General features: G+C 51.5%; 4 protein-coding genes and 2 long non-coding RNA genes across 15 annotated transcripts; 3 read left to right on the top strand and 3 right to left on the bottom strand.

Moving 5' to 3' along the window:
• Positions 1-10,052: 10,052 nt before the first annotated feature.
• On the bottom strand, positions 10,053-13,423 carry LOC116282957 (uncharacterized). Its single transcript, XR_012079345.1, has 3 exons — positions 13,300-13,423; positions 12,590-12,682; positions 10,053-10,075 (listed from the first exon to the last, which is right to left on the bottom strand). It is a non-coding gene; the product is annotated as an uncharacterized lncRNA (long non-coding RNA).
• A 100-nt stretch (positions 13,424-13,523) lies between these two features.
• TINAGL1 (tubulointerstitial nephritis antigen like 1) lies at positions 13,524-23,486 on the top strand. The gene is made up of 12 exons (XM_006196904.4): positions 13,524-13,631; positions 14,144-14,458; positions 15,407-15,470; positions 19,260-19,352; positions 19,567-19,681; positions 20,776-20,899; positions 20,986-21,136; positions 21,270-21,459; positions 21,569-21,614; positions 21,877-22,000; positions 22,815-22,860; positions 22,967-23,486. Exons 2-12 carry the CDS (start codon positions 14,152-14,154, stop codon positions 23,105-23,107), a joined length of 1,401 nt encoding a protein of 466 aa, XP_006196966.1. The 5' UTR covers positions 13,524-13,631; positions 14,144-14,151; the 3' UTR covers positions 23,108-23,486.
• A 26,211-nt stretch (positions 23,487-49,697) lies between these two features.
• Positions 49,698-58,703, top strand: HCRTR1 (hypocretin receptor 1). Of its 4 annotated transcripts, none has more exons than XM_072975823.1 (9): positions 49,698-49,934; positions 50,104-50,161; positions 52,094-52,431; positions 52,621-52,799; positions 53,944-54,187; positions 54,565-54,680; positions 56,163-56,389; positions 57,454-57,575; positions 58,242-58,703. In XM_072975823.1, the coding sequence occupies exons 3-9, from the start codon at positions 52,125-52,127 to the stop codon at positions 58,430-58,432; spliced, it is 1,386 nt and encodes a 461-aa protein (XP_072831924.1). In that variant the 5' UTR covers positions 49,698-49,934; positions 50,104-50,161; positions 52,094-52,124; the 3' UTR covers positions 58,433-58,703. The 4 variants fall into 4 exon arrangements, with proteins under 4 accessions (XP_072831924.1, XP_072831920.1, XP_072831922.1 ...); XM_072975821.1 differs by lacking the exons at positions 49,698-49,934; positions 50,104-50,161 and adding exons at positions 50,741-50,894; positions 51,096-51,155; XM_072975820.1 differs by lacking the exons at positions 49,698-49,934; positions 50,104-50,161 and adding exons at positions 50,741-50,894; positions 51,096-51,161.
• A 2,465-nt stretch (positions 58,704-61,168) lies between these two features.
• On the bottom strand, positions 61,169-78,170 carry PEF1 (penta-EF-hand domain containing 1). The gene is made up of 5 exons (XM_006196908.4): positions 78,016-78,170; positions 69,146-69,461; positions 64,689-64,844; positions 64,053-64,196; positions 61,169-62,174 (listed from the first exon to the last, which is right to left on the bottom strand). Exons 1-5 carry the CDS (start codon positions 78,037-78,039, stop codon positions 61,945-61,947), a joined length of 870 nt encoding a protein of 289 aa, XP_006196970.1. The 5' UTR covers positions 78,040-78,170; the 3' UTR covers positions 61,169-61,944.
• Positions 78,171-78,403: 233 nt separating this feature from the next.
• Positions 78,404-84,628, top strand: LOC116282959 (uncharacterized). The gene is made up of 2 exons (XR_004192503.2): positions 78,404-78,504; positions 83,701-84,628. It is a non-coding gene; the product is annotated as an uncharacterized lncRNA (long non-coding RNA).
• COL16A1 (collagen type XVI alpha 1 chain) lies at positions 84,549-135,217 on the bottom strand. Of its 7 annotated transcripts, XM_072974895.1 has the most exons (72): positions 134,844-135,217; positions 133,144-133,262; positions 131,139-131,213; positions 130,916-131,033; positions 129,968-130,091; positions 129,372-129,638; positions 128,706-128,786; positions 128,414-128,539; positions 127,573-127,626; positions 127,250-127,276; positions 126,663-126,698; positions 125,641-125,667; positions 124,540-124,602; positions 124,219-124,260; positions 124,050-124,094; positions 123,912-123,947; positions 123,472-123,534; positions 123,070-123,114; positions 122,891-122,986; positions 122,676-122,714; positions 122,047-122,091; positions 121,871-121,906; positions 121,279-121,389; positions 120,840-120,875; positions 120,579-120,614; positions 120,393-120,503; positions 119,988-120,032; positions 118,099-118,134; positions 117,806-117,850; positions 117,391-117,522; positions 116,626-116,661; positions 116,321-116,428; positions 115,888-116,010; positions 115,729-115,782; positions 115,477-115,518; positions 115,135-115,170; positions 114,996-115,049; positions 114,745-114,813; positions 112,098-112,151; positions 111,980-112,006; positions 111,212-111,271; positions 110,987-111,034; positions 110,805-110,858; positions 107,268-107,321; positions 107,020-107,052; positions 104,862-104,978; positions 104,735-104,776; positions 104,558-104,644; positions 103,753-103,797; positions 102,841-102,885; positions 101,049-101,102; positions 100,502-100,555; positions 99,907-99,960; positions 98,272-98,316; positions 98,108-98,161; positions 97,768-97,803; positions 97,384-97,446; positions 94,923-94,994; positions 94,709-94,762; positions 94,027-94,071; positions 93,806-93,850; positions 93,435-93,488; positions 92,942-92,995; positions 90,864-90,914; positions 90,466-90,555; positions 88,968-89,003; positions 88,345-88,389; positions 87,238-87,426; positions 86,804-86,870; positions 85,896-86,072; positions 85,641-85,718; positions 84,549-84,899 (listed from the first exon to the last, which is right to left on the bottom strand). In XM_072974895.1, exons 2-72 carry the CDS (start codon positions 133,214-133,216, stop codon positions 84,697-84,699), a joined length of 4,878 nt encoding a protein of 1,625 aa, XP_072830996.1. In that variant the 5' UTR covers positions 133,217-133,262; positions 134,844-135,217; the 3' UTR covers positions 84,549-84,696. The 7 variants fall into 7 exon arrangements, with proteins under 7 accessions (XP_072830996.1, XP_072830998.1, XP_072830997.1 ...); XM_072974897.1 differs by lacking the exon at positions 102,841-102,885; XM_072974896.1 differs by lacking the exon at positions 125,641-125,667.
• Between the last annotated feature and the right edge of the window lie 4,439 nt (positions 135,218-139,656).

Genomic DNA, 139,656 nt, shown 5'->3' with positions numbered 1-139,656 from the left:
CGAGAACTCTATCCTTATAATCTAATTACTTCCCAAAGTCTTCATGTCCAAATACCATCACATTGGAGATTAGAGTTTCAGTGTATGAATGGGGTGGGGTAAAGGGAGAGACAAAAACATTCAGTCCAAGTCACAGTATTACAGATTCACTGTAGTATTAAATTAATGTTTACCACTGCTTTAACAATGCAAGAACCTTACAACAATTCAGCTCCATTTACTCCCATCTTTTGTGCTATTATTATATATTTTAATTCTATATATGTTATAAACCCTACAAGACATTTATATTATTGTTTGTTAGTCAATTCTTTAATGTTTACCTTCACACTTGTCCCTGTATTGCTTTCTAAAGGTCTGTGCTTTCATCTGGGATCATTTTGCTTTAGCCTGAAGAATTTTCTTTAACATTTCTTGTAGTACAGGTTGGCCAGCAATACATTTTCTCAACTTTTCTTCGTACAAAAATATCTTGGTTTCACCTTAATTCTTACAAGATTTTCCCTCCTTGGTATAGAATTCTAGGTTAGTAGGGCTTTTTTCCCCCTGACCTTTTAAAATGTCATTACACTTTGTTCTAGATTTATAGTTTTTGTTGAAATGGAGACATCAGTCTTACGGCTGTTGCTTTAAAGATAATATCCTTCTTTTATCTAGTTGCTTTTAAGGTTTTCTCTTTGTCTCAGTTTCCAGCTGTCGACAATGGTACATCTAAGTGTGGTTTTCTTTGGTGAAACCTGTTTGGGTTTCACTGAGCTTCTTGAATGTGTAGGTTGATATCTTTCAACAGTTTTGGAAAATTACAAGTCATTTGAAGTAATCTCCAAATATTGCTCTTGTCCCAGGTCTCTTTTCTCCCCTTCCGGGATTTTAATTACACAAATGTTAAAACTTCTTATGCTCTGTTTCCATTGTCTTTTTTTCTCTACTGCAGCTTGGGTATTGTCTTCAAGTTTGCTGATCCTGTCTTTTGTCCTTCTGCTGTAACCCCCTCCCCCTTTTTTGTTGTTGTTGTTAAATACATCCAAAAACTTCTTAATTTCAGGTGCTGTATTTCTCAGTTTTAGAATATTTGATTATTTAAAGAACATATTCTGCTTCTGTTTTGACAGTCTCTTATTTTTTACCCACTTTGTCGATCTTTTTTTTCTTCTGTATTTTCTTTAACATATTATCAGAGTTATTTTAAAGTTCTTGTCTGCTAACTCCAATATGTGGATCATTGTGGTTCTGACACTATTTTCTATTTTTTTCTCTTGACTACCAGTCATGTTTTCCTGTCTCTTTGTACATCTGGTAATCCCTAATACATGATATTGTTCAAATTGTAAACTATCCCAGTATGGTAACGGTGTAGTAGCATCTTATTTGTGGTCTTAATTTGCATTTTTTATGATTACTTGTGAGGCTGAGCATTTTTCATATGTTTATTGATCATTTGGCTTTCCTCTTTTGTGGAATATCTGTTCAGCTTATTATTTATTATTTAGACAGTGGTCCTCTCTACCCCTAATAGTACTTCTTACCTTAAAGTCCCCTTTGTCTGATGCAATTTATGTAAGTATTTGGTTAGGAGCCCTCACCCAGAGGGGACTTTCACTTCCTTTAACTGATATGGAAATTATACGGTTTTTATTATTTTATTGATTGTCCTAGAGGTTATAATCTATACATTTAACTTGTTCAAGTCTAGAGTTAATCAACCCTCCCTCCAAAGAAGACTTTCATTTGCTTTTTCCAGGAAGCTAGAGGCACAAACAGTCCGGAGGCACCTCAGTCCAAGTTCAAGACTTTAAGTTACAGCCACCCAACACACATAAACTAGGGCTGCAAGCCCACACTAGGGCTGGTTTCCTTCTGAGAATATGGCTTTGGAGGATCCAGCTTATTGTGGGGAAGGTTTTCTATATGACCCTTCACCATGTGCTTTAATTTTATTTGTGCCCCTTGCCCAGGGGAGTCAGGAAAACAATATTTCAAATTGGCCAGAATCAGAAAAAAGACCTTGCTTGGTTTATGAGTCAAAGTTTCTGTTTCTCCCTGCAGTTTTATTCTGGTAACTCTGTACCTTCTGGTTGTACCAGAATACCAGCATGTTTAGCTGTTTTCAGTGGGAGAATTGATCTGAGTAACTTAGCCAGACATCACCAGAAAAGAGAAGCCTGCCAGATCCCAGACTCCATTTTACAGAGATGGAAACCGTGGGTCGGTGAGATAAGGCCACTTTCCCAGGGTCTTACAACCAGTAAGAAGTGGAGCCAGCCTCAAACTGAGGACTGTCTTACACCAGGTCTAGTTCTCCCTCCACTTCTTGGCCTCTTTGAGACTTGGTTTCTCCATATGTTACACCAGATGGTCTCTGAGTGCCCACTGAACTCAGAACGGAATTTCATGGTTTTCCAATCCTCTGAGACCCACTCAGCCTCCTCCCCACCTTTAGTTCCAGGATTGGCTCAGTTTAGATCTGACACCTGAGGCTAGTCACGTAGAATTCCCAGATAAGCCACAAGGGGGCAGTGGTGCCTAGTGATCACCCAGGTTCGGAGATGACGGCATAGCCAAGGACTTCTTGGAGGTCTTTGCTTCTCACTGTCAGAGTAAAAGGGGAAATGATTTTTTTCTGGGATCCAAAGCCCCGTGTCCCTTCTACTTGATTTCATTTGACAAACTCTGGCTAGTGCACGGAGATAAATCATATTCTATCCCTATCCTTGAGGACTTCATGGTCCACTAAATCCTCTCTGCTCTAGACTTCAGGCTGATTTTTCCACTTCCCAGTTTTTGCTCCTGCTGGTCCCCTTCCTCCAACACAGCCATTACCTTTCTCCTCGTGCTTAACGCTCAGCTGAGATGCCAACTCCTCCCTGAATCCTCCTGAATATTCCCATCAGAATCCCCCTCTCCCTCCCTTGTACTCACAGCCTTGGATCTGTATCTTGAATCCGGGTCTGGCCAAGTGCTTGTCTCATTCCTCAGGCAGAGCAGGGTCCCCCTTAACTCCGGGCCCCCCAGTGCCAGCCCAGAACACAATGAGTGCTGGAGGAAGGGAAGTGGGAAGGTCTGCTGGCTGGATTTCTGGCAGAGCTGAAGGAGATCAGAGCCCAGCACCTAGAGGGCTCCTTTCTCTGTCTCAAATCCCAATCCTTTTGGGACCAACTTTTGCACTCACTGCCAAGAAAATGACAAGAGAAGCTTCTATTTCCAAGAACCAGTGGATAAATAATGAAACCATAAAAGCAGCAGAAGAAAACATAGAAGGGTTCCTGATTAACTATGGTGTTAGAAAGACCTTCCTATTACTCAAACCCTGAAGCCATAACGAAAAAGAAATATAAATGGATTTTAAGCTTCTAAAGAAATCCTCAGCCTTACTCATAAAAAGATAACCACATGTTAAAAATGCATTGGCTTTCCATTTTCTTCTATCAGATTGGCAGAAAGCTGAAAGTTTGGGATTATTCTTTAGGTGATACTGTGGAAAAGCAGGCACACTCATCACTGCTGGGGGAGGGGAGATCCTTCAGCACAGCATCCGTGGGGGACCAGACGGCAATATCTATCCAAATTACAAATACCCCTGTGTTAGATGGGATTCTAAGGTGAGCCTCCTTGGCGTTCAGCTTTGTGTGATCCTTTGCGTGTGGGCAGAATCTGTAAATATGATGAAAATATGGACTCAATGACTATTTTCCACTATATGTCAAAAGAGAAGTCTGCAGATGTGTACCAAATCCGTTGATTTTAAGGTAGAGAGATTACCCAGAGTGGGCTGGACTTGATCAGGTGAGCCCTTTAAATGCAGAGAATTTTCTCTGGCTGGTCTCAGAAGGAGATGTCCGAGATTTGAAGCATGAGAAGGATTCATCATGCCATTTGGAGGAAGCCACATGGCAGAGTAGGTAGGTGTCCTCTAGGTGGTAAGGGAGGTCCCCTGCTGATCACCAGCAAGAACCCAGAGACCACAAAGAAGCAAATTCCATCAGCAACAAGAGTGAGCTTGGAAGTAGATTTTACCCCTGAGGCTCCAAATGAGAACTAAGTCTTGCCAATACCTTGATTCCATCCTGAGCCGAAAACCCAGTCCCACCATGCGGGACTTCTGACCTACAGATTGTTAGCTAACAAACGGGTGTTGTTTTAAGCTGCTGAGTTTGTAGTACTTTGTTATATGGCCAGAGAAAACTAACACAGTACCTTCAACCCAGCAATCCGCTTTTGGGAATTAATTCTGTAAATACACTTGTACATGTATTAAGCAGTGTGTGTACATGGTTATTTACTGCAGCATTACTGTAATACCAAAAAAAAAAAAAAGAAAAACTAGAAAGGACTCAAATGTCTATTGATAGGGAATTGCTTAAATGAATTATTTCAATCTATGCAATAGAATATTAGGCTGTAAGATAAAAGAACAGGGTGGGTTGAGGGGTACAGCTCAGCGGTGGGGCTTATGCTTATCATGAGCGAGACCTTGGGTTCAATCCCCAGTACCTCCATTACCAACAACAACAACGAAAGGACAAGAAAGCTCTACTGGCTGATAAAGTCCTCTAAGACGTGTGACTAGTGGGGAAAGGTATAGCACAGTATATGCAGCTTGTTACGTTTTATGTAAAAAGGGTGGTATGAACACATCTCCATTTTTGTGCCTGCATAAAACAGCTAACTCTGCAAGAATATCTCAGATACTAATAAAAAGTGGTGACCGGTGCAGAGGCGGGGCGGGGGGATGAGGTGTCAGAAGAGGGCAAATGAGGCACATGTGTCGAGTGAGACTTTTTACTGTGGGCTTTGTATACATTTTTTGGAACCATGAGAATGTATTAATTAATGAAAAATCAAATAAAACTGATTATTTTAAAATGAGTCAATGGGGTGCTATCCCCCCAGCTTCTTTCTGGGCCTGAGCCTGCTCCCTTGTTTTGCCCCCAGAAGTTGATTCTGAGGCACATCCTCCATGGCACCCCTGGTCTCTGGCATTCCATCCTCATTCCCCCTTCTGCCCTAGGGGAGCTAGAGACAGGGCCTCCGGTAGCTGTGTCTGAGCCATAGCATGTCTCTGGGACTCAGTTTTCCCATCTGTGAAATGGGGGTGATGATACCTCAGGGTTGGTGGGGTGTTAAATGAGATGACCCACGTCAGGTGACCCACCCGCAGAAGGTGCCCAGCCCGTAGCAGATGCGCCTGGCCTTTGTGCCGGCTGGGACGGAGGAATGAGCATTCAGCTGAACTGAAAGAGCTCTCGCTCTTTTTTTTTTTTTTAATGAGTTCAGGGCCCTCTGTGACCACAGACATCTCCGTCTTATTTCAGATATGGGTCAGTGAGGCCCAGACAGAGCAGAGAATTGTTCAAGGCCACACAGCATGTCAGAGGCAGAGCCAGGACCGGTACTGAGGGCCTCTGACTCCCACCCAGGCCCTTGACTGGCACAACTTCTCTGTCCCTCTGTGTCCCAGCAGCCATGTGGTGCCCCCGGGGACACTCTCCCCTGGGCCTCTCCTTATCTCCCCCGCTTCTGGTTGTGCTACAGAGGGGCTGCTGCCCACCCAGCCTTGACTTTAAAGGCTCCAGCCCCACTGCGGGCCCTGGACCCCACCCAGGTGCCTCCCCAGCATCTGCCCGCTCCAGCAGGAGACACAGAGTAACACAAATGCATTGCTGGTGTCCCCTGGAGAGAGCTGGGGTGGGGTGGAGCCAGTGAATGCCTAGGAGAGCGCCTTGTGATCACTGGAATGAGCTGCTCCGTGAAGGCCTCTAACTCTGAATTTCTCACCTGAAACTCCCAACCTCCCAAGGGCCTCTCTCTCCTCATCCTGCTGCTCACTGAGCTACTGGCCTTGAGGGACTTACCTCCCCTCCCCCTCCCCCTCCTCCCACCCAGGGCCAGAGAGAGAGGGGCCTTGGCTTCTGACGACCTTCTACATCCCCATGGACAGTGACTACACTTCTTGCCCCTGAGTTTCAGAAGATTCCTTGGGATCCTGGAGCGTGATATCCCGTCACTTGCCTAATTAGTATGAGGTTGGGCCCTAGTATTTGAGCTTGACCTATGCTGAGCCATTTCAGTGCTTCTTTTAGTAGATGTTGGTTGTGCTTCCGATGGGGTACTATGTCTTGGTCTCTCTTAGACATGGACTTGCATCCAGACCCTCTGCCTGCGCATCACTCTCGCCCCTGGGACATATCACGTGGGGGGAGGCAAGCTGTTTGTCACCGTCTAAGCTGACGCACAGGGAGAACAGAGACCCCCTCGTGTGTACAAACGTGTGTACAGATTCCAGACCTGCTCTAATCCCCTTTGATTGCTTTCATCTGGTTTTGGTACAGGTTGACCCAAGAGATTTGAGCAAGTTTGCATTCGGTTCAGCTAGTTTTAAGTGGTTTGACTCACTTTATGTCAGAGTAAGTGATACAGAAAAAATCTGGCACAGAAGGTGGTCGGGTCCCAGGTCTTGGGCAAGTCCTGGGATGCACCCTGCTAAGTGAGGGTCCTTCTGCTTTGCACAGGAAAGAACTCAAGAGTGAGCCACAGTTGAGTAAAAGTAGATTTATTCAGAGAGATGCACACTCCATAGCATGCCGGCCGTCTCAGAAGGCAAGAGAGAGCGACCACAAGGTGCAGTGTTGCTAGTTTTCATGGGCTTAGAAACTTCATATGCTAACAAGTGGGAGGATCAGTCTAACTACTTTGGGGAAGGGGCAGGGACGCCCAAGAACTGGGCCACTGCCCACTTTTTGATCTTTTATAGCCAGCCTCAGACCGATCACAGTGCCTGTGGAGTGTCATTTCTCATGCCAATGTATTACAGTGAGATTTCAGTGAAGCTCAAGGTCTACTGGGAGTCAAATCTCCCGCCATCTTGGGCCTCAAGGTCTCCAGGGAGTTGAATCTTCAATTGCTGTGTCATTCCTTTCATGGTTGTGCCCTGTCCCCTTCCCTCCTGTCCATTAGCATATTTACATCTCTTCGATTATTCTGAGCTCATTTGTGCCTGTTTTGATTTGGGTTATTGTAATAATAGCAGACACTCATCTCGCACTTGTGATATGTCAGCATGGTCAAGTCCAGGGGCTTTACACTGATCAAGTCTGACAATCACCCTGCAAGTGGGACTGTTATCGGTGTCCTCATTGGAACCTGTGGAGAAACTGAGGCCCAGAGAGTATAAGAAGCTTGCGAGTCACTGAGAGGTGGAGCCAGGATTTGAACCTACTCCATCCGGCCACTGTCTGTGCTCTGAACCTTAATGTAGGTTCAGTCACTGCCGATGAGAGCTTGAACCATGTTGTGATAAGTCGATTTGTGTGAGCCAGTTTGTTCTGCTTCTGCCAACACAAGCTGCTTGGTGCTGGCTCCATCCGCATGCAGCCTTGAACTTGGCACACTGATTGACACACAGATGTCAGGCCTCCCAGGCTCTAGAAATGGGGGACCACTGCATTAGCTTCCTGTGGCTGCTGTAACAAATGCCACAAATTTGGCTGCTTAAAATAGAAATGTATTTTCTCACAGTTCTGGAGGCCAGAAGTTCAAAATCAAGGTGTCATTCTGTCTCTGGAGGCTCTAGGGGAGACTGCTTCTTGCCTACTCCAGCTTCTGGTGGCTTCAGGGGTTCCTTGACTTGTGGACTTGTGGCCACATCACTCTAATCTCTGCATCCTTGGTCACACTGCCACCTCCAATGCATCTGTGTGTCTCTTATAAGGACACTTGTCAGTGGATTTAGCACCCCACCCTCACTCCCCTATATCCAGGATGATCTCATCTCAAGATCCTTAATTTCTCTGCAAAGACTCTTTTTCCAAATAAGGTCACAGTCACAGGTCTAGGTCTTAGGTCAGGACTTGGACATGATGGGGGTGGGTGGATGGGGCTCCATTTAACCCCTTAGAACCACTAAGGTCACATCACAGTTTTTCCCCCTGAGGATGTAGTTTTTAAAAGTGACTCTTTCTATCAGATTGGTTTTTACCCAACCTTTGGGACTTCGTTACTTACTGCTTAGGGGTTAAAAGGAAAAAGTGTTCAATGTGCTTGCAGCCACAGAAAAAGCCTCTTGCACTTTTCAAGACCTGTCTGTTAATATTCCTGGCCAGGAAGATGAGGAATTCCTGGAAACACAAGCAAGGTGTGGAAATACTTCTGTAAACAGGCAGTGGAAGACCAGCTTTCTAAGATGTTTGCTGGTGATAACACCAAGCTTAGTGTTCCTGGGAGAGCTCTCTAAGTGAAAGTAACACTGAATCGAAGAAGGGCAGATAGTTAAGAGATGGGGAGGAGCCGTTAACCCCAAATGTCTCGGCACTCCTGGACCAGGGTTGAAAGAAGCTAGCAATTTAGCTATCGCTAGAGATGGAGAAATGGTGTGGTTATTCAGCAAATACACTTTACAGAGAAGCAGCCCTCACGGCCCTTTGTACACAACTGGCCCAAGCACCAACATACAGAAGTATTACAGGAAAGGGAAAGCTGTGTTTCTCTTTTCTGCGTTTCCTCACTTGCATCCACAACGGGCGACCACGAACACTACCAAGTAAGATAGTCTACTTAGACCTTGGACAGCTTTGGCCTCTGCAGAGGCATTCAGGGGTTGGGCCCAAGGTCCTGCTCTGCCCCTACCAGCTGTGAGACCTTGGGCAAGCCAGGAAGTCTTTCTGAGTCTTGACTGGCTCATCTGTCAATGGAGATAATTGGATTACCTGGGAAAGGCCCATGCTTGGCACACGCCATTGTAGGGCAGAAAACACACTATCAAATAGCCTGGCAGGCCAGGGTCGTTACAAATTCACGGTCAGCAACTTCGAATGGTCGCTCCGCACTGCCGGAAATCCTACTCTGTTTCTCCAGTGGGCTTGGTTGTGATAACTATTTCACATCTAATCCTGGGTTCTGCCTCCCCCCCTCTTTTCCTGTCTCGCTTTGGCTGTAACTTGCTTCCACTCCATAGAAAAATACGAGAAACCATCCGAGGAGTTTCCCTGAGCTTTGCATGGCTAGTTCTACAAATCCACCTCCTCTTCCTCTGCCTCCCAGACAACTATCCCTGCCCCTATCAAAGGCCAGCTCTGTCCTCCTGTGCTCTGGGTCCCCTCCCTCTTACTTTGTCAAGAACTTTGATCCTGGGTGATCTCCTCTCTCTCTGTACCGTCAGTTCCTCCCCAATTCCTGGCCATCAGCACAGGGACACGGTATTATATTCTTCATATTTGGACAAAACTCTCGCTTGACCCTATTTCATTCTAGCCAAAGCACCATCTCTCTGCTTCCCTTTGCATTAAGACTTTCTAAAAGTTGCCAACGGTTGTTCTCTCTGGTTCATTGGCTCCTATTTGCTGTTCCACCCATACCAGTCAGCTTCTGTCCTCATTCTTCCACTAAGACTGCACCATCAAGGTTGCCCTGATGTCCTTGCTGCCAAATATAGTGGACACGTCTCTGTCCTCGGCTTACTCTGGGCAGCATTCCGCACAGGCAACTACCCCTCTTTCTTAAAACACTCTCTTCTCTTGGCTTCCTGGCCCTTCTCTCACCTGGTCCCCCTCCTTCCTCCCAGACTGCTCAGTCTACTGTACTGTCCCCTCCTCTCGGCCGAACTTCTGACAGAGGAGTGTCCCAGGCTCTGTCCGTCTCCTGCTTTTCCAGTCTGAGCTGGAAACCATCATACGCCTCTGTAGATCTCATTGGCCAAGCTGTCCCTGAGCCTGCCTGGACTCTGAGGAGGTGAACAGCATAGATTTTTTTTTTTAAGCAGCTGAGATTTTGCGGCTGTCTTCAACCCACCAGGCTAGAAACCTGGAAGTCCTCCTCAATTCCTCGCCTCTCTCACCCATCACATCTGATCCTTCAGAAAGTCCTGCCACTTGCACCTCCAGAACAGGTCCCCAGCAGGCCTGCTTCGCACAATCTGCATGGCCACCAGCCTTGTTCAAGCCTCAGCACCCCTAGCCTGGGTTATACCACCGCCTCCTACCAGGCCCCTCTGAATCCACTCTTACCTGGTGGTCATCCTCCTCTACAGAGCAGGCAGGTGTAAATCAGATGATTTCAGTGCCACGTTTAAATCTCTTTAAACCTGTTCAGGAGACAATTCCAGCTCCAGACTACAGCCTGAGGGTCCTGCATGATGGGCTGCCCAGCCCACCTCCCAGCCTCATCTTGCTCCTCTGCGCCCCTCGTTCACCATAGCGCGGCCACTCTGGGCTGCCTTCTGTGTCTCAAACAGACCAACTTATGCCAGGCCCCAGGGCCATGGCTCATGCTGACCCGGCTTCCTGGGACACCCTCCCCTGGACTCTAGGAATGGTCCTCCTTCTTGTCTTTTGGTCTCAACTCAAAAGTCACCCTCTCTCTGAGACCCCCTTGACCTTCACATCACTCCAGGTTCCTGAGCCAGGAGCACTGCTTCCATAGTCCTTTACCTGGTGGAATGATGATTGATATGTTTGTCTGCTTGTTTATTTGTCTGTCTTCCTATTAGCTTGAAGACAATAGAACAGTCTGGCTTAACCTTGAACACTTAGCCTCTAGCACAGAGCCTGGCACATAGTAAATGCTCAATAAATATTTATTGGAATATTGTGGAATGAATGAGAAAATCAAACAGTAAAGCATTCCACAGGACAACATACTTCCACGTGGCCCCGAATCTTATCGATCACGAGCTTCCGCATGCTCCAGTAGTGCCACATTCTGTCACACGGCCCCAGGGGCAATGCTTTGATAACACAGCCCAACGGGCTCCAGGAAGCCTGACATGTCCCGACAGGGCCCAACACGGACAACATTAGGCCTGGCCTAGATCTCGGATTCAGCTCCAGGCATCACTGCTGCAAGCTCTGGACAGGTCCAGCTGACCACAGGGACCCTCAGCCCTCACTGGGGTGCCATTTGGGATCCAAATCCTTGAGTCCCCAAGACTCGAGTAGTGGGTCCTGGGCCGCAGACCTGGGTTGAGCAGAGCACAATGGGTCTTTGTCTCTCCAGGAGGCCCTGCTCTGCTTCCAGAGGAGAATGGCCCTTTCTGAGCACCCAGAGCAGCTGGGGAAGCGGGATGGGTAGGGGGGAGCGCGGGACTCCCGCAGAGAGGAGAGGAGGCCTGGACCTCTTCTCTGCTGTGTGACCTTGGGCATGTCACTGCCCCTTTTTAGCTTCACCTCCCTTTGTAGAAAGAAAAGAGCATCAAAATGGAGCATCCAGGTACACATGGGAAACCCAGGCCCAGAGAGGGGCCGTGTCGGCCCAGGGTCACAAGTGAGGGAGGACAGAGTCACTGCGGAGCTGCAGGCCACCTGCCTCCCAGGAGGCCAAAGGGCTCTGAGAGTAAGGCCTGCTGCCACCACCTCAACTGTTGTTCCACCCCAGGCCCTAGGACAAGAATGAGTCACCAGGAAGGAGGTGGGGCCATGGAAAAGGAAAGTGGGGCTCCAGGCCCTCCCCCAGAGCCCTGCCCTTTCCCTCTCCTTTTTGGCCAGGGACCCAGTGAGTCACAAGGTCCCACAGGGGCCGGATCAGCACCAAGCTCAGTGACGACGAGGGACCTGGGAGCCATGCTCTTGCCTCTGCTCTCTTCCCCGGCTCTGTGTTCCTGTTTCCTAAGCATGGACAGACAGACAGGCAAGGATAGGCAGACAGCTAAAACTCCCGAACAGACACAAACAGACGCCCACACAGATACAAAGACACCTAGCAAGACAGATAGGCACCTAGTACATAGGCAGACAGAGTGGGTCACACAGCTCTACACACCGATACGCTAGTCAAGAAACAGATAAATACAGGCAAACAGTACACTGACAGACAGAGAGACAGACAGACAGACAGAACCATGACCACACAGAGGTAACATCCAGGTGAGACACAGGCACATAACAGACAAGCACATCCAGACACACACTCAGAAAGAAACACCTCACTCTCAGATACACACAATGCAGGCCCACATGGGTGGCCTACAGGGGGTGATCTGGGGCGAAGGAGAGGCCAGATGCCCCCGGGTAAGCCTCCAGCTCCCGGCCCCAGAACCATTCTGAGACTAATTCACAAAAGTGGGTTCTCTGGGCATGAGCTCTTCTGAAGGCAGCCTCCATTCCTACCCAATACGGAGGCACCCACATTGTAGTAAGATGAATGGAGGTTAGACGTGAAAAGGGATTTCCTGACCAGGAAGGTGTTGAGACCTGCAGTGGGTGGCTAAGGGTGACTGAAGGGAAAGGAGGGGAGTGGCAGTAGGTAGGGAGCCTGCGTTCTGGCTGTGTGACATTGGACAAGTCTGTTCTTCTGAGCCTCAGTGTCTCATCTAGGTCTTGTCCCCAGGGACCCTGGAGGGAGCAGATGGGCCAGCTCCTGTGTGTGTTCTCGCCAGTGCCCATCCTCCACACCCCCGCCCTGGGCGGGATCCCCTTGGTGACTCCCTGCCCAGTGCCCCCTAGCAGGGGGTAACCCCAGTCACAGATGCTCGTTGTCCTGGTCCCTCCCCTCCCCCAGGGGCTGGCCAGCTGAGGGTGCCCCAAGGCTGGGGGAGGGGGGCAGGGAGGTCAGAGAGAGGGCAAAGGGAATCCCCAGTGCTTGAAGCTTCCCCCACCCCCACCTGTGAAGTTCAGGCCCCGGGATGGGGGGAATCTGTCCAGGTGGAGTCTCTTTCATCTTCCTGCTGTTAGAGTCCTCTGGCTGGGGACCCAACCTGTTGGTAGAGAGGGGATTGTGCAATCTGAGGTAAAAGGTGACGGCAGGCCTAGCGGGACAGAAGCCCCATTGTCTGGGGCTCAGGCCAGCCTGGGCAAAGGAAGGGTTTATGCCTGGGGCAGGAAGAGGGGGAGCTCTGCAGGGGGCGCCAACTGGCAGGGCTCTTGCCTTTGGACCCTGAAGGGTGACAGGTGCCAAGCAGGACCCCAGGGGCAGTATTTGGCAGGGTGCCCAGGCAGACTCGGGAGGGCAGGCCCAAAGAGGGGTCTCAGAGCCGGGAGGTACCCTCACACCACACCCACCCCACCCCCTTGGGAGGATGAGCCGCCCCAGGCCTCTGCAGGGTCCTAAACCGTCCTCCTCCAGATTCCAGTCATTCCTGGGAACGGAGGCGGCTTGGGGCGGCTCCAAGCCTGGGGGGCACTGAGAAGAGGGGTGTGCATGGCTGTATTTATTACTGAGGGGTCACAGAGGGGCTTAGAGATTTTTACCACCCACATCTTCCCCATCATTTCCCAAACTTAAGACCCAAACTCGGAGCTCCACTGCCCTCTACCTTCCTCTGTCCGCGCGAGGTCCTCAGCCCCACAGTGAAACCCACTGGGCAGTCCTTACCGGTGTCAGACCACAGTCCTTTTTGCTTCGGTTGGAGTTCCGCCCCTTAAGGGAATGGCCTCCACCGAAGACCCAGCAAGCCTGGTCACCTGCTCACAGTCTCTCTCACTAGTTCCAGCTTCGGAGTTAAGGGGCCACTCCAGGTGCGAAGGAGCCAGGGCCCCTCCCTCCGGCAGCCGGGCCGGGGCGGCGCGCCGGGCAGCGGGGCGGTACAAAAAGCGATCCCGCCCCGCGCTCCTCACTTGACTTTGAGTGTCCGGCGGTCGGCGGTCGCAGGAGTGAGGAGGCGGAGGCGAGTGAGGCAGCCGGGCTCAGCCCACACCCCTCACCAGGTAGGGACGCTCCCCTGCTCAGAAGGGAGAGGGTATAGACAGAAGAAACAGAGAAGAGAAGGGGAAAGACAGGTGCCAGAGAGGGAGAGTGGAGGGGGGCAGAGGGGCACAGAGAGAGGGGGATACCTAAGGGCACAAAGTCAGGGACCCTCGTCAGGGATGGAGCTGGGGGGAGGGCAGGAACCCAGGGCAGGAGGAGACTTTGGGTGTAAAGTATGGGTGTTGAGTAGAGGGCAGCAAAAATGCCACAATCCCCACCTCCTGCCCTTGAGGGTCCCCAGGCAGGTCAGGGAGGGGCTCCATTTCTTTTCCAAGCCCCTTACCCGCTAAGCCAGGGCACCTAAGCTGTGGCTCCTCGCCCCTATCCTGCCTGGGGACGCAGGAATCAGAGTCCCTGCTGGATACCCTTGGACTCACAGCCCCAGGTAGCTGGGAGATCAGTCCCTGGGGTACCAGGGAATCTCTGCTGCCCATCGCCTCTGACCCCTGACCTCTGCCCTCCTTGGGCCCAGGAGGCACCATGTGGCGGTGTCCACTTGTGCTGCTGCTGTTGCTGCTGGCTGGCAAGTTGGCCCTGGGTGCCCGGCGGGGTCGTGGGCGCCGGGAGCTAGCACCGGCTCTGCACCTGCGGGGCATCCGGGATGCGGGTGGCCGGTACTGCCAGGAGCAGGACCTGTGCTGCCGCGGCCGTGCTGATGACTGCGCCCTGCCCTACCTGGGTGCTACCTGTTACTGTGACCTCTTCTGCAACCGCACCGTCTCCGACTGCTGCCCTGACTTCTGGGACTTCTGCCTCGGCGTGCCACCCCCCTTTCCCCCCATCCAAGGTGGGCACCAGGCGGCCAGGGGTGGGTCACTTGGTCAATCCCAAACTCAGCAAGACTCAGGAGCAAGGCTGATGCACTGACATTTCCAGGGGAGGCTTTCTAGAATCTGGGAAAGAGACACTGCCCCACTCTCTGAACCTCTGGGAAGTCCCTGCTCTGGTCTAATCTGAATCTCTCCAGTGAGCCTGAAAGAGAAGATCCTTGGTCAGTGGGATTTTAAGTTGGCTCAGGAGAAGGGCAGCCTCCTGCCCTTTCTTCCAGTCCTGCTTGTCTCCATTTTCTGGACTTGGAAGGTGCTGGCCCCGCCTGCTGACTCACTCACAGACTGATAAAGCACAGGGGTTGGTCAGGGTCATCTTAGCAATTCCTCTACATTTACTCAGGATTCTCCACCCCTGATGGCTGGGCACACCTGGAAGGTGGGTCAAGTCTATTCCTGCCTTCACCCCTGACCACCATCCATTTGCCCTTATCCCACAGGAGAATCATGTGAATTCCTTCCCACAATTCCATGGGGCTGTGGGTATGAGACTGCATTCCTGGGTTGTCATCCCAAAGCGCTGTGTTATCTTAAGGGAGTCACTTACCTTCTCTGAGCCTTGGCTTCCCCATACCCGTCCCACTCCCCATCTCCAGACCCCAATTCATTTAAGTGGCATAGGATCTAAAGAAGGTTGTGACTGGCAGCCAAATGAAGCAAGAGGAATCTGGGTTGGAGTCACTGGAGAACTTCCCAAGTAGCAGTTGGTGTGTGACCCTGTAGGTGGTGTCTTAAGTTATAGCTTGGCTTTAGTTTCAGTGAGGGTTGGTGTGTGCATGTGAGTGTGCATGTGTGTGTATGTGTGTTTTGGGGAGAATTCGGGACACCTGACCTCTGAGGACCCAGCCATTTCAGCCCATCGTGTCTGGTCTTGGTTCCACTTCTCTCCTTGTCTTCCATCCCCGCAGGATGTATGCACAGGGGTCGCATCTATCCAGTCTTGGGAACCTACTGGGACAACTGCAACCGTTGGTGAGTGTTGGGGCTTGGAGGGGGCTTGCCTTGTGGGCTTTGTGGCCAACAGACTTGGTTCAAACCTTATGCCTGTCACTCATGTGTTGGGCACAAGTCCTTTCCCTTCTCTGAGCCTCAGTTTCCTCATCTGTAACATGGGAATTTTCACATGGACCATATCGACTTATATACCAGGATTCCAACAACAGTCCCCAGGCATGGTCAATCATGGATGCCCGGCTCCAGGTGCAGCACCTCCTGCCTGGGGTTGGGCTGCTGCCCCTCCCAACCTTTCTCGCTGTCATGGGAGAGTCCAAGAAGGGGGCGCCAGGAAGGAAACCTCTGACTGCAACATCCGCTGCCCTGGACCGGATGAGGGTCAGGGATGACTGAGTTGGCAGCTAGCCAGACTAGCAGGGCCTTCCCCGGAATGTGGCCTCCCCCAGCCTCCTCCCCTACATTCCCAGAAGGAGGATGAAGGGTTCAGGGGTGGCCCCCACTCTAATCTAAGGCCTGAGATGAGAGGTGGAGAAAGGTAAACTGGGAAGCCTTGAATGCCTTAATGGAAATAATGGGGACCCTAAGACTTAGAGGAGGAGGCCCTGCACCCACTCCACCCCATGCCGTCTTTGCCTGGGACTGAGAGGGCCCCAGGGACGAGGAAACTTTTTGGAATGCATTACGCACAAGCTATTTCCATTGCCTCACTGGCGTGAGGGGCGCCTGGGTCACAGGGAGAGTGGGGACTCATGCGTTCCAGCGTGCGTCTGGGTGAGAGAGTATGTGTGTGTGTGTGTGTGTGTGCGCGTGCGCGCACGCTTTGAGTGTTTGTGAGCTGTGTTTGTGTTTAGAAAGATGAAACGTGCCTGCCTGATTCTGCTTGTACTGATCGGATGCCTCTGGATGTTGAGGAGTTAACACTCTTTCCCATTCCCTTCCCTGAGGCCTGGCCACCCAGGCCCCCTCTGGAATGCTGGGACCTGCTGCCACCAACCCTGCCTAGACCTGCTTGAGCAGCCCTGGGGGCAAAGAGGGAGGTGGCAAGAAAGGACTGACCAACCCATTGCCCTCCCAGGCCAGCTCTGGCTGTGTTCCCCGCAACTGACACCTGAGGGAGGGTAGGGGGCTGTGTCTGGGGGCATTCCAGGCTGTGTGAGCCCTCCAGGGATGCTTCGGAAGCTCTGAGAGTCAGAGGGGGAAGGCAAGGCCAGGGAGAGCCTCCCTGCCCCCCTGCAGTCTCCTCTGCTCTCCCTAAAGGTGCCCCGCAGCTCCCGGGGCTGGAGAGCCCAGCCATACTGGGTCTCCTTCCCCTTGAGGCTCCTTAAAAGGCAACATTGGAGGCGGGAGCCTCAAGAGGGTGTAGAAGGACGCAGCTTAGCATCTTGTAATAGCTCAGTTATGAGCTGTAAAAGCATCATAGAATTTACAGAATTCAACTGTGCAGTCAACTCCTATTTATTAGAGCCCGACTATGTGCTGGGCGCTGTGCTGGGCCAAGGAGATGCAGTCAAACCATGGCAGACATCTTTGTCCCCACACTGGAGCCTCTAGTCTAAACCCGTTCCAAGTGTGATGGGGAAAAGAGAGAGGAGATCCTAGTTTCGAGTGGTATGGGGGCGAGGGGAGGCCACTCAAGAAGGGACATTTATGTGGATACCAGGCAGATGAGAGCATGAGTGGCCCAGGCCCAGGAGGAGGGAACATGGGGGAAATGGCTGTGGAAAGGCCAGGAGGTGGGACCCAGCTCACTGCAGCTGGAGCTGTGAAATGGGGAGAGAGTCCCGGAGGAGGTGCAGGCCATGTCCCATGGGTCTTATAAGCTGTGCCAAGGATTTTGTATTTTGTTCTAAGTGTCGTGGGAAGCCACTTAGAGATCACAGAGTCTGATCTGTGTTGCTCAAAGATCTCTGTGGCAGTAAGAGAGGGGTGTGAGTACTAGGGGGAGGGAATCAGAAAGTGGCAGGGAGCCTGGTTAGGAAGCCACTGCCATGGTCCAGATGAGGAATGATGAGGGACTAGAATAGGATGATGGTAGTGGAGGGGTGAAGCGTTCTGGCTTGAACAACTGGGTAGATCAGGGGGCTATCTTCTGGGTTGAGGATGTTACGAGAGGAACAAGTTTGGCAGAAGGCAGTCTTGGCCATTTGGCATTTGCAATGCCTTTCACACACCCAGAGATGTCAGGAGACTAGTTGAATACCAGTCTGAAACTCAAGGAGGCAGGGAATTGGAGTTGGAGTTGGAGTTCTTGTAATGAGAACAAGAATGGTAGATAGCAACTTTTGTTAATTTATTTTTTGGTAGGACGTAGAATTAGGTTTATTTATTTAATGGAGGTCCTGGGGATTGAACCCAGGACCTCATACATACTAAACACGCCCTCTACCGCCAAGCTATACCCTCTCCCCAGGTAGCTAACAATTCTTGAGCACATAACGTGGACCAGGCCCTGTGCTAAATCCTTTACAAGCTTGCCATTTAATCCCTAGAAAGTGGTACTATTATTATCCTCTTTTTACAGACAACAGCATTGAGGGAGAGCTTCAAATAACTTACCTAAAGTCACATGACTAGTCAGCTAGGATCGGAACTCAGGATTTGAGTTTCAGAATTCATGCTCTCAGTCACTTCACTATATTGCCTCATTCATTCATTCATTCACTCACTCACTCAACAAATATTTATTAGTTACCAACGATGTGCGAGGTTTTGTTTTCTAGGCTCTGAAGATGTCAAACACTATCTGCCCTCAAGGACCTTAGAGTCTATGAGGAAACAGGTATAAAATATAAATAACTAAATATGTAATATGTCAGATACACTATCGGGACAGGCTGAGGAGAAAATAAAACAGGGACACAGGGTACGAAGGGCAGAGGATGTTGAGATAGGGCCGGGGTAGGACACCCTGAGAAGGTGACATTTAAATAAAGACTTGGAATAAGTGAGAGTGGGCCATGAGGATGTTGGAGGAAAAACAGCTCAAAGGCCTGGGGGCAGGAATACGGCTGGTGTCAACAGTCAGGGGACCAGCCAGGCTGGGGCTTCAGGAACCAGGACTTGGAAGAGGAGGGCAGAGAGGAAACAGGAGGACAGATCATGTGGGGCCTTGTTGGCACTGGAAGGACTTTGGCTCCTTATTCCGTGATGTGAAGCCAGTGGCGGGCTTCAGGCAGTGGAATGGCCAGATATGATTTGGGTTTAACAGGATCGCTTAGGCAGCTGTATTAAAAATATACTGAAGTTGGGGTGGGGCATGGGGCAGAACTGGGGAGAGCAGTGAGGAGGCTGCAGCATAATCCAGGTGAAAGGTGATTGGACCACAGTGGCTGCAGGAAAGAATGAGATGTGGTTTGGATTCTGGTTGTGTTTTTAAGGTAGCGTCAACAGGATTTGCCAGTGAATTGGGTCAGCACATGAGAGAAAGAGTCAAGGGTGCCTCCCAGGCTTTTGGGCTGCGCTCCAGGAAGGATGAAATGGTTTTTGAGGCCTGTGAGAGTAGGGGAGAGCAGAAATTTGTTTGGGATATGGTAAGTGTGACTCGCTAGACACCCCGGTGGTGATGTTGGGTAGCAGCAAGATTCTTGAATCTGCAGTTTAGGGAGAGATCTGAGAAGCAGATACAAACTTGAGAATTGTGAACCTGAAGTTAACATTTAAAGCCACCAGGCTGGATGGGATCATCTAGGGGCCCTACTTCCATAGGCGCTGATGCAGAATTTCAGGCCCCTGTTGACCTCTGAGGCCTCCTCCCTTCAGAGGATGCCCAGCTCTGCCTCACCTCTTCCTTTCCTCCTGTTCCTCCAGCACCTGCCAGGAGAAAGGGCAGTGGGAGTGTGACCAGGAGCCATGCCTGGTGGACCAAGACATGATCAAGGCCATCAACCAGGGCAACTACGGGTGAGAGGCCCTAAAAGTGCCCCAGTGGGCACACAGGCACATGCACGCACATACACACGCATTCTGCCCGAGGTGCATGTCTTGCCAGACACACCCACACTCAGATCTTATTCATGTGTACACTTAGCCAGGAGGCATCTCTCCCACCCCCATGTGCAGACCTCTAGGATCCCCAGCCTTGGCAGGTCTGTGACTGCCATCCCCTCTCTTTCAGGTGGCGGGCTGGGAACCACAGTGCCTTCTGGGGCATGACCCTGGATGAGGGCATTAGCTACCGTCTAGGCACCATTCGCCCATCTTCCTCCGTCACCAATATGAATGAGATTCATGTAAGTCCACCCCGGCCACAATCCTGCCATCTCTTCTTGGCCTGGGACCCTGGCACCCTGTGCCTTGTTTCTTCAAGGGCCTAGGCCCATCCTCCATCAATAAGCTGTGTGTCCCTGGACAAGTCACTCCCCTTCTCTGGGCCTTGGGTTTCTGCTTATAACCAGATGTACTGCAATGCAAGAACTGATGCTCAGAGTCTGAGTTTTGTGGTCCCAGCATCTGTCCCTCCCTGGCCTCCCTAGCTTGGGAAAAATGTCATTGGTCCCAGTATGGCTGGGTCAGGGCCCAAAGGGCCAGGAGGTCACCTTGGTATTTTGGGAAAGGAGGGACAGACACTCCTCTGGCTTTGGCCAGAGAGCAGCAATTCTCGGAAACAAATGCTGTCTCAGCGGAACCCCAAGGGAAGAGGAGGCTTCTCCCCACCAGTGGGACTTTCTAGAGGGAGAAATGGGAACCAGACCCAGAACAGTCAAAGGGTGAGGAAAGGGAGCTTCAGCGGGACAGGGCTGGAGCACATGCTGGAGGCAGTGGCAGGCAGGGAGGAGGCGGTGGCTGGCCGGAGTACCCTCTCTGCTGAGGGAGTTCACTTCAAGGCTAGGGTGACCAGACCCTGCCCCTGCCCTTACTCCCCTGGGCCTCTGGCTATTTCTGCCTCCTGCTGTTTGCCTTGGCAGCCTGCCCGGTCACGAGACCTTACTGCTTATTGCCTCCACTGCCCTTTGGGGCCTGAAGCCCAAGGTCCTGGTGGGAAGAAGGATGTGGCAGATCAGAAGGTGCAGAGGAGGAAAGAGGCGGGGGCTGAGGAAGGAAATCGGGGTGGCCCTGGCCTGGCCACTTTCCTGTTCTTGGCTTCAGTTGCTGCACCTATAAAACAGGACTAGCCACCCTCCACCTGACACTAGGGAGGCATGAGATGGGGCTTGGGCCTTCCTCTCCAGTCCACCTGGAGGTTGTTGGAATGTCTCAGCAGCAGGAGGGCTCAAGATCAAACTGAGGAAGGCCCCGGACGCTTGGGAGACCTCCGATGCCTAGGGCCCCCTAGGGCAGGCTGGGGCAGAGGCAAGAGGCAGACAGAGTGACCTCTGCTTTGCAGACAGTGCTGGGCCCAGGGGAGGTGCTGCCCACAGCCTTTGAGGCCTCTGAGAAGTGGCCCAACCTGATCCACGACCCTCTCGACCAAGGCAACTGTGCAGGCTCCTGGGCCTTCTCCACAGCAGGTACATCTGAGGGCAGGGGCTGGCAAGGTGGGAAAGGAGGACCAAGGCCTGAGCTCCCTGACAGCCCCTCTCCCTCCTCCCACCAGCCGTGGCATCCGATCGAGTCTCAATCCATTCTCTGGGGCACATGACACCTGTCCTGTCACCCCAGAACCTGCTGTCTTGTGACACGCACAACCAGCAGGGTTGCCGCGGTGGGCGTCTCGATGGTGCCTGGTGGTTCCTGCGACGTAGAGGGTGAGCAGCAGAGGGCATGGGCAGGGAAGAGGGCATGAGGCTGCTGCCTTGGGATGCGAGGGGCTGCAGGAAGGGTCTGGGCCAGGCTGCCCTGTGCTCACTCTGTCCCCACTCCCTCCTGCTGCCCTTTTAGGGTTGTGTCTGACCATTGCTACCCGTTCTCGGGCCATGAGCAGGACGACGCTGGCCCCTCACCTCGCTGCATGATGCACAGTCGGGCCATGGGTCGGGGCAAGCGCCAGGCCACTGCCCGCTGCCCCAATAGCCATGTCCACGCCAACGACATCTACCAGGTCACTCCTGCCTACCGCCTCGGCTCCAATGTAAGTCTGCACTTGGGTGAGAGGGCAAAGGCAGGAGAGAGGAAGGTTGGCCAAAGGCTTCAGACTCACCCCTGACGAGTACTCTCCTCCTCACCCCCTTGCTCTCCAGGAGAAGGAGATCATGAAGGAGCTGATGGAGAATGGCCCTGTCCAAGGTAAACACCCCTCATCCTGCCCCCTGGCTACAGAAGCTGTGTCTGCTTGAGACTGGGCACAGCAGCACAAGTGGTCTGGACAGCATTGAACAGCAAGTCCATCAGGGCCAGGAGTTGGGGAGACCATGTCCGCTCCTCACGGGCAACACCTGGAGCGGATACTTAGAGCCTTGGTGCCAAGAGGCCCTAGGGCATCTCCAGGCTCGGCATCAGTGCCTGTGCTGATGGGCTGAGCCAGCCGTGCTTTGACCTTTGCCCACAGCCCTCATGGAGGTGCACGAGGACTTCTTCCTGTACCAGAGCGGCATCTACAGCCACACACCAGTGAGCCTTGGGAGGCCCGAACGATATCGTCGGCATGGGACCCACTCGGTCAAGATCACAGGGTGAGGGGCTTGATGGGCAGGGGGGTTGGGGGTAGCAGAGTTTGCACTGGAGGCTCTGAGACTGCCTTGAATCCTCACCATCTCTCTGCAAAGCTCCATTTCAAAGAGGTGGAAGCTTACATTGGAAATAAGGAGGGACTTGCCCTGAGTCACACCAAGCTTAGGGGCCTTTTAAGGTGTTCTACGAACTGTTCCTTCCTCACACACTGGGATAAAGTAACTCCGATGAAATACAGACAAGAATCCAAGAGTTGCTCAACCTCTCCCCTGCTCAGCACCTGTTCCAACTCTGCCTGACTCTCGGACTCAATCCCCAAGCCGTCTGTTTCCCCAGCTGATATAACAGGAGATGCTAGAATCGTTTATTTCAATTGTCCAACCAAGGAAATGTACTTTGCAGAGGGAGTTTGGGATCTCTAAGGTACTCACATTCTCTGAGTCTCTTCCTTCTTGTCCTTGGCACCCCACCTCCTCCCTGGCTCCCCAGATGAGGAGGGAGGGCAGGCAGATGTGTGGGGTCCCAGAGAACTGCTCCCCTGTAGTTCTCTGGAGGGTCGAGGCCCCGGTTCCCTCCGTTTCTGCTCACTCCCTCCAGTTGTCTCGGTGCCTTTCCCACACTGGGCGCAGGTACACTGGCGTAGACATGTGGAGACTGAGGAAGGTTCAGAGAAGGACAAAGACCTGCCCAAGTCCTGAGGGTGTACCCAAATCACCAAAGGCAACAGGGGCCTGATTAGGGAAGGCCCCCGGGTTGGGTCGGAGCTCCTGAAAGCAGGTGAATCAGCGCCCTTCCGCCTCCGGCTCTGCCCCACAGGTGGGGAGAGGAGACACTGCCGGATGGAAGGACGCTCAAATACTGGGTGAGTCCCTGCACCGCGTGCCCCGCGGCCACAGTCATCTTCCCCCGCCCTCCTCTCCTCCTCCCCGACTCCCATTCCCCTCCTCACGGCCCTTCCTCATTCCCAGACGGCGGCCAACTCGTGGGGCCCAGCCTGGGGCGAGAGGGGCCACTTCCGCATCGTGCGCGGCGCCAACGAGTGCGACATCGAGAGCTTTGTGCTGGGCGTCTGGGGCCGCGTGGGAATGGAGGACATGGGTCACCACTGAGGCCGCGGGCACCACGCCGGGAAGAGCCCCCTGTGGGGCGGCAGCCCCCGGCCCCGCCTGCCCGACGGAGCTCCGGGGCGCAGGCGGGCGCCAGGGGTCTAATCCCCGCTCAGGTTCCGCTGACGCAGCGCCCGGCCTGGGAGCCACGGGCGGCGAGGCTGGCGGAGCCCCCAGACCTCCCAGCAGGGACCGGGCAAGGCCTGGCTGGGGAGGAGCGGGCCGGCACATCCCAGGCCCCGGCACCCCCACGCAAGACCATCGAAGCCAGGGCACTCCCAAGTCTCTGGCCCCACTTCCCCGCTCCACCCCTGTAGTCTTATTCTTCAAAGATATTTATTTTTCTTTTCACTGTTTTAAAATAAAAACAAAGTATTGATAACTCTGGTATTCTCATAACTTCCAGGCGTGGAAAGTGAGGCCAGAGTTGAGGTGGCATATGCTTAGACAGCAGAAAGGACTGCCTGAGGCCTTGCTGGGTGGCAGGGGTGGGTGGACTAAAAATCTTAGCCTCCATGTAGCCCTGTCAATGACTCCGGACACTGACCCGCTTGGAGGTGGGGCACGGATGGCATGGCCTTTGGCCCCCAGAGAGACCTGGGCCCGTGGGAACCACGTCTCAGACGCTGAGTCAGCGCTGCCTGAGGGGGGTAGTCCAACCCACCAATCAGCAGTACTGGCGCCAGTGCCCAGCAGGCAAGGGGGGCACAGTCCCACAGAAGCTGGAACCTCTGTCTCTGCAGATCAGCCTCTTCAAGCCACCCAGGCGAAGGGGCCCCCCTCTCTTTCCCCTGCCCCTAGACCAGGCTGGGTCTGCCTCTCTGAGCCGTCTCCCTACCTCACTTCCCCAGGTTCCCAGTGCCAGCAGAATAAGCCCAGGCTTCAGCCTGGCTTTCAAGGCCATCAGGACCCACCTCACTGGCCTTCTCGCCAGCTTCTTCACCCAGGGCCCAGGCAACTCCAGATTCTTCATTGCTCCCCAATGTCCAGTACACATACAGACCACTGGGCATTTGCTTCTGCGGTCCTCCCAATCTAGATGCTTTTCCACCCCTGTCCCACTGCTATTTCAAAGCCAGGGTTCCTTCAATCAGGCAGTACTGGTGCAGAGTAACTGCGGTGCTATGCAAGGGACGCTATGCATGCGTCCCCAGACTACCCCAACCTCATTTAGCATGTTTTAGACACCCCCTCCCTGAACTCATCTGCACCCTGCCCTTCCATCCAGTGTTTCACTTATCCTTCCTTGAGGGTAGGGACTGGGCCTGATTCATTGGTGGGTCCTGGTACCCACATTTGTACACTCGATAAGGTGGCGTTAGTTTGTGGAATGCTTGAGTTAACATGACCCTCCACTTCCCTCCTAAGACTGTAGCCCCAGCCCATCTCTTCAGGCACAGATGTCAGTTCGGTGCGCTGCTTTTCCAGGAGCCCAGAGAGACTACGCCTGAGGATGGGACCTCCCATGGCAAGAATTTCCTCCTTGTCCCCACCCCTAGCTGATCGGGAAGGCAAGGGGAGCTGGAATCACTGAGGGGAAGCAGTCCCTAAGGGCCAGCCGAGTCCCCCGCCGACCGTTTGGGCATCACCTGAAAGGAATGTGGGCGACCGAAAAGCGACCGCCTTTGTTTCACTTCCTGTTTGCTAGGACGTCCCGAGCCCGAGCCCGAGCCGGGCTTCCCTGGCCGTCCCGCCCGTCCCCAAGGAGCCAAGGCCGGCCGGGGGCCCTGGGGACGGTGACGGACAGGGAGTCCCGAGCAGCAGCGGCAGCGGGTCTGTCGGCTCAACGCCCCCTCCGCAGCCTCCGCCGCCAGGACACGCCCGGCTGCTCCCACCCAGCTGGAAAAGCCCCGCTCCAGGGGCGAGGCTGGAATTTTCTGCAAGGATCTTTGGCGGAAGCAGTGGGGGTTAGGAAAGGGAGGGGAAGAGGGGCGTGGCCCGGTCTCGAGGCTCCGGCTTTGCCAGCCCTGCTGGAGGCCTGATCCTGCAGGGGGGTGGACGCAGCGCTTCCCTACCCCTGTTCCCGGGCCAGGGAGCCCAAGGCCCGCGAGGTCCGCCCTGGAGAGGAGAGGGCTTGGCGGATCCCTCAGTAACCTCCATCAGCCACCTCTACTTCTCTGATGTTTGCACTGGACGCGTTGTCCTAAACAGGGAGACAAACCAAGGGCCCGCAATCAGATTACTGCCCTTGAGTCTGTCCGTAAAGAAATCCTGGCGCCCCAGAACCTTGCTCTGTGTCCTGAGGCTAGTCCTTTACTCTATCTGGGGCAAGGCCATGGGTCCTTAGACAAACCTGGGTTTGCACCTGCTCAATTCCACACTGGCTATGTAATCTTGATCTCTCAGAGCCTCTGTTTTTCCATCTTTAATGAGGATACTAGTACATCTTCTGTAGTTGTTGGGAGGATCAAAAGAGACAAAGCATGCCAAGCATTTAGCACCATGCTTGGAACTTACTAAGGGCTCAATAAATGGTAACAACTCTAATCTTTTAAAGGGGGTTGGCCTTGACAATGTAACAGCTTCTCATAATGAGCTAAACATTTATTTAGTGCTTAACCACAGCTTTCTGCCAGCACGTTGTTCTGAGTGCTTCACATATATTATTTCATTTAATACTAAAAAAATGAGCAACTCCCCATTTCATTATTTTGGAGGTAAGAAATGGAAGCATAGAAGAGTCTGAAGGTTTGTTGTGGCAGGATTCAAACCCAGGCTGTCTGAATCTTCATACTGATGAGCTTCGTATTAATAGATTTAGTAGTGATAGTCTAGTGTCCCTTTCCAAACCCTTTTCCTGTTTGTCAGACTCTTATTCATCCTTTAAAACCCAGCTTAAATGTCCCTCTCTGGAAAGTCTTTCCTGGTGTCCATCTGGACCTCCAAGGACTCCAGCAGACATCCCTGGCACAGAGGGACAACTTTTCCTCCCACAAAGATGTGGACAGGAGTTTTTTTCTTAGTCCCATCCTTTTCCTATGGATGAACTGTTGCACTTGGGCATTTATTCTGGTCTTCTGTGGAGCTCTGCGGGGTCCCAAGATGCCTGACTTTCGTTTGCCAGGAGCTGCTGAGTTACATCACTTCACTACTGCTAATGCCTCACATCTTTCTGGTATCTTGCCAAACCCCGTCCTTGCCTGGTGCCTGTTAAGGGAAAGGAATTGATGCCTCCTGAGCCTGCAGCATGCCAGGCTCTGGGCTCAGCGCTTCACACACTTTCGATCCTAAATACAACCCTGTGAGAAAGTGTATCTTTAGAAACCAATACCAACCAGTGAGGCGACTCTGAGAAGCTAAGGGAAGGGTGAGCTTCCAGATTGTTAGCAGGGCTCCTGGGCCTAGGCACAGCCAGAACTGATCCAATTTCTACCAGGACTGACTCTCTCAGTATCTCTCCACTAATTCTGTCATGAGGGAGGACATTTGGCCAATGACAAGTCCTGAGTCTCTCATATTTTCACAGCCTTTTTTTTTCTTCTCAATTTTGACTCAAAAAGAAACAGAGCAGGACAAGGAAGGCTTCTGTCTGGCTTGGCTCTAGTCAGGTGTCCACCTGTGGGCCAGTCACCTATGGCCAATGGACAGGCTCAGGGAAGCCATGACAGCCCTGGATGAACCAGCATTTGGAGGAGAAGGAGATCCCATGGAAGGAGAGGGCTGTTGAACAGATGACAGAGACAGTCCACAACAGCTGGGGGCTACTATAACCACCATTTGACAGATAAGGAGCGAGCGGCTCAGGGAAGCCTGAATCTGTCAGGTCACATAGCTGATAAGTGGTGGAACTGGATACAGCCCACACTGCCTACCACTGAATTTGTAAATCAACCCAGAGAGATGCCCTTTGCAGGTAAAAGATTGAGGGCTTCTCCCCCAGCTTCTCCCTGGTGACTCACTCCTGAGACTTGGAAGATAACTTTTCTAGAATTCCACCCATTTCGTGAAAATTCTGTGGCTCTGACACTATTACCTGAGGTGGTCTTCCCAAAGTAAAGCAAGGCTGAGTCTGGGCAGGGCTTCCAGGATAGCGTCCTGCTCCCTGTTCCAGGGGGAATAGCATGGCCCCCCCATGGGATGGAATGAGATGGTTAACAGAATATGCCAGTTTATGGATCAGAGAGATGGGTACCAAGGGAACCACACCGAAGAAATACAATCTAGTTAAGGACTGTTATTATGCCCATTTTACAGGGAGGAAACTGAGGTTGGAGTGGGAGTGGGGAAAGTGAAGTGACTTGCCTTAAGGATACATTACTAGGAAGTGGTAGGGAGCCTCAGTTGTCAGGCTCCAAAGCCTGGGCTTTCCAAACCTACATCCAGGTGCACACTCTTCACTTTGTACCCAAGCAGCCTCTTTGGCCTCCAACTCTGAGCAGCTGACCAGGACCTGAAGTTTGGGGCTCACAGAAGCTGGTGACCTGGAGGGAGGGGGAGTGATGGCGATTATGAACACTCAGGTGGCCTTGGCTTGGAACTGCAGGGAGGTGTCAGGGTCTGCAGAGTAGGAGCCAAATCACTGCTCATCATGTAAAGCCAAGTTCAAAAGCCTCCTCCTCTGAGAAGCTTTCTGACTCTGTACGGTTGTTTTCCATCCTCTGAGCTCCTGTCTATTCACTTCTTCACCATGGTATCCCTTCCTGACTGCAGGCTACTTGAGAACTGGGCTGGGCCTCACCCTCTCTGCAGTCATTATTGCCTCAAAAACTACCTGGCAGGGAAGAAACACAGGAGCCGTTTGCAGGGAGAGAGGAAGAATGAGTGAATGAATGAATGCACCCCAGAGGCAGGGTCAACCTTGGCAGCAGCGACCCCTGCTGGCTGAATCTACACCCCACCTGCCACAGCCCAGAGAAGGGAAGAGAAGGGACCCGGGCTGACTCCTGAAACTGAGCACTGTGGGTGTCACAGACCTTCCCTGTGTGAGTCCTCATAACTGCCCTGTGAGGCCTGGGGACCAGCCCAAGAGGACAAGCAGAAAAGGGAAGAACTGGAAGGGGATCTCAGTTTGTTGGACTCCAAGGGCCAACTCCCACTCTGCACCTCTCACCCAGAGGTTGCGCCCAAGCCTGGCCAAGAGAGGGCTTTGAGGTTCCCCTCACCTGTGGCTCTGTCTTCCATTCAGAACGCCTCGTATCCGCCCAGCACACACAACCTCACCCTGAAAGTCTGTAACTCAGAGCTGGACAAACCCAGTCTCTGCTGGACTACCTGAAGCTCTCCACTCTGAATCTCAATTTCCCAGCCTGTAAATTGGGAACAGTGATCTCTGCTATCTCTGTGTGGGAGCTGGTCAGGATTAAAAATTTCCTGAAGCATGAGGAAATAAGGGAAGCAAGCTGGGCCCACTGAGAATCAGACTGAAGAAATTGGTAATGAATCAGAACAGAGATATGCAAAGTCACCTTAAAGGGCCAGGCTGACTCTCGGTCCTGCAGAAGCTGACAGGCACTAGGTGAGAGTATTGACCCATCTAAGGTGATAAAGTGTCCTCAGACAAAGATGTCTCCGTGACCCTGAGATGCTGAATGTGCTCAGGGAGAGGCCATTCTGGCCGTCGGACCAGTGGCCAAGCTGAGCCTGTGTTAAGACAAGGTGAGTGGTGTTGATGAGCTTTGTGTATTTTCTTCCCGCGAGGCAGGATGGTGCTCTGGAGTCCTGGATGTGGTAGCTGTCCTAGCCTGGGGCCATTAACCCAGGGTCTCAGCCTCAAATGCCTTTGGAACTAGACAGACACAAGAATGAGCCAGGAATGTCAGAAGAGGGAGTCGTGAGGCCTGTGTCCGGCGTGTATTGGAGAATGCGCACTTGCCTAAAGGCATTCAGAAATCAATGACTTTTAAACACATGATGCCAGCCTGCATCACTCAGGGTCCCAACAGGAAACAGATGGCGTGTTCTAATTAAGAGAACTTGGGCAGAGTTTATTTTCAAAAGAACTAATGACAAAGCAGGGTGTAGAGGAGTCACAAGAGAGATTGCAGGACTCTGAGGCTAGCAGTAGCATAGCTTTCATTCCCCAGGGCCTGCAGGGTCAAAGGGAGGGCGAGGTCACCAGATTCTGATGGAGAGAGTTGTGTAGAGCAGAGGTGACCTCCTGGTGAAGGGGCAGAGGAATACATACCTGAACTTCACCCTTCTCCCTCCCTTTCGTCTCCTCCTGGCCCCCATTTACCAAACCCCATAGGCTGTGGACTTAAATGTGAACAAGAAATAAACTTCAATCTTACTTAACCCATTGTTTTTTAGGGTCTTTTGTAACAGCAGTCCAGCCCTCACCAACAACTTTTGTAAAAGGAAACATCTGCCAAGAAGATATAATAATCATGAATACATAAATCATAAACTTATATTTATTTTGGTGAAACATATAAAGCAAATCGGGCAGAACCACAAGGAGAAAGTCAAGAATCTGTAAAGAAAGTGGGAAATTTTATTAAAACTTTCTTAAAACCAGTGGATCAAATAGAAAAACATTAGTAAGGATACAGAAGTTTGGACAATGTAATTAAGGAAATTCATCTGCTAGATAAACATAAACTTACACCTCCTTACACAGAATACCCATTGTTTTCAAGCTCAGATGGAACATTTTTTAAAACACCACATATGTGGCTATAAAGGAAGTCTAGAAAATTTTCAGAGAATATCAGTCATGTTCTATAGCCCCAATATGATAAAATTAGAAACCAACAATAAAAAGTTGGCCCAGGAAATCCAATATGTTTGTTAACTTAAAAACTCATTTCTAAATAATTTATGTGCTAAGGAGAACATTATAATAAAAATTACAAGATATTTGAAACTGAATAACAAATAGCTAAAGTGGAACTTGGAGGAAAAATTATAGCCTTAAATGTATTTATTAAAAACAGGAAGGACTGGCAAGAAATGAACTGAGCATCTATCTCAGGACTTTAGGAAGAGACCATCAGAAAGCCCAAAGAGAGTAAAAGAAAGGAAATAATAAAGATAAAGCAGAAATCAATGATATAGGAAACAATAAAAAGTTGGACTAATTCTTTAAAAAAAAACCTTAATAAGATAAACAAATTATTAGCACAAAATAGACAATATTGGGAACAAAAAGAAGGCAATGGTCAGAGATGCAGCCAAGGTTTTAAAAATAAATCACTAAAAAACACCATGAGGACCTAGGGTTCTGGAAAGATATCAGATTAAGATAAATGAAAAATCCAGGAAGTAAACTGAAAAGGATGAAGTAGAATACAAGAGGTGGGGAGCAAAAACCCTAAAAAGATTAAATGCGGAAAATTCAAATAAACATGCCCTTTATAAAAGTAATTTTAAGGGCTGATTTGGGGGATACAATAAACAAGGTAGAGTACAAACTGGAAAGCAATGAAATTATAGGCAGGAAGCTATGATGAGAGTTCAAAAGCATTCTAGAACGTTTTAGAGGAATTGATTAACTTTGGACATTGTTAAGTAAAATATGCAAGTTAAAAATTTAAGGATGACTAATGAAAAACAGAAATAGAATGAATTCTAAACCAGTAGAGAGGAAACAAAGGGAATGAAGTCAGTCAAATTAGATGACTTCCAGGCAGGAAAAGACACATAGAAGAAGCAAAGGTTGCCAGTTTCCAAGATGGCCCCAGTGATCGCTGCTTCCTGGGACCCATACCTTCAGGTAGTCCCCTCCCATAATGTGTGGGTTGGACTTAGTGACTAGTTGCTGTTCAACAGAATGTAATAGAGTGATGGTATGTCACTTCTAAGCAGGGCTGGTTTTCTAGGAGTATCTTCTCATCAGGGCTCCATGCTTGGTTTAACGTTCTGCTCTAGCTGACTTGAGATTCCTAGTAATTTTTTAATAGCAAATTATGTAGCCAGTTTTGCTTCCAAGATCAGATTATAAATAAGGTTGCCAGATAAAATTCAGGAAGACCCTGCCAAAAAAAAAGTCAAATTTGAATTTCAAATAAGCATGAATGATTCTTTTAGTATAAGTATATCCCATACAAATATTAAAATGTTATCTGAAATTTAAATTTAACTGGGCATCCTGTATTTTTATTGGTTAAATCTGGCAACCCTATTAGAAAAGACCTGTGGCTTTCATTTTGATTGCTCTTTCTCGGAGCTCTCTATCTGTCTCAGATCACTCACCCTGGGGAAGACATATATGAGTAACTCTATGGAGAAGCCCATATGGTGAGGAACTGAATCTTCCTGCCCCCAGCCATGTGAGTGAACTTGAAAGCTGATTCTCAACAGACCTTTTAGATGGCTGCAGCCTTGGCTGACACCTTGACTGCAACCTCCCAGAGAGGCTGAGCCAGAATCATCTAGCTCCCAGACTCCTGACCCTAAGAAACTGTGAGATAGTAAATGTTTGTTCTTTTGAGCTGCTCAGTTTGGGGGTGATTGGTTACAGAACAATGGATAACAATTGATAATACGCATGGAAAACACAAAATAAGATATAGAAATGAAATCTTAAATGCTGGTAATCACACTAAATGTAAATGGACTGATTTCACTGGTGAATAGATTATCAGTGTGAATGAAAACACACAATTTAGCTACATGCTGTTCATGAGAGACATACTTAAAACAAAAATATGGGAATATTGAAAACAAAGATATGGAAAAAGACACCCCAGGTATAACAGACACTGTCTATTTTCTGACCAATAGCATGCCCCAAAACTTTTGCTCTTTGCTGCAGAATCTTGATTCTTTTTTTTTTTCAGGCAGTAGGCAGAAATCTGTTGGTTCCAGGAGGAGTGCCTTTACCCCAGCTCCAGTTTATTTCTTGTAATGTTAAAGTACCAATTCCAAAGGATGAATTGTGATTTGGTCTAAGCCAGTCATGGACTCTCATTTTTATGGTCAACAATTAGGGAAAAGGTGCTCATGTGACCTAGTTTTGGCAACTGAGATGTAAAGGGAAATCTTCTGGGAAATGTTTCCTTACCTTTTCCTTTCTCCTGCCTGATATGTGAACACAGTGCCTGAAAGCCTTTTTGCTCTCTTGACATAACGTGAGCATAAAGGCTCACAAGCCTTTGTGAAGAAGAAACACAGCCAACCTGGGTACCTGATGGCATTGCAGAGCAGCCAAAGTAATGCCAACATGAGAGCCTAACTCTGGAATTTTTGTTATTTAAAGGAAACATAATTTGTTTTGGCCACTGTAGTTGGGTTTTGTTACTTGCAACTAAATGCATTCCTAACAGGCACACCAGACAAATACTAAGCCAATGGAAGCTAGTGTAGCTCTATAAATATCAGATGAAATTCCCTTTAAGTCAAAAGGCATGATTTTGAGGAGAGGGTCATTATATAATGTTTAACAAGGAAAATATTACCAAGGAGCTATAACTCTGAACTTCTTTGAACCTAACAGCATAGCCTTCAGATTATATTTTTCCTGTAAAAAGATAGATAATAAATATTTTAGACTTTGCAGGTAATACAGTCTCTGTATCAACTTCTTTGCCATTGTAGTGAGAAAGCAATCACAGATAGCACATAAGCAAAAGAACATGGCTGTGTTCCAGTAAAACTTAATTTACAAAACAAGGAGTGGGCCAAATTTGGTCCACATACCATAGTTTGATGACCCAGATATAAAGCAAAACTTGAGACAATTTTAAAGAAAAATGAATGGATTCATAATTCTCCCAAGGATTTTATCTTTCCTTTCTCCATAGTTACTAAATTAAGTAGCCATAAGATTAATAGATGTGCAGAAAATTTGACTAGTATAATTAAGAAGCTTGTTCAAACAATCAGAAGATTAACGTTCTTCTCATACAATACGGGAAATTTTATAACAATTGATCACATACTAGGTCATGAGGAAAGTCTGCCCACAGAGTGAACAGTTGATATTGTTATAGGCCACCTTCTATGATTACAATAGAATGAAATGAGAAAACCGTAACAAAAAGATAACCCTAAGTTTGAAAATTAAGATACCTCTAAATACTTAATAGGACAAAGAAAAAATTCAAAGTATTAGGAATTGGCTGACAATGAAACCATTACATTTTGAAATTTAAAAGCAGCTAAAGCAATCCTTGAGGGGATACGCACACTTTTAAATACATATATTAAGGACTTCACATTAATAAAGATTTCACATTAATGCATTGAGCATCCAATTTAGGAAATCAGAAAAAGAAAAACATAATAACACCCTTCCCAAATAGCAGAAAATAGTAAAGATAAGAGAAAAATTAATAGCAAGAACAGAAACAAAGAAACAATACAGATCAATAAAACAAATGTCTAATAAAAGAGATACATTTCTAGCAAGACTGATTAAGAAAAAAGAGAGAAGGTCCAAATAAATAAGAGGGAGTTAGCTATAGAAAGATTTTTTTTAATTATAAGAAATAACTTTAAGCCAATAGATTTGAAATGTAGATGTAATAGATGTGTCCAAAATACGACATCAAAACTAACTTTAGAAATGGAAATGAGAAGTAAATGATAACATTAAAGAAATAGTTCAGATTGTTCTATTTTTAATCTTTTAAATCTCTCCTGAGTCTGTAGTTATTTTAGCCTTTTCATTCTTAATATTTATTTATTTGTGCTTTTCCTTTTAAAATATAAATCAGCCTCAGAGGTTTGACTATTTTATTGAACTTTGCAAAGAATCAACTTCAGGTTTCATTAATTCTTTCAATTGTATCATTGTTTTCTATTTTATTAATTTTTGCTCTATATCCTTTCCTTTGCCCTACTTTCATTGGGTTTATTCTGTTGTTCTTTTTTATTTCCCAGGTTAGAACAATATAGAACTTTCAACACTTCAATCAATAATCACACCCATCGCCCTAGAGGTAAACTATTCTGACTTCTATCACAGTGGATTAATTTTACCCACTTTTGGACTTCATGCAAATGGAGCTATAGAATATTTACTCTTTCTGACTTCTTTCACTCAACATGGTTACCTGTAACAACAGTTGTTTGTGTGTGATTTATTTGGGGGTGTAGCATCCAGTTGTATGAATATACTACTACTCATTTATCCATTCAACTGTTGATAAGCATTTGGGTTGTTTCCAGAAGTGTGTTTTTAAATTTCCAAACATTTGGGAATTGTTTATTGTTATCAATTCTTCAATGCATTTTGCTTAGAGAATACGGTGTGTATGTGTAGAGAATATAGTGGATGACTGATTCTTGACAGTAAGACTCGCCTTATGGCCTGGTATGTGGTCAATGTTTAAAAATGTTTCATGTGAGCTTGGGAAGAATAAATGTTGGGTGTTGGAGTCTCTTTATGTCAAATAATCAAGCTTGTTCGTTGTGTTGTTTAGATCTTCCATACCATTCCCTTATTAACTATTATTCTGATAAGAAATATCAGTCAATAACGGAGAGAAGTATTTTGAACTGCCCCACTCCATACTGTATTTTTATTTTTTCTTTTTCTTTTTTCTTTTCTTTTTTTTTTTTTTTTGGTAGAAGGGGGAAATAATTAGGTTTATTTATTTATTTTTAGAGGAGGTCCTGGGGATTGAACGCACTTGTACTATACCCTCCCCACCCAAACTGTATTATTAATTTACTGTTATTACTAATGTATTTGATTTGTCTCTACCATTTTACCATTTGCTTTCTATTTGTCCTACTTTTGCTCTGTTTTTTGTTCTTTCTTGCCCTTTTTAAGAGTAGACTGGGTTTTTGTTTTCTGTGATTTTTACTCCCTACCCCGTAATGTTTTTGACATCATATTTGACATACTTTGTTTTGTATATCCCTTAACTATCCATTGTGGATATAGAAGGTTTTACTACTTTTGTCTCTTAACCTTCCTACTAGGTTTAAAAGTGGCTGATCAACTACCTTTACTTTACATGTGTCTTTCCCAATGAGATTTTTCCTTTTGTAATTGTCATATTTCTAGCTGTGGTCTTGTCTTTTCTGCTTAGAGAAGTTCCTTTAACATTTCTTGTAAAGCCAGTTTCGTGGTGCTGAATTCTTTTAGCTTTTGCTTGTCTATAAAACTCTTTAACTCTCTTTTAAATCTGAATGAAAGTCTTGCTGGGTAGAATATTCTTGCTTATAGCTTTTTCCTTTTCTTCACTTTAAATATATCATGCCTCTTCCTCTGGCCTGCAAAAAAGTCGGCTGATAGTCTTAGGGTTCCCTTATACATAAGTCATTGCTTTCCCCTTGCTGTTTTTAAGATTCTCTCTTTATCTTTAATTTTTTGCCATTTTAATTATAATGTCTCTTAGTGTAGATCTCTTTGGGTTCATCTTGTTTGTGACTCTCTGTGCTTTCTGAACTTAGATGTCTGTTTCCATTCCTAGGTTAGGGAAGATTTCAGCTAAGTTCTCTGACCCTTTCTCTTCTCCTTCTGGGACCCCTATAATGCAAATGTTAGTATGCTTGATGTTGTCCAAGAGTTCTCTTAAACTAACCTCATTTTTAGAAATTCTTTTTGCCATTCAGCTTGGGTGATTCGCTCTACTCTGTTTTCCAGTTTGCTGATCTGTTCCTCTGTATCATCTAATCTGTTGATTCCTTCTAATGTATTTTTCATTTCAGTTATTGTATTCTTCTGCTCTGTTGATTTTTCCCTATATTTTCTAGCTGTTTGTTAAACTTATCACTGTGTTCATCCATTCTTCTCCCAAGTTCATTGAGCATCTTTGTGATCATTACCTTGAACTCTTTATCAGGTAGATTGCTTATCTCCATTTTGCTTAGCTCTTCTTCTGGGGTTTTATCTTGTTCCTTCATTTGCCTCATTTTGCCTAATTCTCTATTTTTATTTCTACGTATTAGTTAGGTCAGTTACACTTCCTAATCTTAGAGAAATGGCTTTATATAGGAAACATCCTAGGGGGCCCAGCAGCACATTCCCCTCTGATCACTCAAGCTGTGTGCTCTAGGGGTGCCCTCTGTGTGGGCTAAGGGCTCCTCTGTTGTGGTGGGGCCGACTGCTGTGGGCACACTGGTAGGTGAGGTTGGCCCCCAGCCTGGTTGGCTGTCACACCCTGCCTTGTGTGGAAGCTGCTGGCCCACTAGGCGATGGGGCTGGCTCCTGGCACTGATAAGCTAGAGGGAGGATTCTAAAATGATGCTTGGCAGCACCGGTGTCCTTGTGGTAGAACAAGCTCCCCAAAATGGCTGCTGCCAGCCTCTATGTCCCCAGGGGGAGTACCAGTTGCTTCCTGTCTCTTCGGGAGGTGCTCCAAAATCAGCAAGCTGGTTTGATCCAGGTTCCTTTCAAATTGCTGCCTCTGTGTTGGGTCTTGAGCATGTAAGATTTTGCACACACATTTTAACAGTGAAGTCTCTGTTTCCTATAGCCCTTGGCTCTCTTGTATACAAGCCCAGCTGGCCTTCAAAGCCTGATGTTCAGCGGGCTCATCTTCCTGGGGGGACCCCTAAGCGGGGTGACTCGATGTAGCTTGGACCCCTTGCTCCTTGGGGAAGACCGCTACAATTGTGATTAAACTCCCCTTTGTGGGTTGCCTAACCGGAGGGTGTGGGTCTTGACTGCACTGCTTGTCCACCCCTCCTACTGGTCTCCCTGTGGTTTCTTCTATCTTTAGTTGTGGAAACTCTTTCCTGCTAGTTTTCAGGTTGTTTTCATCGATGGTTGCTCTGTACATAGCTACAGTTTTGGTGTGCCCGTGGGAAGAGGTGAGTTCCATCTTAGCCACACCCTGAGTTTGTCTCCCTACTCCACTTTTTCTGTCTACTGGTTTGAAAATTAACTCTATTCTTATGAAAATGTTGACTCTATTCCTATGCTTAGAGCGGCTACCTTTAAAATTCTACATTTTGCATTTAACAAAGCCTGAATCCCAGCCCTTTTTCCAAACAATACAAAAATATTGGAACACTTTAATGCCAATGGCTGTCCCCTTCCACCTTGCAATCAAATTTCATTTCAGTCTGTGCTTTTTTTCCCTAAGTCCACATGATTTGCCATCATGATTATTGTACTATACAATGTTTGTTTAGATTTGTCTTCATGTTTATCATTTTCTTTTCTCAACAATCCTTCTTGCATCTCAGATTTATCTTCTTCCATCATTTTTCTTCTTCATAAAGTACATACTTAGAAATTCTTTTAAAGTAGGTCTGTTGGTGGTGATTTTTCTTTTGTTAATGTTTCTTTTGAGAAAATTGTATCTGGGAGCTAGGGAGAGCCGCTGACCTGAAATCACTTTAACACACTTCCGGGGTGTCTCTTTAAGCTGGAATCTCAGACTCAGGTCCCCCCACTTGCTCTGGCCTGACCCTGCTCCTGACTGTCGTGCTGAATAGGCCTTCACCTTTACACCTAAGTGGTTACCTCTCATAGAGGTTTGTGTTCAGCTCACAATTTTGATTTGTTTCGTCTCCTTAGAGAGTTCAGTTCCTCAGAAACCAGTAATAAAATAAAGAGTTGTTCTATGTTTTTGTTTTTGTTTTTTCAGGATTTGGTTCTTCGGGAGTGGGAAAGCTTTTCAGAGCACCTAGTCCACTAGAAGTGAATGTCCTTTCCATTCAAGTTTTTATACTTTTGCTCTTCTTCTTTGTATCCTTGAGTAGTTGATAGTATCATTTTGCCTGTTTTTGAACTTCACGTAAAGTTATCATATGGTACATATAGTTCTGCCTTTTATGTTCAGTATTACTTGTGAGATTTATCCGTATTAACACCAGCACCTCCCTTACACTCAGGCCCTTCTCCATGATTTAAAGTGTCAAGGACCACCCAGAACCCTTCCCTTGGTCTTCTAAACCATGCCTGGGTACCTAGGATCCTGGAACTCCCCTGCCCTACGGGCCCAGAGACTATTTCCAAGGCCAGAGCAGTCATTTCCGTGCTGTTTGTTTTTTTTTTTCCAGTGGTTGACTTTGTGGCCATGTACACCCTAATTATCAGGGGCGTCCAAAGGTGGCTGTTTGAGAGCGTGGAGTTGGTGGACAGAGTTTAGATAAGTAGGCTGATGTGTGAGGTCCATCACTGTGTGGGATAGAGCCAGAGTGGGAAGAGAAGAGGCATGGGCCCTGAGCCTCCAGATTACTCTTAACATGGGCCTCATAAATGTTAGGGGCAGAACTGTATATATATATGTGTGTGTGTGTGTGTGTGTGTATACATATATATATATATATATATATATCTTCAGTGCATGTCAATAAATACATATATATCTTCAATGCATTCATCTTTATTTACTTTTTAGCTCTAACATGACTTATTTACATATTATTCTATTGTTTTTAATTTTTCACTGCACTCAGTGGTGGAGTGACCATTCTTGTATTTGTCAAGAGTTAGGATTTCCAGAAGTGACTGGCTAGGCTCAAGAGAATGCACCTGCTGGACTTGACTAGATTTTATAATATTGTTTTTCAAAGTGGTTATAATTTAAACCCTCATTAGCACTAACAGGAATGCCCATTGTTCCAGACACTCACCAACACTTCACAGAGTCAAATGTTTCAGTCTCCGTTCAGTCACATGGACTGAAAATGTTGCTGATCTCTGCGTCATCAATTTGATGTATAAGATTACATCTCATTGTTATTTTAATTTGTATTCCAATCATTTTCAAGTAAGGTTAAACATCATTTTCTATATATTTGTGTGGTTTGCCTCTTTATATTTTTTACTTGATTTTCTCTTGACCTCTTTATAATTCTTGTATTGATCTGTAGTTCTTTATGTAGCCTGGATACTAATGCTTTGTCTATTGTGTGCATCATATATATATGTGTGTATATATATATCTTCTCCCAGCCATGTGACTTGGCTTTTAATTTTGTTTATATTTTTGCTATACAATACTTTGGAATTTTTAATGTAGCCAAATCTATCTGTATTTTCTTTATTGTTTATGCTTCTTATAGCTTGTTTAAGAAATCTTTACATTGTGAGGTCTGGAAAAGATTTTAATTTAAAAGTTTTAAGTTTTTTTTTTTTAATGGAGGTACTGGGGGTTGAACCCAGGACTTCATGCATGCTAAGCACACATTCTACCACTAAACTATACCCATCTGCCCCACTTAAGGTTTATTTTTTTTTCATAGTTAGTATCCCTCTGCATTGACTTTGGTGATCAGAGTGATACAGAGGTGCAATTCTCTTTTTTCCACATAGTAAACCAAATTTCCCACCACTTTTTGGAAGGAATTGGTTTAAATGCCACCTCTGACATATGTTGAACTTCTAGTCTGCATGGCTCTGTCTCAGGGCTCTCCATTCTGCCCCGTTTATGTATTTGCCAATATCTGCCAATATCTCCTTGTCTTAACTACTTTGGTTGTGTAATGAGTCTTGTTATCTGGAGGGTCATTCTCCTCATCGTCTTCATTTTCTTCAAAGTTGCCTTGGCTACTCTCGGCTGTTCTTTCATATGACTTTAGGATAGGCTTAACCTGTTTCTGAAAACATTAATTTTAAAAAACCTCTTTATTTAACCCTTTGAAACTGAAATAAATTTCTAGATTAATCTGAGAAGTACTGACATGTTTACAATTGAGTCTTTCCTTCTACAAGCAAGTTATACTCTCTATTTATCTGTCTCTTGAATGACCATCAATCAACTTTTCTAATTTTTTGCATAAAAATCTTGCACATCTCCTAGATTTATTCCTAGGCATTTAAGAGTTCTATGTGCTTTTGTAAATGGTACCTTTTATAAATAGCATTTTCTATGTGTTGCTAGTATTTAGATATGAGATGGAAGATGTCCCAAGAATGGGAAGGGCCTGGGGATTTTCCCTACTCAGACCCTTAGCTACCACAGTGTCATGGATGCTGGCAGAAGACATGAGACTCCTGGGTCAGAGACAAAGGACTTTGTTACTCGTGGCTCAGCAAGCAACATGAACTTCATGTTTGAGTCAGCAGTTCCACTTGCCCCCTATGTCCCACAGGGATGCTGCACATGCAGTGAGTAAGTCTGCATAATTACTGAGGAACCCAGAGTTTAGGGGACCCAAGTGCCTGATCTGATGTTTACTGCAGAGGGAGACATTATCTTCACTATACCGGACAGTAAGCAAATCTGCCTTCTGCTCTGGAAGGAGACATGTACTCTGCATTCCAAAGATGGTTGACATACAAACATCCTTGAAGGGATAGTTAAAAAATAAAGTCCAAACAAAAGGGCAGTTCAGTTGTTGCCTCTGTTTGCAAGTCATCCAGGAATGCAACAGATCCATGGAAAATTGCCTCTCAATATGAATCCTCTCAATAGTTGTTAAGAATTTGTGTGTAGGATCTCTTAGATTTTCTGGGTAGACAATCACATGATCTACAAATATTATAATGACCATTCTGTTTCTCCCTTTTTAATGGCTCGTACCATTTGTTTATTTGTTTTTTCACTTTTCTTATTGCATAAGCTAGGGAATCCAGTACAGCTTTGAACAGAAAGACGGATAGTGATCCTTTTAAGGGGTTCTTTTTAGGTTTCTGACTTTGAAGGGAATGCTTTTTAAGTTTCTGTCATTAAGTGGTACGTTTACTGTAGGTTTTAGAAAGATCCTTTATTATGAATCAGATTAAGGAAATTTTCTCCTATTCCTAGTTTGCCAAGAATTTTAATAAATTGCTTAATTTTATCAAATATTTTTTCTCCATCTGTTTTATGTGATCATAGGATTTTTGTGTCTTTTAATCTGTTAATGCTATGACTTAAAATGACAATTTTCAAATGTTGAAATATTCTTGCATTCCTGGAGTAGACCCAACTTGGTCATTATGTATTTTTTAATATATTGCTGTATCTAGTTTGATAATATTGTATTTAGAGTATTTGGAGCTGTACCTGTCATGAAATTGACCCAAGATCATCAGTCTAAGCTGTCCTTGCCTGGGTTGAAGGTTCTACTAGCCACATAAAATGTAATGGATTGTTTTCCTTCTTTTTAAAAATTTTTTTGAAGCAATTGGTATAAGATATGGACTGTCTGCTCTCTGAATATGTACCTGAGCCCAGATCCTTGACTGTCACAGCCACGTGCCACTAAGAGTGAATGCCAGAGGCAGAACTGAGGCTGTGAGCTCACTGCATGTGACATCGGGTCAAACCATCTACTCCACTAGGCAGGGATGGCTCTGATGGAGGTTCAGTTAGCAGATTCCCCAACTCTTGCCCTAAACAAAGGCCTCCCACTTTACATCCATCATCAACAAAAAAGCGATATTTTGTCTCCCATAGTTACTCTTTTACTTTATTTCCCACTGTGTCAGAATCAGGCCAAGGAGGAGAGCGACTATTTAAAAAAAATTTTTTTTTGGATGGAAGTACTGGAGATAGAACCTAGGACCTCATGTATGCTAAGCATGTGCTCTACCACTGAGATATTACCATGCATGCCCCCACTCCCCGACTGCCAGAGAGAGAGACTCTTTAAAGGAGACCCCCTTGGAGGCCCAAACTGGCAGATACACAGAAAAGGCTCAGGCAATTAATCAGACATGGTAATCAATTAAAGAAGTATTCCAAAGTATGGTACATGTAGCACTGCTGTGGATGGTATTTAGCAGTAAATAAATAAACCTCTATTATCTTAAGAGCTATGTGTTTATTTCCATTTAGATTAAATGATATAACTGTATAATTACAGACAATTAGAGATATAACTATAACATCAAACATGCAATTTTACAGGCAGAGTGAGAACTAGGATAGACAATTTAAAGAAAAATACGACTGTAGGTAAATAATACTATAGGTAAGAAGAAGATATGGCAGAAAATGGGGTGGTGGTATGCAAATGAATATAGTTTGGAAAACATTCAAGTAAAGGCCTGTCTAGTGAATAACAAGCCAACGTCAGCCACCAACTCTCCCCTGCAAACACACACATCAGGAACATACAGGGAGAGGGATGGATTAAAAAATGGGAGGGAAAGAAGACACACAGATGGCCAACAGGCACATGAAAAGATGTTCGACATTGTTAATCATCATAGAAATGCAAATTAAAACCACAATGAGATACCACCTCACACATGTCAGAATGGCTATCATCAGGTAGACTTCAAATAACAAATGTTGGCAAGGATGTGGAGAAAAGGGAACCCTCATATACTGTTGGTAGGAATGTAAATTGGTGCAGCCACTGTGAAAAACACTACAGCAGCTTCTCAAAAAACTAAAAACAGAACTACAATATGACCCAGCAATTCCACTCCTGAGTATGTATCTGAAAAAAACCAAAACATTAATTTGAAAAGATACATGCACCCTCATGTTCATAGCAGCATTATTTACAATTGCCAAAGTATGGAAGCAATCTAAATATCCACCAACAGATGAGTGGATAAAGAACATGTGATATATACACACAATGAAATACTACCCAGCCATTAAAAAGGATGAGATTTTGCCATTTGCAACAAATGGATGGACTTGGAGGGTATTATGCTTAGTGAACTAAGTCAAAGAAAGACAAATAATGTTTGATATCACTTATATGTGAAATCTAAAAAATAAAACAAACTAGTGAATATAACAAAAAGGACTCACAAATACAGAGAACAAACTAGTGGTTACCAGTGGGGAGGGGAGGTAGGATAGGGGTAAGGGATTAAAAGATACAAACTATTATGTATAAAATAAATAAGCTACAAGGATATATTGTACAACACAGGGAATATAGACAAAATTTTATATAACTATAAATGGAATATAACCTTTAAAAATTGTGAATCACTATGATGTACACCTGTAACTTATAATGTCATACATCAACTATATCTCAATTTTAAAAAGTAAAAAATAAATTTTTAAGAAAAAAATGAGAGAGAAGTGCTTTCTTAAAAATTGAGTGTTCTCTCTAAAAGGACCACAATTCCTACTCAGAGTTCTGAAGTCTAGAGTAAATCCCTTCTTATTTGGCCCAGGTGGGAACCTAAGTGTCTTAATGCCTATTTGCCCCAACCCCTGCCCACATGCCCAAAATTGAAGCCTGCTGGTTTAATGTCCATTTAGTAAGCATAAGGACAAATTAAAGACATTTTTGGGCACACAAAGATTCAGAAAGCTTTTCTTCTGTGCACCCCTTTAAAAAAATGTTATTTGAAGATATACCCCAGCAAAACAGAGACAAAACCCCAGAAAGAGAGAGAACATATTCACGAAAGAGTGGAATTAACCCAGGAGTTATGAATAGAAATACCAGAAGTCCATAAAGCCATCAGTCAAAATTAGAACAGGAAGTCAGAGGGTTTGGAGAAGAGCGCCTTTAAGAAGAAAATGGGCTTCATTCAACAAATAATGTAATTAAGAAGCTGGAAGATTTTAATGACCTGATTAAAAAGGCATATGTTTCTTTTCTCAAGAAGAGAAGAGCAATTAGAAACTCCAGGAGAACAAAAAGTGGTATAAGAAAGTCATGGCCCAAATATGAAGCAAATTAAAATGTAACATGACTTTGAGTGTCTGAAGGAACGTAGGAAAATACATTTGACCTTGGAGCCTGGAGCATTTCCCCTTCAAGCAGCATTTAAACCATAAGATTATAGTTCCCTCTCTATGGGTCCCAGGATGCTAGTTAGCTCTGCAGAGAATAATGTTCACATTGTCATAATTTTTTTAACTTTATTTTCTAAAAAAACTACTTTTTTCCATTTTTCAAGTTCGGACATAGACAGCACACAAAACCAGAACTCTTATTTTTCCAGAGTTATTTATTTTTTTCAGTTGAAGTATAGTCAGTTTACAATGTTGTGTCTGTTTCTGGTGTACAGCATAATGTTTCAGTCATACATATACATACATATATTCCTTTTCGTATTCTTTTTCATTTTCATCATGGGTTACTATAAGATATTGAATATAGTTCCCTGTGTTGTACATGTTAATTATGGGTACAGAACCAGATGCAAATGTAATGGTTTAGCAAGAAGACGGGGCGCCAAGAGTGATAAAGGATGTCTTGTCTTACCAAGGCAAGAGTCAAGAGATATTGCATAAAAGTAATGGTGCAGGAAAGACGGAATGGAAAATATGTATCTAACCAGACTCTGGGGGGAATGTACCTTTGCAAAACCGCACATGTTCCACAGTGAGGCTCTATTAGTTCCTCAATAGCCACCTTCCCCTCTTCCTTTAGACCCAGAAAGCTTATTTCAGCTGAGCACATGGCTACTCAGAAAAAAATTACATCCCTCAGCTGCCCTCGCAGCTACATGTGACCAGGTGACCAAATTCAGGCCACTGGATGTAACAGAAGTGATGTGCCTCTCCACGAGCTGGCATATGGAGGGGACTGGCCATCTCTGGCCTGGACCAAGAGTTTTTGCCATTAATGATACTAATACTTAGACGTAGGCCACGTGTCAGGCTTTTCTAAGGGCTTCGCATATATTAACCTATTTAACCTGATGAGAATGTGTATTTCCTATTGCTGCTGTAAACAACTACAGCAGTGATTTGAAACAGAACAAGTATATTCTCTTACAGTTCTGAAGATCAGAAGTCTAAAAACAATGGGTCGATGGGGCTGCTTCCTTCTGGAGATTCCATTTCCTTGCCTTTTTCAGCTCCAAGAGACTACGTGCATTTCTTGGCTCATGATTCCTCCCTTCTATCACTACTGTCTCTTGCTTCCATCATTACGTCTCCTATTACTACTGTGATTTCCTGCCTCCCTCTTATAAGGAACCTTGTGATTACATTGGGCCGACCCGGGCAGCCCAGGATAATATCCTCATCTCAAGATTCTTAACATAATCACTTTTGCAAAGTCTTTTATTGCCTTATAAGTTAACATTCACAGTTTCTACAGATTAGTACGCAGGCATCTTTGGAGAATCAGTATTCTCCTTACCTCAGACTGGAACTATATTATCCCCATTTAACAGGTAATGCCATTCAGGCACAGAGTTGTTAAGTAGCATGTCTAGGGTCACACAGCTTGTAAGCGGCAGACCCATGATTTAACCCTGGACAGCCTGGCACCAGAACCTGTGCTCAAAACTGTGATACTCTTGGGGGAAGGTATAGCTCAAGTGGTAGAGTGCATGCTTAGCATGCATGAGGTCCTGGGTTCAATCCCCAGTACCTCCTCTAAAAATAAATAAATAAAGCTAATTACCTCCCACCCAAAACAAACACTGCAATACTCTTCTATCCTGGCAGAACTGTAGCACCACCTTGCCAGCCCTGGATGGCCTGCAGAGAAAAATAAACTTCTATCTTCCTAAGCCTGTCATCAGGGGGGTCTTTGTGGTACATTAGCTATATTCTAATACAGGGACCGATAGCTACTCTACATAATTAAAGATTTTACTTTATTCTGAGTGGTTTGAATCTTTTACAAGGAAAATACACTCTATTCATTTCAATAGGTTTCAGTTGGCGGACACAGTTGTCAATCAGTCCACATTGCACCCTCTGTTAACACCCTCCAGGGACTGCGCTGATTCTGTGATGGAGTCCAAGCTCCTCAGCCTAGACTCAGGTCCAGCCCTTCACTCATATTTTTATTTCTTGTTGCTTCTCTTCATGGAAGCAACTTCAGGCCAAACTAGCATTTACTGTGGCCCCAGAACAGACCTTTGGCCATGGCCACCATTCATGCTGTCCCCTCTGTCTGGAATCTGCCCCTTCTTCCTCTCCCATTCCTGCCCAGCAAATCTCACTCAAAGCCCACCTTGAACTCCTATTCATCCTTCAAGACCCAGCCCTTGTTGCCTCTGGAACATTTTTGTTTATCTTAGTTTTTCTCCTGTTAAAGATTTTCCTCCATTGTCTGGTGATCCAGGTCATAGTTACCCACCTCTCACCCCTAGTCTATACCTCTCACCTCTAGTCTACATACACACATACACCCCTCCCAGGAAGATCAGGCCTCTTCTTCCCCTTGTATGTTCCTGTGTCGAAATAACCATACCAGAACACGTATCCTATGATCATTGTTTATTACTACTGTTATTCCAGCCTCCAGCACCAATACATGACTCAAAATAAAAATAATACCAAATGACAGGTAAAGGATGTCTGACAAAGCCCTTCCTAAGAAGACCACTCTGATTTTTTTAAACGTTAAGTTATTTTTAAAGTATCATGTGAACAAATGTGTCTGTCTTGCTGGTGTCCAGCACTTGTTACTCTGCACACCTGCCTGTTTGCAGTGAATCCCTACACAACTCGGTTTGGCAAAGGCTCCTGCTGGTTTCAGGCAGTGAAATGAGGCACAGAGAAGTTGCATTATTTCCTCTGGCTGCTGTAACAGGTTATCACAAACTCAGTGCTGAAAACAACACGAAATTTTTTCTCTCATACTTCTGGAGCTCAGAAGTCCAGAATAAGTCTAATGAGGCTAACATCAAGGAATTGGCAGGGCTGCATTCCCTCTGGAGGCTCTAGGTAAGAATCCATCCCTCACCTTTTCCAGCTGCAAGAGACTGCCGTCATTCCTTGGCTCATGGCCCTTTCCAGCATTGGCATCATCCAACCTCTGCTTCCATCATCACATCTTCTCTTTCTTTCTGACTCTCCTTCCTCCTTCTCCCAAGGACCTTGTGATTACATTGAGCCCAGCTGGTTAACCCAGGTTATCTCCCAATCTCAAGATCTTTAACGTAGTCCCATCTGCAAAGTTTCTTTTGCCTTGTGACTTATTTACAGATTCTGGGGTTTAGGACATGGACATCTTCGAGGGCCCACCAGAGAGGTAAAGTGACTAGTCCAAGAGCAGGCGGTGGTAAGCAACAGCGCCAGGATTCTAATCCAGGCCTTTCTGACCCCAGAGCCTGTGCTCCTGACCTCCTTTCAACACTAGACCTAACAGGTTCAGGGGCAGTGGGGATTGCTTGCTTTTCCTTTGGGTTCACATACACTATCTTTATTGGTCCCAGCTGCATCCTACCCCCACCCCTGATTCCACAGGCTCCCACCCTAATGCATTTGATACTCATCCCCACCCATATTTACATGGGGGTCTCCCCAGCCTAACCAGAAGGGTCCCCAGCTCTGCAGCTCACCTGCCGTCAGTGTCTGTTGAGTGCGTATATGGGCGAGTGAGCAGACAGAAGGGGCTGCCTCCAGCCCCTTCCCATTGAGCTCCTGCCCCCCGCCTGAAGGTGCTCCCTAGCTTATGACCACCAAGGATGCCTGACTTCAGGCCCTGGGCCCCTGTTCTCTCAGTGGATGTTGGTTCCCTTCCAGCCACTCAAACCCTGAAAGAGGGCCAGCCTTCCCCAAAGAGAAGAGGCACAAAAGCTGAGCCTCTGGCCTGGAGATGGAGGACATGAGGTCCCTCGGTCCCTCCCATGGGCATGGCACTTTGTCCAGAATTTCCAGAGGCCAGTACTGTTGGGTCTAAGAACCAAAACGCCCCAGCTGCCTCAGTGGCCTGCCTGGACTCAGCCCTCAGACTCCCCCTTTCCGGGCCCACAGCCCAGTCACTGCTGGTGCCCCCTCACCGCATCCCACACCTCCAATTGTTTTTTGATCTCTGTTCTTCTAAGAAGCACCTTTGCTCTGCCCAGGGTGACCCCCTCCCATCCTAGGCCTGTGGCAGCATTAGCAAGTTAAAAACGCAATTACATTTCAATTACTCTAGTCCTAGCCAGACAGAGGTTACTGTAAGTCACACTGGAATTGGGAAGGAGGGAAAGGTAGCACCTGGGGCCAGTGCCCAGGCTGACACTTGAAGATGGATGTGACAGGGCCCTGTGCCTCGGAGGCTCAGGATTAGATCAACAAGGCTGGGACTGGCTGGTTCCAGGAAAGAGGTCATGTGGCCACGGTTGACTGACAGCTCGGCCAAAGCAAAGGCTTCAGGCTGGTCTCCCCGGGAGGAGAGACGCCAGGCTGAGCGCTCAGCCTGGAGATGGAGGATATGAGGTCCCTGGGTCCCTCCCCTGGGCACAGGTGCTTTGCCAGAAGCTCTCAGAGGCCAGTGCTGTGGAGCCCAAGGACCAAACCGCTGAAGCACCTGGTGGGTCTCCTAGAGCATCACTGGCCTCCTTGGGACCCCAGGATTTTCTCTGAGCATACACTCCAGGGTCGCTACCCCATGCCCACATATGCCAAATAACTGGCCTCTCCAGCCCTCAAGCCATGGCTAATGGAGCCAGACTCAGGACCAGAGGGATCTGGGGACCCAGAGCCTCCTGCCTGACCAGGGTCTGATAGGGCAGGAAAAAAGATCTGTTGCTTTGGGGTAGAAGGAATCACTCCAGATCCCTTGTCCTGGGGAGCAAGCGGCCATCTCTGGGGTACCAAGGGGTGAAGAGGAGGTCTGACAATCGGGATCCCTCTTAGGGGTAAATGGGACTGGCTTCATGAAATGGGATACTGTGGATATAGGGGTGGATTCTCAGCCTGACTCCTTCCCCACACAGACACATGCACTCCTGTTATAATGATTTGGGGGGACCTGGAAGGCCCCTTGCTCACTCTAACCCAGGGTGTCTGGGGGGCCCTGAATCGTAGTGTTCTAAGCTCTGGGCTGGGTTCTAAGCCTGGGCTGTGCGGGCTCAGCTGGGGCCCACCGCCTACACAGGCACAGAAGGGTCTGTACCTTTTGCATCACTGGCTGTACCTTATTTGCTGCAGCTGTCATTTGAGTGTCCCCGCATGATCTGTCATGCGCATGTGCTGCAGCCCCCTCCCCAGCCCCTACCTAGCCAACAGTCACAGCTCTAGATGGGGCGGTTCACGTGGGGGATTAGATGAGTCATCGCTGTGGAGGCAGACGTACCAAGTTCCATGTACGCACACTCGCAGAGCCACGACACAAAGGCACACCACACGCACATTCCCACACTCACAGGGGAACACACTGGGAGGCCAGCGCTAGTCAAAGCCATGATCGCACATTCAGACACACAGAGAGACAGACACCCCTGAGTGCACACACACACTCACAACCCTCACAGACAAACACCAATACACACAGAGATAAATCAAGACCCATACAGACACATCCCACCCAGAGTGACCCCCAGTCATCAACCCAGAGCTTGTCCCCTACCCAGATGCATGCTCAGAGACACAAACACACACACAGCCACACATTGGATTCCCCAGATACACACTCACAGCCCTTACTTCTAATTACAGATACTCAAACTCATGCACACACACGCATCCTCTCATCTATTCTCCTACTTCTACCAGCCCCTGGGGCAGGCAGGAAAGAGCATTGGAACCACATGGATTCTCTGACCGACTGGTCACTGACTGCTCAGATGCCTGCCCAGGGACCAAGATCTGCCCTAGGGTTAGCTTCAGTCCTCCCTCCTGCTCTGAGCAGGTGAAGAAGGCCACTGACCCATTTCCTGTGCTGCCCCAGCTTCCCTCCCACACACTATGCCTAATGGTGCATCTCCAGCTCCTTTGAGAAAAGGCTTTGGCTGCAACAGGGAAGATGGAGGTTACATCTCAGGATTCACCTTCTAGGAGAGAAGGAGTGTGAACCTCTGAGGGTGAGAGAGGCGGGTGGATCCAATGGATGAAGAAGGTCTGGTCCTGAGACTGAGGATGGCCAAGGTGATGGCCTGATGCCAGGGATCATCCCTCACCCGCCTGTGACTCCCGGATGGCCCCACCTCCACACCTTGGCCCCTGTCATTTCCTCTGCCTTGAATCACCTCTGCAGGGCTTCCTTCTCATCCTTCAGATCTCTGTGTTCCTGCTCTAGGAAGCCTGTCCTGACACCCTGGCTGAATCAGCCTGTCCTTCTGTGCCCTGCAGCTGCTGGGCACCCCCACAGCCCTCCTCACACTGTGGAGGACTTGTCCGCCTGTGAGCCTGGGTGCCTCTGTCTGGTGAAGGAGGAGGGTAGACCAGGAGAAGAGCACAGGTTTGAATCCCAGCTCAACCTCTGCTGTATGACCTTGGGCAAGTCACTGAACCATGTGAGTCCAGGGTCCTTATCTGTGAAATGGGGATGGTAACAACTGTCTCACTGGGTTGATGTGAAGATTAAATGACATTATGCATGATGGGGACTGTACAAATGGCAGCTGCGTTATTGTTGCTCATTGCCTGGCACACAGCTTAGAAAATGTATGTTGAATTCATCAGCCCCTCTGGTCCACCCTTCCTGCCCCTACCTACTGTCCCTGTCTTGGAAGAGGGAAAAGTAGGTATGAACGTAAAAGAATGGGAGGCAGATAGAATCAGAGGCTGGGAGATGGGCGAGCAGGGCCTTCTGGCATCACTGGGAGCTGGCTGCCCCAGCAACAGCCGGAGCTTGGTTGGAGGGGATGCAGGCGACATGTCTCACCCCGGTGACCCACCTGTGCCATCATCCTCCTCAGCTAGGTGAGGCAGCAGGGCCGGGGGTGGGGGGGAGCTGGGATCCACCTCTGCACTGTGGCTCTCCGAAGCTGCCTGGGGTCGCCTGCACACAGTAGGTGCGCTCTGAACGCTGAGTAGCCGGAGGCATAAATGTTGAATGAATGCGAATGCAATGAATAGTATGGATGAACACATGAATGGAGGCGGGATGCACGCGTGAGGTCGGGAGCGAGGAGGAATGAGCATCTCCCTCCGCCCTCTGGGTCAGGGGGCTGGGAGACATGCAGCCGAGACCGGCCGGGGGCTCCCTCCTCGCCCGGCCCCTCCCGCCCGCCCCACCCCCCCGCCCCGCGGCGCGCAGCCCGGCGGAGCCCGCGCCGAGCCACAGACCGCGTTGGAGCCGGCACTCGCGCCCAGCAGAGCGAGCCGAGGCAGCGCAGCCTTGGGAAGGGGCTGTCCCGGCCCCCTCCCCGCGTCCCGGCCCCCGGAGACTGGCCTTCGGGGCAAGGAGGCGAAGTCCCGGTGCAAGGTGGGGGGACCAACAGCCGAGAACGCCGGGGTCCCGGAGCCAACAGGTGCGGGGCTTGGGGGACCCCCAGGCCCGGGGTGGGGGTTCCAGAGGACCCTCAGCGGGAGCCAAGAGTCTCGGGAGGTAACCTGGGTGCTGGGAGGCTGGTTCCCCAGCAGGCTCTGCCTTCCCCCCACCCCCACCCCCCACCGCAAGCTTAAGGCAAGCTCCTAAAGAGCCCCTCGCGCCCTCTCTCCCCCCACCGCAGCCCCCACAGCCCCCGAGTTGCGCGGAGGTCCTACTGTGGGAGTGGGTCTGCTGGCTCCTGGTAAGGGTAAGAAGGAGCCCCCTCATCCTCCCTCAGCGGTCTCCAGGGACCCGCAACCCTCCTACACACGTCTGGGGTCGCCCCTGCCCAGCCAGGGGAAGGAGGGGTCTGAGCAAGCGAGGAGGGGCGGGGTGCGAGGCCGGATTTATGAATGGAGAGGGCGACCTGCGCGCTGGCCCAGCGACCCCTGGCGGCCGCCGGGGCGCATCGCGGCTGGGATTCAAGAGGGGGACCAGAGGGGATGGGGGTGCTGGTGGACCCAGCTGCTGGGTTTAGGGGGCTCTCCCCTTGCTTCCAGGGAGGTTGTCAGTTCCTCCCTGCACCTCTCCTCACACTGGGTGTGCGTGCGCGTGTTTGTGTGTGTCCACCGGGGAGGTTCTGGCAGGTTTTGTGGGTGGGGCCTGGGTCTCTAAAATCCTCCCTTGACCGTTTCTTTCAACTAAAATTTCAAGCCTTTTAACCGATCCAGGAGAGAACATTTGCAATCGGGATGGCTTACCCTCCCAAATCTGTGATGTTTGGTGGATTCAGACAGACCTGGAATAGTAGCTTTGTGACCCTGAGCAAGGAGCTCAACCTCTCTGAGCTTCTATCTCCTCTTCTGCAAAGCAGGGCTCTTAGCAATGGCCGTGAAGCTGGCTTCCGGTGCCAGTTTCTGGGTAAAGCACTCTGCACTCATTAGAGCTCCTTACTCCTCACCGCGGCCCAATGAGGCAGGTTCAGTTATTACTCAATGGGATAGATGAGGAAACCAAGGCTGAGAGGGACGAGGTAAGTAACCCAACTGGTATGAAACTGGGATGCAAGGCAGATCTGTCTTTCTGTATCGATTCCAGGCTCCCCATAACCCACGTGACTGTGAAAACAAAGAGGGAGCTTATCTGCAAATTGCCTGGCACACCCCTAATGTTCCCTTTCTTCCTTCTTCCTTCCTTCAGAAGGTTCGGGGCTGGGACCCCAAAGACCTGAATGCAAGGCCCTGGGCCCCCTGAGGGAAGTGGGCTGAGGCCTGGCCCAGGTGCCCCCCTCCCTCAGCAGAGCCCAGGATGCCCCTCAGCTGCAGCGGCTCCTGAGCTCATGGAGCCCACCGCTAGCCCAGGGCCCCAGACGGGAGTCCCTGCTGGCAGCAGGGAACCATCCCCGGTGCCCCCAGACTACGAAGACGAGTTTCTCCGCTATCTGTGGCGCGATTATCTGTACCCGAAGCAGTACGAGTGGGTCCTCATTGTGGCCTACGTGGCTGTGTTCCTTGCGGCCCTGGTCGGCAACACACTGGGTACGTCTCTAGGTCCCTGTGGCGCCGGGGGCTTCCCCTGGGGACTGGGAGGGGGTCCTGGGCCTCGCTTTTCTCCCCATCCCACAGTCTCTACTGGATAATGTGGGGGAAGGGTCTTGCTGATGGGACTCAGCTAGACTGGGCATGGCTCAGCTGTTGGCTTCGATGCATCCTGGCCCCACCCTGCAGTCTGCCTGGCTGTGTGGCGGAACCACCACATGAGGACAGTCACCAACTACTTCATCGTCAACCTGTCCCTGGCTGATGTGCTAGTGACAGCCATCTGCCTGCCAGCCAGCCTGCTGGTAGACATCACTGAATCCTGGCTCTTCGGCCATGCCCTCTGCAAGGTCATCCCCTATCTACAGGTGAGCTCTGCCTGGGCACCCTTATGACCCCTCATCACACCAAGTACAAAAACTGTGGCCTTGCATAGGTCTCTGTGACCCTCAGACTTGCCTTTCAGACGGGACATGGTGGCTCAGTACTTTGGCAGTGTCATGCTTTATTGTTAGTAAGGGCAGCTGCCAGGCCCGACACTCAAGGACGCAGCCACAGCCCCATGTACTCAGAGACCCCCTCCTTCCAGGTCAACCCACAACATACCCACAGCCATGTGTGCACACATGTGCAATCACCTTCAGGCACATGGGCACTCAGTGGAGGAGAGAGGCACAGGCCACCATGACAGACAGCTGGGTCTGCTCCCTGATCCCAAGGGGGGCAGATTTGAGGGGGCCTGCTGGAAAGAGTCTCCTCTCCTCCCCTTCCACCCTGGGCAGGGCCTTCCATCCCCCAGTGGTGGGAATTAGGATGTCCATATGGGGTTGGTGGGGTGGCAGGAGGACTGGCCAAAGGCCCCAGAGGGCAGAAGGCACTCCTGGAGGCAATGCCCACTTACATCTCTGGCCTAGGTTCATCCCTGCCTCCCAGAATGAGGACTTTTCTTCCTATCAGCCTCGGGAAGGGATGGAATGTCAGGGCAGAGAGAAATGCCTCTTGAATTCCCATTATTTTGAGGTTTTCCACTCACCCGATTAGCTCTGGCAACTCTGAGGATAAAACAAGCAGATGAGGAAATTCACCTTAGGCAAGTTATCTAACCTTTCTGTCTTAGTTTCCTCATCTGTACCATGAGGGTAAGAATACCCACCTCTTGGGGTTGTTGTGAGGATAAGGAGGACAGTGTCTGGCATGTAGTTATTTCCAAAAATGTAAGTTATTATTCATGGTAGGAGCACCTTCTATATACCAGGTCTCAAGCTGGACATTATCCATCCATACTTTCATTATTCTCACAAGAATCCTGCCAGGTGGCTGATATATCCCCATTCTGCAGCTGAAGCTCAGAGAGGGTGAGAGATTTGCCTAAATCTACATAGCCAGTGAGTAGTGGAGTCAGGACTGGCCCTGCACCTGGCTGCCAGGTATTTCTAGGCTGTAGGCTCTCCATTGCACCCAGGGGCTCTGGGTGGCCCCTGAAAGGACTGACATTGCATCCCCATGGTGCAGGCTGTGTCTGTGTCAGTGGCCGTGCTGACTCTCAGCTTCATCGCCCTGGACCGCTGGTACGCCATCTGCCACCCGCTGTTGTTCAAGAGCACTGCCCGGCGGGCCCGTGGCTCCATCCTGGGCATCTGGGCGGTGTCACTGGCTGTCATGGTGCCCCAGGCTGCTGTCATGGAGTGTAGCAGTGTGCTGCCGGAACTAGCCAACCGCACCCGGCTCTTCTCTGTCTGTGACGAACGCTGGGCAGGTAACGGAGGGAGCCTTGGGTGGGCATCCCTGAAGTGGGCGCCTCTGGGGCATATGCCCCCAGGGCAGACAATCAGGGCACTTTGGGGCTGGGCAGCCCTAGAGTGGGTATCTCCTGGGAGGACATCCTAGAGCAGGTGCCTATAAGGGATACCTCCAGGGTGGGTACTTGCTCTAGTGTGGACATTCACCAGGGGTCCCTCCAGGATGGGCACCCCCGGGTTGGGCAACTCCAGGGTCTGTCTGCCATGGTGCCTGTATGGGGCCCAGCTGCAGCGGCTTGCTTTGGCCGTAGTCGGGGCAGGGTGGCAATGCTGAGCAGGGCAGGCTGGGGGCTCCCAGACTGGGCCCAACCCTTACATCTCTTGGCCCCTGCAGACGATCTCTATCCCAAGATCTACCACAGTTGCTTCTTCATTGTCACCTACCTGGCCCCCCTGGGCCTCATGGCTATGGCTTATTTCCAGATCTTCCGCAAGCTCTGGGGCCGCCAGGTGAGGCCCACTCTGGTGTCACTGTCTGGGTTGGGAGGGGACAGGGGGGCTGGTCTAAGGGAGCAGACAATCCTTTGCCTTCAGAACATGCATCCTGGCTACAACCAAAGAGAGACAAAACCGAAGGACACGTCAAACTCGAAGCCCAAAGTGCTAGTGGCGGCCCTGGAACCGAACGGTAACTAACACGGTTCCAGTATCAGTCATTTCCGGTTATCGGACCACACACTCCCGGCTAGTCTTGCCTCGCCTTCACCACCACAGATTATCCCCAACTTAGTATAAGAGGAAACTGAGACCCAGAGAGGCAAAGCCACTTCTCCCAAATCCCTCACCAGTGAGTGAAAGATCAGGGACTAAAACCCAGGCCTGTGGGGCTCCAGTGCTCAGTTCAGTGCCACAGGAAGAAGAGCACCTCTGTGTTGCTTTCTAAATTAAGCGCTTAGTTTGCAATGGCTTCACAACTATGTAACCAAAGAAGCAATATTACCCACTTCACAAATGCTGAGTAAGGGAACTGACTTGCCCGAGCCAACGAGTGGCCAAGCCTCTCTGGTTCCGGGGCCTTCCTTCTTTCCTCTATTGCAAACTGATCAACAGCAGGTTTTGTGGGCTTTTTTGCCGGTGGGGGGAAGGGGTGCTTAAACGCCCTTGGCATTAGTGGGACTGAGTCCTGGATCAGTGTCGGGGTGGGGGCAGGATGCAGGCCAGAATCTGAGCAGCCCTGCTGTCCTTCAACACTTTGACATCTGCTCCTCCATCCCCTGGTCAAGGTGGCAGGAGTCGCTATCCTTATCTAACAGGAAAACCAAGGCTCAGAAAAATGAGTTGACCAAGGTCTCATTGCTCATGAATTGCTGAGCTGGCTCTAGACCCCACGTTTCCTGAACTCTAGCCCCATGTCCCTCTGTTGTGGGGTGATTCAGGTGTCCAGTGTGGGAGAGGCTGTGAGGACATCTGTGGTTGTTCCAGGAGCCTGGAACCATCATAGGCTGAGAGGCACCAACCTAGGCTGGGATCTGTGCTCTCAGGCCCAGGCCATTCCACACTGCCCACCTGCTCACCCCTGGCTCAAGCCTCCCCCCGAATCAGGCATGGGTCAGGGGAGACACAACTCATCGCCCACCCCTCTCCCCACAGATGGAGGTGGTGATTTAAGGAAGATAGATGGGCAGCTGGGAGGATGTTTAGGCCCCAGGCTGTGACCTGGGGACTTGTCAAGGATCCCCTTCCTCATCTGTAAGGACCAATAATACCTTCCCCAGGGGCGTATTGTGGGTGGTTTCACAATGAGCGAGTGGAGAATGGAAGTACACTCAAGTCCAGAGCCTTGGTCTTTATCATGAATATGAGGTCCCTTCCTACTGCAAGGGTTTGTTTCCTTGCCCGCCTCCGCCCTGCCCCAGGAGCAGGCCCAGCAGAGCAGAACAACCCTCCCAAGGAGCTGTCCCCACCTCTGCTGTCTGTGTGTGTGCTAAACAGATCCCTGGCACCACGTCAGCCCTGGTGAGGAACTGGAAGCGGCCCTCAGACCAGTTGGAGGACCAAGGGCAGGGCCCGGGTGCAGAGCCTCCACCTCAGGTCCGTGCCTTCCTGGCCGAGGTGAAGCAGATGCGAGCTCGGAGGAAGACGGCCAAGATGCTGATGGTTGTGTTGCTGGTCTTTGCCCTCTGCTACCTGCCCATCAGTGTCCTCAATGTCCTCAAGAGGTGAGAGCATGTGGGGACTGGATGTGGGTGGGCAGGGCTGGTGGGGTCAGAGGAAGGAGCTCTCTGCTTTGGCCCTACCGAGCATCCACTGTGTCACCTTAGGGGCACTCATTTCTCTTCTCTGAGCCTCAGTCTCCTTATCTGTAAAATGTGAATAATAATTGTCCTGCCTCTTAGAACTATTGGGAAAATTCTTTCATCCTTTCACTCAGTCATCAGATTGTAGGGGCTGGCAACAAAGTGAACTAGTGCAGGGGACGATGCCTTCATGGAGGCAACATCTAGTAGGAGAGAGAATGGACAAATAATACCAGCCAGTGCAATGAAGAAAAATAAAATAGGGAAAGAGGTAGAGAGTGACAGTGACAGGTTGGTGGGGTTTTTAATAATTCTTTTTTTAGATGTAATGGTTAAGAAGAAAAAGGGGGCCTCTCTGAGGAAGTGACATTTGGCAGGGACTTGAAGAGAGGGGACAAGCCTACAGGTGTCTGGAAGAACAGCACTCTTAGAGGAGGGAACACAGGGCAAGTGAGAGGCCACGAGGTGCGGGGCAAGCACATGGGCCATTTGACACAAGACAACCTTAGTGTGAATCTGTGGCTGTGTGATCCTGGGAATAGCGCTATACTTCTCTGAACCTCAGTTTCCTTATTTGAAAAATGGATGGTGTTTATGACTCATCATTTTGCTGTGAGGATGGATGAGAAAGTGGAGGGGAAGCCCCAGGGAACCAGACAGCTGGTGACTGAGAAGATGGGCCCTGGTCCCTGTCCCTAAGTGCACTCTGGTCATACTCTCTGTGCTCAAGAACCCCAAACTGTGGTCAGGACCCCAGACCCAGAGGTCCAGGGAAGGCCACCTGGTGGACAGGAGGGGCAGAGGGACTCTTGCACTTAGAGCCCTTCATGAGCTGTGTCATCAACTCAGCTTCCTGTACTGAGCCTTGGCTTTTCCTGTCTGTTAGATGAGAATAGGGACTCCTGCCCCACATAAACATGTACACACATGTCTACCCCATTTCTGAGCATTCTGCACCCCCTCCTCCACCCCCGTGCTGGTCCTAGGGTGTTCGGAATGTTCCGCCAAGCCAGCGACCGAGAGGCCGTCTATGCCTGCTTCACCTTCTCCCACTGGCTGGTGTACGCCAACAGCGCTGCCAACCCCATCATCTATAACTTCCTCAGTGGTGAGTGGGCTGGGAGGCAGAGGGACTGAGGGTGGGTGGCAACAGTCCCCAGGACAACAGTCTCCCCATCTCCGTCATTCCCCACTGTCCTCCCCTTTAAGTGAAGGGCTCTGGAATTAAAATGGGGTCCAACTTTTGGCTAGGTGACGGTGGGCAAGCCACTGCACCTCTGTGTGTCTCACGTGTGGAGTGAGGATGAAGGACTCCAGCCTCTCAGGATGCTGGGATGAGCAAGGGCACAAGCTCAGGCAGTGCCTTGTGCGAGGGCTGCTGCTGCTGTCATGTTCATCACTGTGGGGCAGAGGTGGGGAATGCCTAGCCACAGACGCTGAGCCCTGAGACCCTCCATCTACATGCCAGTGAGGGCAGAGGTGACCTGAGGTCCTCGAGCCAGACACCACGTTTTGAGGCAGGCTCAGAGCCAGAGCACAGTCAAGGAATCAGATGAAAATTGCATTTCTCCTTGGGAACCTGCACTGGGGCCTCTGTCCTCACTCTCCCTGGCAGTAACGAGGTCGCCTTGGGGCTCTCTCCATCCCAGCTCTACCCTTCCCTCCCGCCCCCTCACAGGCAGCTTTGCTGGAGCTGCGTGGGTGTCCCTGAGCCCAAGGCCCCTTCCTGCTCCATCCGTCTCCTTACGGCTGTGTCTTCTGTCTCCCCACCAAGGCAAATTCCGGGAGCAGTTTAAGGCCGCCTTTTCCTGCTGCCTGCCCGGCCTGTGTCCCTGCGGCTCTCTGAAGGCCCCCAGCCCTCGCTCCTCTGCCCGCCACAAGTCCTTGTCCCTGCAGAGCCGGTGCTCTGTCTCCAAAGTCTCGGAGCACGTGTTGCTCACCAGCGTCACCACGGTGCTGCCCTGAGTGAGGGCAGGGCCGTCCTGGTGGCTCCAGGGAGTGCAACCTGTTCCCTGCCTGGGCTGCTCCCTGGGACCCGCCACCACTCCTTGTAGAAAGACTGCTGGATGCAGTGCAAAGCCAGGGGCTCCACTCCTGGTTTTCTGCCTGTTTAACTCTGGGCAAGTTACTTCCCTTCTCTGAGCTGTGTCCCCTAAGTGGGACTGATGTGAGGATTCAGCATGCTCAAGAAAGTGGCAAGTTCTTTGTAAACTGTAGTGTTATGGACAAGATTATCAGCTCACTTGGCCACACCCCACAGTACGATCCATCCTCATCATCCTTCCAGAGCTTGGCCTTCCTCCCAAAAATCCTTCTCCTCAATTACAGACCCTCCCTGGGGGGGGGGTCCCAATCAGCATTTCCATATGGCCCAGGAGCTCCCTGAAGCCCAGGCTGCACTTGGCCAGCTGCTCCTTGAGGCCTGTGTGAACTAATCTGAGCCCAGCCCTACCCGAGTGGGAACACAGCCCCACAGTCACCAGGTGCCGAGCACAGACACCGTAGGCTGGATCCCGTTGGTTATGTGGTGTGATCGAACACTCTCCATGTGGCTGTTTGGCATGGAGGCCAGCAGTCTGAGGCAACTGTAATTAAAAGCCTGACACTGAATGTTCCCTTTCCTTGTCATTGAACAAAATCTGTGCTTCTTAGGTTAGGAGTGAGAAGGTGGGGAGGCTGGGGGAGGGGAGAAGACAAGGCAGTGCTGGAATGCAATTATCTGCTGACCGCTCCCATCTCTCATCCATGATACAGGTGGGCTCCAAGCCAGGCCTCAGAGCCCACAGGTTGCTGCCCCCTCATTGATCCTCTAATGCCAGGTCCTCGATCCTGGCCACTTCTGTCTGCCTATGGGCCCAGAGGCCTATGGCAGGTAAGGGGGGGTTGGGTAGGCAGAGAGCAGAGTTAACAGACTGATTTACTCTTATCTTCACCTTCTTGGAAATCAGGGCTCGATTTTCTCTGAACTCACAGGATAAAAAGAGAAAGCCAGAGACTTGGCTAGACGTGCTCCGTCTGCCACCAAGATGATTAGAGGGCTGCCAGAGGCCCTGATCCTTGTTGCCAGAGCAGGGGGTGGAATGCAGTCTGAAGCACTCTCCACTGAGAGGAGCGGGAGGCAGCTGGCAGAGGCCAGCTCAGCCATGCGCACCGCCGGGTCTGCTTAACTTGATTAATGGTGCTGCGGGCTCCCGCTGACCTCACCCGTCAAGAAGTGGGGCAAAACCAAGCTCCTGCCAGGGGCCCAGCCCAGGAATGCATTAGCTCCCCTCCTCGTAGGCAGAGCAGGTGGAGGGAGTGGTCTGAGCACGTCATCCCGCTCTCCAGATGACTCACCAGCCCAGCTCGTGTGAACGTTTCCATAGACGTGCCGTCCTGCCAGGCAGGGTGGGCTGTCCTGCCCACTCCCCTCTCCCGCTGGCCTCAGGATCCAAAGCTGTGTAGTTTGTAGCCAGGCTGGAGGGGCGGCGTGCAGAATAAGGTATGAGGGCTGGCCCCCAAGCTCAGAACCGACCATGCCCACAAGGATGAACCCAGGTCCTGGGTTCCTCACCCCAGCTGAGCACAAGGGTGAGTGTGTGACCGGCACCATTCTAGATGGGGGCTTCGGGAGACACTTGGCTCAGTGGAAGCAAAGAAACAACAGCCGCTCCCCGAAGGGCTGCAGTTCTACACTGTTCTCTGCTGGTTGAACCCCGCACCACAGTGGGCCATTTTGGGGGACTCAAATGAGCTGGGGAAAATTCAGAGGAGGTGACCAGGATGCCAAAGGGAGTGGGGACTAGGGGAATGTGGTGGCAGGTGCCAGATGTCTAGAGGGCTGGCAAGCAGAAAGGGGTGAAATATGTTCTGGGTGGCCCGAGAGAGAAAACCATACCAATGGGTGGTGTTTTCAACGTGGCAGGATCTGGAGTCCACGTCAGGAAGAAGTTCCCACTAGTCAAGGAGGAAATGGGCTGCCTGGAAAGGCACTGACTTATTTGACACTGGAGGCTGGCAAGCAGATGCCAGACTCACAGTGGGGTAATGGAGAGGGTTCTAGCTCCAGGTGGGGCTGACCTCTGGGAATTGGATTCTACCTAATTCTAGGATTCTAGCACAACTGCAGCCCAGAGGAGAATGGGGCTGAACTGGCTGAGCCTGACATGGCTGCGGGGCCTCACTGAGCTGCTTCCCCAACCCAGAAGGAAAAAGATTAGCTCACCATTACCCAGCATAAGACCCCCCAAGCAAACCAAAATGGCTGGTGTCTTGGCTTCGGACTGCAACTTTGCAGATACTATAGACATTCAGTGTAGGCTGGTTACCACGCTGATTTAAAGATCCAGCTGGCAAGTACAGATGTCTGTGCTTGGTAAAAATGGGGGGAAAGTTATGACTTCATAAATGCAATTTGTCTTGAAGACAGAACTAGGGCTTGAGATAACAAAAAGGCCATGCTGTGAAAAGTTTGGAGTGGCTGCTTCTAGCCCAGAATGCCAGCCCTAAAATCGTTATAAAATACACAGTAGGCTTCTAGAACTCAACCTGGCAGGTCGCTACACTTAATTTCACCCTGGTAAGTGAGAGCAGCCCCATGGAGGCCATATCCTCCTGAGCGGCTTCTTTCTGCATGGCATGGTTTATACTATTTACTTAAATATTCCTTGAATGGAAAAATAAATGAGTGACTGAATGGATGAACTTGTAGTTGGGAAGGTGTGGTGGAAAATGTGGAACTCCAGAGTTTTATCTTTTTATTGAAGCTTACAGTTTCATTGAACTTTTGGCCCCGAATGAAAAAACTGCAAATAAAAAAAAGGATTGGCAGTGGGAGGTGGCAACCTGTCCCATGGGGACTGAAGCCAAGCAGAGGGGCAAGTGAGGGGCCCAAGCTGCAGAGGGGTAGCCTGGCCAAAGATGCCCAGGGAGCAGACTGTCCAAGCTTCCTGAGCAGGGACAGCCACAGGCAACTAGAATTCAACACACACGGACTTGTGGGGTGGAATTCAAGCCACTGGTCATGCGGGCAAATCTCTCACCCTTGGTCAGACTGCACTTTGGAGAAACTGGGTCCATCTGACAAGACAGCACGCGTGACGGAACACAGGTAAGAGGCTGATGAACACTTAACACTGGCGTCAGGGCATAGAAGGAAAGCTAGAGGCTGGAGCCAGCCGATTAGACACTAACTTCTTGCAGTGACCGGCATCTCTTGCACCTGGTGCAAGGCTGTGCCTTTTAAATGCTCAGGGTTGTAATTCAGCTTCCAGGCTTTTCCAAGGTCAGGCACCTATCTATGTGGTCTCAGCCCAGGTCCCCACTATTTGGTGGCTATGACATAGAACTCCCAGCCCTCTTTGGAAACAGTGCTGCATCAGGCAAGGGAGAATTCTTTTTTTAGGAGGGGCAGGAAAAGAAGAGAAGCCCACATGCTTCTCCACTCTAGGAGCCAAGAAAGGTCCCCTGGTGCACTCCCCACTCTATAGATGGGCTGGTCATAGCATCCGAGAGGCTGTCATGGTGACGAAGTCCTCGAAGCTGAGACGAATGTTGCCCTGCACAGCTGTGTCCTTCTCCCGGAAGGCCTCGGTCAGCACCTGCAGCTGGGTGCATACCTGGATGAAGCGATCGAGCTGCATGGAGGGATTGGCGGAGCGCGGGCAGTAGCGGGAGACCAGGAGCTGGGTGAACTGGGGGCTCAGGTTGTAGCCCATCTGGGACAGAGCTGGAGAGGTGGGGCACACAGAGCAGACACAAAAACTTGCTGTGAGCACTGCCATTGACCAGTGCTCAGCAGTTCAGCAACTCCAAGGGGACTGGAACCAAAGCAGAAACAGGACAGACGTCCTGAGGGGTGTCCAAGATGGCAGAGGCACGCCAGAGGCTGTGTCTGGATGCTTTCCTTAGATGGAAGGCCCCCATCCCTCTTTCTCCAAATTTCCATTGCCATCTGTTTATTTAGGGGTCTGTAGGGTCCCAGAGTGCCACCAGTCTGTCTGTGCTCATCTTTGACCTCTGCATTACAGACAGAAGCCTAAGCCCCCTCGGGCCACCCTGCTCAGGGCAGATGTCTGAGGCAGCTCAGCACAGAGGCTATGAAAGCCTGCTCTGGAGTCAAGACAGCCCCCCAGTAAGATGCTTATTAACCTTGCTAAGCCTCTGTCTTACCATCTCTAAAATGGGGATAATACTTACCTTATAGGTTCTAATAAGGATTAGAGGAAGTGATCAAGCAAAGCACTTGGCATAGTGCCTGTGGGCATAGTGCCTGGCACATAACAAGCACTCAGTGTTATTTGTTAAAACTAATAAAGTCATCATCATCCCCCCAGGCGAGGCTGTGGGGCAGTTCCAAGGTCACAGCCTCCATGCTGCTCCCCAATCTCTCTACCTGGGATGCTTCCTTCTTCTCTGTATAATCTACCAGCTCAGGCTAAAATCTCAGCTCCGTTTTTCCTATGTGGCCCTTGGGTAAGTTATCTAGACTATGCCTCAGTTTTCTTTTCTGTAAAAGGGGTAATAATAAGGGATCCTTCATCTAAGGGTGGGGAATAAGATAAAGCGGCTATCGCATGGGAGAAAGAATGATGTAACATTTTGAGTGCATCCTTAGAAAACTAAATGTGACAAAAACCCAGGACATATTTGGAAATTGTATGCTCTCTAGCAACTTTGTGTGAATTTTTGTACAAGCACTGTTTTATGAGTTATATAAAATGTTACAAAAATAGAAAAAAATGATGTAACATATAAAAAATGCTTATTACAGTGCCTGGCCCATAGCAAGCATTCAATAAATATTAGCTTTCTTGTGATAGTATCACCCTCACCAATGTCCATCACTGGATCTGGCAACAGAGTTTAGGTGCTCAGTCCAGGTTGCCTCCTTTCCCTTCCACCGGGGGGCTGCCCCAACCGCCTGCCCCACCCACAGAGCTTCTCAGTATGACTGAAATCTGTGTCCAGGGCAAGCGGCTGGGTTCTCTGGGGAGTCCTCTCTCCCTCTCAGGTGGCAAAGCTCCCTGTCTGGTTCTCAACACCGCACTAACTACCCATCCTCTAGACTAAGAAGTGGAACCAGACCTGGAGCTGTGGCTAAGCTGGGTCATCTTACCCAACTGCAATTTTTAGAGTGGTCTAGGTTCCAGAGCTGGAAAGAAACTGTCTTCTAGCAGAACTAGCAACAGAAGCCATCTTTCTAAGCCCCTCTACAGGACACTTTCCATTCTGCATGCTGGAAACTAGAGAGGAAGGAGCCACCCAAGCCACACGTCCTGGTCTCAAAGTGCCCCAGGCTGCCGAGTTTCCATCCCCAAGGCTCCCTGCCGGCTGGGCCTGTCTCTCCTAGCGCTGCCAGATATCCCATCGCCAGAGTCCAGCCCTGATCCAGTAGCCAGGTGTTTCCTTGCCCTGGATTTCAGCTTACTGCCCAGTCAGGTCACAGAAAGGGTGGGGAGTGGGCCTGTGCTGAGGGCAGCATCTTATAGTGAGTGCAGTGGGACATTTGGTGGTCAGAGGCTAGAGGGAACCCCATGCTCTGTCTTTGGGAGAAAGAGAAAGATCCAGCTCCACCTGTGCACTGAGTCCCGGGCACGGCCCTCACCTTGCTGCAGCTCTGTGTAGCTAATGGAGCCCGAGCGGTCCCGGTCATACTGCTGGAAGAGGTTCTTCCACTGCTGGATGAATTTCCACAGGGCCGAGAAACCATAGACGTCAATGCGTCCTGACTTGGTCTTGTCAAACATGTCTTGGAGGGAAGGGAAAGAAAGCTTCAAGACTAAGGTTCTCAGAGACCAGTGAGGCAGCCTTCCTCCCTAGGCCAGAGTACAAGGCGCCATAGAAACGAGGCCTGAGGCCCAGATGTCCCCAAGACATACCCATATCAAGTATTGTACCAGTGCCACCCCCGGTCACCCTCAGCCCCACCACTGCCAGAACTGCATTTTTTCTGCAGCTTTGGGGGCTGACCACCCCCTGCCATCTCCTACCAGGACAGGGAGTCTCATTTGTGCAGAATGAGAAACTGAGTCAGCCTAAGACTCAGTAAGGTCTAGAACTTGAGAATTGATCTAAGGAAAAGAGCTCCCTGTCTAAGGGACCTTGCCTTGAACCCAGTTTCCTGCCTGAAATTCCTCCCTGTCCAAAATATTTCTCCTCAGAATGGCCTCCCATCTACCTATCATCAGACAGGAAGTGGCTCGGCCTCAGCTCGAGCCCACAGGGAAGGGCTAGGACTCACTTATCATCATGAGACATGTCTCATCGTTGAATGAGGACCAGTTGGAGTTGACCAAGGCCTGTTTCAGCTCCTTGATGGAGATGTAGCCACTGTGATCAGAGTCCACTGACTGGAACCAGGAGTAAGCCTCGGGGTCCACATTGGGAGGAGCGCCACCTGCAGGAAGGGGTGCCAACCAGGGGAATCAGACATAGGTCTCAAGACCAATCCGCAGAAATGCTGGGAAGGGCCAGCCTTAGTGCCTCCCTGACTACAGGTTTTCCCCATCCTAAAAGCCTCATAAATCCACCTACCCCGTCCCTGTCTTCCATCAAGCCATCATCCTTACTCTGGTAGAAAAGGACCTTCTGTGTAAACTCAGAAGTATTTGCAGTTGATTTCTACTCCATAAATCCTTTACGCTTTTCCTCTAGTGCTCTAGTCACTTCTCTATTTAAGTTTCTAAGGAACACGGACTTGTCTGGAAGATTAAGAATTCTCTGAAAAGGGGGATTATCTCTTCCCCACAGACTGGGAACCCCAAAAAAGTTTGCTAAGCACCTAACACGCACAGCCCAGAGACAAGCACTTTGAGAGTCGTAGCAGTAGGGAGCTCTCTGGGGGGGACACCAGGTCCGACCCATCCCTGATTGCTCCGGCACAGTAAGAGTTGGCATATCCTATCTGCAGCTACCAGAGTGTGGGTGGTCACGAAGCTCCACCTCTCTTTCCTCCCCATCACCACCAGTGTGCCATGTGCATCCCCATCTCCAAACCTCCCTGCAGATATCTCTGACACCTCCTCACTCGACACATCCAAACAGCTGCCCAATGCTGGCTGTTCCACACACAGGCATCATCTCCTCCCTGTTCCTAGTGCACCTGCCCTGATTCAGACACCCTTCACCTGGACCAGGAAAAATCCTAACCAAGTCATCTTTACAATGACTCTCCGCCACCCAGCACTTCCTACCGAGTAATCTCTATAAAATTCCTCTCTGTTTTCACCAATTTCCCCCCACCTCAACTCAAAATTCTTCAAAGGCTCCCCACTGCCAACAAAATAAAGTCCAGCATCCCTAAAACAGCATTCTAATTCCTCCACAATGTGGTTTACCCCCATCTACTTGTCACTCTACCCCGTCCACCTGTTCCAGCCTCGATGCCTAATACACTTGCTCTCACCCAGACCTGCACCCTGTTCCAGCCTCGATGCCTAATACATTTGCTCACACCCAGACCTGCACAGCCCCAACCCCAGGAAGCCTTTACTCACTGGGTTCTCTCCGCCTCATACCCCCTTCTCCCTCATCTCTTTGCATTCGTTTCCCATCCATCCTTCAAAATCCAAATAAAACCCTGTTCCTTCCATAAAGCATTCCTTCTTCTTCCAGCCCTGGACAGGCCTCCTTCCTCTCTCCTTCATACACCTCTCTCTATAATCACTCCACTGTGTACATGTTTCTCCCTACTTCTTCCAGGTTAGACTTGGAGCAACTTGTGGGCAAGACCTCAGCCCAGCTCATTTCTGACTCCCCAGGAGCTAGCACGGAGCCGGACACGGAAAGGGGAGGTGCTCGATTCATGCTAGAGTTGGCTTCATGGTTCAAGCCCCAGCTCTCCCATGAGCAGCCTTGGTTAAGTTATATAAGTTCTCTGTGTTTCAGTTTTCTTATCTGTGGAATGAGCACACAACAGCATCAACTTCATACGGTTATTGTGCAGACATAATTAATACATAAAAACCATTAAATCAGCACCTGGCACCATCGAAACACTACATAACTGCTGATTATTCATGTTGTTGTCGTGCTTCAAACAGCTTTGTGTGTCTGGGAGCTTTTTGTGTATGTGGGAAGATGGAAGAAAGGGTCATTCATTTGGAAAGACACGCAGGGTGAGCTGGGGGTGAGAGGAAAGGGTGGCAGATCAAAGTGGAGAAGCACAGAAGACCAGACCTTTTGGGATAAAGCCAGTTACACAGTATTGGGAAACCTAGGGAGCTGACAGGACACAAAAAGGGCTCCTTCACACAACGCAGTATGAGACACAGCACAGAAACCACCACCCAGTCCTAAAGGAAAAAGGTTTGCTGACTGTGGGACTAGTCTGACTGCCTCAGCTGGGAAATCCAGGCAGGTCCCACCCTTTTACCTAAAACGGCCACTGTGCCATGGGGGAGAGGAGGCCACAGGCGCCAGCAGGAGTCTCTGTGACGTGTGGTCTGTGCAGTTAGCACAGGGGAGCTCAGGCTCTGAAGCAAAGAGCTCTAATCCTTACTAGCCTGCATGACTTTAGATACACTGTTTCATTGTCTGTGTACTGATCCCCATTTCTAAAATGCATCTACTTCCCAGGGTTGTTGTGATGGTTAAATGAGACAACAGTAAAATCAAGTGTTCACAGAAGGCCTGGAATGTGCAGTCACATTTTCACAGAGGAAGGGCTATTTAAACCAGGCTGAGAAGAAGAAAAAGCATGTTGGAAAGGCACAGAGTGTGTCTGGAGTACTCCCAGGGGTCTTGGGTTGACGGGAGGGAGGAGCAATGGCAGGTGAGGAGCTGGAAAGGCCCTTTGGGAGTCGAGGGCCCTGAGGATCTTTCCTGTGGGCAGTGGGGCACCTTTAATGGTCACATCTCTCCTGAAGAGCAGGTGCTCAACCTTTAGACCTGGAGTCAGTGGGCCTAAGGTGGGGCCTTCAGGTGACTCCAAGGCAGGTGTGTGGATCATGCTTTAAAAAGCACTGCTCTGGGAGCTCACTGGAGGCACTGGAGAGGAGGCAATGATGGCCGGGTGAGAGGAAGGTGGGCTGAGGGTGAGCAGCTAAGAGTCTGAAGCACATCTCTCCGCTCCTCTGCAGCCCTGGAGAGATAAGCCTCACAGCCAGCTTCCTTTCCCTGCAATGACCTCACGTAGGCTCAGGGACAAGATTTTAAACCGAGGAGGAAATCCACCAGCAAGCTGCTGAGCTAAAAGCAAACGGCCTGCAGCTCCAGCTCTGCTGAGATAAATGCCACTGGCTCACAGTGTTTAGAACCCTCAAGGGCAAGACTCTCCCTTGGCCACCTGCCGGGTATGTATGCTAAGATGCTGAGCTCCCCGGCAGTACCCTTCCCCGGAGGCTCTGCAAGTGCACCAGAGTTGCCTCACTGCTGGTGTGGCCTCCTGGGAACCAGCGTGCTGTGAAGAGGCTGACTGAGTCTGGGAGGACGCAGGGGTATGGACACTCACCGTCCCTCACCCTCTATCAGAAACTACTCAGAAATCTTCACTGAGCCTGAAGCCCCCACCTAAAATTCTCTGCCTCCATGAGTTGCCAAATCCCTTCCCCCATCTTGTCCAGTACCTCGCCTTTACTGTCTCTTGCTCTTTATCCTTCCCCATCTCACTCTATCACTCTCCTGCCTGCCTCAGCATCTTTCGGTGGTATGGCCCTTGGCACATCTGCCATCACGTTAGATGCCGAATGCCTCTTTGCTGAGAAAGCCCCAGAACAAGTCTTCTCACAGAACATTGCTTACTAAGCCCCTGCCATGTGCCAGACACTGTGCCCAGTGTTTACTTGCACCTTCTCACTTAATCTTTAGTAACAATCTTGCTGTACGCCAGAAATTAACACAACATTGTAAATCGACTATACTTTAATTAAAAAAAACAAAAAACAATCTGGTGAGCTAGTAACATTTACCCATTTTATAGATGTGGACACTGAGGCTTAAAGAGATGAAGTAACTTGATCAGTCAGTAAGTGGTCTGGTCTCAAAAGCCCAAGCTTTCAACAACTATGCTACCTTGCCTTTCTACATATAATGGTCAGTCTCTCTTACACATAAATGGGGTTCCTCCCCCTGAGACTGCAGTATTATCTCCAGTTATTTGCTAAGCCACCCCTCCCCGGTTTCCCTGAAAGAGCACTGTGCATCCTCTCCCTGCCTGGTAGTTAGCAGAGCCCCTCCAATGATAGGAGTATCCACTCCTATCCATCTGATGTCAGGCTTGACCAGAGGATGTGGTTTGGCCAATAAACTTGAGTAGAAGATATATAAAGAACTTCAAAGCAGAAGCTTTAGGAGGCGTCGTGCTCGCTCTCCTGCTCTTTTTGTTTGCCATGAGAACAGCATAACCCAAATAGGGGATATGCCGCCCCTCCAGCCTGGATCCTGGAAAGAAAAGACACGTGGAGCAGAACCTCAGCAGCCAAGCCTGCAGCTGCCAACATGTACGCAAGAGTAAATAAGTGTGAATGAGCAACAGAAATAAATGTTTGTCGTTGTAAGCCAAAGAGATTTTGGAGTTGCTGTTACCACAGCAAAGCTAACTAACAGAGTTCTCACTCTGCTAATGAAAGCTGAAGCTGGAGGCAAGATGCTAAGGCATCAGAGACCAGGCTACCTGCACATTCACAGGAAGGGCAAGGAAGGGTGCTGGGTAACTCACAGCAAGGCTGGGGGCACCTGGAGTCCAAGATCACTACTTACCTGGAGGAGGTCCCTGTCCATAAGGCCCAGGATGCTGGGCACCATAGGAATTTGGAGATGGCTGACCATAGGGGCCCCCGGGGGCCCCACCGCCATATGGTCCTCCTGGCGTTCCGGATGGGAGCCCCCCAGGGTTGGGGTGTCCATAGGGTCCTCCACCAGCTGGTGGTCCATAAGGCCCTCCAGGGGCAGGACCTCCCCCATATCCACCACCAGGGGGTACCCCACTACCATACTGCCCTCCACTATGGGGGGCTCCGGGGTAGTAGCTACCGGGGGGGGCCCCGGGCGCTTGTCCTCCAGCTCCTGGGCAGCCCTGCAAGAAGAGCAAGACATCAGTCAGAACGATAGGGTCAGAAGCTAGCCATAGTCTGGCACTTTACAGTCATAAAGTACTGCCACTGCCATTCTTTCAACTGATCCTATAGGCTGGACTGGAGTTATGATCCCATTGCTCAGATGGGGAACCTGAGGCTTCTAGGAGATACAGTTTACCCAAAGTCATGTTGCCAATGACCTGCCCTCCTGGCTGCCCTTCCCTGCACACCAAGGGGCTCCATAAGGGCTGGGATCATGTCTGGTTTGCCACTTTATCCCCAGCCCTCAGGGCAGAATGGATGCTCAGTAAATATTTACTGTATGAGTGAGCAGGCAGAAGAATCAAACTGAATTCCAAATCCTCACCCTGTGGTACCCCATCTCTAGGCGCAGAATTCACAGTGCAAATGTGATCTCCACCACATGCCCCTGACCCTCTTCAGTCACAAATGATGTATCCACAGCAAAGATTCATCCATAGCATTCCTTCCTCACCCCACTCTAGCTCATGATGCAAAAACACTTCCCTAGCCTCACTCACAGTTCTGTGAGACAAACAGGCAAGACTTTATTCCTAAGGCAATAAAAGACAATGGTTAAGAGTGAAAAAGACCAGTTCAAGTTTGGGGTCTGCCACTTACTGACTGGTCTAACGACTTACCCTCTCTAAGCCTCACTATCCTTTGTGCTAATAGTGCCTGCCTCCCTCTCAGGTTAGTGTATGAATGAAATAAGGCCAGTCATGTAAGGGGCTCTGAAACGGGCCCTAGCACAAAGTAAGCACTCAGTGCACACCAGCAACAGTAGCACTTTGCTATGGTGGAGGAAACGCGAGTCCAGAAAAATCACACAAGAACTGTGCCAAGGGTCTGGGGCCAGAATCCAGGTCTCCTACTGCTAAGCCCAGGTCATGTGTCCATTAGAGCATACATGGGAGCACTCCCTCTCTTGTCCATGTCCCCATGCCACTAGCCAGGGATCCCTGAAGCTCAGAGTGTTCGGCTCCATCTCCCTAAATGGCCAGCAAAAGGCCTAGGGGAACACAGCCCCAACATATCTGCAGACAGGCTGGCTCAAGGGCAGAGAGCAGCTGGGCCCAGCTCTGAGGATGGTGAGGACGGTATCATCTAGACATGGTCCAGCTCAACCCAGAAGGCACACCAGTGGCCTAGCTAGTGAGAGCCCAGACTTCCTCTCGTAGTTGTGTTCGCTAGCTTCCTGGACAGCTAGCCTCCAGGCTAAGGCCAGACTCATACTTCACCTAAAGAGGGTCTGCTTGCTCAAGGAAGAGAGGTTTCTGAGAGACGGGGGGAAGCAGGCCCTCCACCTTCCCCACTCAGCATCGTGGGAGCTCTTCTGCCCTGGAAGCTGCCATAGCTAGTGGCAAGACTCCCTCACCGAGGATGAAGCCACAGGCCAATCCCAACTCAAAACTCTGTTCTCATCAGCTGAGTTCATGACCATGGGCCAGTGGCTTCATCTCTCTAAGCCTATTTCTTCTCAAGTAAAATAAAATAACCCCTTCCTCATTATTCTGCAGATTACAAGAAATGAATATGGCAGAATTTTGTCAGTATCATTTTTAGCTAAAGAACCTTCTGATAAATAGAAATTTAAAAAGTGGTAAAAGAAAGCTGCTCTGGTTGAAAGCGGAGACTTAAGAGCCCCAACCATGCAGGCCCCTCCTTTGCCAGCGTGTGAGGGAGCCCTGCGGAACCCTCACAGTGGTTCAGAAGTCAGTTTGAAAACCATTAATATAAGAAAAATAGTTCTTACAACAGTGTCTGGCATAATTCATAGCTTCTATTGTTATTATATTAATTATGATTATTCTTATCATCAAAGCCCTGAGCCAGGTAAACTCTAGGGGCCGGGGTGTTTAAAGGAAAGTCAAATGTCTGAAGGAGCTCACAGTTGATACGAGAGGCATGGAAACATTCTCTATAACATCTAACAAAACAACATAAGGAAATAGGTCTTTAAAATGAAGACATAAGCCATGCACCATGGGACCACAAAGGAGGGTGAAACTGGGGAGGGTTTCCATGGGAAAGCAGCATTTGGATTAGGACTTAAAGAATAAAAAAGATTCCGCTGGAGAGGGCGATGGGAGAGGTGCCCAGCAGACCTCTTCAACCTAACCCCGTCGGTTTACAGATGGGGAAACTAAGGCCAACTGAGGGGAAGGGACTTGCTCAAGAACCGCTGTGAGTGGGAGGCAGAGGTGGAGTTAGATCACTCCCCATGCACATCAGAGCGCAGTGACTCCCACTCCCTCCTGCTACAGTGCTCTTTCCTTAAGCAGTGGGGCACTTTCCAAAGCACAGTAGGCTAGAAATGGGGTGGGGACTCTGCAGAGTCTAGGCACACCCAAAAGAACAGGTTGGACACCAAGCTAGGAAGTAGCCAGTCCACAAGAAGCCCTGTGAGCAAAGCCATTCACGGACGTGGCTTAGGGCATCTGAACAGCCCTTCCCCCTGGGAAATGCCCCCACACCAAGCAAGCTGGTGCTGCCAGGCAGATCTTCTGGCTTTGGCGTAATCACAATCCAGGTGTCTGGTGCAGCCTGGCAGCAACTGAACCCTTTTCTTTCTGCCCTGCATTAAAGCCCTCACGTGTAGTTTACTGTATAGGAACCATACCACAATAAAGGTGTTTAATAAATAAATAAATATATTTATTTATTTATTTATTTTTATAAATATATATAAATAATATATATATTTATTTATATATATTTATTACTCACATGTACAGTTTACAAAGCACTTTCACATACACACAAATGCTACTGGCCAAATCCTGCCAACAATCCTCTAACAGAAAAAAAGAAGATATAATTAGTAGGTCTACTTTCAGATGAAGAAACTGAGGTGCACAACTGTTAAAAGACTTCATTCATTTGGCAAGCATTTACAGAGCAATATATTGTGCTAGGCTCTCTGCTAGGCTTGGGGGCACAAAACTAAACAGGGCTGGCCTTGAGGAGCCCCAGATAACTATGATGCAATCTGATCAGTGTCATCAGAAAAATCTACTTAAATGCTATCAAGGAAGCATGGCCAGAGGAATTGGTTCTGTCTGTTAAAGATTAAATGAGCAATCAAATGAACAAATGCAGGCAGTGGGTTAAGGAAGGCTTCCTGGAGGAGGCAGGAGTAATATTGGAGCTGGCATTGAAGGATGCACAGACATTCCCCAAAAGGCAGGCAGCAAAGGACATTCCAGACAGAAGGGAGAAGAAAGACAAAGGCACAGAGAAAGACAAAGGCACAGACCTACGAGCGAGCATGGAGGGGTCAGGGTGTGGGCTAAAAAGCAGGGGGCAGAGGCAGGAATGCAACGTGAGCTCCAAAAGGCAGTCTCTTTACACGCTCCTTGTCCAATCACCTCTCCTGCCGCATTTCAGTCAGCTGGTGGGTAACTGCGTCTTCAAGCAGTTTCTCTCTGTCACGCAACAGTGAGCTCCCCAGGGGCAGACACTGGGCCTCATTCATTGTGGTACCCCAGGGTCCAGCAGAGTGCCTGGAATGGGCAAGCCTCCATAAAAATGTGAACAAACAAATACCACTCTAAAGATCTGGGGCTTTATGCTGGAGGAAACAGAGCGCCATAGAAGGGTTTCCAACAGGGAAGAAACGTGATCAGAGCCTTGTTTTGCGAACTAACCAGCGGTAGTGTCAGCGGCAGTGTGGAGGATGAGCTAGCGGGGGAGGCAGCAGCCTAGGTGCTGGACACGCAGGGCTGGAACCAGACAGCAGACTCAGAGAGAACGGGATGGAATCTGAAGCTATTTCAGAGATAGACCAGACATGACTTGGCAACTAATTAGGTTAGGGAAGCAACAGAGGGGGGAGTGAGGAAAGAGAAGTGTTTAGAATGACTCAGGTTTCTAGCTTGCACCAGAAGATGAAGAAAGTGAAACCACCAGAATCCAGGCTGGAGAAGATGGTTCCCAGGGTCACAGAGTTGTTAGTAAATATCTGAACCAGGAATGAAAACCAGAGTGCCTGACTCCATGTTCTCATACTACTCCATGCCATGCGGCCAACCCTTTTAACAGTTTTTCCAAGAGTAGTTCATGCTGATAAACACAAGATTGTAAAAGAAAAAAAAGACAGGAAGAGTTCATTAACCATGGTTTCCAAAACATCACAGAAAACTTACCCTGCATCTTTACTGATTGCATAGAACCAACATTTGATACATTTGAATGGGGGGAGGGGGCAATTAACATTTTATTGAGGCTCTCCCTGATCCTCAGTCCTATCAAGTAAGTGCTATGATCCCCATTTTACAGATAAGAAAATTAAGGTGCACAGAGTTTAATCACATGTCTGTGATGACACAGCTAGAACTGGTGATTCAAAACAGGGTCTGCATGACTACTACTCTACCCTCTTCTGGGTGTTCACTCAATAAATGAGTGAGCATCCACCACGTGCCAGTGTCAGGGACCGTCCTAAATGTATCTGTCAAATATGATGGATTTCTACCCTGGGCAGGGCTGAAGTGGGAAGAGTGGGATCAGGTGATCTTTTAGAGGCTTGAAGCCCGGTATCAGGGAGACTCAGAAGAAGAATTTTATCCTTTTTTTCACCCCAGCACCTAGACCCAATTTGAGAGCCACAGTATTGTAAGAGATCCCAAAGACCTCCCAGTAGGGCCTCTCAGTCAATGAGGGAAGCTCTGAAGCACTATCTGGAATCTCCGTTTGCATTCCTGTAAGTGGTGGGGAGCTCACACCCTCCCAAGTAACCCACTCAGAAAGTCCCACATTTTCTTTTGGCTCTGAGGGCTCATTCTTCTACCCTCAAGACACAGAGATGTCAAAGGTTGGTCCACACTGAGTCCTCACAGAGAAGAGTAGGCTGCGTTGCAAAGACAAGCCTGTGCTCTGAAGCTACCGTGCAAGTGCCCACGAGAGGAGGCTAGAGCCCATTCTAAGGGGTTAAACATTCACAAGACAACAGGAGGGGTTTGCGCATTCACCAGCAGAGCCTCCTAAAATATTTAAAGGCCAGAAACCTGCAGCCAATAAACAGTGAGCCAAGAACCGTCTCATGACTTCAATTACTACCTCTCTGCTGACACTCCAAAATCCCTCTCTCCAGCTTCATCTCTTCTGAGCTGCAGACCCACCTATTCAACAACCTCCTGGAGCTTCCCCCCGAATCTATTCCTCCCTCTGTGTCCCCATCTCAGTGAAGGGAAACGCTGGTGGCCTCCTGGACACCTCCTCTTTCCTCCCTTCCGTCACCTCAATTAGGCACCAAGTTGCCTCAATTTCACCTCCCAACTCCATGTTCACCAGGTCACTGCTCTCTCTCATCTAGATTACTTCAAAAGCCTTGAAACTGGTCTCTCTGCCTCCAGTCTCCTTGCTTCAGCCCAACCTCCCGGGGCCCCATGCTAACAGCTCCAAAGCATGGATTAGAGAAAACTCTTCAGCGACTCCCTCACAACTCTTAGGATGAAGTCCATACTCCTCAAAAAGGCAGACAAGGCCCTTTAGGGTCTGGTCATTGCTTACCTTTCTGGTCTCATTTCTTACCTTTTGCCCCCTCTTCCCTACAACTCAACTGATCTCCTTAAATTCTTCCAAAATACAGGGCTCTCTTACTTGTTTCCCAGCCTTTGTAAATACTATCCCTTCTACTGAAGAACCATGCCTTTTTGCACCCAGCTAACGCCTACTGCAGGACTGAATCCTACTGCAGATTCAGTTTTTAGCTTAAATGTCACCTCTTTTAAGAAGTCTTCCTCCCCTCAAGACTGAGGTATTGCTCGAGTGCTAGCCTGACACTCCTATTTAATACTTATCACACTGATATCACAATTTATGTATTTGTATTGCTCTTCCACTTGGAATATTTGCTTTACTTAATTTAATTTACCAAACCCAAGCCTCAGACTTTTGCAAGAAATTTCTACAAGGAAATGTCAGAGCAGGGATTTGAAGCCAAATCTCTCTGGCCATAAAGACCACGTTCTTGAGCACTGAAATCCATTGGGCTGGCTCCCCAACAGGACCAAAACTTAAATTTGAGTTTTATCCCTCCAACACCTAGTCTAAGCATGAGGACCCTGGGGCAGGAGGCAGGAGAAAATTACAGGAGTTTGACTCCTAACAATAGGCTGGAATCCTCCAGGGCTATGTCCTGGGTGGAGGGGACATGGTGCTCACTAAGCCTTTGGGTGCTTTCGAACAACCCACTTCCTTTCTTGGAACTCCATGGACCAGGAGCTGGATAGGAGGACAAAGGTATGATGGGGAAAAGTATTTCTTCCTCTACTAGAGACACATTTCTCTCTGGGTTCCATTTCAGTACTTCACTGGGCATAAGCCCAGGTGGTATGGCACGATGGCAGCGATCGCAGCAGCAAGAGCTATGCCACCACGCACCAGCAGCACTACGTGATAGAGATGCGCCAAGCTCCCTACAGGCTTTATCACATTTCATCCTCTTTTCAGCCCTATGAAGTATTGTTCCTCCCTTTTTACAAGTGAGGAAACTGAGACTCAGAGTCCTTAGATGATCTGTCCAAGGGCATGTAATTATCAAAGAGGAGAATTAGGATTCTAGCCCAGTTCTATCTAACCTGGAATTTCAGGCTCTTAGTTTCTATGTCACTGCTTCTAGGATGCATAAAAATTGCCTTCAAAAGCTTATTAAAATGTAGATGCTTGGGCCCTTTCTAAGCACAGAACAGGTCTGAGGTGTGGAACCTGAAAATGTGCTTTTTAAACAAGCTGCCAGGTGACTCTGATGCAGACCATCCACCGAGAAACAATGCACCATAGCAATGTTTTCCCAAATTATGTTCCTCAGGAGTACCAGTGACATCAAGAAATGATCAGACTCAAAAAAAGTAGGGGGGAGAGGGAGGGAGGGCATATGGTTAAGTGAGTTTAAGAAACACTACATACTCTATTCCTCTCTGGCAGATTTACAATGTATATTCACAAATTAAGAATTCTGAGATGCCCCATGGTGAATGAACTTATTAAGCTGTATTTAACTGAGTATTTCCCAAACTTATCTAACCACAGAATACTCCTCTATCAGAAATACTTATTAACACCTCATAAGCCTCAGCAAATGGAACCGACCTTGGGAAACACTGCTAGGTTATACTTCCTCCTAACCCTAGCTCATGCTGGCCTCTCTCTTCCCTACCTCTGCTAAGTATGCAATGAAATGAGGTCTAAGTTCTAGCATGAGCCTTGCCTCCTCATTTGCTGTGTGACCTTGGGCAAGCCACTTAAGCTCTTTGGGTTTGTTTCTCAGCTATAAGTTGGGGGAATAATCTCTGCTGATCTGTTTATAGAGCCTTCATGACTGAGATAACGGAGGTCCAAATACCATGTGCAAAAACTGTACAGGGCTGCACTGCCTCAGAGGGCTCTTGTAGCATCTTTTGGTATGTGATTATACTCAGTCCAACACTTAGTAATATCCCATGTGACCTGGTTTTCCAATTTTTCCTGCATGGGTTTTATCTCCTAAGTTAGTGTGATCTTGGGCAACTCAGGAGCCCTCTCTGGGCTTTAGTTTCCACCTTTTAAAATTAAAGAACTCTTCTGAGGGCCCTCCCAGCTCTGACTTTCTAGGAATCTAGGAAAAATCAAAATACTAAAAGGTGACACCTGTTGCACTTAGTAGTACCAAATGCTTTACTAGCATCACTTCGTTACACTTCATAACAGCTCTATAAAGTAGACCCTATTATTTGGCTCTGTTTTACAGAGGAGGAAACTTCAGCCCAGAAAGACAAAGTGCCTTGCTCAAGGGCTCAAAACTAAGTAATGGAGCCAGGGTGAGAACCTTCCTCTGATTCTAAACCGCACTTCATCACTCTACCATTGTCACCCAACAACGGACTCTGGTCACATAAAAACCTTGCTGTGGTGTTCTTGGCTGGATCTAGATAGGCTAGCAAGTGGGGAAGAGGCAGCTATTGACAGCTCTGGGTTCTGCTACCGAACTGCCTTCAGTTAGGTTCCATGACTTCAGATTAGTTCCATGTCTTTTCTGGGTTTTATTTTTCCTGTGTGTGAAATGGAGGTGGTGGACTAAGTGCTCAAACAAGCTCCTTTGTGCGGCCTGCTAAAACCACAGATTCTCCTGATTATTCAGATGCAGTATGTCAGGGGTGTATTTTTATCCGACGCCCCAAAGGATACCGAAGAACCAGGGCTCTAAACGTTCTATTGGCGTTGATGACCCCGCCCGGGGCCCCAGCGGGAACCCTGGGAAGGTGTGGAGCCCAAGCCAAGCCCAGCCTGACTCTCTGGGGTCCAAGGGCCCCAAATCTTCGCGTGCGCGACGTCAAAGGGGGCGCGACGCGACCTCCCAGACGTGCAGTCCTGAGTGACGTGAGACAGGAGCGACCGACCATCCCTTTTGCCTTCTCTCCTGCGCGAGACCTCGCTGAAGGCAACCTCAGCGTGGGAAAGGCGGGAGGTGGGGAGAAAGCGAAGCCGGAGGTCCTGGGCCTGGACTTGGCGAGGCCCCTACTTGGATTCGCCCGCCCCTCACAAACTCACCTGCCCGTACGGATAGCTGGCCATGGCGATTCTGACGTCACACGCGGCGAGGGGCGGGGCCTCTGTCAAACCCGCCTCCTCCTGGGTATGGGGCGGGCCCGCTTATGATTGGGTGTATGTAACTGTCGATCCTGGGAGCATGGGTAGACGGGAGTGACGCTATAGGGCGGCGGTCGGGTTCTTCTCGGAGAGGTGGGGGGAGCTAAGATTTGGGTGGTGGTTCCCGGAAATCTCTTTTGCTGTACTGGCGCAGGTATCCCTCCCTTTCTTACCCTTAAGTGGGTCCCAGGGCTTGTCAGGCCTGGGTATTTAGAGAGAAGATTGGGTGGGGTGTTGCAGTCGTGGCCATATTTTAACCTGGCAGATGGGACGCATGATAGTGGCGTAGTTGCTGTCGTCACTACAAGTTTCCGCCCAAGGAGAGCCGCCCAGCGGTTACCGTGACAGCGGGGAACTGAATGAGGCCTCCTAGAAAGGGTAGAGGCGATGGTAAGAAGTACTTCGTTCTAATGTCAAGACACCACGTGCCAGTTAATAGCTTTGGAGTGGGATCAGTGGTATTTGAAGAGGAAAATCCCAAACTGTCGGCGTGGGAGGGAAATTAGATCATCTAGAGCTTCTTCCTAAATAACTGGGGAAAGTGAGATCCAGAGAAGCAGTGACTTGCCCTAGTTCACTATGGGTTAGGGGCAGAGTGTAGCCTAGAACTGGGGTTAGTGGATGCCCCGATTCTTATCACTGGAAGTCTTGACTAGTCCCCAAAGTAGGTCAGATCTTGATTACTAAGCGACCTCATAGCCATGTACTTGCCTCTTGGTGATTCAGGCTCTACACTTGTTTATATGCTTATTTGATGAATTTGTTAGTTCTTCCATGTGAGCAAAGATTGTCTGGTTTTGCTTGTCTTTGTATCCCCAGGACCTGTATTTTTAAAATAAATTAATAGTGTTATGAGTTATTGTCCATTCCAGCCCACGTATCTAACCATCTAGTGAGGCACTTTGCAAAATCACAGAGCTGATCATACTACTTGTCCACTGGACAGCCTACAGTGGCTCCTCTTCATCTACACCTGCAAAATCAGGTCCAGATTCTTCATCATAGCACCCAGGCTCTTCACAGTTTGGCCCAATCTCACCTTTTCAATCTTATTTTGTACAGCCCCTGTCTGTCTGCTGCTCTGTACTCCTATGTTCACTTTCACCACCCAGCCCTCTTTCTTTGGAGTGGGGATTTTGATTTTACCACTTTCTAACTCTCTGGCCTTTGACAAGTTATTTAACCTCTCTGAGTCTGTTTCCTCAACTGTCAGAGACCAATATATAAAAAGATCTGAAAAATGAGCTTAGGGCATCTGCTCATGCCCAGACTTATGCTCAAACCACTCCTTTCACCAGACCAGCAACCCTCCCATCTCCAGTCCTTCAAAGCACAGTTCCAACCCTCACTAGCCACTCTCTTACCTGCCTCCCTTTGCACTTGGTACTGCCACTGTGCTATATTCTAACCTCCTTGTGTAAGAGGTCTCTCTCTCTCTCTCTTTTTAATGCTTTTATTTATTTATTTATTTATTTATTTATTTATTTATTTATTTATTTATTTATTTATTTATGGGCAGTGGTGGGGGTGGTAATTAGGCTTATTTTTTAATGGAGGTACTGGGGATTTAACCCAGGACCTCGTGCGTGCTATACATGCACTCTACCACTGAGCTATACCTTCCCTCCATAAGTGTTCTCTTAGATATTTTCCCCCAAACCCGTTCCTCTCCTTCATCTCAGAAAATCCATCCAGTCTCTCAGGCCAAAGGATCATTCTTGCATGGCCTGGGTTTCTCCACACACTCTCCCGCTTCCATGTGCTTTAGTTCAAAATCAAACCCACATCTGCTCTTTTCTCACAGTTTGCACTGTCTCCTTAGTCTAAGACATCATCCTCTGTGGCCTGGATCATGACAGTAGCCTCCTGATCAGTGTCCCTGCTTTTACTTTTTCCCCACATGCTTTTCTTCATAGGGCAGCCAGAGTGTTTGTCTTAAATGTAAATCAGATAATGTCATTCCTGGGCTTAAACTCCTCCAGAGGCTCCCAATAACTCATAAAAAAATCTAAATTCATCCTTATGACCTTCATGGCCTGATATAACCCAGACCCCACCTGCATCTCCAGCATCACTTCGTGCCACTGTGATCCTCAGATCTCTCCAACCTGCTAGCCCCGTCTCCACCCCTGGAACATACCAAGCTCAATTCCACCTTCAGACTTTGCATTATCTGTTTCCTCTGTCTGGAATGCTCTTCCCTTGACTCTTCACTGGCTAGTTCCTCGTCATCCAGGTGAGTTCAAATACACATTCCAGTTACCTATGACATCACTATGTCTCATTTTTTTTCATAACACATGTCACAACTTGAACTGTCCTCTTTAAAGTTTGTGTGTATATTGTAGGACTATCCTTTACTTATTCAGTCGTCGATCCCCAATGCCTGGAATAGTGTCTCGCATGAGTTCAATAAATGTTAATAGTTAGTAGTGGCAGGAGTGGGAGTAGTCTCCTGTACTGAATGCTCACCAGGTGCCAGACATTGTGCTCAGTACAATGTTTTGTTTCATCTTCACCACAGTCCTTTCAGATAGATATTATTACCTATTTATAATGAGGAGTTGAGGCTGAGAGAGGCTAAGTGACTTCCCTACTATCAAAAAGAAATGGAGAAGGCAGGATTTGAAGCCAGGTCCATAGTCTCTTAACTAATCAGTACTTAGGAGGTCTTCTTTACCTTTGTAAACCACTCCCTCCCCACACACACACACAGTCCAAAAAATAGGTGGCATCAAATTGCAAAATCTCAGAAAGGAAGAATTCCTGCCATCTGGGATGAAGGTCACGGGATATTTGCTCAGAAAGAGAACAGTGATTTCTGTCCTGAAAACTGGGGTAATGGGAGGCACGCTCATTTTATTTCACAAATATATTAACCCATTGAATTCCCACCATTTGCCAGGATCTGTTCTAGGTGCTGAGGATTAAGCTATGAGAATTTCACACCCAAGGTCCCTCTCCCCAGCAAAGAGCTCTTAGGAGAACGTTCTGTTTGATGTCTGTGCTATTTGCAGGCTATTTGCAAGGGTATGCAAGTGATCTCTTAGGCAGTCAGGACCCCAGCAAAGCCAAGTCCAGGGCTGTGCCCCCGAGGACCTGCAGCAGGCCCAGGTGTGTTTATTTTGGAGCGGGCTGGGTACAATGGAGATCGGCATCTTCCAAAGACTGAAAAACAATCAACTCATTTCCAAAACCTCAGCTACCTGAGGCAGACAGAGGTGGGTGGAGAAGTTCCTGTTTTTGTTTCAGCTTTAGCCAAAGGGGAAAACTTGGATTCCAGCTCTTTTTAGAGCACAGAGCACTTTCCTCAGTTCATGGACTCCCCGTGATTGACCCCTTAGAGGTGAGGCAGAGTTTGGTAATGGAAGAAGACCCATCCACTGGAAAATATCACCTCCCAGGGAGACACAGTGTTCCCTCTAGGCATCCTGGCTTAGCTCCAAGCTCCAGTGTTGCTTACTAAGAAGGAATACTAATACCCACTTAATTATTATGGAATTAATTCTCTTTGATTCTGAAGAACTAGATCCAGTTCCAAAATTTAAATTCCAGTTGGATGCTTTGGACCAGAGGGTAGTTCGCAGCTTTCCACAGAACCAACAAAAAAATGAGGACAGCAGACATGGCAATTTGGCCACACTCCCCTCCCATTATGGGATCATGTGGAGAATACATTGATATGTTTTATCCCCATAAACTATTCAGGACAATGACAAAAAGATCTAGGCTTGTAGGGGGTTAACAGACCACACATGAAGAAAGAGTCTAAATAGAACTGCAATGACGGGGGTAAACATTATGACAAAAAAAGATTTAAATTCCAGAAGGCATCATACTTGGGGAATTTTTCTCTGCAGAATAAATATGCAGCAGTCTTTTCTCCATCTTACAAAGCAGAGGGTTTCTCAAATTAAGAAGTTCCTGTTCAGCAAACCTGACTTAACATAGCCTCGCCCAAAACCCTTGCTGCCCACCGTCTCCTGGGCTCACACGCCACATTCCAACCACATGCACTGACTCTCATCACTCAGCACGCCGCCCTCAGTCATCTCTGGACCTTGGCATGTGCTGCTCTCTCTGCCTACATCAATCTCTGCCTAGACAAGGTTAGGTCTCTCATCTCCATGCTCCGCCAGCGCCTGCTACAGCCCCATCATCCCACTTTATTGTAATTACTTGTTTAACTCCCTGCTTTCCCCCCCGAGACACTGTGAGGGCGGGGGCTGTATCTGTCTAGTTTGCCTCTGAATCCCCAAAGCCTGGTATAGTTCCTGGCACAAAGTAGAAAGAGGATATGGACTCATCAAGTTAGATGTTGACAATCTGAGTGATCTATGTGTTGCCTTCAAAGCCCAGAATAAATTCACTAAGAAATGAAGACAGAAGAATAACGGCAGGAATGTGAGGTGTGTCCCCTCCCGCCTTTCTCTTCAGCTTACCCAGCTCCTGAATTTATGAGCAAAAGCTGTGGATTTTCTTTTTCTTTCTTTCTTTCTTTTTTTTTTCTTTTCTTCTTCTTTTTTTTTTTTTTTTTTTTTTGCTGACCACGGTAACAGAAGAGACTATAAAATTCAGCTTTCCATCTGGTTCTTCATGGTCCAAGAAAATGCAGTGATTTCAAACTCCAGAGAGATAAGCACTCAAATCATGAAAGCTTGAACCTAGCCTGTCACAGAATCCCCTAAGAGTAGTATGGATTTGACTCAGGGAAAAAAAGTGGAGGAAGCATCACTCCGTAAGGATTGATTCCCTGGTGGTCCTCAGAGGGGATAAGTTTGATGTCCCCTCATAGCATTTTCCCCCCTCTGGCCTTCAAAGCCAGCCTCCTCATTTCAACAGCTGGTCCTTGCTTCTCTTTCTACTTGCGCCAACGTGCTCCTTATCATGAGGTCCGTCATCAGATAGTGCTTCTCAGGCTGGGCAGAAAGGAAGCTGCCTTCCAATGGGAGCACTTTAACATCTGTCCTCATCCACTGTCCAAAACGGGCTTCTAATTCAATGCAAAGAGGATGTGTTTGCTTTTTAATGTTTTATGTTGGAGCCGGGGTTAACGTGAGAATTGATAGTGAGAGATAAAATGAGAATTGGCTCCTCCTTTATCTAAAAACATTGTGTGAGATCCTTGGCTCACCCCGGAGTCTGCCTGATGTCAATTCCCTGGCCACCGACACACCTCTGCTTCTGGCAGGGAAAAAATAGGGCAAAGGTTCTGAAAAGCTCTTGGTACGTGAGGCTCAATGGGAAAAGGAAATTTTCAAAACTGTGCTGGAAATGCCAGCTCTGAAGGGATTTGACAGCCAGTTTGAAGGCTTCAGGCAGTTTGGATAAGCATCTGGACTCTGGGTACATTTCTCAGCCTGCTATGTGATCCCTTTGAAGTTTATCCAACTTGAATAAACCTTCCAGAAAGCTGGGGCCAGTAAAAAGGCTCTCTTTGGAAGTCCCTCTGGATGTGCCGTGACGCTTTCTCACAGGGCAGCCATCGCATTAGGACAAGAGATCTGAAAAGTAGAAAAGGAAGAAGCTTGAGATAGAATGTTTCTATAATGTTCAACTTGCTGTCTTTTTTCTTGTTCTTCCTAGCTTTTTTACATGTGGAGAAGGAGGCAGCAGATAGATCACCAGTGGACTTTGAGGACCGTGAACTCAGATCAGATCACTGCTTGCCCGTGACCCCTTTGCACCGATGCAACCGGTTTCTGAAGGCCAAGGCTAAGATGTACAGGAAAAGCACCACATGTGTCAGATTAACAGAGAGTAACAAAAGATGCCATGTGTAGCCCAGGAGAGCTGGTGACAGGGCCATGCGTTGGCATAGGCAGGAGTTTCCACCTCATTTCTCAGAGAAGCATTCCCTGGTTGCCTAGGCCAGGGGCTGGAGCCTACCTGTCCTCCTGTTTGCACAGCCTCTCTCATCACAGACTTACTGGAGCAGCAAGAAGAGACTGCGTGCTTGGAGGTGCTGCCAGGCAGATGAACACACCTCGGCACCAGGTGGCATTTCCTAAGGTGCATCCTGGATTGGCTTGAGGTCATACCCAAGAAGTAAAGAGGAAGGGCAGAGGGTGGGTTGGGTACCAACCACTGGTTTCTTTAGGGAAGCAAACAGGAAGGGGTCTTTACAGCTGGATGTGGAATCTTCAAACCCACTTTTGGCTCATTCGCGGGGAGAGGCTGAGCGATGCCCCTTCTCTGACTTTGAGAAGTGCACCATGAAGAAATGGACACAAGGTCTAGAGGACCAAAGGAGACTGAGAAGTATCTTGAGAGGAGAGCTGAGCTGGGGCCCCTAGACAGCAGCATCCCCCAGCTCCACTGGTTGACCACAGACAATGAAGGACATGCCCTCTTTTGACCCAGGGACCAAATGACAAGAGGAGGATGACAGGGAGATGAGCTGCAGCCCCAGAGAAACCCCACTGGACGTGAGATTGCAGTAGTTTTGTTTGTTTGTTTATTGATAAAAAAATATTAATAGCAATTAAAAACAAAACAAAACATTCACAACCCATCACAGAGTCCTAAAAGTTTTAGCCACTTGTTCCCAATGGAGTCCTTCATCTGACAGAGATGGTGATTTCAGCCAAAAGGCCCCTTCATGTTTTTCATGGGTGGGTACTGCTGCTCCATTGGCATGGCCCCAAAGCAGTCCGAGGGGTTACAGTGGCCGGCCTTGCCCGGCTGGCCCATGGGGCCCGGGGGACCAGGGATGCCAGGAATGCCTTGCTGGCCCATCGGCCCAGTGGCTCCCATCTTGCCGTACCCGGGAGGACCCTGAGGACCTGGAGAGGAAAGAGTCAGAGAAGGAGAGTCAGGAGACCCAAATCACAAGAAAAGAAATAATGGTCGTGGGAAATAACACCTTACACTTGATGAATATTTCTCCAGTTACAACATGTTTTGATGAAGACCTCATCTGATCCTTACATGAATTTAATGATTACAATCATATTACTGGAGAGTTTTATTCAGAGTTTCCATGGGCCAGGCAAGTGCTTTTTTCTGCATTATTGATCGAATCTTCACAACAATTCCATGAGAAAGGAAGTATTCTCTCATTTTGGAGACACAGGCTCAGAGAGGTCACACACGTAGTAAGTGGTGAAGCTGGATCTCAGAGCCAGGCCATCAGGCTTTAATCATTTCTTAAGCCAGGAGAACACCTGGCTTAAGTGACCTCATCAAGGTCATATAGCCAGTAAGATGCCAAGCAGGACCTGACCTTGCATTCCCTGGGCCCACCACATCCAGCTCTCTTCCACTGCGTCATGCTGGCCCAGTTCAGGACTTGAGGGCAGGCACTAGGCCAGCATCTTCTACACCACCCCCCGCCCCACACCACACACAGACACAGACACATACACACACACACACCCTACTGGAGTGTCTTGCACACAGCAGCATTACTATACAAGTTGGTTGATAGGCTTGTGGTTATTTGAGGTTCTACACAACTGTGTTATGGAAGGAACATAAAGAAAGGCGACCTCAGCTGCTTATGGGCAAAGGCTGGCTTTTCCTACCTGGGGGCCCAGGGGGACCAATTTCTCCTGCAATGCCAAAACCAATGTCTCCCTTTTCACCTTTGGTACCAGGCAATCCTGGAACAAAAGAAATAAAATAAGAGGTCCTATTCCTGAGTAGGAAAACGACAACCTAGTTGGGATTATTTGAAATACACACACATCAAATGCCACATTCACAACAGACCTCGTGCAGCACTCGTGTTTGCCCCGGAGAGCTAGGTGTGCACCTCAGTAACCGGAGGGCAGACCTACCTCTCACTCCTGGTAAGCCCTGCCGTCCTTCTCTGCCTATTTGACCAGGGAGCCCAGGTGATCCCGGAGAGCCTGGCCGGCCCGGGGGACCATCCTTCCCTGGGGGCCCTGGTCGTCCCGGAGCTGCCACCATTTCCATGGGGAACTGCATCCTGGAAGTGTAGTAAGCCATCCTTTCTGTAAGAAAGGACAGGGACAGGTCACAGGGCACTGCAGTGACTCAGTGACTGTAGATGATACAGAGAGGCGACCAGCAGAGAGTCCGAGACAGCCTTTCTTCAGAGGGATGTCAGAGCAAGGAACGTGTAGGTGGATCTCGTAAGTGGTCTCCTGCGCCCTCGCCCCCACACTGTTCTCCACATGATCTGCCTGAAGCACAGATCTGATTACAGCATCTCTCCTCTCCAGCGGCCTTCATTAGTTCACCACTGGCTTCAGAATAAAGTCCCGATGCCTTGCTTGGCATTCAAGGTCGGCTTCCCAAGCAAGATGCCCAGCCCCTTCAGGACAGGCTCCATGTTTTCTCCAGTCCCTAGCCTATCAGTGTGGGGGGAACAAATGAACAGGAAAAAAGCTTAAAACGAAACCACACCAGCCATCTTACAGTTGCTACTCGCTCCTCTATTCAGAGCTCACTCTGTGCAGACTCATTTGATACCAGTTTTCTTGCCCATCTCCTTTGCTCCGGGGGGGCTCGGGGAGGGCACGAGGGAATCGTTTTATCTCTGAACAAAGCAGGTGACAGGGACGGTCTGAAGTCTAATTGAACATATGCCTGTAAGTGGGGGAGTGTGTGTGAATGGGGTGGATGGATATTGAGCTTTAAAGGAAAGGAGGCCAGGGTGGGGTGGAGAAGCAGCTGGGAAGGGCGAGCAGCACCCACTGCCACCCAGCCGGCTGCCAATTACCGTCAAACATTTTAATGATCTCTTGTCTGATGAACCTCTTGATTTCATCATAATTCACCATGTCTCCCTGAGGAGAGAGAAGAAACCTGCCTCAATTATACTTCCAAGCCTGGTGCTCATCTTCCCTGGGAACAGACTTCATGGAATTAAAGGATGGGGAAGGGGAGCAGAGGTCCCAAGAGCCTCCTGCAGATACTTAACCCAAGGTCCTAACCCCCCTGAAATGGTACAACATATTTCATAGATCGGCAGACTTTTCTGGGGAAAGTGTCCCCAACTCCCCTCCCAAACTCTCCCATACAGTTAAGAACCACCCACAGAGGGGCCATGCTCTTTCCTGTAGGGTGTCAGCAGGAGCTTCTAAAATAGTCCATGCTCTGCCCCACATGCCTGCTCTGTGGGACAGTGTCTGTGGCTGCCAGCTTTCCCCTTACCATGGAGCCAGGCACCCCAGGCAACCCGGGGCTCCCTGCAGGCCCCGGAGATCCAGGGTGGCCTCTCTCTCCTGCAGGACCCGGTGGCCCAACAGGTCCCATGTCGCCACTCTTGCCAGGCCCGCCAGGCATGCCAGCTCTTCCCTTCTCTCCTGCCTGGCCCTTCTGTCCTGAAGGTCCTGGATCACCCTACAAGGACAGGAAGTCACAGGTCAGCATTGCCAAGTGTCATCAAGTCTACCTCATGATGTCTCAGCAATCTGCCCCTGTCTCCAGGACCCTACTGGGCCCCCAGCATCTCCCTCTGGACTGTGCCTACAGCACCCTGACAGGTTGCCCTGGGTCACTGCCCCCAGAGCAGTCCTTCTAAAGGACAGTTTTCACAGTGTTACTCCCTGCTTAGAAATTCTGAGGGCTCCCAACTGTTCTTGGGATAAAAGCCTAATTTCTTGGCCAGGCATTCAAGACCATTCACGATGTGGTCCTGATCACATCTCCTCCAGCCTCGTTTCCCTCCCTTGCACCTGCAGCCACACCTTACTGGTTATAATTCTGATGTGGCCATGCCATCTTGGTCTTCTTTGCCTGGAATGCCTCCCCTCCCCTCTCCCCAGTGCAATCCTCCTACTCAGCTGAAATGTTCCTGTTCTCTGCACAGCCTCCCTGATGCCCCAGGTTGAGTTGATTGCTCCCTCCCTCGGATCCCACAGTGCTACATCTAATCTTCTGTAAAACCTGCCATGCTCCAGTGTTAAGTGTGACTGGACTCACTGGAAACCTATTGTTCAGGGACTCTGTTTACCCAAGGCTAGGAGAGAGGGCCTGGCAGGTAAGCAAGGCCAAGTGGATGCTCGCAGAATGAATGAATGAATCAATCAATCAATCAATCAATCAATCATGAGTAAATAAACTGGAGAGTTCCATTCTCTCAACCTTCATTAAGAACCCTGAAACAGCCCCATGTGGGAAGTTTTCAGAGACAAGGTTGCTCCAAGTTCTGCCCACTGGCCTTCCTGCGTCTCCTCTCCTTGGCTAAACTCATAGCTTGGAGCTGGGTTTCATCAACTCATGAGCTTCTCCTTTCAAACCCAGCCAGTGCCCACTCACCTTTGGGCCAGGGGGTCCGTAGAGTCCCTGTTTTCCAGGGGGTCCCTAGAAAAAAGCAAAAGTCAGGGTCAAGTCTGGGCAGCATTTCTAATCTCCCCTGTCCAGCAGAGGCAGCTGCTGTGAAAGGATCACCCTCCACAGCATTAGGGCTGGGCTCTGTGTGAGAAAGGATGACAGCCTCTCTGCCAACAAGAGGGTAGACAGCTAGAAAGAAGAATGGTGTTCCCAGGGTGTGGCCTTATATGATCATGTTGGTTGGTCCTTTGTCACAGACAAAAAGAGGTGAGAAGTCAGAATGAAAGGGAGCAGCTGGCAAGAGCTAGTGCCCAGAAAATGCTTATTTAGAGTTTATCATCATCATCATCATCATCATCATTCTGGTTATTTTTGACGAAGTATATGGTAAAAAAAAAAAGTGTGAAAAACAAGCCTCACTCTCATCCTTCTCCCCTAATCCCTAATTCCTCCTCCCAGAACTACAAGGGTACCAGCTCCCTATGTATCTGTCCAGAGGTAGTCTGTGCATAGAAAGAGCTTTTGTTGAATGAACAAAGAGGGGTCAGGGCAAAGCGAGGTGCAAGAAGAAGCATCCCCGAGAGAAAAGAAGCCGAGCACAACGGTACCTCTTTGCCAGCTGCGCCATCCATGCCAGGTTCACCCTGGGGAGCAGAGAGCAACGGAGGTGTGACTAATGCCAACCCAGCTTGGTGTCACGTCATATCTGGTGAGGCACCCACCAGATATGACCAGCCCCTGTTCCACCAAGGAGCCATGCTCCTTTCTCGCCCCACTTGGACACTCTGGGCACAAGCCATGGGCACATAGACCACACCCCACATTGCAGCCTGGTCCTGGCCGCCCCCTGACTGAGCTCTGTGAGGGAAGTGCAGACTGCGCCTGCCCTGCTCTTTGCTTGGGATCCTGGCATCTTGCAGATTCTCTGGCTCTCAGTATGTTAAGTGTTTGCTGAATGAAGGTGTGAGCCATGAACCTCTGTCCTTAGTGAGGTCCCAGGGTCCAGGCCAGGGCAGCCCAAGCCTGCTCTCTTCTTGAGATAGGAGAGTCTGCCTCCCGAGCCCTGCCCACTTCTGGTGGGATGCTGGGGAAGAGAAATCTGTGATTGCAAGGCAACTGACAGGTTTACCCTGGGGATCCTGGTGGCTCCTGAGCCTTGGGCAGGAGGGATGAAGGTTTGGAGGGACTTGGCAGGAATCAGAATGAGTAAGAGGCAAGACTCAGCCCTCTTAGCAGGTGGGCAGACCGATCACCCCTGCACGGGCTGGAGTCAACCCCATTCCAGGACACCAGCCCCAGAGGCATTGCTACTGCTCCCAGAAGGAAGTCTGCTTTGATGAAAAGCACCCTGACCTGGAGGCTAGGAGACCTGGGTCCCTGCCTCAGTCCCCCAGATTTTTCACCCCTGAGACTGACAGTCAGCTCCACCTGATGTGGTCCACCTGTCTAGAACCTTTGAAAGGTGGAGAATTGCACTGTCGCTATGGACACAAGTTCTAGAGTCAGGCAGGTTCTTCTACAAACTAGCTATGTGACTCTGGGCAACCTACTTAACCTTGCTGAGCTTTGGTTTCCTCATCTGTAAAAGGAGGACAATCAGACCTATTAAATCGGGTTGTAGTACAGATTGAATGACAAAATATCAAGCTTGTAGGTCACTGTTCAGCACACTGTCAGTAACCAATGTATCATAGCTGTCAGTATAAACATGAACTGAGACCAAGGAGTGCTTTCTGAGTTGCTGAGAGCACTCCAGCAGTAGCACTGCGTTCCTGGTGCCTGACGTTCACAGATTTTCTTGGTCACCTACAAGCTCCCCTGGGGAAGGGGCAGCGGTGGGACAGGGGCCAGTCCCCCCTGTCCAACACCTGCTGGAGGGATGTGCATAGTGGTGCAGTCAAGGCAGTGGCTGGTGTGAGGTTGGCCCGGCGCTGGCCCGCACAGCTTGTAAGTAAGATGTGATCCTCAGGCATGAGCCCCGTGCTGCCATCTTCCATGCTAACTGCGTCTCCTTCCCCGGAGACCCAGATAGGCAGTGCTGCACACAACTGGCAAAGTCCCCTGGCCCTTTCCCCGGGGGCTGTGCCATAAGATGTAGGGTCTTACCGGAGGGCCAGGGTGTCCAGGGGTGCCAGGCTGGCCTGGAAGACCTAAAAGGCCCCTCTCTCCAGGGGCTCCCCGGTCTCCTTTCAGGCCCTAGAGCAAAGGAAGGGAATGCTGAGAGGGAAGGGTAAACCCCACACAGCCACAGGCAGACATTGTGTTCCAGGGACCATGTCCCCCACCCCCAGGCCCCACAGGGGGAGGTGCCACTGCCTGAACTTGGGGAAAGAACCTGGGATGACCTCCCAGCCCTCTCCAAAAGCCTTCACCATAGGCCAGTTAGAGAGATCTCTGAAAGCGGGAGAGGCTGATGCCAGGGAAGGAAGGGGGGATAGGGACACACTGCAAGGAGCCCACAGCAGAGCTGGGCCAAACTGCTGTGAGGGCAGCATGTCACTCACCACTGCAGAGATCCCAGCTGGGCCTGGCTGGCCTGGAGGCCCCGGCGGCCCCTAAAGAGAGATGAAGTCAGTGGGATGGAAAGAGGCTCCGGTAAAAAGGCTCTGGGAGGCACCAGGGCCCCACTGCAGGAACAGGCCCTAAACTTGTTATGGCAGCTCCATCCTCTTCCCTGAACCCTCCTTCCTTCTGCTCTTGCATTTGAGCTTCTGCCAGCAGATCTGTGCCAGAGCTGGGGCCTGGGGGTCCCGGACCGCACAGGACGCTCACACCCGCTGCACTCCGAGTGGTTCAAGTGGGGCCGCACTGAGGGGATGCTCTGGGAGCCAGAGCCAAGAGCAGAGGGAGTAAACTACATGCTACGTGGGCCTGGATGTCTTCTGAGCAACCCCCACCTTCCTTCTATGCTGTGGGAGGATCAAAGGCCAGGAGTTGTCCTCTGGTGCAGCAGCGGGTGAGGGGCAGGGGCTCAGCACCAACCCCAACATCCACGCACGAGGCTAAGCTCCAGGCTCCCTGGTCTCCTGCCACTTGCCCACGTCCGGAGGGCAATGAGACTCAAACGCACATGAGTGCTCCTGCCTGCCCCATCCTGCCTGCCCCATCTCTCCACGTCCCCACTCAAATCACCTCCCTGGGCACACAGGCCTTGCTCGGAGCACTTCCTCCACACTCCCAGATGGAAAGTTCTGGAGGCACAGCTCTGTCCTACCCATCTCAAGCCTCCTAGGGCAGGAATGTCCGGCACTGGGACTGGCACACAGCAGGGGGCTGGGTTGGATGGACAGAGGTGAGAAGAGGAATCCTGCACCCTCCAGGCCCCCAGCGAGTCTCCAGTGTGGACACAATTCAGAGTCTGTCACTCCATCTTTCATTTGTAATGGGAGGAGGACAGGGCTAGACTTGGGGTCCCCATGCCAGGGTCTCTGGACACCTTGAGATCCATAAAAATAGTGATGAGGACTCAAGAGTTACTTTTTCAGTCCTGAACTATTTTTAGCATTTCCAAAAGCTTTCTGGAAGTGTACTGCCAGCCTCAATAGAGCTGTAATAACACACCAGTGTATTCCCTTTTCTCTGGAACCCCACCAGCTCGGCGCCGTCACACTGATCAAAAGCGCGCATTGGCAGTCATCTGTGTTACCGATGAGTAAGTAGACGAGAAAGCCATTATTGCTTAATAAATATCTTCTCCAAGTCACCCTTTCTCAGTAAACACACCACCCACTCACCCAGCTGCCCAAGCCAACCAGGAGTCATCCTTGACTCCCCTCCTTCTACTGCCCAAGCCCCCTCTCCATCCAGGTCAGTAGCAAGTCCTCCACCTCCAAACACTCACCAGAACCTCGCTCCACCACCACCACCCCTCCACTGATGCCTCTGCCTCTGTCCTTGTGCCCTTCTCCTCCTGACCATGCCCCCGAGGTCTACCATCTGCCTCCCGTCCTCTCTAAGCTCAAGTTTCCCCTTCCCACTCACACCCTCCTCAAACTCCACTCCAGCCACCTTAACTCTGCAGCGCCACAAACACACCCAGCCCTCCCTGCCTTAGGCTCTGCATCGGCTGCACCCCTGCCTGGGTGCTCTTCCCCTAGACTGCCCGACACAGCTCCTTCTCATTATTCAGGCCTCTGCTCAAAGGCCACTGCTCCAGTAAAGTCACCTTGCACCCCCTCACTATGACACCACACCACTGCCTGATCCTTCTGCATTCATTTCTTTGTTTGTTGTGCCTGTACGGAAGCTCAGGATCAGGGGACCTTGTCTACTTCACTCATTGCTATAGCCCAGGGCTTGGAACACTGCCTGGCAGGGAGCAGGTGCTCAATAATTATCTGTTGAATAACTGAATGATCTCTGTTTGATAAGCAAACTCGAATGTGCCCAGAAAATAAGGAAATGATGAAAAGCCAGGGAACCGCTGCACTGGGCGAACCCAGAGCCCCTTATCGCTCCGCATGGCTGGAGCTGCTCCCGTGGTGGGTTCTGCCGCGTCATCGTCAGCTTGCCCATCACCACCCACCCAGCCCAATGCAATCCTAACTCTCACAGGGGCAGAAATAAAAACAGTTTGACTCACAACATGGCCAGGAGGGCCGGGTCTTCCCTGGGGTCCCATGGCACCAGGCTCACCCTGCAGCAGCCAGGAAAAGAAAGAAACAACACAGGCACAGACTTACACACACGGACTGCGAGGTAGGAGAGGGCTGAGCAGAGCAGGTGGGACTCCAGTGGTCAGAGGAGCCGTGCTGAGCCCCGGCCCCCAGGCCGAAGACTTCTGGGGCTGGAAGACCAGCACTCCCATGAGCATGGCTGGAGGGAGAAAGCAAAGCGCAGGGAAGGCAGCGAGGCCCTGCCTTTAAGGTTAGAGACCCAATAGCCCACAGGGAGAGGAACCAGTTACAAGCCTTAAGAGGAGGGAGGTCAAGATGTGCAGTGTTGGGCAAAACCTCCCTCAGAAGGCCAAGGAGAGGAGGCAGCCAATTTACCACCGCGAGGCAGTCGCCGCATCCCTGACTCAGCAGAACCCAAGGGCTGTCTAAAGGCAGCACGCATAGACCCCAGTCCCTTACCTCTGCTCCGGGCCGGCCACTGCTGCCTGGGGGACCCGGCTTTCCACAGTCACCCTGGAGGACAGAGGGGCAACTGAGGCTCACCAGACCTCCATTTGGCTCCGCCCACCCCAAGCTGACCCCACATCAGAGGGGTCCACATCAGAGGCCCGACTCTGGCCAGTGGCCCCTGGATGCCCTCAGGCTGGTGGACGGCAAAACCCTGACCCAGTCTGCCAGGCACCGGTGGCCTCAGAATGCCTGATGCTGGGCTGGCATCTCTGCCAAGGGTCAGATGGCACATCCACTCCAGCTAGGCTGCTACATCCGCCTGGGTCAGGCCTCAAGAAGAGCGGAGAAAACCTGGTTAGCACAAGTCACCAAATCCCTACCTTCGGTCCTGGAAGGCCAGGATGTCCGGTTTTGCCTTTGAAGCCCTGGAAGAAAAAGCAGGAGGTACCACGTCTCTCGCCTCAAGCAGAGGCTGCTTCCCATTCCCCCTTCCTCAGGTTAAATAAATCAAACCCATCCAAAGTCATACTGCACTCCACAGAGGATGTGGACTGGAGCTGCCCCACCCAGCACGGCAGCTCCTTCTTGCAGCTCAACTTACCGGGGGTCCCATGAGTCCAGGGGGGCCAGCAGGACCGGGGTCCCCCTAGGGAGAGACGTGGGGCACTGAGACAGAAGCTTTGTCTAGTCTGTACCCACTCATTCACCACTGTCTCCCCCTTTCTCCAGCCCCTCCCCCAGCCATCCTAGGATGGAGGGACTGTCATGTGGGGCACAGGGAAGACTCCAAGCCAGGCTCAGCCTCTCACTGGCTGTGGATCCTGAGTGCATCCCGGCCCCTTTCTGAACCTCAATTTTCCTTCTTTGGGGTACAGAAGGGCATTGATCTTGATGCTTTGCCCTTTGCCATGGCCCCCTCCCTTTCAGATTTCCCAGCAAAACCAGACCCAAGGAGCCAGGGCTGCTCTAGTCCTTCCAGGTCTGCAGCCTACACTGACAGCCAGCCTAGCTTCTTTAGTTGATTTTCTGGATGTAAATTTTTTCCCTTCAGTGCCTGCCTTTGGTGAGACCCAGCACATCCAACCTGGCTAAGGCCACTAGGAGAACAGAGAAACCAAAGGGCCCTGGTGCCATCAGAGAAGTGGGGTGTGGCAAGGGGCAGACCAAGGGAAGGTGGGAGAACCCCTCAAAAGAGGCATGGGGGTGAGATTCCATTCTCTTCATCAGGGTTCCCTTTGACTCTTAGAGAATGATGGGGTGCCCTCCCGGGCCCATGGTCTCACCCTCAAGCCAGGCTTGCCGTCCTTCCCGTCCAGACCATCCAGACCAGCCGGGCCCTGGAAGTGGGAAAGAGGCATTTCTGCATGCCTGTGCTGGAGCTCTAGGAGGTGGGTGGCAGCACCTCCACCCTCTCCATCCCTCACCCAACTCCCACCCCTAACACACACACACCACACTACACCATACACCTGCCAGGCTAAGAGGGCACACACTCACCTGAATCCCGGGAGATCCTGGTGGCCCAGGGGGACCAGGCAGGCCTGATGGTCCTCGCATCCCTTCACTGCCCTGGAAATGAGCCCCCCAACAAAGTCAGTAGGGCCTTGCACCCCTCCCCTACACACACACACCAGCAGGAGATGGGACCCTGGGCCATGGGCAGTGGTGACTACTGGAAGTCAGGACAGCTGGCTTCTAACCCCAGTTCAGTTCTGGCCTAACTGGTTATATCCCACATACCACTCCCGCAAGCGGATTTGTCTTCATCCGCAAAGCATCTCCCTCTCCGTGCAGCTCCATGAGGAAGGGACAGAGCCTACTCAGTCCAGCATCGTCCTCAGGGTTGGCATGGTGGGGGTTCAGTACTGTGGGCTGAACTGAAGGCACATGTTCAATTCACATTGATCCCAACAAGGTGCCCAGCACTACAGAGCCTCTGGTTCCCCAGATAGAGAAAGGGCAGCCCTGTCCTTGAGGAGCTCACAGGGGGATGCAACAGTCCATGTGCTCTGTGTGAACAAGGGGCAGAGGGCTTTCAGAAGAGGGAGCAGCTCACTCTGGTCAGGCAGGGGTCAGGGAAGGTGTCACAGAAGAGTCTGCTGGTGCTAGACTCTGAAGGATGTCTGGGATCTGGGCAAGTGGAGAAGGAGAAAAGGGCATGCCGGAGAGGACTTCAGAGAAGGATGAAGACGTGAAAGGGGTCACATGCCTGGCCTCGCCCAGCTGTCTCAGGGGCCCGCATGATGGGTGGCCTGCGAGGGGAGTCTGGAGGAGTTTGATGGGGAGGGCCCTGAACACTGTGCTAGACTTTATTAAACAGACCAGTGGTTTTCAAACTGTACTTCTCAGGGCCTGGGGGTTCCTGGAGGTGCCTGGAGCTGGGGCCACAGAAGGGAGGCCCAGATGACCCCTACCCTTGTCTTAGCCAGAGCAGCCCTACCTGTATCTGTTTTATAGATTGAGAGTTCACATGGGATTTGGTGTGACAGATTTGGAGATTACAAAATAAAGTCTGAAAACACTGCTATAGGCACTGGGGAGCTATTGATGGTTCAAAGCAGAGGAGTGATGAGAGAAAATGTGTAAATTAGGATGCTTATCAGAAAAGGTATGGGGAGCTAAGTAGCTTAGTGGGGGAAGGCTGCAGCAGTCTCCCAGTGGGGAGAGAGGGTGGCTGTCCTGGAGCAGTTGCTGTAGGGGTCGCCAAGGGGAAGGGAATCCAGCTAGAGACCCCACAGAGTAGGGGTGGGGGAAGAGCTCTGGTTGGCACTGCAATGTCCCCAGCAACCAGGAGGGGTCAGCACAGGCCCAGGAAATGGCAACCCCACAGGGAGTTGGGATGGAGAACCACTGGCCAGAGGTTTGGGATTCTCTGCAATGACTGGCCTAAGGAGAGCAGGCAGCACTGGGGTATAGAGACAGCAGAGAAGGCTCTGGCAGGGGCCACCACCCAGGTGCCCCACAGAGAATGAAAGGGAGGTGGCACCCACCACTGCCTCAAACATGACTGATGGGCACTGGCTCTGCGGAGGCAGAGAGGGGCGTGGGGGTTCTCCTGAGTTGGGAGGGAAGTCTCAGCTCTGTCGCTGTCTTGCTGTGCACCCCTGGGGTGCCCCCAGACTCTCTGGGCCTCATTTCCTCATCTGGACAGTGAAAAGCTAGATCCTTTCCAGCTTTCAGAGGAAAGAAGGCTCCCCATGAGGCTGCAGACCTCCTGCCCCTCCGTCTGGGCCATGATCCTCGCACCTCAAGTATAGAAGTCAATCTGGGTCCTCACTATACTACCCACCAGTCGCATCTGGAGAGCCTGGAGGATGGGCTGAGATCAGGATGTCCCCAGACCAAGGCAGAGTGAGGCACCAGAGTTTATCAAGCCAAACCCAGGTGTGGGGGCTCCCCAGGCTGCTGCTCTTCCCACCCTGGCCACCAGGTCACAGGCCACGCCTGCCCTCTCTGGCCCTTGGGGACAACATGAGTGCGGCCGCCCAGGAGGTCCATCCCTTTCCTGCTGTCATCAGACCCAGAAGGCAAATGCCCAGAGCTCCTCCTGCTGTAGGGCCTGGGCTTCCCAGTCTCGGATGTGCTTCCCTCAACTCCTCACCCTCCCCTTGAGGAGGTGAAGCTGGCCCGGGCTGACCTGGGGCATTCTAGTCAGCCACCTCTCACTACACCCCTCTGCTTCCTCCCCACCCACCTTCTCCATCAGGTGGGGACCTCGGTGGCACAGAAGCCAGGAGGCATCCTGAGCCCAGCTGTCAGCTGGAAGGGTCCACTGGTCTACCCTGGCCCTGCTGCCCCACAGCAGCTGCTGGGCACATCCTAGAGGTCTCTTTTCCCACCCTTGATGTAACTGAGTTGGTTCTTGAATTTTGGAGGGACTGATGCTGGCCAAGGGGCAGGGGGTGTGGGAGTTCCGTGGCTCAGATCTGTGACGGTGGCCAACTGGGGTCCTGCTCACCTTCTCCGCTTGGGGGCCAGGTGGGCCAGCTGGTCCAGCTTTGCCTGGGAATCCAGGGGGACCCTATGTCAACAAAGGAGCAGGCAGGAATGAAAGTGGGGCTGGAAAGGAGCTCCCCTTCCTTCCTTCTCCTGGGTGTGCTTCACCGCTGTTAATGTGATGCATTTTGACTTTCTAGGAACACCACCCAGGGGCAGTTCATCTGGCTGGGCTGCGTGGCTGGGGCCCACCCAGGAGGCCCTGCTCTCCAGGTCCTGGCTCCTGGAATCAGGCCTGGCCACCCAGGCCGTTCCTCCCGTGCCCAGGCCCACCCTCGCCCTGGCCAGGCCTGCCCCTCTCAGATGGGATGACATCGGACAGAGCTGGCTTCGTGTACTCACTCACCGGTGGGCCTGGAAAGCCTGGCTGGCCTTGAAATCCCTAAGGGAAGAAAGAAAGGGACAGTCTGCTGTGCCAACTGGCTGCCCAGGTGGAAAGAGTGACAAGGTGAGGCTGCTTCAAGTTATGGGGTCTTGTCCTTCACTCTGCCCAAGACGGCTGGCAGTGGGACTCTGGGCATGAGGTGGGAGGTTACAGTCAAGGATGGGTGGGGGCTGGGAGGCTTGAGCTGGTCACCCTCCATATATGAGGGTGACCAACAGGGAGAGGACCCAGCCCCTTCCCTGCCTCCCCCCAGCCATCCACCGTGGTCAGGAAAGCCAGCCAGGTCCCCGTCACCACTCACCTGGTCGCCTTTCTCACCAACATTCCCTTGAGGTCCTCGCTCTCCTCGGGGACCCTGTCACCACAGAAAGCAATGCATCTGGAACCCAGTCTTCCTGCCCTAAGATCCTAGGGCAGGACCAGGGATCCCCACATCCACATCTCCCTGTCCCCTTCCTCACTCACCGCTGGGCCTGGGGGCCCTGGGAGGCCTTCAGAACCAGGTGGGCCCTGGTGACACAAAGGAGCAGAATATGTCACTGTGACTGGGGGAGGTGGGAGATCAGGGGATGGGGCAGGGGACAGGGTGCAGAGGAGAGGCAGGGGATGTGGTGGGAGGCCCTCTGAGCCCTGGGACTCCCCTCCCTGGTCTGTTCAGGCTTCCCTTCTCTTGCCTGAGCTACTGAACCAGCCTCTTAACTAGTCCTGCCACCTCTTGACTCACTCCAATCCAGCCAGCAACTGGCTGCCATCTTCTCTTCTTCAACACAGCTCTGATTATATACTTTTTTGCTCCAAAATCTTCCATGGCTCCCCACTGTCAGCTGAATGAAACACACTTTCCACCCATGCTGGGTTTTGAGGCATCCTGTGATCTGATATGAACCACCCTTTCCTGCTTTACTTCCCTCTCCCCCTTTTTTTTCCTCTCCCCTTTCTCATCTTCTGTCTTGCTTGGCCAGACTGCGGTTCCCTGAACTCTATACATCCAGACCCCTGGGCCTTTGCACAACTGTCCCCTCTACCTCCCTAGCTAGAGTGTCCACCATTCCCCCAGCCTTTCTAGGCCTGATGAAACTTAACCAAATCATTAGATGGTTCGAATCTGTTTCTGAGGTGTTCCCACCCACGGCCTCTCCCTCTGGGATTCCCCAGCACAGAGAACTATGTGTCCTTCCCTGACTCCCTCCCTGGAAATTCCATTCAGGGGTCAGCTCAGACACCACCTCTTCAGAGGCCTCCCTCTCTAATGCATCCTGTTCATGGCTCCAGTTTCTTACCCTGCTTGATTTTCTCCACTGGTCCTATCTCTTATAATTTATATGTATCTGTTTATTCATCTGTTAACTGCCTGTCCCACTAGAATGTGAGCTCCATGAGAGTCAGGGGCACAACGGCCTGTTTTATCCACCAAGACACCGTCAGAACAGAGCCTGGCACCCAGAAGGCCCATGAGAAAGAGCTATTATTGAATAACTGCACCGTAGGGCTTGGCTTGCTCCCTCCCAGGAGGCCTCGTCGGCTTGTGTAAGAGAGAAGGTAAGACAAAGGTTTGGGAGGTCTGTCACAGACAAACTTGGGTTCAAGTCCAGGCTCTGCCCTAACTCATTAACTAGCTGCAGGACCCTGGGTGAGCCATGTCACTTTGTGAGCCTCAGTGTCCTCATCTGATGACCATCCCATCTCCGGTGCTCAGCATGGGCCTGGCACATTTGTTTTGTGAGGCGTGGCTCTGGGCTGCAGGGGTCAGGAAGCCCAGTAGAGTCCAGAGTCCTGGGTCTGGCACTCAGGCCTACAGCCATGGAGGGTTGAGGTGTCCTTCTCCAGGTGACTCTGGCTCCCCTCTGCCTTCTCCAGGATTCTCTCCGCGGCTTCCTTCTGCCCCGCTCCCACAGCAGCCAGCTGGCAAAAGCACTGCCTGCTTGAGACGCAGCTGGAGCGACTCAGGGGGGCCGGAAAGCCGGGGTCATGTCTCCCCCTTCGCTGGCGGCTGGGAAGCTCTCCAGGGGAGGCGGAGGCGGAGGCGGAGGAGGAGGCGGTGGGCAGGGACCAGTCATTTGAAGCCCTTCCTCCCGCCCCCGCGGAGGGAGCTGCACTCACCGATTCTCCCTTCTCTCCCGGGGAACCCGAGTGGCCGCGCTCCCCCTTGATGCCCTGACAAGCAGCAAAGAGAGCGTGAATTAGCCCTGTGGGGAGGTGGCAAGGCGCTGACGTGAGGGGTGGAGGCTGCAGCTGGCATACAGACTGGCGCTTAGAAGCAGATGGCGCCCAGGACGACGGTGGGAGCTGGGGGTGGGGGACCGGATCGATGGGTGGGCTTCGGCCTCCAAGCCATTCAGTGGAAGAGGGGTCATGTCGACCTAACAGGTGCCTCTGCAACTGTCTCCTCAACTCTTCCCTGCCCCTCCAGGAGGCAGATCCCAGTCCGCTCCCAAGTCTGGGCTGCTCAGGGTACTCTGTGAGTCTGGCCCTTGATGAACAGTGACTACAGTGAGCCCCTCAAAGCAGAGAAGTAGGCCAGGCTCCACTACCAAGTGGGCTTATGATGGTGGGGACTCTGTACAGACAGCCTGGCAGAGACGCCTGCTGAAATGCTTGCAAAGGAGGGAGCCCATTGAGGATGCCCAAGCCTGAGCCTGTCCTGATACCACCCCCATGGTTCTGGTACCCTCAGACCCAAGGTCCCCTTACTCACAGGCAGTCCCGGGGGGCCCATGGCACCTGGGTAGCCAGGTTGCCCTGGAGGACCCTGCAGAGAAAGGGAGACATAATGGACCAGCCCCCCCAACACTTCTGTCCCCCTCCCTGGGCATGAGGGCAGCCAAGGCCAGACCATCTGGAGCAGGTGCCCGCCTGCCCCAGTACAGCCACCTTGGGCCACTTCCCCCAGGCCCAGCTTCCCTTGGTCATGAATGCCACTACAGGCCTGGACCCTGGGAGCTGAGCCAGAGGAGGAGGACCAGGGCAGGGGATGATGAGGACCAGGGAGGGCGAAGTAGGAGGGGCATTCTGAATGGGAGAGAGAAAGCCCCCAGGATCGGGGTGTTTGCCCCTTATAGGGAGTCGAGGCACACCTGTGACCCTGGTGGGTTGTGAAGACTGAGGGAATCAGGGCTGAAGGGCAAAGAGTTTCAAAAGGATGAGTCCACCTCCCATTTTCCACTCAGCAGGCTTTCCTGGGGGCCCATCCTCTGTCTCCCCAGGGCCCTGCATCTCTCTCCATCCCCTGCTGCCTCCCTTACCGGTTCCCCCTTCTCTCCCGTCAGGCCCCTGAGGCCTCGCTCTCCTTGAAGACCCTTGGAGAGAAAAATCATGAGAAACTGCAGGGGAGGGCAGAACCCACCCAGCCCCTGACGCCTTCCCCCTGCCCTGCAGCCCTCTGTTCCCATTCCAGGCAAAGGTGGAGGGTTGCTGGTGGCCCCGTAGTGTCCCCAGCAGAGTGACTGTAGGAGGGGGTGCCCAGAAGGGTAACAAACTATCAGAGGAATAAATTCCCATATATGGGTGCCTCTCAGGAGTATCCCCGAAGACAGGTCATCACAGAGATATACCCACCCAGGTGGGTGACTCTCAGAAGGTACCTCTCACTCTCAGGTGACTGCCATTGGTGTGCCCTGTGGTCACTGTCTGGGGTGCACCTTTTAGGAGGGTGACACGTGCTCCCCTGAGGGGCGACTGTCAGGAGAGGTGTTCCCCGAGTGATGCTCCCCACCAAAAAGTAGCACCTGATACCCAACACTTACCTGTCCAAGACCCCCGCCCCAGCCAAAAATCACCTTCTTTTAGGGATGCAGGGGAAGGACATGGGAAGGCTCCCTCCAGAGCAGTCCTTGCCACTTTTTAGGTGAGAAGGGATATCCATTCCAATCAGGGCCAGAGCCCCCATCCCTCACTCCTCACCCTGGCCTTTGTAGATGCACTGCACCATTAAGGGGCCCTGCCTGCCCCTTTTCCCTCACATCCTCAAGAGACGGCGCCCAAACCTTTTCCACAACACAAGACAGATGGCTAGACGGACAGATGGCCCCTTCACCCAAGCAAGCAGAAACAGACAAGGTCCGGCCAGGATGAGGACGTGGGGACAGATGGAGCTGTGACAAGGAGGGGCCCTGCTCCCTGAGCCTCCATCACCAGGCCTGGGAGGAGAGGAGCCAGGCCCCAGCAACATGAAATCTGACAAACAGGAGGTTAGTTTCCATGACCCAGGAGGGAGCAACAGTGAGGATGGGGATGATTTAAACATACTTATGATGATGATGAAGGCAGAGCAATTAACGACACCTGGCAGAAGGAGGCGGCCAAGACACTGGGCACCGAGGGGCAGGGCCCCATGACACCCAGAAACCCTACTGGCTGGCATCACATGCCCCGCCTTGGAGAAGAATTGGGACCAGAGCCAAAGAAGAGGAAAGGAAGAGGGGGAAGTTTCCTCAAGAATGATGGGAAAGGTTGCAAGCATGGCCGCCTTGAAAGCCCTGGGGTGCCTCTGGACAGCCCTGCCAAGCAGCAGGGTGGCGAACCCGTGCCAGCCTGCAGTGTGAAGTCCTAAAGCTTTGGCATCTCTGCCGGGCTCTGTGCCAGGTGCCTGGCAGGGCCCCAAGAACTACTTTCAGCAAATCTTCAGTCAACACCAAAGGTGGGAGAAGCAGGAGGCAGAAGTGAGAAGGGAGGGATGGAGAGGCCCCTGGAGGCACCAGCTTAAAATAAGAAGGTAAAATAGCTCTGGAGGATTTAGGGGGAGTGATGTGTGATTGTGGGAGAGAAAAAGGGAAACGGAAGGGGGGAGAAGAGAGAAGATGAGAGAGAGAAAGCAGGAGAAGAGAGAGAAAGGAAAATGGAAAGAAGTCAGAGACTGGGATGCCGTCCAAGCTGCTGGGACCTCAGGGAACCCGTGTCGTTAGCTACCCAGCCTGCAGGGGGACAAGGACAAACATGGAGGAGGGAGGCCAGGGCAAGACAGGAAGGGAGACAAGCAAAAGCCACAGAGACCTGGCTGGCGGGGGAAGGGGAGGTCGAGCAGCGCTAAGTTCTTACAGGCAATCCGGGGGAGCCAACAGCACCAGGAAAACCTGGGGGGCCCTGGTGGGAGAAACAGGCAGGTCACATCTCACAAGCACATTAACCCTGGGACACAGTCTGGAGTGGAGGGTCACGGGGAGAGCAGGTCATGGGAATATTTTCAAGGCAGCTGGAAAAGAGACTCATCGCAAGTCTTGGCCCAGAAGACATCTGCTCCTCGCCTCGGTTCCAGAAGAGTGGCTCTGCCATCAGCAGAGATGGAAACAGCCCCCAACGGCAAGCAGCCCTGCCCAAGTCTTCCCGAGTCTGAGCGAATCCCTTTGCCGGGGTGGAAGCCTGTCATGCCTGTTGCCTGACCTCCATGGGCCCCCAGGTCAGGGGCTCCCTGGTCCTAAGATGGCTCCCACCAGCCTTTTTTTTTTTTCCTCCAAAGAAAGCATTTACAGTTCCTCCAGGCTCTCCTAGTCACATCTATGGTCCTGTCATATCAGCACCACAGAGAACTCCAGGGCAGACGCCCCTAGGCTGGCTTTGGAGGCTTGTCCTAGAGAGGGCCCTACAGAGCTCCATCTCAGCCCCTGGCCCCTGCCTGAGGATCACTGCGCGCTTTCCTGGCTGCCCAGATGGTGAGCAACTGTGGTAAACACAGCAGGGATGGGGCTGGGGAAACCAGGATGCACCCTAGGGCCTCCTCTAAGCAGGACCACAGGCAGAGAAGGGCGGAGCAGTTCTGGTCGTGGGGTAGGGGGGATTGGGTGGCAGGAGGCCACAGTCCCCGCAGATGCTCTGACGAGGGAAAGGAGAGGCAGTGGAAGCTCCCTCTTTCTGTCCTGCCCAGCTTCCTGGAGACAAGGCAGCAGAATGGTATCTGGGCTTTACAACCCTTTGAGAGCCTCTCAGGTGGGCCAGGAAACCACAGATACTTACAATAGGGCCTGGAGGACCCGGGGAGCCCCTCATGCCAGGTGGACCCTGCAAAGGAAGCCAAGGGAAATCACTGCAGAGGCCCAGATGCCACAGCGCCCCGGCGTCTCCGCAGCTCTCCACCCAGCCCGCCACAGCCAGAGTCAGCAGGCCGTCAGAGCAGGGTGTCAATGCTGACGGTTCATTCAATCATCCGGCAAACATTTATCAATCAGCTATTAAGTACCGGGCACTAGTCCAGGTGCTGAGGACACAGCAATAAACAGAACATTAAACTCCCTGCCTCACGGCGCTTACATTCGAGAGAGGGAGATGGAGAAGGAATAGAACGGGGGCCGGCACGTCGTCAGCAGACATCCGTGGCGTGTTCCCAGTATGTCTCAGTGTGATGAATGTGAGGCAGAAAGGGGGCCTGGGTTCTAGGATTGGTGTGGGGGTTCCATTTTAGAGACAGTGATCAGGCAGTGTCTCCCCGAGAAGGTGATATTTGAGCAAAGGGCTGAAGGGGTGAAGGAGTGGGCCCTGGAGAAGAGCCGCCGGCCGAGGAAGCAGCTAGGCGTGGGGAGGAAGAGAGGCCGGGGGAGCAGAGCTGCGAGGAAGCCCATGTGCCTGGAGAGCAGGTGAAGCCAGAGCAGTGAGGGGCGCCGGGTGACCTAAAGGCCCTGAAGGTCCTTGAAGGACTCCCAAGAGAGACAGGGGGCCACGGGAAGGCCCAAGAGGACATTTGGCAGGAATGAAACTGCCCTTAGGAACTGAGGGCCACTTGAGTGGAGACCCAGCTGCCTTGGGGCGAGGGCCCTGTTCTTACCTCTTCTCCTCTCTGGCCAGGAAGTCCCGGAGGGCCAGGCAGGCCAGGGCTCCCTGCACAGCCCGGGTCTCCCTCGCTGTTGTCCCCCTAGAGTGGGATGGGGATGGTCAGTGTGAGGATGCGAGCAGCCCCAGGGTCGCAGGGCAGGAGCTGAAGAGAAGACGGAGGTCCACTCACCCGGGCCTCCTCAGCTCTCGGGCGCTCCCGCTCCATGAAGCACTGCGGAGGACAGCCAGAGGCCCTGTCAGCGGGGGCAGCCGGGAGCTCTCCCCACACCAAGGCCACCCTGAGCCCAGCCTCCTACCCGGGCACAGCTGTCGAGGCCTGGCACGCCGGGGATGCCCTGGTCTCCCTTCTCTCCACTTTCTAGGAGGGCCACAGGGTGGGCCTTCTGCCTTTGGACACAGTCCCCACAGATGCTCTGATGAGAAAAATGGGAGGCAATGGGGCCTGGGGCAGAGAAGGCCAGGATGGGCCGGATGGGGGACCCCACTCGGAACTCAGCCTGGGGCACCCTGCTGGCTGTCCACCCACCTGCTCTCTTCCGCCCCAACCACATCCCTGCTGCAGCTTTGCTGCATCCTTAGGGGACCCAAAGCTGGCTTTGAGTTTCCTCCAGGAAGAAGCTCTGGTAGGGCCAAGCCAAAGCCACTTCCCAGACAGGAGTGTGGGAGGAGGCGGAGGGGCCCACAGAGGGACCATCTGTCCCGGCTGTTCCTGCAACCTGCACCCACTGTGAGGACATGCCACGAGGATTTAGACTGAAAAGCCCAGCTCCAGACACCAGCTCCTCTGCCCAAGGGAGCAAAGGGAACAGCTGCAGAAGGAGCCAGGCCCTTCGCGGACACCCTCTGGGACAGGGCTTGCCCCTGACTCCCCAGCAGATCCCGGCTGTCACAGGCGCCCCAGTTTGCCGGGCCTGAATCTTCCTGGAGGTTTTAACCTCTTTGGGTTTCAGACGTCTCTGAGAGTTTGATGGAAGCTGAGTCCTCTTCCCCGCAAAATGAAACCTACTCACGAAAACTAGACTAGAATTTCAGAGGACCTGGGAGCCTGGCTGGGTGTCCATGGGCCCCTAGACACTCTTCAAAGCAAAGGCCAATGATAATGGTTGTCATTTACTCAGCACCCATGATGCCAGCCATGGTAACAGGCCTTAGTCCATTATCACCTTCAGTCTTGACAGTGCAGTGACAGGTCATCTTGTAAGCATTCTGGAGATGAGGCTCGAAGAGACAGCATGACCTGTCTAAGGTAAGTGGGGCCCTGGACTGGGCCTTGGTCTGTCTGAGGGCAGAACTGGCACTCTGTCCACAGGCCCAGCTTCCTCTGGGCTGTGGGTGCCTGGGGTGGTCAGCACCCCCTGGGGCACCATCTGACCCCTCCTCCAGATCACACTCAGTTCCTGTAGGGGGGCTCCCCTTGGAGCACTTGATTAAGAGGCCATCAGATGAAATGTTGCACAAAGAACGTCCAGTCCTGCATTTGGAGTCTCACAATCACCCGCCCAGGGCCAGGTCTTGGGGAACCCTGGCTTGCCGGAAGCCTGGGGAGAGCTGGGATTTGTTGCCACAACCCAGCTGTGATCCAACCTGTAACTGTTGCCAGGAGGTTAATCCGACCTCAGAGCAGGGGCAGGGTGGGCAGTCCCCATGCTCTGTCCTGACCAGGACCACTGCGGTCATGGGAGGTCCAGGGCACTGACCAGCCAGTGCTAGAAGGGGGTGACCAGGATGGGGTATCTGGGGGCCAAGGTGTGGGAGGGGCCCCTAAGGATGCTGGGCCGGAGGAGAGAAGGTTCCTGGTCTCATTTCTAGAGGCGAATGAGCAAGGAAGGGCTGTGTCACCCGCGGTTGTCCAGCTTGGGAGGGCAAGCGAGCCCTCGGGTGTGGCCTTGATGCTATGCACAGAGCCTGGCACAGGCTGACTCTCCCACCAGGCCCCAAGTCCCCTTTCTTGCACCGCTAGAATTGCCTCTTAAATCCCATCTCCTCCCTGGATTCTTTCTAGATTGACCAGAGGACAGCTGAAGACTTCTTCCGGGCTCCTATCTGGTCTTATCATAGTAATAACCTTCACAGGCCCCTGCTTGACAACCCTACAAGTGCACTTTCACCCTTCCTGCCCTGCCCTAGGGTGATGGGGGGCAGGGGGTGGATGCAGGGCCTCACTGGCCGCTGCTGTGCGCAGGTGTCCTGGTTACAACTGCCAAGAGCACCATGGCCACGTAGGCACCTTCGCAGGATTCCTTCAAACACTCATTCAGCAAACACTGACTGAGGGTCTGCTCTGAGCCGGCACCGCGCTAGTCCCTCGTAGACAGATGCCTGGCACGCACATCCCCCACCAGCCGCTCCATCTGCAGCTATCTCTGCGCGGTGCCACACAGCTGAGTGCTTACTACAACCATCCCCTTAGGGAAACCCCTGCCAATGCCTACTCCCCCTCTCTTACTCTCTTACCTTAAGGAGGTGCTGTTCAATGGGCAAGGATCCCTGCAAGACACAGACACGAAGGCTCAGACGGGTGAGGGGAGGGGGACGGAGACTGAAGGCCCCAGGTGGAGACTTGGGAAGCCACACACATGGCATCCAAGCTTCTCACCGCCTCAGAAGAGGAAGAGGGGCCCCACTGCAGCTGGGCGCTGGTGTGGCAAGGTCAGCCCTGGGAAGAGCAGGGGAGGCGCTGGACAGAGTCGGCGGATACCTACCAGCTCTGCAGTTAATCCAGGCTGTCCCGGCAAACCATGGTTCCCAGGCACTCCCTGCAGCCAAGAAAAGACACGAGTGAGTGGACACCTCTCTCTGGCCCGCAGGTCACCCTGATTCATTCTCAGCATCCCCACTGCCTCTCCGTCATCCTGCAGCGCTGAGAGCCCTGACTGGCACAAGGCTGATGTCTATTCTTAGCTCAAAAGCTTCCAGACCATTTGTAGGGAGAGCTGAACAGGCCCAGAGGAGTGACCCCCAAAATCAGTCCAAATGAGTTCTTCCCCTACACGTTAGGGGCAGAGGGTCTTCTATATATGAGATAATGATTGTTTCTTTCTCTGCTAAGTACTTTTCCTATATTTTCCCACTACGTTCTCATGTATCTTCTCATTTAATCACCACAGTTTTCTTGGAGAGGTGTGTGTTAGCTCCACCTTAAAAACAAGATGAAGAACTCAGAGAGGTATGTAACTTGCTAAAGGTCACAGGATGAGCAAGGCACAGAAGTGAGATTCAGATACTCCAACCCATTCTACTGTAGAAGGGAAGCAGTACCTGGCTCCAGCCCCTCTCTCACCCAGTCTCTCAGCAGCATTCCTCAAATGACAGTCCCCAGAACACTCATGCCCACAGCAGGGTGGACGCCAGAAAGACCCATCTGGGGCAAATCCTGACCTGTATAACTTTTGGCAGGTTACTTGGGGAAAAAATTTCTGTGCCTCAGTTTCCTTTTCTGTGAAACAGGGACAGTTTATGGTAAGGCTTAAAGGAGATCATGGCTGTACGGGGCTTAGTACAGAGCCTGGCACGAGGGATGCTCATGTTAAATGCTGCCAGCCAGACTCCATTCCCCAGACAGACTCACAATGCCAATTAGTGTATTAAATACTCTGTGGAGGCAGGGAATATGCTCGGTTTTAAATCCCCAGTGCCCAACCTGGAGGAGGTGTGCGTTAAGTGCGCGCTGAGTGAACGCACCGCTGCTCACCACACACAGGATTTCCTTGGCCTGATCCAAGAGCTGGCCTCCCTTCAAGTCCCAGCTCTCAGCAACTGAACATGCCACCTCCCCCAGCAGCCCACCCGATCTCAGGCCAGGCTGCAGCAGGCCTGAGTCAGACCTGGAGTCAGCTTCCCCCAGCCCCTCCTGCACCCCACGTGCCATCACCCAGCCCTGCTCATTCCATGTCCTCAATGAGTTAATAAGGTAAAGCGCTTAGAACAGCTCCTGGCACAAGGAAAACACCTTGACCGTGTTCATTATAATTATGCCCCTAAATGATCAGTCACCCCCTGCTCCACTCTCCTGCGCCCGGGTGTTAGTTCAAGCCTGATACTCTGCGATTTTCTTTTCCCGCCCTCCCAGAGCTGTTCTCCCACCTGTCCTACTGTAGAAGTGAAGCGGTGCCTGTGCACCATCTATTCTTAGCTATAGAACTGCACATTTCTTAAACCTCTGTGCCTCAGCTGCTCTTCTGAGAAGTGGACGGGGATTACATGAGATTATATTCCTGAGGCTCTGGATGCTGTCTATCCTGAGCCTGTTCCTGCACCTGCAGAGAGGAGCTGCTGGGCCCTCGCCTTCTTGAAAGGACTGCAAAGAGACTGCCAGATGAGGGGCAGGTGCCCACGAGCAGCAGCCTCGGCTTAGTCTCCAGCACTGACACCAGATGAGGACTCTGGTGCCTGGGACCGGACTCGGTGGCAGTCACTCTTTTCTGCCACGTTCCCCCAGCATGTCTTGGCAGGGTTCACAGGACATCAGCGTGCGCTTGTCAGTGGGTCACTTTGAAATGACCCTCACGCTTCCCCAAGCAAATGGCAAGCCCCCTGCAGACTGATTCCCGTTTCCTGGCACTGCAGCCGGAAGCCAAGACACTTGGTAAAGGTGTGGCTGGCCGGTAGGGGACCTAGAGTTGGCTCTAGTTCTGAGCTCCTGACAATATGGAGAGAATGGGGATCCCGACAGAGGCTCCCATCAGCAATGGGGGCCCACCAGAGCAGATTCTCTGCCTGGGTCGGGGGTGGATATAAAATTGTTGGGGCTGCGGGGAGTAGTTTGTAAAAAGCTTCCATGTGATTCTGCTCTGCCTCTTCAGGTGAAAATCACTCTTTTAGAAGCTGGGAGCCAGATACACAGAAGCCACTGTCTGTGCCTCCCAGGGCCTCTGGGAAGTGTGGCCTGGCATGCAAACATGGGGGAGCTGCCCTGCATGGCAGCGGAGAGCATTAGAAAATGCTCTGCACGGGAAGCCCCAATCCAGTGCCGCCAATTCCTAGTTGATGACCTCAGACAAGATACTTCACCTCCCAGAGCCTCGGTTTGCCCAGCTGTGACTTAAGGCTAACACTGCCTTCCTGTTGGAGCTGATGTAGTAAGGCTCAGGTGAGTGAGAGAGAATGGATGTAAAAATCATAACAGAAGTTGTCATCCATAATGATGGCTAATGCCTTCTGAGCATTTATTTACCGTGGGCTAGGCAGGGCTCTGTACATTTAGCACGCATTAATGCTTAATACTCACAATAGCCCCATGAGGTAGGTGCTGTACTTATCTCCACTTAACAGATGAAGTAACTGAGACACAGAGAGGGTAAGTAACTTACCCAGCATCACAAAGCTAACGCACAGAAGAGCTGGGAATCAAAGTCAGGCTGCCTGGCTGTGAACGCACACTCTAATCACAATGCCACTCAGATCTCAACTCCTACTGCTCTCACCACACACCCCGGCCTCCTTCCTATTCCCTGAAATGGCAGCCACATTCCGACCTCTAGGCCTTTGCACATACTGCATGGTCTGTCAGGAATCCTCTCCCTCACAGGCTCACTCCTCATTTCTTTCAAGTCTTTCTCTTTTTCTTTTTTCTTCCCCCTCTTTTTCCTTGTTTCCCTTTAAGTCTTGATTCAAATGCCCCCTTCTTTTCAGCTTTGTTCTCAAATATCTCCCCTGGGCTCTTCCCATTTTCTATCCACACTCCCTGCTTTAACTTTCATGCAGCACAAATCACTTTCTAACACACCGTATTTTATTTATTTCTCTTGTTTATTTTCTGTCTCTCCTACTAGAGTGCAAGCTCCTAGGGGTTTTTCTTTCTGTCCACTGCCATCTTAATAGCACCTAAAACAGTGCTTAGAAAATAGCGGGTATTTAAAAAAAAAAGAGAAAGAAAGAAAATAGCGGGTATGCAAAAATATTTGTTGCACAAATGAATATTGAATGTGCTCCAAAATGGTGAGCTCTGTACCCGCGTCAAGGATTGTTAGCTGACCCAGATTCTGGGTTCCTGACGGATGACCAAGGCCTGAGCTTGGCTACACACAACAGGGCACTCCTTGAAAAAGGGCTGGGAGTACAGAGCCTGCCCTCAGGGACCAGTGGGCCCTCCGCACCACTCTGGGAAGCAGGAGCACAAGGAGCGAGAAATGACACGTGCATGCGTTGGGACGGGGAACAGCACACGTGGGATGCAGCTCGGAGCATGCGCCCTGCTGCCCTGCCCCCTCCAAACTCCTCTTTCTCTTCTCCCTCTTTACCTGCAGTCCAGGCATCCCAGGGGGGCCTGGTGGTCCGGGAACACCTGGAGGACCCTGAGGGAGAGAAGAAATCATCAGACCCAGAAGAGAGCTCTGCCCCATCGCTGGGGGCCTGGTGTCAGGATGGGCAAGCCACGGGGCGCTGGCAGGCAAGAGAGACAGAGGAGACAAGCGACACACACCTGCGGGCCCGGCTGCGAGGAGCTGCCCATCCAAAGTCCCGGAGCACCCTGGGTGGGAGTGGGGGTCGCAAAAGAAGGGGAGAGGTTATAGGCAACGTCCACACCAAGCGCAGGGCTGCATGGGGAGGCAGCTGGCCGGGGCGCAGGGGCCCAGGCACCTTGGGCACGAGGCAGGAAGCCAGGCCTCTCCCCCCAGGTGGGGGGAAGGCTCTTGGCACCACTTACCGGCATGCCAGAGAAGACAAGGTCCCCTCGGGAGGGGCAAGAGCACTCCCCTGGCTCGCCCTGAAAAGACAAGAGCCTTTATCAGAAAAGGGCAAGGATGGAGGACCCTCTGGAAAGCGACAGTTGGGAGGCAGAGCAGGCTCTAGAGATGGAGAGGGCAGGGTTTCAATCCAGAATCTGCCTCTATTACTATGCCCTCGGGCAATCTGTTTGACCTTTCTGAACCTCAGTCTCCTTGTCTGTAAATTGGAAATAATACCAAATGCAAAGACTGTCATGAGGACGAATGGATGAATGTATACAGAGTTCCTGCTGCATGACAAGCACTCGGCAAACAACAGCTCCTGCCATTACTGCATTTTTAGCTTCACCACTGTCCGCTGATGCACGGGAACTGAGCCCCATTCCCCTTGGCCCAGCCTGACTGCTGTGCCCTTCTCTCCTTGTCATTCACCTCCCTGTCCTCTCACTCATCCTTCCGAACTCAGGTCCTTCCCCTGTCTTGTGACACAGCAACCATCTGAAAATGAAGCTGTCCCCCAGGGGGAACTTGGGATTCTGGTTGAGCCCTGGGCCAGCAACCAGGTGAAGTGCGAAGTGCTTGGGGCTCCTGCAACCTTGAACCAGGGAGCTGGTGGGTGGCAAGGAGACCAGGATGACTCCTCAATACCCATCCTCCAGCCCAGGGACACAACCGAGTGGACCCAGGTGGGGCTCTAGGGGCTGCTAATTTCCTTAGAATATTGGTCATAGGTCCCTGGAACTTACCTTCTCTCCCTGCGACCCCTTTTCACCCTGCAGGGAAGAAACACCAGGAGGTGAGTAGACAGGAGTGTGGCAGCAGTGGCAGCTATGGCTTCCTGCTGCCCTGAGACTCGGTACTCACCGGCATCCCTCTGGCTCCCGGAAGTCCCATCTGTCCTTGCTGCCCATCAGGGCCCTGAAAGGAGAGAGCCCAGGGTCAGTGGGTGAGGCTGGACATCAGCCAGCCATCTGGCCCCTCTACAGAGGATGAGGACAAACAGGAGCAGCACCGGGTTCCCCTGGAACCCGTGCCCCTGTGCCCACGTTCTAGAGGAGGAGACTGTAGGCACAAGAGACAAGAAGAGGAGAAAGGAGGAGGAAGACTGGCGTTTCCTGAGCACCTTCTGGGTGTCAGACCCTGGGCCAAGGGCCTGTCTGAGAGCACTGGATGGAATTCCCACCCCAAGCCCTCCCTGCAGGACAGTATTGTCCCATTTTACAGGTGAGGAAGTGGAGGCTTACAGAGATTTTTGTAATGGACCCAACAGCACAGCAGCACCTAGGTCTGCTCTCTCCTGTCTCCCTTTAGTGCTTGATCCACAGTCTCCCCATCATAAAAGTACTCTCATTAACTCAAGGGGGGGATGGGAATTTCAGCCCCGATTTGTCAACAAGGAATTGAAGACTCTGAGAGACTGTCACTTGCTTATGAGGTGGGAAGCCCCATAAAAAAGACCAGCAGGACCCCCAGGCAGGGCCACTACTCTCCTGCCAGACCTGGGTTCCCTGGCCCAGACGCTCTATCTTACTTTTTGCCTCTGATACAGCTTATTTCTGGGAAAGTGGAACTTATCCCTAAAATACTATTGGTTCCCTGAGCTCACTCCTGATTGGTTATTTCCTTCACTCCTGATTGGCCCATTCCCCTAACTTCTGATTGGTCTGTTTGTAGTACTTCATTTGCATGGAGCTCACTCCTGATTGGTTACTTCTCTCCCTCCTGATTGGTCCATTTCTACAAAGCTTGTTCCTAATTAGTCAACTTTTGTTATATCTTAATTGCATATGATGTTGCAAAGTGTAAACTGGTAGCCTATAAAAGCCTGTGTAAACCTACAGAGTCTAGAGCTTGGAGTGTTAACTCCTCTGGGCCTGCTGGCATAATAAACCTGAGCTCTCCAACTCTCCAAGTGCTGCTTGGTCTCTCACCTGGATCCAAGTTGCTGTCACAACCGAGCTGTAACACTGAGCTGTTCCACTGAGCTGTAACACATTTTTCTGCAACACTTAGGGTCACACAACTAGTGAGTGTGGGTTCAGGACTAGGAAGTCTCCTGGATGGGACTCAGCCTGAGGGATGACAGTCTAGAGAGGTCAGCCAGCCACACAGGGCATTTTGATGGCTGTTCTCCTGCAGGTCATGCCACCTTCCCACGTGGGACTCGAAGCTCCTTAAGAACCAGGGCCACCTTCATCTTTACCTCTGCTTTTACCGGGGGCTCCCTGGGACAGGCGGGGACCCTGACTACCCAGTTCTGCTAGGCAAAACAGACTGACTGCAGGCACCTGGGTGAGACTGGCCCCTCTGGGCTTCCGCACACCCTCAGGAGGAATCCATCAGTGATCCCCAAACTGGGATTGGAATTTCTCTAGGGAACCATAAAGATAGAAAAGATACGGTTCACTGGCCTATTTTCAACATCATCAAAAGCCTAAGGAAAATTATACATTTGCCCAAGACCTGGCATGGAACAGGCTGGCTGAAAGGTAGCATTTCTTTGATTGAGGCTAGAATTATATCATCTTGTGAAATTCTAGTGAGTTCATGTGGAGTCGAAGCTGACTATTATACAGGTCTTTGATGAATAAAAATAAGGCAACACATTTATTACTTAATCTATGCAATTTGTTCCACAGACACATCTTTCAAAACATGGGAGTGATTGGTGAGACAGTAATAAAGGGAGGTCCTTGAGGGGAATGAGGTAGGAAGTACTGCTGACCTAGATATATCTGTGCTGCCCAGTATGGTAGCCAATAGCCATGTGTGGCTACTTAAATTTAAAATAATCAAAATTGAGTGGGGGAGGGTATAATAGCTTAGTGGTAGAGTGCGTGCTTAGCATGCATGAGGTCCTAGGTTCGATCCCCAGTATCTCCATCAAAAATAAATAAACCTAATTGCCTCTCCCCCCCCCAATTTTTTTAAATTAAAGAATAATAAAATAATTAAAATTGAATGAAATGTAAATTTTAGTTCTTCAGTCACACTAGCTACATTTTGAGCGCTCAGTAGAGGCATGGGGCTGGTGGCTACATCTCAGGCAGGGCAGAATAGAACATTTGCCATCATCACAAAGATCTACTGGGCAGCTCTGTTTTGGATGATCCTGAATAACTCCAAGGTTTGTGGACGGACTTGGGTTCAAGTCCTGGCTCTGTCTCCTCACTCTCTGACCTTCAGTTTCCTCATCTGCAAAACTGGTATAATACTAGCTGTTACCTTACAGAGCTATTGTGAGGATTAAGTGACTCTCTGTTTGGAGCTTAGCACAGGGCCTCGGCACCGTCACTGCTCAAAAAATGGTGGCGTTCAATATTGTCATTATTTAGGTGCTCCTTCGAAACAGTGTAGTCTTCCTTCTCCAAGGCTGGGCTAGGCTGAGGCTGCTCTCCTCCCATCCCCAGTGCTGCTGGGACTGGCAGGGTCAGGCCCGTGTCCTCTTCCCAGCGGCAACACCCTTGGTCCCAGCAATGTCCCCAGTGTGGAGCACAGAGAGGGAGCCTACCGGAGGCCCAGAGACACTGGCGCCAGGAGGTCCCACAGGTCCAGTGGCTCCTTTCACCCCTGGAGATCCCTGTGGAAGAGAGGGTACAAAGGTTGTGGGGGCAGAATTTGAAGCTAGCTACTATCCAGCAAGTGAGACTAGGCCTTGGGCAGCCCCCTGACAGGCATCACTCAGTTCCCACATCCCCTGTGCCCACGGCCAGGACACTGCGAAGTATGGCAAGCCTAGTGCCCAAGGAGGCAGAGGCTCACCTTGGCACCCTTCTCTCCAGCAGGGCCAGGTGGTCCCCGAGATCCCCGAAGCCCCTGCAGATGGAAGCACAGTTAGTTACCTCTGTCCTGGAGTGGTCCCTTCCCCTGCCAATTTCCTCCAGGCCCAGGGCAGACGTACCTGAATGCCAGGCAGACCCTGGACTCCAGGCTCCCCCTGCAAGTCAGAAAAGGCAGACTGGGCCACAGCTGCCCAAGCCAACCTGCCCCAGTGGCAGACCTGGTCTGGGGTGGGGAATCTGCCAGCCCAAACTCAGGAGAACTCCACAAGGAGGCACTAAGGGTCAGAGAGGGGCAGGGGGTCAAAACCAAAGTCCCAGACAGAAGCATCGGCAGGCCAGGGCTGCTGCCCAATTCCTTATCCCAGAGCTGCGCCCTGAGCATCTGGTGGCAGATTGGAGTGAGCTGCTGGCTTATGGAAGTGCTGGGAGGCAAGCGGGCAAAGGTAAGGCTGGAGACTCACCTGGGGCCCCGGGACTCCCACTCCTGGAGGCCCAGGCTCTCCCTGAAGAGGCAGAAAGACAAGCCTGGGCTTGAGACGCCGCACTCACCCTTCATCCCTGCCCCAGCCCCTCCTCCTTGACCTCCTCCATCTCTACCTTCTCCCTACCCTGCAGCTGATCCTCCTCCACTCCAGGCCCACTGCCCCAGTGTATCTCCCCCTACACATACTCACCCACACAGCTGTAGCTCAGGACCCCACACCCACACATACCTGAAGGCCTTTCAGTCCTGGGGGCCCTTGAACTCCTGGTAGACCAGGCTGGCCCTAAAAGACACAGGTGACCCATGGATCCTGCAGGGAAAGGGGGAAGGAGGGAGAGAAGGAAAGCCCAGGGAGGGAAGGACGAGAAGGCAGGTAGCCAGAACTCACCGGTTTACCGGGCCGGCCAACGCCTTCTGGCCCCGGGTCTCCTTTCGGGCCTGGCTTCCCAGGCAATCCTGCCATGTTGGTCAAGGCCCCCTGCAGGCTGGGGCAGGCAGTGCAGCCATCACCCTGGTGAGAGTCGGGCACAGCCAAGAGCTAGTGAGACAGGGCTGGTGGCCAGGCCCAGAGGAGACATCAAAAAGCGGATCCTAGTGCCCTTTTGAGAGCTCTGCCCCTCCGCTGCCCCCACCTCAGCCTGGGACCTCAAAACAGGCCCCCGACACTCTTAGCTCTCCCAGAATCACTCCTCCACCCAGGGATTCTGGCATCCCATAGGGGAAGGCTCACAGCCTAACTCCAAAGTCCTTCCCCTCGTTAGCTCTCAGCTTGATCTCTTTTTGCACATGCAACAAACTGCACCCTACCCCGTTTGCCTGACCTTTTCTCCTTTTGGCCCTGCAGGGCCGCGAACCCCAGGCTCTCCCGACAGTCCCGGCTGCCCTGTGGTGCCTGGTGTTCCAGGATCTCCAGGATTCCCAGCATCACCCTGTAAGGAGTAGGGTTCAAGGAGGGCAGAGGTGACCCAGCTGGGAGCACGGTGCCCTCCTGGGACCTGTAGGCCCTCAAAGACCCCTTCACTGGGGCTGGGGGCTGGGCAGGGAGTAGAGAGTGGGCACTGGGCAATCAGGAATAAGAGGCAGGGAGGGCATCTGCGAGGAGGTGGTGCCCACTGAATTCTCTCACCTTCTGCCCCTTCAGTCCGCGCTCTCCAGCCTTGCCCTGAGGAGAAAACATTTCAGTACCCACTCACTCATACTAGACACCGCCCAGTGTCTGGCTCTGTGTGAGACCTGGGACTGTACAGTATACCAAACAGACCAAAGCCTCTGCTCTCATTCTAGTGAAGCAATACTGGGTCAATTAAGAGAAGTCTTGAGCCAGACTCCCTGCCTAAGTGAGCCTGGCAAGTTACTTAACCTCTCTGTGCCTCAGTTTCCGCATCTGCCAAATGGGGATGATAAAAAAGGGCATAGGCTTCTACCCAGTAGGGTTCTTGTGAGATTAGAAGAGCTGATGTGTGTGAGGCAGTGCGTAAGCCACAGTGTACACTCTGTCAGTGTTCGCTGCTGTGAGCCGGGCAGTGATGACAGCAGTCACCATGGTGGTGATGCTCACTTCCTGAATGCTTGTCCCAGGCTTTACAACAACACTGTGTGCAGGAAACAGAGGCACAGACATGGAAAGTAACTTGCCCAAGTCAAAGTGTCACTAAAAGGCAGAGCTGGACTTTGAGCTCAGGTTTGTGTGGTCCCAGGTTGGTGCTCTTTCTGCATGCTGTGTCTCAGGATGAAGGGCAGGGGCCTTCATCTGCCTCCCTCTGGGGACAGAGGCCCCGGCCCCTCCACACACTCCCACCTACTCCCCACTTCGCAGGGAGCCGGGAGACCCAGGCAGCCCACCCCTCTCAAGCCCTGCCTACGTCCCTCCTCCACAGGCCCCAGGACTCACCTGTTTTCCTGGCAGCCCAAAGCCTGGAGGCCCAGGCTCCCCTTTCTCTCCAGGAGGCCCAGGCAAGGCCACCACGTGGCTGTCCCCATCCTGACGCTCAGACAGGGTGAGGCATGCCTCACAAGGCTCCCCCTGCCAAGCAAGGACACACAAGGCTGGGGACTCGGGCTGGGGAGTGTGGCCAGGCCTGATGTAGCACGTCTGCTGGGCAAGGGATATCTCAAAAGAGATTGTTGGAAAACCAGTAAGAAAGGAAGGTGGGGGCCAAGGCCTCAGGGGTCTTGAACTTCCTGCTGAGAAATCAGATGTTACCCTCAGGCAGTGGGGAGCCTTGGAGGATCTGAAGTAGAGGAAGATGAGCGCGTGTTTAGGAAGCTGCCCCTGGCTGCAGTGCGGGGAATGTCTTCAGACTCACCTTCTCCCCTTTGATGCCTGTGGGTCCCACTGGTCCTGGAGGCCCCTGTGTGATACAAAGCCATGTTGGGGGGCAGGTATGGCTCAGTGGTAGAGTAGGCGCTTAGCATGCACGAGGTCCTGAGTTCAATCCCCATTTAAATAAGTAAGTCAATATATGTAATTACCCACCCCCCAAAAGAAGCCATGTATGATGCCCAGCAGCTGCCTGGGCCATGCTGCCCAGGCCTATCATCTCCCCACCTCCCACCTTGTCCTCCTCCCCAGAGCTGTTGCCATCCAAAGCACACCTACCGGACTGCCGGCTGGCCCTGCCTCCCCAAAATTACCCTGAGAGCAAAGCAGAGAACACAGGGTCAAAGCTGGGAAACATATAGATACTAGGTCACTCCCAAACTACCAGAATAGCAACTTGGGACCCCCTGTCTACCCTCCTCATCTCCTGGCTAGGGAAACTAGACCCAGAGAGGGAAAGGAATTTCCTCAAGGTCTCTGGGAGAGTCTGTAGCCAGCCTGCTTCTGCTCCCAGCCTCACTTTGCGGAATCCCAGCCCCACCCTTTGCCCTGGCCCAGCACACAAAGATCAGGAGTTCATTTCTCCGACAGCCATTGGCTGGACCCCCGGAAGTGCTGTGCACTGGGCGAGGTGCCGGTATGTAGTGGTGAACAGTGCAGACAAACATGCCTGTGGAGCTTACACCCTTGTGGGGACACCAAGAACCTTTAAATAATAGTAACTGTGAAAGGCAATGAGTGCTGTGAAAGAAAGAAACAGGGTGATCAGACAAAGAAGGCAGGGGAGGCTGTTTTAGACAGGACGATCGGAGAAGGGTTAACCACAGTTATCAGAAAGACGAGACTAAAGTCAGTCAATGAAAGACTAGGGGGAGGTAGAGAGGAAAAACATTCTAGACAGTGGGAGCCACAAGTACAAAATCTAAGAGGTGGGAACATTCTTGACATGTTCCGGGAAGGAAGGAGGGCAGCACATCAAAAGCGCAGGAAATGGGAGAGGAGGGCCAGATGAACCTGCAGGGGCAGGCAGGACCAGGCGTCCAGGGTCATGCGAGGCACAGCAGGCCTTCCATACAAAGTCGAGTCATGGGAGGATTTTGAGCAGGGAAATAATGTAACCTGAGTTCCCCTCCGACACACACAAAGCCACATTAGCTACTGGATGACAAGTCTGAAGAGCAGCAGTGGCCAGGTAGGCAGCTGCCGCCACCATCCAGGTGAAAGATGATGGGGACCCAGACGAAATGGCGGTCATGGAGGTGAGCAAAGTGGGGGGAATTGAGAGATGCGGTGGCAGAGCTTTCGGATGGAGAAGATGATGTGGGTGATGTGGGGATGGGAGGAATCAAGGATGCTGCCGGGTTTCGGGTCTGAGGAGGTTTGAGGAGCTGGGTATATGCCATTTACGCAGCTGGGGAAGACCGGAAGAGGAAGCGAGTGTGGGTGGGAGTGCAAAGCTCCATTTGAGAAATGACAGGTGTAGAGCTGGTAGAGCTGAGTCTGAACATACATCCCTGTGTTTCTCACACTTGAACACTTGTACACCCACAGAACCCCTCATTTGAGTAAGACTGTGTTATAAGTTCGATGTTGTCATTTGTCTCCAACGCAGCCGCAAATATAAACGTTCACACGGGCACTGAAATTGAGTGACCCATCGGAGCAGCGAAGATGACAGACTCTGGAATCAGACTCGCTGGGCTCAAATCCTAGGTCTGCACCCAAACACCCGTGTGACTTTGGGCAATTTACTTGGCCTTCTGGACCTCTTTTTCTTCCATAAAATGGGAGTAATGTAGGACCTAGCCCATAAAGTTTTGGGAGGAGGAAACAAGTCAACACATGTACAGAATGCTGCTTGGCACAGAGTAAGTGGTAAAGAAGTGTAAAGGCTATTATTTTATTATAAGGTGGTCTCGAATGTCCATAATTGTTTTGGATTATCAGTAAATTTAAAGTACAACACTAAGGAACTCTCTTGGAGAACATGCAGGCCCTCAGAAATAAATTCTTTGACTCCAGTCTGCAAAATACTGATGAATTTACTTCTCTGTGGATTTACAGTTTTATCTCTTGTCTATATTGTCCCTATCCCCCACCCAGCGGCTCCCCTCCCCTGTCTCCCTGCCAAGAAGTCCCTGTGTCCCTGACATCTAATCAGGTCTCACCTTCTCTCCTTTCAGCCCTGTTGGCCCTGGAGCCCCAACTTTCCCCTGAAAAACAAGCAAGTCACAGTCACAGCATCCCCCAACTCCCATTCCTCCAAGACTCCATGGGTCCCAGTGTCCACCGAGAAAGGCCAGCTCGGAAAAACGAATCCTACAAGCCTGCAGGTCACTGGACAGTTACTTCTGTTATACAGCTGGGCACGCAGAGATTCTAAGAGGGAGTCCTGGGTTAGCACAGGGGTAGAGGGAGAGACCAGGCTACAGACCTGGGACACCTGCCTCTGGGCATCCCTCTTGGTCTCTGCTTTGAGACTCTAGGCTTAGGGAGTCAGGGAGGCCACCAGTGTTACAAGGATGCGCTGGCCTGGCCTGGCCTGGCCTGGCTAGGAGGAAGCAGTCACTCACCGGAAGGCCAGGCAAACCGAGACCAGGAGGGCCCACGTCTCCTTTGGCTCCTGTAGAAGGCCCAAGATGCTGGGCCGCTACAGCTGAGCTGCAGGACAAGCAGGGCTCCCCCTGAGGAAGGAAGAGAAGGGATCAGAAAGGCTCCCACGAGTCAGATGGGGGCAGCCAGAGGATGGGGTTCCTCACCTTCTCTCCTTTGAGGCCTTGGATGCCAGGGTCTCCCTGCAGGAAGAAAAGGTTTATGGGCTGAGACTGAGTATGTTGGGGCACCCCAAACTTCCTAGCCATATATGAGGACAGCAATATCACACACCACAAACCCTTCAAATACCCAGGGGTGTCAGGGGGTTCAAGGTCAGCACCCCAGGGCCACGGCTCATCAAACCTTATAACAGATGGAGGAAATGAGGCCAGGCTGACACCCCACCGGAAAGTGCCTATACATACCCGATCACCTTTTTGTCCAATAGTTCCCAGGCCATCCTGAAAGAAATGGTCTGTGAGGGAGTGGGGTTCTGAGTCCAGGCTAGGACCCAAATCCAGCCCTGCTTACTCCTTTCCTCCACCCCAACTAACACCCAATCCCAGGAGAAGGGCACAGCCTCACTCACTATAAGCATTGGCTCTACCCCAACTTGCCCAAAAGGCATCTTAAGCCTTGGCTCAAGGACTCTGGTTGGTTGCCATGGAGACCTGAGGTGACCTTCTAGCCCAACCCTAAACTCTATGGTTCAGTCCCAGACACCCCTGAGCTAGGAGACTAGACTCTCTGCCCACAACATCTCTATGGCCATGAGAAGTTCCCAGCCCCTCGCCCAACTCCTCCCCATGACTACCCACCCCAGGTTTTTTGTGGAGTCCCAGAATGGCCACCCAGGGCACTCACCCTAGCTGGTGCAGGATCACCTGGTTCTCCCTTGGGCCCTGGCTTTCCAGGGAGCCCCACAAAGTTCTGGAACCCTTTAGGCAGTGTTGGGCACACTTCACAGGGGTCACCCTAGCAGAAGGGAGAGACTGTGAGTGGACAAGGTAGGGCTGAGGCCCTGGGTCAGACAAGGAGCTCTAGACATGGGGTGGGCCAGGGCCCTACTCCCAACATCAAAGTGGACAGCAGGAACACTGGAGGGACTTTCTGTTCAACAGACTCATTCATTCAACTTATGATTCCTGGACATCACAAAACTACATCCTCATGAGGAGCCATAACAAATCGTTGTGCCCCATTTAGAGATGTGAAACTTGAGCCAAGAGAGAAGTTCATTTACTTGCCACGTTCATGTGCATGGCCAAGGTGGGATTTGAACTCAGCTGTGTAACTCCCAAGCCAGGCTCTTTATTTAGTAATCACACACGCATGCCACAGGAAAAAAAGGTGGAGGAGGGTGTCCCTGAGCCCAGCACCCTTGATGCTCAGTGTCACCTTCAGAGAGAGGCTCATGCTCCCACCCCACTCTCGGGCAACCGGGTCTGGGACTCACCTTCTCTCCCTTCAGCCCCGGCACCCCTGGCTTCCCCTGTTGGAGAAGTAGTGAGCATTACTGCCCAGGCAGAGAGGACCTGAGGACCGAGGCCCCTTCCTCTAGAGGCCTTGGTAGTGCAGACCTGGTCATGGTGGGCAGTGCCCTCCCTCCCTCACTGGCCTGGGGTCACTCACAGGCTTCCCGCCAGGACCTTCCTTTCCCGGCACCCCGGAGCTGCCCTGTGGTCAGAAGAAAGGGTTAAGGAGGAGGTTTGTGGCCTTGACCTCAGCCCATCCACCCCTTCCCCATCCAGTCCACTCTCTGGATGGCAGGACAATCCTGCCAAACCTCCCATCTCCTCTTGGTCTATTTTGTCAACAAACATTCCCTTCCTGTTGCCTGCCCTTCTCCCTACCTAACTCAAGTCCTTCTGGTTGCAAAGCAAGGGGGAAAATGAGGCCTCTGTGTGCCCCTTCCCCAATGCAGCACGTCGTGGGGTGATCTAGGTGACCCTAGTGAAGCCACAGTGGACAGACAATTCCAGGGCTTTCTGCTCTTTAAGGCACAAGGCCCTAAAATGAGCTTAGTCCAGACCCTCCAGTGAAGATCACTGTGGTCATTACCAGACTTGGGCTTGCCCATCCCAATGCCTGGAACCCAGGCCAAGCCTCCCTCGTCAGCAAGCACTGGGATGGGGACACTGCCCACAAGGGGCCCAGCCCCCTCGTCCCTTCCCCACCCCAGCTGCCCCTGTCCCCATTCTCATCTCTCCTCCCACCCAGCAGGGGCTCCTGCACATGTCCCTGCTTCTGTATGTGCTTACCTTGTCTCCCTTGGGGCCTGGTAGGCCACCCGGGTCCCCCTGAGGAAAGAAACAGGGTCAGGCAGGGGCTTCCCAGGGCCGTTGCATTCCAGTGAGATCCATACTGGTCCTTTCCCCCAACCAGGACCCCCAGGACTGAGCCTTACCTCCCCACTCCTGGCCAGGCAGGAGAAGGGTCTCTGAGGGAAGGATGGCAGAGGGGCTGAGGTACTCACCGGGGTCCCAGGAAGTCCTATCCCAGGGGGCCCAGGGAGGCCAGGGGGCCCAGGCTCTCCTGCCAGCCCCTCGGGCCCAACAAAGCCAGGGTCTCCCTGGCACAAACATAAAGTGGGTGTGAGAGAGCAGCCGCCTCAGCCCCACCACCTACTCTACCCCTCAAATGGCCACAACTCACCTTCTGCCCTTTGGGCCCTATGACACAGATTTCTCCTGGCCGGCCCTGTGGATGGGGGGCAGGGTGTAAGGACAGCCAAGGCCTGCCTGGCACCTCCCTGGGACAGAAGCCCCACTGGGCCGTGTAAATACCCAGTTGCCCGCCCTCACTGCCCCGCCCCAAAGCCAGACTCCGCCCAGTGCCCCTAGGTTCATCAGATGTCAACCTCAGGGGCATTAGAGGTCAGAGCTCTTAGGCTGGGAATCAGGAGGCCCCTCCTAGGACACAGCCCTTCCCTCCTTGGGTCTCTGTACTCTCTGAGCAGGGTAGCGGGTAGGATTCTGATGGTTATATTTCTGCATTTCAAGACTACGTGCTGAGGGATGTGGGGGTTATGATGGGGAAGGGTCCTGAGCACCGTACATCTCGGCCTGGCTTTCCCGGCGAGCCCTTGATGCCTCCATCTCCCTTCTCGCCTTTCTGGCCCTGAAGAAGGAAGAGTCAAAGTGGTTAGGGGTGAGGGAAGGGGCTGGGAGAACCAGAACAGCTCCATCTGGGGAGGGATGACTGCTTTCTGGACATGTGGTCTCAGCCTCCCCAGAGATTGAATGGCTTCAGAGTAGGGTAGGCAACAGAAAGAACTTCCAAACCAGCCAGGCCACTCACTCGGAGAGTCTGTGGCTTTTCCCTCCAGGTCTGGTGGGAATTTGGACAAGGCAAGATGACTGAGAGGTCTGGAGGGCCCTGCCAACTCTGGGCCCAATGACACTATCCTCTAGATTGACTTTGGACACCTCCCTCCTCATGTCTGCAGGGTTCGCAGACCTCCCTGACACCCACCCTTCAAAATCCAGGCCCATTACCTTCTGGCCTGTGGAGCCTGGGAGTCCTGAAGGTCCCTGAGGTCAGGAAGGACACAAAAGAGAGGTGAGGAAAGAGGAGGCGGGGGGAGGCTGGGCCAGGACTCCACAGCCCCACCCTGTCCCTGATTCCATGCTCACCAAGGCTCCTGACTCCCCCTTCTCTCCCTTCGGGCCTTCTGAGCACTGAGCAGGGAGATAAGGTGTTGAGAGGGGCCTGGGTCACCCCACAGGCTTCTGAGGGCACAGCCCCTTCCCTAGAGGCTGGCTCCATATTGGCCCTAAAGCAGGCCTCTCCTCCAGATCTTACCTGAAGCGGAGCATCCGGGGAGATTCGAACACAGTCATTGCCCTAGAGGTAGGAGTAGGGAGCAAGGGATCAGGGCAGCCTCCTAGGGGAGTCACCTAGACCTGTTTTGAGAAGGATGGGCACAGGAACCCCACAGTCCCAGGTCCCCCTAGAAAATAGAGGTTTCTACACAGTAACCCCAGGAGAGACCCTGGCCCTCATCTCCCATTTGGGCCAGGCTGCAGGTTTCTAGCTGAGATGATAGGATGATGGCTCATAGCCCAGCCCAACCCCAGGGCACAGCTGGGAAGGTCCTGCCGTGGCCGTGGCTGAGGCACTTACCCGGGCTCCCTTCTCTCCCTTGGGTCCTGACGGACCAGGCAGGCCGCGCTCACCTTTCACTCCCTGTGGATGAGAGTAAAACAAGGGCTGGGACCAGAAGGGGACATAAGAGCCTAGAGGAAGCTCTCCCCAGTCTGGTCCTCTCCACGTATCCACCACACATGGACACAGCCCTCCCCAACCCCCACCTCACACACAGCATATGGATTCCATATGCATTCATCTGAGTGTCCCTCCCACCCCAAAAGGCTATATCTGGCAAATCTATAGTCTCATGCAGAAGGTATCTCTTCCCCCACACCCCTACCCAAGCATGCTAGCTCACACGCAGCACACCCAGGGGCACAGGACACATGTGTGTGGACACACAGACGTGGAGTGGCAGAAACCCGTAATGGTGAGTGTCAGACTGCCTGAATTCAAATCCTACCTCCACCGCTTATTAGCATGTGACTCAGGGCCAGTCATGTGACCTCTCTGAGCCTCAGTGTCTTCATCAATAAAATGGGATTCATGTTAGCACCTACCTCAAGGGACTGTGGTGAGGAAGAAATATAACCCTGGAGGTAAAGTGTTCAGCACCACTTAGCACGCAGAGGAAGGTGGCCCCAAGAATTACATCATATACTCACAGGCACACTTGAGTGTGAGATCTCACATTTGCACCCACGGGTATACGGGTTCACCCCCACCAGTATGGGCTGCACACATACAAACATGTCCAGAAATGCCCATAGCCTCACACACACACAATCACTGACACACCAGTCACACATGTGTGTACAGCTGGGCCTCGGTTTTCCCGAAGTAAAATGGTAGTACCCACCCCACAAGACGCCTGAGGGGGTTCAGAAAGGTCAGAGTGCACGTGGGTGACCCAGGGCCCGATACACAGTGGGCCCTCGGAAAAGGGCAGTTCTTAACATCCTTATATACACACAACTACCTACTGTCTCCAACACACATGCACATCTAATCACCCCACACCTATGCAGGTTTGGGGAGCCCTTATATAAGACACAGCCAAGGGGCCACATGCTGTGAGATGGGCTAGCACCACTGAAGAGGGCAGGAGTGTCCTGTTCTCCATCTGGGACTCACCTGGGGCCCAGAGGGGCCAATTGTGACCTGAGGGGACAGAGGAGAGAGGATGTAATCATGTCAGGGAGGAGAGGAGACCAGGGGCCCAGAGAGGGCAAGCAATTTAGCCAGGGTCACACAGCATGGTGGCTGGACCAACAATCTGAATCCCAGCTCCTGCTCTGCTTCCCAGGCCAACAAACATGCTGATTTTATACCCTAATGCTGTCAGGCTTCCAGAGGGGTCTGACCTACCTTCTCTAACCTGACTTTGGCTAGCTCCACCCCCTAGTTGCTAGGATAATATGGCTGCTCGGTTGCCATGGCAACTCCTGAACATCTGGGGACCATCAGCCTTACCGGATTTGGTGGAGTACTGAATTTGGTGGAGGAAAGAGGGGCAGGCAGCAAAAAGGGTACTTCCTAATGTTCCCCCAGGCCAGGGGCTTAGAGCTGAGGGGAGTGGGGGCTGTGCCCTCTCTGGATCGATGCGGCGTGTCAACTCAGAATGTCAGGCTATGGGAAAGTGGTGACTCATACTGCCCACGGAAAAGACACAGGTGGATACCATCTGGGCTCACACTGAGCCCCTTTCCCTTGTCCTTCTGGCCCCCCAGAGGGAAGATGGGTCAGGCCCAGCTAGAGAAGGATTGGAAGGGAGGCCCTGAGCCAACATGTGGTTTTGGGAGCCAATGCTGGGCTGTGTCTCCCTGAGCCAGTCCTTCACCTTCTCTGTCTCCAAGATGACACAGGAAATCTTCCAAGAAGAGCAGGCCTGAGTCCTTGTGGGGAGTGCAATCAAGGCCCCGATTCTGCTGCCACCACCCCGTCCCCATTCCACCCTGGATCCCAATACATTGCCCAGATTGCAGGGCATAAGGCTGCCTTCCACGTGGCCCTAGATTGGCAGGGATGGGGTGATGGGCAAGGAGAGAGTGTAAGAGGGCACAAAGATCCCCTTGTCCTTAACCAGGAAACTGCCAAGCCAACCTCTAGGCAACGCCCACGCCCAGCTCCCACCCAACACACCCCTATGCACTTACGTTGCTCTCCTGGGTACCCTGGACACAGGGTGGGCACTGAAAGGGAAGGATCAGCTGAAAGGTCAGGTCTGAGACCCCAGGAGCAGCCCTCTCCACCCCATTCCCCACCCCATACACACACCAAGCACAAGAACATCACAGGAGTCTTGGGTGGAGTCAAGGGAGCACAAAGGTAGACATCCTATCAAATAGGCCTCGCCCTTCAACTCCCACCAACCCAGAGCCAAACTACTTCTCAGATGAGGAAACTGAAGCCCAGAGAGGAATAACAGTGGGCCATGGGTCACACAGCATGTTGGAGCAGAGTGAGGCCCAGAATCTGGGGTCCATGGCCAAGGCCTAGGCTCACTCTAGGATACCCACAGCCATTTGCTGCCAGCTCAGCAGGAGTGTCCAAGGTTAAACACCCCCTTCCCAAGAAGAAGCAGTGGGCAGGGCCCAGCATCAGGCCCCCAAGGAACGCTGGGAGCTGTGTGGTCATCCCACACCCCCATGCTCAGGCTCCAGTGCCCAAAGCCTTATCCAAAGGGCTCATGCTGGCACCTTTCCAACTAAGCTCTTTTTGCCAGTCTAGATAGGAGGCTTACCTCATCGGCTGCTGTCTCCTGGTGGGCCTGGGAAGAGGGAGGCAAGAGAATGGGTGGGGAACAGAGGGGACAAAGCAGTGCTTCCAATACCCCTACCCAAGAACCACCAGGAGCGGGTGCCCTAGACAGTGCCAGGTACTGTCTGTCTTGCCGCCATTCATCTGCCTTCCTGGAGCTGGCACCTACATACCCTAAGCTCTGTCCAGGAGTGGGGGCAGGTGGGAAGAGCGTGGGCGGAGAGTCTCTTACTCAAAGGGTTTACAGAGGATGTGGAGGGCAGACTGAGGACACTGTGGCCTCCTCTGCCCACCCACTGTCTCTACCTTTGTTCCCCTTTCTGCCTTCTGGCTGATTCTTCCCGTCAGCTGGGTATCCACCTGAGCAGACAGAATAAAGGGGAAATCTTGAGGAGGGGCAGTTTTGGGGCCCATACTAGAAAGGGGCCCCCAGGCCAGGGCATGGACCCCAGGAACCCCTCAGTCTGATATCTGGCAGCTTCCAGGGCATCAAGAGCCTGCTCAGGACTCTGGCATCCCCAGAGGCACCCCTCCTTCTCCTTCCACCCACGTGATGTCGGAGAAAACAAGATCACGAATCAATGGGATCCTGTGTTCCTGCAGCCAAAGGCTGGGCACGATGCCTGTGGGCAGGGAGCTGCCCGGCCAGGGGGTGGGGCTAAGGGAGGAACTGGGTTTCCCTGCCACCCCTAAGGAATCTGGGAGCTGGCAGGGCAGCTGGCCATGGTGCTGGGTGTGGAACCAGCCTGGTATTGGCCAGGGCTGAGCCCAGGAGGTGAGTGAGCCCCACAGCAAGCAGTGTAACCTGGCCTCTGACCCCACGTATCCCTGTCCTGGAGAAATTGTCTTTGGGTGACAGCCTGGTCCTTCTCTCACCAGAAGGGTCTGGGATGGTACCAGTGAGGGTCTCTGTAGTGCCAGAGCTAGACAGGCACAACTCTCAATGCCAGCAGGCAGGCGGGCACAGGGCATGCAGTGGGCTGTCTCTGCCTCCCTGAATCCAATAGGGGTTGGACACAGATAGGCAGGGCTTCCAGTGCCCTCTCTGCCCCTGGGCACATGGCCGACTGACCCTGGGGGCAGCCAGTTCAGGGAAGGCGCATCACACTTGTACCTGTGTCCATGTCTGTCTATCCTGCCCACCCACCTTGCTGTTTTGCGGCTCCTCCAGGCAGAAGCAGCGGGTGTAGACCTTGCCCTCAGTCTGCGGACTGATCTCGATGAGCTCATTGTTCTGGGTGTCCCGGCGGGCCTTGGAGGTCTCTGGGGGACACTGACCAGTGTAGGGGAAGGGCTGAGGTCAGTACAGAAAGCAGACTCCATCCCCCACCTTCACCCGCTCATCCTAAGTTTAGGCTTCCTAATTCACCATTTCCAGCACACTGTGTCCCTGGGCGGTGCCCAAACCCTCCTGGCTGTGCTGGGGCTGGGCCACTCACCCCTCCTGGTAAAATCTCACAGCAGCCCTCCTCCAGCACAAGCTCCGGGTCACAGTAGATGTGTGCCTGCTGAAGGTCAAACTGTAGGGGACACACAAGGGTCACTTCATTTTAGAAAGTAGCTTTGTCTTGGCCCCCAGTGAGGCACAGAGATGGCTCCAACCCAGAGTTTGCCCTCAGAGGCTTTCCAGTCTGGCCTGAGAAACCATCAAGAATATAGCTGTCACAAAAAGCAAAACAAAACTACACGTGCAAGGAAAATGGAGAGGAGGGAGGAATGCTCGCCTTGGCCCAGAGGAAGAGGGGAAGAGGAGGTACCATTCAAGCCAAGCCTTGAGGACCAGTAGATTTTCAGCAGGTAGGTGTGCAAGGAAAAGTATTCCAGGTGCCAGTAGCAGCAGAGGCAAAGGCTAGAGGTGTGAAAGCATTAGGGGAGGTGGATGGCTGGGATGGAATTAACCAGAGCATAACTGCGTGGAGAGATGAAACAGAAGATGGTGATGCAGACATTTATAGGGACCAGATCATGAAAGGCCTTGAATGCCACATTAATATGTTCAGGAGGTCCACGGGAAACCATGAGAGCAAAGGAAGGACCTGGACAGATAGGTTCCAGGGAGCTCACCCAGGCTCCCAGAAGGAGTCCATGCCCAACCTAGCACTCACAGAGACAGGTTTGCCCTGCTCAGCATCCAAGCCCATGAAGACGTGGCCCACAGGCTGCACAGGTCGCCAAGGCCCCAGAGGCCGGGAGGAGGCTGATGTGCAGTCCACATGCACGGATGCCACACGTCCGGCCACGCTCAGCATCAGCTTGTGCCAATGCAGGTCGAAGAGCTGGGGCACTGAGAAGATGCAGGACACAAAGTCGCCATCCTGGCCCCGGGCCCGGAGCTCCAGGCTCCGCTCTTGGCTGTTGACTTCCAGAGAAATCTGTGTGAAATTGGGAAAGGCACAGGGCAGGGAGTCAGAGCCTCCCTCCCCCACTGAGCCACAACATGACAAAGTTAAGGGCCCTCGAGCTCGTTTCACAGGAAGGGAAACTGAGGCCCAGAAAGGGGGGAAAAGCTGGCTAGGGTCACAGAGCAATACATCCTAAAAAAAATGGAATAGGTGCTGGTGGGGTGAGGGTGGCCTCAAGGGTGGGCACTGCGATGGTGTAGGGAGGCCCCAGAAATCACAAGCTGGGGAAGAAGTTGGACTGAACTGGGACTGCTTGACTCCCCAAGAGCAAGAGGGGTGGAATGGGGGGTCGGACCCACCTGTGGGTACCCATCGCCATCCGTCACTTGAAACAAATACCACGTGTTCTGATGGGTGTGTTTCTTCAGCAATAGCGTCAGCACCAGGGCAAACTCACTGGGGAGGCCCCGAGGGAATACGCGTCTGGGGGGAGAGCAGGGAGGGTGCCCTGAGGCTTAGGTAAGAGACCACAGGTACACAGCTCCACACTGACACATCCGTATACTCATCCACACATTCTACAGACACTTACTGAGGGCCTACAGTGTGCCAAGTGTGGGTCTGGCTATGGGGGGGGGGAGGGTGGTCAGTGGTGAAAACACAAAGAAGGGACCTGTCCTCGTAGAGGCTTCAAGTCTAATGGGTTGGGGGGAGGTAAGACTATAAACAAAGAATCCTCAGAATGACTGTTCCCCTATTTCATTATGATTGTGGTAAGTGATTCCAAGGACTCCAGGATGCCTTGGAGGGAATAACTGGGCTTGGGCTAGGAGAAGAGATACTGAAAAAAAGATGAAAGTGTTCAGCATGACAAGAGCAGCAAGAAAGAAAGAGGAACGTTTTGGAAGATGAGGCTGGAGAGGGAAGCGGGGGCCAGACCACCCAGGGACTGGTGGGAGTTTGGACTTCACATATATGGGTGCGTGCACACACACGCACACATGCACAAACATGCACACACACATGCCCCTTGCAATTTCCCACCTCCATCCTGGGGTCCTCACGGTGCCCATAGATTGCAGACCTGTCCTCCCCCACTGCTAACCAGATAAGGAGAGGACAGAGGGTGGGCCTGCCAGTCTCCTCCTCCTGCCCACCCTGCAAGGCCCAAGATCAGGCTGACTCCTGGCAAGGAGTGGGATAAAATGACCCACAGCTGCCCCTGGGCTGAGGCCCCAAATCCAGAGCTGCTGGGGAATGTGGTTGCCCTCAGTCTGGATTCCCAGCAGTCACACTGGGGCCTTTACCGCGTGGGCTGGGTGACTGAGACCGCACCCAGCCGCAGGATGAGAGGACCCCTGGGGTTTCGAATCTTCTTGATGGCAGATGTCTTCATGAGGCTGAGTCGGCGGATGAGATTGAAGCCTTCGGGGGAGACAGCAGATGAAGAGCTCAGCTGGGCAGGTGGGGGGTTCAGGCCACCCCAAGAAGATGGTGGAGAGGGGACAACAGGATGAGATGGACACTCACCTGTCACGTTGGTCGATAAGTCGCTTCTGTATTCCAACTTGAGTCCTTCTTGTTGTGAAGGTGGGCACCGCTCCCCTGGAAGAGAATTGGCAATGGGCATCTGGTGGGCTCAGGCTGAGGGGGCTGCACAGCCGGGCTCTTGGGGAACCTGGGATGGAGCAAGTTCATGTTCCCTACTCTGCATCTTTAGCTAGGCTCTGCCTTGCGACTGCTCTCACCTCTGCTCTCTGACCCTGGCTACCCTGGGAATGGGGAGAGGGCAGGCACCCTAGTACATAGATGGGAAGACTGAGGCCTGGCCCAAGGCTACTAAGCGAGTTTGCAGCAGAGCAGGAATCAGAACTCCTAGAACCCAAATCTCCGAAGACCCCAAGTCAGGGACCAGGCTAGCAAGAGAATGAAAGAAACTCTGGGCAACCCTACAGATGGGGTGGGGAACTATGTATTTACATGTGCTCCTTCCACGACATATACCCAAGTGGGGGACAGAGGAGCACTTCAGGGGCAAGGAAAAGTCAGGACCATGCACACTGTGTTATATACAAGTGCATGTGCAGTTGTAGATGCCCGTGCCACCAGGGATGCCAAGTGCTGCTGGTACACGTGTTGTCAGCAATGGGTGGGGCTCTACTTTCCGCAGCCAAAGCAGACAAGCAAGGCAGACACAAGTGTGAGTCAACAGATTGAGTTTTCACCTGGATAATCTCCTGATGAAACAGGGAGAAGAGACTGAGGGTCTCAGTGGACCACAAGCTCAAGGAAACCACTAGAGTCTTGGGTTTCCAGACAGGGTATATTAAGGGGGTAAAGTCTCCTGGAGAAGGGGATAGCTTAATTCAGGTCTCTAAAACCACAAAAGGACAAGTAGGCAGCCACAGGCCTTCCTCTTCTCTAGGGCTGATGGCTACAACAGGAGAGATAGAGGCTAGATTCAAAGAGGCCTTTTCATCAATGTAGATGGGGCAGCTGGGACAAGACAATGAATATAGCTCCTAGAAGCTGAGCACTGGACTCCTGGATGTCTGACTGGAAGAAGGAATCCTGGATCTCTAGGTCCACTGACCCCACTGGAATCTTCCTCCCCCATGTCTGACCAGAAAACCATCACTGTCTTTAGCATCAGCAGCAGCAATGGGTGACTCATCCCTTGGCAATAGGCCCAAATTCCTTACAGATGTTGAAATTTTCTGCCCCAACCCCAAGGGGACCCGGTGAGGGAGAGGAAAGTAAGACTCACGTGCTCACATATAAAGACACATATGTGCACACACTACCACAGGTAGTCACATGTACCCTTCACATCTGCACCTTGGCTTTTCTGACTCCTTTGGCTGGATTTGGGTTCTAGGAGTTCTATTTCTGCTCATCAAGGCGGCTAGAGGGCACCCAGCAGGGCAGGGCAAGTTGCCCGGTCAACTTCCTCTGGCTTTGGGCCCTGGAAAGCTACACCCTTTGTTCCATCCAGCGTCTGGGCCCTGAGACGGGCCCTTTATCCAAGATCGCTGTGGAGGAGGAGGAGCATGTGGGCTGGAGGATGGATTCTCCAACATGGAAAGGACTGGAGAGGCCTGGCCTGTCTGGGGATGCAGCTTCCCTCTGCAGGGAAAGCAATCTGCTCCTCCTTCACCATGCTAGCTCCACCATGCTAGCTCCACCATGCTGTCCCCACCAGCTCTTGGGGCACAGGTTGGGTTTATGTATGAGGGAGAGGGGTACTTCTCACACACAGAGACCCAGGAGTATGTACAGATACACAGAGCAACTCTGAGATGTAAACACAGAGGCCCAGAGACACACACACAGGTGGACAAAAATACACACTCTCTAGCTCACTTCACACAGGCTTATGTGGGCAAGCATCTCAGGCCACCCCAAGCCCAGCCCCCAGATTATCCTATAAATGCCCAGATGACCCAGGCCCACAGTCACATATGTGCATACCACCCCGCACCTCAAGGAGCCAGTGTCAGGCCTATGGCATTCTGATCCTCACTTGTCATCTCACCTGGGTCTGCCCCATGGCTGCAGGTGACCCAGAGACAGAGCAGCCACAAGCCAGGAGCCCACGATGCCCACATCCCGGTCCAGAGATGTCGGCCACAGCCACAGCCACAGCCACAGCACCTGAAAACCATAGAGACCAGGAAAGTGGATTCCTGTGCTCACAGAGCACAATACCACATATGGGCAAGCAGCAGCCAGCCCTGGGGGCCCAGGCACTGGGACTAGGGTGGCAGGAGGTCTGGCCAGGCATCAGCCCCTCTCAGATGCCCAACCACAGGCCTTGGGCTAGGTTTTGGGCTGGGGTGATACTCAAAATATTTAACCACCGGTATGGCACAGACACTGAGCAGTCGGAGCTGAATACTGGCTGGAGCACTGAAACCATGTCCAGGCAGCATCTGGCTCTGCCAGCAGATAGTTGCTGGATTGAGGAGAGATCTAGAGGGTCCTAGAAGGCCAGGTCACTTGGGATAGCGAGGTGTTTGAGGCAGAAGCTATTTGCCAATACACTGGAGTATTTCAATATTTCATCAAACTGTATACTATTGGTATATGCTAATCTTGTATCTGGGTAGCTGCACCCAGCTCAGTCAGGTAGCCCTGTCTGGCGCTGACAAGGTCAGGGGCTGACGACTAGGCTAAATCTCCTGGCAGGCATCACAGTTGTGTGCGAGCCCAGGAAGCTTCCCCCATGGGTGCAGTGGGCGGGAGAGCAGGTCACCCGGCTCAGGACCTTGTTGCCAGCCTCCCCTGCTGATGGATGCTCGTCTTTTAGTTTTATTAAACCCTGATGGATGGGCCCAGATAAATCAATACGGACTCAGCAAGCGGCCAGCAGAGCCATACATCATCTGGCCTCCCTGGAGACAGGCAGTTCGAGAGCACAGTCATGCATGTGTCAGCATGATACACACAGATACATGGACACGTATACACACAGACCCATTTGTGCCAGCCTGTGCATACAGTCGTACCTGCACACAGGCATGCTTGCAGAGACACATGCTCACCAGTACACCCAGACACACCAGCTTGCAAATATATACGTGCACACGGCCAGCCTATGACTACCCCTTCTGTAGGCCCTCCTGTTAGGAAGTTCTTATGCAAGTCTGACCTCATTCCCTCCAGCTATATGGAATTCTCTTTCCCTCCCTCAGTTCTGGATAGGGGGTGAGAGCAGGAAGAACCCCTCACCTCAATATATTTGGAGATAGGACCCCAATCTCCTTCCTGGGGCAGAACTGTTCCCCTACCCTATTCATCCCGCATCCTGGTGGTAGGCACATTCTGTCTCTCAGACCCTATCCTGGCCTCCCCCTCCTGCCAGTCAGTGGAAGGGCTGCCAACTGTGAGAGGCATGTGAATGCATGTGGAGGCGTGAACATCGATGTGCTCACTCGTGTCCCCTTCCTGCTCCAGACCGCTGGCTTCCACTCCTCTAGCTCCAGCCAGAGCAGGGAGCTAAAGGGATGGAAGGAGAGCAGCTTCCAAAGAGATGATCCCATCCCAATACAAAGGCATAGATTTGGGGGCTGGGAGAGTCAGAACTGGGATGGAGTTTACAGGTCATCCCACTAGAGAGAAGAGGACTGAGGTCCAGAGAGGGGATGCCACTTGCCTCAGGTGACACAGCAAGTCAGAGGCAGAAGGAGCCCTGCAGTCCAGAGCCCAGAGGCAACCCCCTCCACCTCCACTTACCGTGGCTGGGGATCCCCCCCACCTCACTGAGTAATCCAGGCAGCCCAGCGCAGCCAAGCACGGAAAGCAGGGCCTGTGTTCCTCAAGCCGGCTGGGAGGTCCTCGATCACTTCTAGCTGGCCTCGGGTCCCCACTTTTCCCGTCGGAGCTTTGGGGGCTGAATGCTACCCGGCGCGCGCGTGTGCCTGCCGGGGACTGCGGGCCACTCCGGGTGGGGGAAGAGGGGGCGGTTCCAGGGGGCTGGGGACTTGCCAGGGCCGCTAATGGAACACAGCTGGACCCGCCCGCCAGGCAGGAGGCGGGAGAGAGGGCCGGGAGGGGGCTCCAGCGGTGGCAGAGGCGGCGGGATGCACAGCCCCGCTCCTGGCCTGGCTGCGCTTCTAGGCCCGCCCCTCCCACATCCCCGCCAGGTGAGCAAGCGGACGAAGCGAGCGAGGCGGGACCTTGCGTGCCCGGAGCTGCCCTGCAAGGGGGCTTTGGCAGCAGGCGGCGGGTGGGCGGGGAGTCCGGCCCTTTAAGAGCTAGGCCTGGAGCTTGAAGGGCCTCCCCTCTGCCACCCTCTTCCCTTTCCCTAACTGGGCCTCCAGCAGGCTGGCGGGGAGGGTGGGCTGGAGACCCTCCTCCCCAGTTCCTCGGGACCCGTGACGTGGCTGCTGCCCAAGCCTTCTTGGTCAGCTTTTTCCAGCTTCTCAGCCTAACATTCCCAGTCAATCTGTTCTCTGACCATCTGACTAGGGGGTGGGAACCCCACTCTAGGAGTGGGGGGAGGGGTGCTAAATTAACCCCTTCTGCTCTGGCCCCATTCCCAGACAAGTGGAACCCATCAGGTCCCCTTATTCCTCTTATTCCATGAGGTTAGAAAGGCTCATATCCCTGTTCTATGCTCTTCGTGATTTTGAACTTACTAGTTAACTATGACTCCGCTTTCTCATCTGTAAGATGGGATAAGGATCACGTATACTTCACAGGGTTATTGTGAGCAGGAAACCAGTTAGAATCTGTAAAAAACACTCACCACGGGTCTGGCACAAAAGAGGAGCTCAATGAATGTTCACTATTATCATTATTTTGTGAACAGGGGCAGGAGGTTGGGGCGGGGTGAGGAGGTGAGTCTGGGATTTAGTTGATACTCAGGATCCAAGGAAGTGAATATGGACTTCTGAGGAGAAGGGAGTAGGTAATGTGCCCTGTTCTGTCCAGAGGCAGGGGGTGATCAAGGTGACCCTCCCAAGGGGCTCCCCCTGGAGGCAGCAAAGAAATTTCTGGGCCCCAAGAATGAGGAACTACAGAGTAGGTTCAAGAGGCCCATGAGTGGTAAGGAAGGTTTGGGGGGAGCAACTGGAGTGCTCTGATTGGTGGGAGTGGGGCTTCCTGGAGAAGCAACATGGTGGAGCCATAGCTCTGTGGCCCCATCTAACCCAAGCAGGGGGCGGGGCCAGACCTGGGATTTCCCGCCTGGAGAACCAGAGGTGATGAGTCAGCGGAAACCCCAACCCTGGCCACAGAGGCGCGCCACTGTGGTCCCTGCATGGAGCCGGCCCAGATGTGGCTACGACAGTGGTGGAGCCTGGGAAGTGCTGAGCTCAGCAGGCGGGAAGTGGAGGGGTGGGGCTTTCTGGGAGCTTTGGCCCAGGAGTGGGCAGGCACAGGCCTGGCCAGCCCATAGGGTGCTGCCCCAGTGGTGGGCACTTGGGAATGAACAGGCAACACACGTAGATCAGGCTCTGTGCTAAGAACTTCACATAGGCTAGCTCCTGTCATCCTCACAACAGCCCTGGGAGAATTCTATGCTTATCCTCATTCTACAGATGGGGATACCTGGAGCACAAGAACAACTCAGCTTGCCCAAGATCACATGGTTGGTGGATGGTGGGACAGGGATCCACACAAGCTAATCCTGGACTCAGCACACATCCTTAATTTTTTTGTGGGGGGAGGTAATTAGGTCTCCCTCATCCCCTCAGCACACACTCTTAACCACTGTGCCATTCTGGGCAACTCCTGCCCTTTCCCCATTCATATCCCAGACCCTCCCAGGCAGGAGGGAATGGCTGGACCCAGGGCAGCCAGAGCTGGGGGGATCTGAGAAGGGGGAGTCCAGATACCTTCCCACAGCACCCCAAGGATGCTCACAAGAACAGCCATGCCCAGGGCACACCCTATGCCTGGATACATGCTCGCAGACACAGTCTATAAATGTGCCTGTGCCCCTCCCTCCCCCTGACACATTTGTGCACCCATCCAGAAGCGTGCGGTTAAATATGTTCTCTCACAACATGTGTGTAGACTCCACATGCACATGTAGCCACTTATGTTCACACAGACACATGTACACACGAGGTACTCCTCCACATAAACACAGAGTCACATGTGTGAGCACAGGTGAAGCCACAGAAATCTATCCCGGGACATACTCAAACACAGGTGCATAATTCGCAGAATACATGCATACGGCACCACATATACTTGGAAATACACAGCAGATGTGTGTGCATAAACATACACATAGAATCACAAACGTGCCCACAGGCATAATTTTTCATACATGCAGAGAAACCTGCAGACCTACAGCACATACACACATGTGCACAGTCATAGGCGGCCACACAGACTCGGCTCCTCCAGAAACCCCCACTCAGATGCACACACACACACGGATGCATATCCGTGCACACGCGTGCAGCGATGCTGACACATTTACATGCATTCAGCCCCAGAAAGCCCTGCGTGCCAGCAAGCAGGGTATCCCGTGGGGCTGGGCTCAGTGCCCTCACCCCAGATGGCATCTCCACGAGGTAATCAACGCTGCTAATCGCCACCAGCTGCCCCGGAGCCTGCCTGCCGCTGCCGGGTGGGGCTAAGAGGCCTCCTGGGCCTGGGGTTGTGTGCCCAGATGTCGGTGGTGCCAAGGGTCCGCCCACCCCATTGTTCCAGATGGCCATGGGGGAATCCCCAGCTGGCAGGGGCAGCACCAGGGGTTGGGGGAAGCCAAGAGCCAAGACAGGGCCCGGTCTGAGGTCAGGCCCAGGAGCCCCATACAGCCAAGCAGAGGCAGTCCGAACCCTATGCACAAGTGCACACCTGGGCCCTGGCATATGTGCACACAGGGGCACACACATACACGCACACACCTATCACACACAGCCAAAACCGACCTCTTGATTGTTCCCCACTGAGCTGTATCTCCCCGTCTTCCTCATTCTGGTAAACACCACCATAATTCATTCCAATGTTCAGGCAAAAAACCTAGGAGTCATCCTTGGCTCTTTCCTCTCCCCCACCATCCACGCTATCCTGTTGAGTCTATGGCCACAACACAGCCCACACCCACCCACTTCTCCTCAGTCTCACCCAGGCCACCTCTTTTGCTTGGACTGTTGCAGGAACCTCCCAATCCTCTCCTTCCCACTCAGCAGCCAGCAAGACCTTTCCAAACCTGTGGTTTCACTTTCCTGTTCAATCTTCCAGTGTTCATTTCTCTAGGAAGACCCCAAATCTTTCCCTCGGCCTTAACAAGTCCATCATGATCTGGCCTCTGCCTTCCTGTTCAGTCCCCTCGCCCCAGAAGCTGTGGCCCCACCAGCCTCCTTACTCAGTCCTGAACTCACCAAGTTGGTTTTCCCCTAGGGCTTGAAGGATTTGTCCCTGATCTTTGCTGGGCTGGCTCTTTGACATCCAGGTCTCAACTCATAAGTCACCTCCTCAGAGTGGCCTTCCCTGGCTACCAGAGCTAACAGAGCCCCGAGTTACTGTCTAGCGTGTGACTCTGTTTTAAATATCTGTATGGCTCTGATATTTGTTCATGAACTGTTTTTCTCTACTAATAAGCAGGCATCTCCATGAGGGGCCTTTTCCACTAGGACCCACTGTCCTGCAGCAGAGCCTAGCGCCTCATAGGCCCCCAGTGGTGGATTAGTGGACAGATGCCCAGGAGCACTGTCCAAGCACTCAGACCCAGACGTGCCCCAACTGGAGGTATGACACACGAGCACAGACACGAATGTACATGTGTGCAAAGACACACACACACACACACGCATGCAGCTTCCAGGTCACAGAGGAAAGACTGAGGTCAGAGGACCAAGGTCCTCTGGTTTCTCTGGCTGTCTCTGTCCTGTCTCCTTGTGACTCTGGCTTGTCTCCCTCAGTGAATCCTTTTCTCTGCATCTGGTTCTCTAGCTTTCTTCCCTCCCTCTCAGTGACTCCGGCCCCCTCTCCAGCTCTCTCTCATCTTTGTCTCTGTTTCTAACCCTCCTGTTTCCCTCTATTTTTAGATCTGCTTCTCATACGCTACATCTCTCTCTGTGTCTCTGGTCTGTTTCTCACATCTTCTGCATCTTTTTGTCCCCCATCTCCTATCTCTCTTTATCAGAGCTTCTGTATTCTCTGCATCTCTTCACCCTGTCTCTCTCTCTCTCCACAGTGTCTCTGTTTCTGGCTCTGTGTCTCTGACTCTCCAACCCTGTCTCCTATTTTCCCTCCCTCCCTCCCCTCAACCAGCCCTGTCACCACATCTCCATGTCTCCACAGATATCTGCATCCCTGTGACAGTGGGAACCACCTTTCTCCTCTGGTGGCAGCTTTATGGTCCCCACGGACGGGCTAGCGCTCCACTCTGCTGATGCCCTCCTTCCCTTCAGGGCCGTGGCAAGTTCTACACTGATGCTCCCAGCCCTGGCAACTTTGGCTCTGGCAACATCTCTAGATACTCAAGCAGGGTGTCTTACTGCTCATGGCACCTGCTTGGTTTGGCCAACCTGGAGTTCTGGAGCGATAAGCCCAGACTCTGATAGGCATTGCTGTGGATGTGGCA

This window comes from Vicugna pacos, chromosome 13 (assembly GCF_048564905.1).
Source record: "Vicugna pacos chromosome 13, VicPac4, whole genome shotgun sequence".
Lineage (NCBI taxonomy): Eukaryota > Metazoa > Chordata > Mammalia > Artiodactyla > Camelidae > Vicugna > Vicugna pacos.
This window is presented reverse-complemented; position numbering and strand designations above follow the sequence as displayed.

Coding starts and splice junctions, on each gene's coding strand:
- TINAGL1 (XM_006196904.4), top strand. CDS start 14,152: ATGTGGCGGTGTCCACTTGTGCTGCTGCTGTTGCTGCTGGCTGGCAAG. Junction 19,682..20,775: donor CCAATATGAATGAGATTCAT/GTAAGTCCACCC, acceptor TCTGCTTTGCAG/ACAGTGCTGGGCCCAGGGGA. Junction 22,001..22,814: donor CACTCGGTCAAGATCACAGG/GTGAGGGGCTTG, acceptor TCTGCCCCACAG/GTGGGGAGAGGAGACACTGC.
- HCRTR1 (XM_072975819.1), top strand. CDS start 52,125: ATGCAAGGCCCTGGGCCCCCTGAGGGAAGTGGGCTGAGGCCTGGCCCA. Junction 54,188..54,564: donor CTGTGACGAACGCTGGGCAG/GTAACGGAGGGA, acceptor TGGCCCCTGCAG/ACGATCTCTATCCCAAGATC. Junction 57,576..58,241: donor CATCTATAACTTCCTCAGTG/GTGAGTGGGCTG, acceptor CTCCCCACCAAG/GCAAATTCCGGGAGCAGTTT.
- PEF1 (XM_006196908.4), bottom strand. CDS start 78,039: ATGGCCAGCTATCCGTACGGGCAG. Junction 64,845..69,145: donor TGGACAGGGACCTCCTCCAG/GTAAGTAGTGAT, acceptor CCCTTCCTGCAG/GTGGCGCTCCTCCCAATGTG. Junction 64,197..64,688: donor GACATGTCTCATGATGATAA/GTGAGTCCTAGC, acceptor CTTCCCTCCAAG/ACATGTTTGACAAGACCAAG.
- COL16A1 (XM_072974895.1), bottom strand. CDS start 133,216: ATGTGGGCATCGTGGGCTCCTGGCTTGTGGCTGCTCTGTCTCTGGGTC. Junction 104,645..104,734: donor CGAGAGCTGAGGAGGCCCGG/GTGAGTGGACCT, acceptor ATCCCACTCTAG/GGGGACAACAGCGAGGGAGA. Junction 102,886..103,752: donor CGGGTCCTCCAGGCCCTATT/GTAAGTATCTGT, acceptor TTCTCCCACCAG/GGCCCCCCAGGTTTTCCTGG.